The 144,179-nt window shown below is 32.4% G+C and overlaps 8 protein-coding genes, 2 long non-coding RNA genes and 1 pseudogene across 19 annotated transcripts; 5 read left to right on the forward strand and 6 right to left on the reverse strand.

The window, feature by feature from the left end:
- Positions 1 to 9,463: 9,463 nt before the first annotated feature.
- Positions 9,464 to 15,581, forward strand: LOC108461604 (ABC transporter G family member 22-like). Of its 6 annotated transcripts, none has more exons than XM_017761491.2 (9): positions 9,464 to 9,618; positions 9,797 to 10,198; positions 12,420 to 12,490; positions 13,030 to 13,265; positions 13,340 to 13,495; positions 13,558 to 14,050; positions 14,220 to 14,792; positions 14,870 to 14,977; positions 15,059 to 15,581. In XM_017761491.2, exons 2-9 carry the CDS (start codon positions 9,805 to 9,807, stop codon positions 15,278 to 15,280), a joined length of 2,253 nt encoding a protein of 750 aa, XP_017616980.1. In that variant the 5' UTR covers positions 9,464 to 9,618; positions 9,797 to 9,804; the 3' UTR covers positions 15,281 to 15,581. The 6 variants fall into 6 exon arrangements, with proteins under 6 accessions (XP_017616980.1, XP_052881131.1, XP_017616981.1 ...); XM_053025173.1 differs by lacking the exons at positions 9,464 to 9,618; positions 9,797 to 10,198 and adding exons at positions 12,065 to 12,258; positions 12,659 to 12,710; XM_053025171.1 differs by lacking the exons at positions 14,870 to 14,977; positions 15,059 to 15,581 and adding an exon at positions 14,793 to 14,831 and having other exon boundaries at positions 14,220 to 14,687.
- A 6,602-nt stretch (positions 15,582 to 22,183) lies between these two features.
- LOC108463499 (uncharacterized) lies at positions 22,184 to 23,042 on the forward strand. The gene has a single exon (XM_017763430.2). The coding sequence runs from the start codon at positions 22,376 to 22,378 to the stop codon at positions 22,895 to 22,897; it is 522 nt and encodes a 173-aa protein (XP_017618919.1). The 5' UTR covers positions 22,184 to 22,375; the 3' UTR covers positions 22,898 to 23,042.
- A 5,995-nt stretch (positions 23,043 to 29,037) lies between these two features.
- Positions 29,038 to 32,304, reverse strand: LOC108464372 (protein WVD2-like 4). 3 transcript variants are annotated; one of them, XM_053025174.1, is made up of 9 exons: positions 32,129 to 32,303; positions 31,917 to 31,984; positions 31,257 to 31,487; positions 30,780 to 31,165; positions 30,578 to 30,649; positions 30,399 to 30,483; positions 30,239 to 30,310; positions 30,021 to 30,128; positions 29,038 to 29,679 (listed from the first exon to the last, which is right to left on the reverse strand). In XM_053025174.1, exons 3-9 carry the CDS (start codon positions 31,482 to 31,484, stop codon positions 29,221 to 29,223), a joined length of 1,410 nt encoding a protein of 469 aa, XP_052881134.1. In that variant the 5' UTR covers positions 31,485 to 31,487; positions 31,917 to 31,984; positions 32,129 to 32,303; the 3' UTR covers positions 29,038 to 29,220. The 3 variants fall into 3 exon arrangements, with proteins under 3 accessions (XP_052881134.1, XP_052881136.1, XP_052881135.1); XM_053025176.1 differs by having other exon boundaries at positions 30,399 to 30,480; positions 32,129 to 32,302; XM_053025175.1 differs by lacking the exon at positions 31,917 to 31,984 and having other exon boundaries at positions 32,129 to 32,304.
- A 14,697-nt stretch (positions 32,305 to 47,001) lies between these two features.
- Positions 47,002 to 48,159, forward strand: LOC108461539 (uncharacterized). Its single transcript, XR_001867781.2, has 2 exons — positions 47,002 to 47,458; positions 47,773 to 48,159. It is a non-coding gene; the product is annotated as an uncharacterized LOC108461539 (long non-coding RNA).
- A 521-nt stretch (positions 48,160 to 48,680) lies between these two features.
- LOC108461711 (fra a 1-associated protein) lies at positions 48,681 to 50,600 on the reverse strand. Its single transcript, XM_017761630.2, has 2 exons — positions 50,318 to 50,600; positions 48,681 to 49,213 (listed from the first exon to the last, which is right to left on the reverse strand). The coding sequence occupies exons 1-2, from the start codon at positions 50,494 to 50,496 to the stop codon at positions 48,850 to 48,852; spliced, it is 543 nt and encodes a 180-aa protein (XP_017617119.1). The 5' UTR covers positions 50,497 to 50,600; the 3' UTR covers positions 48,681 to 48,849.
- Positions 50,601 to 53,631: 3,031 nt separating this feature from the next.
- Positions 53,632 to 57,026, reverse strand: LOC108461792 (iron-sulfur cluster co-chaperone protein HscB homolog). 2 transcript variants are annotated; one of them, XM_017761724.2, is made up of 8 exons: positions 56,533 to 57,026; positions 56,346 to 56,442; positions 56,180 to 56,269; positions 55,722 to 55,787; positions 55,546 to 55,614; positions 54,786 to 54,872; positions 54,389 to 54,457; positions 53,632 to 53,953 (listed from the first exon to the last, which is right to left on the reverse strand). In XM_017761724.2, exons 1-6 carry the CDS (start codon positions 56,883 to 56,885, stop codon positions 54,864 to 54,866), a joined length of 684 nt encoding a protein of 227 aa, XP_017617213.1. In that variant the 5' UTR covers positions 56,886 to 57,026; the 3' UTR covers positions 53,632 to 53,953; positions 54,389 to 54,457; positions 54,786 to 54,863. The 2 variants fall into 2 exon arrangements, with proteins under 2 accessions (XP_017617213.1, XP_017617212.1); XM_017761723.2 differs by having other exon boundaries at positions 54,786 to 54,928; positions 56,533 to 57,022.
- Positions 57,027 to 58,675: 1,649 nt separating this feature from the next.
- LOC108461577 (50S ribosomal protein L22, chloroplastic-like) lies at positions 58,676 to 62,042 on the reverse strand. Of its 2 annotated transcripts, none has more exons than XM_017761453.2 (7): positions 61,871 to 62,042; positions 61,549 to 61,705; positions 61,225 to 61,304; positions 60,609 to 60,770; positions 59,669 to 59,779; positions 59,358 to 59,424; positions 58,676 to 59,269 (listed from the first exon to the last, which is right to left on the reverse strand). In XM_017761453.2, the coding sequence occupies exons 2-7, from the start codon at positions 61,673 to 61,675 to the stop codon at positions 58,983 to 58,985; spliced, it is 834 nt and encodes a 277-aa protein (XP_017616942.1). In that variant the 5' UTR covers positions 61,676 to 61,705; positions 61,871 to 62,042; the 3' UTR covers positions 58,676 to 58,982. The 2 variants fall into 2 exon arrangements, with proteins under 2 accessions (XP_017616942.1, XP_017616941.1); XM_017761452.2 differs by having other exon boundaries at positions 61,549 to 61,700; positions 61,871 to 62,040.
- An 8,627-nt stretch (positions 62,043 to 70,669) lies between these two features.
- On the reverse strand, positions 70,670 to 77,032 carry LOC108462757 (UPF0051 protein in atpA 3'region-like; annotated as a pseudogene).
- Positions 77,033 to 123,593: 46,561 nt separating this feature from the next.
- Positions 123,594 to 127,220, forward strand: LOC108461283 (uncharacterized). The gene is made up of 4 exons (XM_017761079.2): positions 123,594 to 124,370; positions 124,817 to 124,972; positions 125,071 to 125,736; positions 125,864 to 127,220. Exons 1-4 carry the CDS (start codon positions 124,032 to 124,034, stop codon positions 126,944 to 126,946), a joined length of 2,244 nt encoding a protein of 747 aa, XP_017616568.1. The 5' UTR covers positions 123,594 to 124,031; the 3' UTR covers positions 126,947 to 127,220.
- Positions 127,221 to 128,377: 1,157 nt separating this feature from the next.
- On the forward strand, positions 128,378 to 130,072 carry LOC108461271 (uncharacterized). Its single transcript, XM_017761063.2, has 3 exons — positions 128,378 to 128,820; positions 129,270 to 129,377; positions 129,473 to 130,072. The coding sequence occupies exons 1-3, from the start codon at positions 128,509 to 128,511 to the stop codon at positions 129,782 to 129,784; spliced, it is 732 nt and encodes a 243-aa protein (XP_017616552.1). The 5' UTR covers positions 128,378 to 128,508; the 3' UTR covers positions 129,785 to 130,072.
- Positions 130,073 to 142,168: 12,096 nt separating this feature from the next.
- LOC128285527 (uncharacterized) lies at positions 142,169 to 143,849 on the reverse strand. The gene is made up of 2 exons (XR_008275961.1): positions 143,765 to 143,849; positions 142,169 to 142,334 (listed from the first exon to the last, which is right to left on the reverse strand). It is a non-coding gene; the product is annotated as an uncharacterized LOC128285527 (long non-coding RNA).
- Between the last annotated feature and the right edge of the window lie 330 nt (positions 143,850 to 144,179).

Below are 144,179 nucleotides of genomic sequence, written 5' to 3' on the forward strand. Positions count from 1 at the left end.
ATTTAATTATTCGAGGCGATTAGTGTGAAGACTCGAAAAAGTGGATGTTTGCTATGCAAGAGGAGATGGAATCACTCCACAAAAACGAACATGGGATCTTGTAAAACTTCCTAAAGGTAAAAAGGCATTCGTTGTAAATGGGTGTTTAAAAAGAAAGAAGGGACTCAGGAGTTGAAGAACCCGGATATAAAGCAAGGCTTGTTGCAAAGGGTTACAAATCAAATTCCGAGTGGACTTCACAGATGTGTTCTCTCCATTGTTAAGCATAGTTCGATTCGAGCTTTGCTTGGTATTGTTGCCATGCATGATTTGGAGCTTGAGCGGTTAGATGTAAAAACTGCATTTTTGCATGGAGAACTTGAGGAAGATATTTACATGCAACAACCAGAGGGTTTTATAGTCTCAGAAAAAGAGGACTATGTTTGCTTGCTGAAAAAGTCCCTTTACGGTTTGAAACAGTCACCAAGACAGTGGTACAAGAGGTTTGATTCCTTTATGACTTCTCATGATTTCAAAAGAAGTAGTTTTGACAGTTGTGTCTACTTTAAGAAAAATAGTGATGGTTCTTTTGTGTATCTACTACTTTATGTTGATGACATGTTGATAGCAGCAAAAGATAAAAGAGAGATAAGAAAGGTTAAAGCCCAACTAAGTGAAGAATTTGAGATGAAAGATTTAGGACCAACAAAGAAGATACTTGGTATGGAGATTCTCGAGATAGAAAAGCAAGTAAATTGTACCTAAGTCGGAAGGGTACATTGAGAAAGTTCTTTGCGTTCAATATGCAGAGTGCTAAGCCTATTAGTACTCCTTTAGCGACCCATTTCAGACTTTCATCGGCCTTATCTCCTCAATCGATAATGAGATTGAGTACATGTCACATGTTCCATACTCTAGTGCAGAGGATCTCTCATGTATGCTATGGTTTGTTCACGTCCCGATTTATCATATGCGATCGGTCAGTTAGCGATACATGGCGAATCTGGTAAAGAACACCGGAAAGCGATTCAATGGATTTTAAGATACTTACGAGGCACTACTAATGTTTGCTTACAGCTTTGGAAGAACTAAAGATGGAGTTATAGGGTATGTTGATGCTGATTTTCTTGGAGACCTTGATAGAAGAAGATCTCTCACGAGTTACGTCTTTACAATCGGAGGTTGTGCAATTAGTTGGAAAGCCACTTTGCAAACTACGATCGCTTTGTCTACCAATCGAAGTCGAGTACATGGCGATTCTTGAGGCTTGTAAAGAAGCTATTTGGTTGAAGGGACTATTTAGTGAACTCAATGAAGACCTTCAAATCAAGACATGATTTTGTGACAATCAGTGCCATCTTTCTTACAAAAGATCAAATGTTTCATGAGAGAACAAAACACATTGATATTCGGTATCATTTTGTTCGTGATATTATTGCTCGTGGTGATATTGTTGTGAGCAAAATTAGCACTCATGAAAATCCTGCAGATATGATGACTAAGTCACTTCCTATAACCAAGTTTGAGCATTGCTTAGACTTGGTTGGTGTTCATTGTTGAAGTTAAACCCTTAAGGGTTTTTGGAAGAGGTGAAGAACTTGTTTATTGAAAGTTCGCGATGAAGAACTTGTTCATTGAGAATTTGTGTCAAGGTGGAGATTGTTAGAATTAAGTGACCCAAATTCTTATTTAAATAAAATACGATGGAAAATAAAATAAAAGTAAAATCCATATAGAACTAGACTTCTTTTATTTTATTTTAGAATAAGGTTTTAAACCTTATTAAACTCCATCTATTTTATATTGATTAGGATAAGGTGTTTCAATCCTACTAGAATATGGCTTTGCAAGCCTATAAATAGACATAGTCTATTCCTCTTGTATTTGAGTAAAAATTTTTCGACATAGTGAATTTTCTTCTCCTCTGCCTGTGGTTTTTTCCCGAAAGGGTTTCCACGTAAAATTTATGTGTTCTTTATTTTTATTTATTTTATTCTATTTTATTTTTCACAGTAATCATTAGTTAATTATTTATCATAAATAATATATATATATATATATAGCTATTGAATTATTTAAAACTTTACACTTTAATAACTCGACTTCAAAAAATTACGATATGATCACAACTCAAAAATTTTATTTAAATCATTGAGCTATTAAACCGAGTGATTAATGTAATCATTAGTTAATTATTTATCATAAATAATATATATATATATATATATATATATATATATATATATATATGAGCACATAATCTTTCACGTGGCATTAAAAATTGCTCTAGGTGCCTTTTTTTATTATAATCATTTAATGAATTAAAACTAACTTCTTTTCTCTGAATATATTAAATTGAACGTAAAAACGTTTCTCGAAAACATAAAACATAATAATTTAGGTTAAATTAATTCACTAAATTACGTATCTAATAAATTATATATATGATAAATATATATTATTAAAAATTTAGTAATTAAGTGATTTAAATAAAAATTTAAAATGATTTAAAATTTAAGATTTTAAAGACTATTTAATAATAAAAATGGTGAAAAGGCAAAAATAACATGTGTCGAAAATTCATTAATGAACTGTAAGCCTTTCGGTGTTAAAAGTATGAGATTGTATTTTAATTTTATTAATATTATAATTAGGGAAAAAGAGAAGAGAAAAATATAAATAAAAAGGGGGCACGTGGCTGGTGATGGTGAACTAACCATCCCACTCAAACAAAGACATACAGATGGTCACCAAATATGTCCTTTTGGGGGCAAACCATCTTTTTCTTTTTAACATTATTTTCTGTCCCCATATGTTCAAACCCACATCTTAGCCACTCATCTTTCCTTTGCATTGCATTTACAGTTCTACCCTTCTATTCTCACTAGATTTTTTTTTTTAATTTATCTAATTAACCTTGGAATACGACTTGAATAATTCAGGGTAGTGATCAGGGGTAGATTTAGAGGTTGGTAGGGGCCAAGTCTCTTAAAATGATAGTTTTTTTTTTATTTAATTTTTATAATTTATAAAATTTCAATATTAATAATTTTATTGTATTTTTATTATTTATTTTAATTAAATAAAAATAAAAATTTAATTATTTTAAAATTATATCAAAGTAAAATAAATTTAAATTCTAATTGATTATATTTCACTTCAAATAAAATTAGAGTATATTAGAAAATAATATCCACAATTGGCTACATTCCATGAGCCTAATGTTTTGTTACTAATATAAATTCAATTAAACGATAACATGCATTACGAGAGCACTTACCTAAAGTTCGAGGATTTAAAACTGAAAGCTTTGTTTGCTATGATCTCCACTATCGATGGAGGAGGCTTTTATTGAGTGAGCAATGAGTACAATGGATTGGAATCTTCGTCAATAATTAATGATTATGGTACAATAAGGATATCATTCATTATCAGAGCTTATAAATGATATTTCATTTAGGGTTATTTTAGATAGACATTTGTCTTTAACATAGAACGTTTTTTTTTCTTCACATTATATTATTTAATTTTATTGTCATTGCTATTTTTATTTTAATCGGAGATAAATATACCGTCCATTCAAATTAAGTCTTAACTAAAACTTGTTTAGCATCGTGTACGTATTAACCTTAAAACTTGATTAGTGTATTTTTCGTCTTATCATTAGGTGATTATTGAAAAAACGAAGAAAAAGAAGAAGGAGATGAGTTCAAAGCTAAGAAATAAAAAAAAAAAAGAAATGAAAACAATGTGGACCAAAATATGTTTTATGTGTATTTTAATGTTTACATATATTTTACATTTTAATTATCTTGTCTTAATCTTCATGTTGTAGTGTTACATATAAACAAATAATTTTATTAATTATCTTTATGGTGCTTTAAGGTTGTTTTTGATAAATCATTAAAAAAATTATTTCGTTAAAAATGGAAATTTTTAATATTTAATATTTTAAATATGTTTGATAATCATTTTAATTTTTACTTAATATAAAAGGAGGTATTTGGTAAATAGAGTTTTGAGCTTTTTTAGCTAATTTGGGCAAAATTGAAGGATTAAGTAGTTAAACCCTCTAATTGTAGTGTTTGATGAATAGAGTTTTGCAAGAACTTGTTAAGCTAAAAACTCCAAAACAAAAAACGCTTGGGTGGGCTACTTTTTGCAACAACTGATTGGGAATGAGATATGCGGAAGACATATTTGACCATACTTGCTCAAAAATTATTCTTTTTATCACATGCTCACAAACCTAATAGGGGTGCCAAGATATTTGTGGCCTCAATTCTCCCATTTTCATTTTCACCTCCAAGGTCCAAAGTAAATCTAAAAAAAAAAAAAATTCCACCGTGAATCTACAAAAATCAACATTATGGTGAGAAATTTTTAATCAAAACCATTCATCCTTGAATATTTATGCACTCTTAATTTATTTTCAATTTACTTGTGTAAAATGATTTATTATGCAACTTTACATTAATTGAAATATGCTACTTGACAAATTAATTGAGTGTGACATAATTATCACTAATTTACATACTAAGAACATGACATAATTATCACTGAGAATATAGTTTACAATTATATTAATACACTATTAATATTTATTAATTTCCACAAGGTTAATATTTGTAAGTAATGAAGAAATTTGTTTATTTAGAATTTCAAAAACATTTACTAATTAATTTCCATAATGGATGTTTTAAATCCTTGGTAATAGTGTTTTATTTCAATAATTTCACCAAATAAAAATTAAAGTATTATAAAAAATAAATACCTAACAATAAAATGTACGATGCCCTTACTTGTCTTTTTACACGTATCAACTAAGTTTTACCAAACACTTTTAAATAAATAGTTAATAGAATCAGTTGGTCAAACTAGTCACTGCTACCAGCCAATTGCCAAACAGGGCCAAAATTCTTAACAAAAAGGTGTTCAATAAGATACGTAAGTAGGTGGCTACTTATCACTTAATGTAGAAAATATTAAGTTATTTTATTTTATTAAATTATTGAAATAGATTATTTTAAAAAGCTATTCAAAATAATATAGATTAAAATAAAAAGAATTATATTTTAAAAATCAATGCTTACATCAAACAATATAATTATATTCGATACTTATATTTACTAATTTACCAAAGAATTTTCTAATATAAATTCAACACTTATATACTCTAGTAGTAAAAATTCAGTACTCTTAACTTTTAGCGCTTAAATTTTAGTTTATCAAACAGTTATCCAAACTATTTGGTTTGGGAAAAATTGTCTTGATTTTTACTTTGCTCTTTAATTAGTATTCAATTATAGACAATCATAATAAATTTAATCTTATATTTAATCAAATAATATTATATTATATTAATTAATTAAAATTTCATAAAAAATAGAAATTCCAGAGTAAGTGGGGATTGTATTATACATATATTTTACAATTTAGTCCACATAAATAATTACATTGAAAACAATATTTTATATATTCTCAAATTAATTAAACGACAAAAACATGAGCATTGATGACGTGGGTGATGATAGCAAAAATGATAATAAAAAAATCTATACCTATATATTAAAATAGGGCTCAAAGAATTTTCCTCCTGCCGACACATGGCACACACTCATCGTTTTATTAATCATTTTATAAAAGTGATTAATTTTCAGTTTTGGTACTTCTAATATGCTTAATTTTGCAATTTAATCTTTATACTTTAATTTCTAACATAATTTCATCTCTATATTTTTATAATGTAATTAATTAGGTCAAATAGTTAATATCATTAAATTTTTAATTAAAATGTTATGTGGCTATATATAAATTGAGAGTAGATTTATAAATTTAAAAAATACAGGGATTAAATTCTTGAAAATAAAAGTAGGAGGGCTTAATTTCAAATGTACGAAGTGTAGAGACTTAGAGTCATGGTTGTTTGAATCAGTTGGGATATCGGTCTGGAGAGAGGCATTAGACTAGTTGATCTGCAAACCAGCATTGATAGGTTGAACCAAACTAAAAAACCGATTGAACTGAGTTTTTTTTAAAATATTTTTATTTTTAAATAATTTATCTAATCAAACTATACGTACTAGTGGTCTGATCAGTTTAATCACTACCCGATTTTAAAAATCTTGCTTAGAGTATATTTTAATTTTCAAAATTTTACTCTATATAATTTAATATAAATAAAGAGAAGTGAAAAACCAATATATAATTATAATTTTCAAGGTGTTGTCACCATCGCATATATGTACACATTCGGACATACTTTAGTTTACATTAAAGAGAGAAAGGGAGAGCCAATAAATTAATTTTAATTTAAAGTATGGTTTTTAACCTAAATTTATTTATTAGATATATTGCAATTATCACTTTATTCATTTATACAATCGAATGATTGATTTAATGCAACTATTAATTTGTTTATAATTATGCTCATTTATTCTTGTTGAGGAGAGATTAAAATTATTTTGAGAGAAATTTATGAAGTGTCAGAGCTAATGAAGTTTTTAATAAATTTGGTATTTTACTTGAGATGTTTGTTTTTAATTTTATTCTCGAATTTTGTTTCTTAATTCTGTCGAAAGTCTTGAAAGGTTCATAAAGTGGAAACTACTGCCATATAAGAGCATGGTTCATATAATCAAATATTTCCACTAAAAGCAAAATTCTCATATTTTATTAGTGGATGAAGACATTCTCACATAATGAATCTCTTAAAATTTTTGGTAGAGTTTGGAGACAAAATTTATGGATAAAACTGAGTATAAACACCCTAAATCTAATACCGAACCTGATAAAAATTTTGATGACTCTCAACAGATAATGTTTCGCAGAATTCTCACATAAACTTTCCTAAAACTTTAAAAAAAATTGAAATTCAAAAATAAAAAATCATTTGTAGATGGAAAACTCCCAAGTTCTTACCCGATGGAGAGGTAATCTAGAATTTAAGGATGGCCTCATATTTGAAATTTTAGACATGCAAGCCCTCCCCATCAAACAAACAAACCACATCATAAGCTTTTGTCTGCATTACGACATCTTTGATTAGTTGGCGACCACCCCAACCTAGACAATACTATTAAAGCTATCCCGAGAAGCCATAATTAGACTTTTTTGAATGCTTCAATTTTATGACAACAATGTCATGAAATTTTTCGGTGTGACATTTACTGCCAGCGTAAAAAAAAATATATAAAAAGAGAAAAAATCTTAATAATATCATAAGCTCTCGATTAAAAAAAAATCATTTGAGCACTTTCGAATTTTTTATACTTAATTAGGTCTTAAACTAATTAAATTGATTAAATATTTAGTATTTAATGGTAATACTGTCGTGGTCATTAACAGATGTCACATCAGCGTCGATTGCTAACGTGATAAGTTAAGTAAAAAATAAAAAATATTTTAGAATTACTTTTAAAATAAGTACAAAATGAACCTAGACATCCATTTATCCCGATACATTTTGAAATTATAAAAATAAAAAATTATAAAAAATTATTAAAAATTAATTGAAAGTCATACAATTTTATAAAATTTATAAAGAATAATTTATTATTTTTATATTCTAAATTTGAAAACGGACATCAATAACTTATATCATAAACTAAAATTAGCAATTTTTTTTATATTTTTGCCTCTCATTTTTATAATTTGCTCAAGTTATATTAGTTAAATAATTTAATAAAAATGAGGAAATAATTTATATAAAATATAAAATTTTATGGGTTTTACTCAAATTTTAATAATTTTTATAAAACAAATTTTCCTAATTTTTTTATAGTTTTTAATGAATATTTTTATAATTTTATAAATTCTTTATTTTTTATAATTCTAAAATGAATCTAGATAAATGGGTGTTTAATTTAAATGAACATGGACAACCATATGTCTGGATTCATTGTATACTTATTTTATAATAATTTTATTTTATTTTTCACTGACGTGTCAATATTAATTTTTATTTTTTGCTAACGTGGTGCTTGTTAATTTCCACATCAACATTGACATTAAATACTAACGGTCAACGTCAGTTAAAGGGTATATTTGGTCAATTTTATTAGTTCAGGGGTTCATTTGGATGCAAAAAATTTCAGAGGGACTTAATTAATTTTTTTTAAAACCTTTTGAGGACTTATTTTACCAATCATTTGATGGTTTATATATTGAAAAGGTCCATAAACTAGAATAGTTTTTGTATCTAAAGAAAGTCCTTATAATTTTCTTTTACTCATGTAAGCTCTTATTCTTTAATACGTACTTATAAAAGTACTTAGTTTTAATTAGGATATAATTTTGATGACTTAGAATTTAAATCCTCAAAATTACATGCAAAAGAAAGTTTTACTTTTAACTTTTAATGTTATTAGTAAATCTTACAATTAAGCAATAATTGTTTTTATGTTATTTGTATATCAATTTATCACATTTTATATTATTATTATTATTATTATTATGTAATTTATATATTAATTGTCACGTTATATTTATCTCATGTTTCACTTTATGATATATTTTACATAATTAATTATTTACATTTAAATTTTTAAAAATATTTATATGTTTATCAATTTTTGTATTAAAAGTATTATTAATTAATTTAGAAATAAATTATATTAAAATCATCCTAAAAGTATAGTTTTTAGACACTATTAAAATAGTGCCACATCATTCAATTTTAAAGATAACAAAGTATTATTATACACCCATCTATATCTAATATCTTCTCCAACTTACTTTAACTTTAATTAAATTACTTAAAATAATTAATGTTTTAAATTATAAACAAAAATATTTTCTTTTTTACGAGTTTTAATCATTTTTTTCATAAGTTAATATCTTTTTTTTCTATTTTGTGTAATTTTCTCCATATCATTGACACATATATAATTTTGGTAATTATTTTACCCTAAATCTCGAACCTAAAACCCAGAACCTGAACCTTGAACTCGAACCCTAAACTTTAAACGCAACATTGAATATAAATAATAGGATCCGTTAACTCGACTCGAAATTTTTTTACTCAATTCAATTTAAAAAAAATCAAATTAAGTTTAGTTACTAAAATAGAATTTATCAACTCAACTAAATAAATTTTTTTAACTCAATTTAACTCGACTCTATCAAATACTCATTCTTACATTTGACTCTTACGTTTGATTTCATACTGGAACACTCATGATTGAATAAATATATTTGAAATCATTAGAATATGTTATAAATACAAATTGGGATGAACAGTATCATCCAACATAACCATGAATATCTCCGAACACGTGTAGGATAAGGATGGTGGTACGCATTGAGCGTGATGGGTGTTAGCCAGATCCATCGTATCTCCTATCTTTTATTAATCAAACTCCCGTTATTATCACAGTTTTATGGGATTATCTGGAATCCTGGATGGTGTTTATTTGTAAATTCCCAAGAATTCAGAGGGTGTTTCGGTAATTCAAACATCTCTCTTCTTTAATTGCACCTTATATATATACATACTAGTGGTGCTGAGGATTGTTACAGTTGAAGCACTTTAAAGCCACCATACAAAGGCAAAAACTGATATAATTTCTTTACTCTTTTTTTTTTTAAAGTATTTTTTCTTCAGATTTTGAATTCCCTTTTGGTTCATAGAAAAACAAGGTATGTATATTGATCTTAACATTGTTGATTCCATGAAACTGTTTTTTTTTTCTTTGCATTTTTCTCATCAACCAAACAAGACTCAGTTTCATGGTTCTTTGGATCACATTTTATCTAGATTAACATTTTTTATTTTAATTTTTTGAAGAAACTAATGTTTGGGGTTATGTCCATGCAGTTTGTTTCATGGAGAAAGGTAGTCATTCAAGTTCAACCACTTTGGCAAGAACCAAATCGGACCAACTGGTGGAGACACTGGCGGCGGCTTTCAAGTCAGCTCGACAAAGCGATCAGCAGACACCACCGGGAACCTCCGAAAGCGGAGGGACACTGTCGAGGAAGTCAAGCAAGAGGGTGATGATGGGTGCATCGCCGAGGCGGAGCAGCGGTGAGAATAATAACACCTACATTAGGAAGTCGAGGAGTGCTCAAATGAAGCTGGACTTGGAGGAACTGAGCAGCGGAGCAGCTCTCAGCCGCGCCTCTAGTGCTAGTTTGGGGTTGTCTTTTTCCTTTACTGGCTTCACCGTGCCGCCGGATGAGATCGCCGATTCTAAACCCTTTAGCGACGACGACATACGTAAGTTTTTCATAACTGTGCTTTTTTCATGCAAAAACTACTGCTTTGAATACCTTAACAAGTTTAGGGTTTAAATTTTTTAATTTTTTAAAATGAAAATTGTACGTGATTTGAATCAAATGTAAGTAAATAAATATTTAAAATTAATGTAAAAAAAACAATTAAGAAATGCCCCAAAACAAATAAAATTAATATATAATAAAATAATATTTTGACTTCCAAAATAATATAAATTTTATAAAATTTTACCTCACAAAAATCTTTGTAGTCATAGAGATATAGATAGAAGAGAGCAATGATTATCAGGGTGTGTCCAAGAAAATGATTGGTTTTGTTACAGTAGAAAAGTTTGGCCAAATTATAGGTCACCAACTTTTTTCAAGCCACTTGAATTTTTATCATTAATAATGATAGTTTATTTCAAAATAATATTATTATGATATTTTACTTAAGAATAAAATAAATAAATATTATTATTTGATTTTCCAATGTATAAACCAAAATATAAATATTGTATAACAATATATATATATATATATATATATATATATATATATAAATCTTTTAAAAGAGTCATGATCATTCGACTTCAACCATACATTTTCTTAATTATACAGATGAAAAAGAGTAACTAAAAGAATTGATGTATTTGTCTTTTTTTTTTCATCAACAATCACAGCTCAAAAGTTTTTTTTTATAATTAATTTCAAACATGCCAGCTCTCATTGTGTGTGTTTTGTGGGTTAAAACATTAATATAAAAGTATATTTTCTACGGGTCTAAAATTTAAGATTTAGGGTTTAAAATTTATGATCTAGAGTTTTAGGTATAAGGTCTAGGATTCAAGGTGGTATAGAGTAGAGTTCAGGTTAAAAAAAATGTTAAAATCATGTGTCAACGGTACGAAAAAAAATTTGAAATAATATTAAACAATTGATAAGGAATATAAGATGATGTGATTTGATGTGATTTTTCTGTTTCATACAATCATTTCTCAAAACTCTCAATTTTCTTAAAATATGTAATAAGTTTTCGTACTTTTCATAAATTTGTATTTAGTCCTGTTTTTTATTTTTAAGAATTTAGTCATTCTACGTTATAGATTTCAAAATTCAAATTCAATTGTTAATAATTTTAAAAAATTGTTGGTGTGACATTTTGAAAAAAACTTGATTGGTAGAATGTAATTAAAAGAACGACATTATAATAAATCTGAATTTAACAAAATAATCTTAATAGTAATAATAGTTGGACTTGAATTTTGAAATCTGAAAAGTAGAAATTAAATTCCTAAAATAAATGTAAAAAATTAAATTTCAAATTTATAAAAATTTAAAACTTATAAAATATTTTAATTTTTAAAATGAATTATTATCTTATACACACTGAAAGACTTGGCAAGTGAACTAGGATGATAGCATTTATTTTTAGATAAAATTGGAAACAGTGAAGAATAGGAATAAAATAAAGTACAGGAAGGATGTGCACCAGACCCTTACATCCCAAACCTAAAAATCAATTATTAACAAACTTGAAAGTAACTCTAAAACAAGATCATAAATCAAAGAATTCAAGGCTTAATTTGAGTCACATCAAACTCCTCATCAATGGGGGACATTCATAACCTAAGGTTGAGATATTCATTGTGGATGCCATTACATTAACCATCTGATGGAACAAATGGACCCCATGTCTTTGAAATATTGCTTCTTTGATGGCAATTTCTGCCTACTTAATTCATATTCTTAAACATTTTAAGCTTCCAATGAATTAGCGTGCTACATTATGGTAAACATTTCCAAGGAAAAATTCCAAAATGTCATATCATTAAATTGGTCACTTTTAGAGAAATAATACCCATGAATTGATAGTTTTGGACTAAAATGAACAAGTTGCTTGACTGATGAAGTGTGACCAGAAAAAAAGAAGTATATTTTGTATTGAAGAAAAATGGTTACTACTTTTATTCCAGACCCTTTGTTCTTTAATATTCACTTTCTCTGTTTTACCCTTACTGCAAAAATCTTCTTCTAGTATGAGCAGAGTTTCTGATAATAATGGTAAGAACATATTTTTGTTTGTTATTTTTCGTGCCTCAATCTGCTTTCTCATTCATGTTATAAATAATAAAGTGAAACAAAAAATGATGTCATGTTTTTTTTTTAATCTTATGGATATAGATACAGTTAAAACAATTAGTAGTTAAAATATTCATTTGCAGCTGAAGATGTTGAAGCTAGAACCTGTAAGATGAAATTTCAGACAGAACCCACTTTGCCAATATATCTTAAGGTAAACAACTAATGAATTATGTTGTGTTTTGTTCTTTGGTTCATCATCACCATTTAGTTATATCTGCAAACAATAATCTTCAGGTCTTGAAAAGCAAAATAAATAAATAAAGTGTGTGCTTGTTAATGGTGCATGGATTAATTTTGGGTACCATATGTATTTGGACAGGCAAGAGATGGAGAATTGTGTAAAGATCAACGAACATGGCTAACATTGTCAGGTTCTGTCTTGTACGGAGTTTAGTCTCATCTTTGCATGGACAAGACTCTCCCCCCTTCTTTCCAACAAATGAAACCAAACATATATTTTATAAAGACATGAAAGTTAGGGGTTTAGAAAGTCATGTTTATTTACTATGTCTTTAGCTCATTTGGCCAAATGAGGACATGTAAAGTTACAAGCACAAAGGAAAGAAGGGTATGAATTTATGTTTAAATTTCTTTTGATGGGGAAAAAGTGTAATAATGTTTTAGTGAACTTAGGGGGGAATGATTATGATATGCTGAATCAAGGTTTTGTTTCATGTCTTGTAAGTGCAGTTCACAGATGTGACTTATAAAGTGATTATTAAAGGGATGACAAGTTGTGAAGAGAGGGATATATTGAATGGGATCACTGGTGCTGTTAATCCTGGTGAAGTTCTTGCACTTATGGGACCTTCTGGAAGTGGGAAGACCACTCTTCTTAATCTGCTTGGCGGTCGGTTAATTCAATCCACCGTCGGTGGTTCGATTACGTATAATGATCAACCTTATTCCAAGTTCCTTAAAAGCAGGTAACAGATAACAATCTCAAACTTAGGAGTCACGAATACTGCTAAACTAGAGAGGCCTAACATTAATCATACAGGATAGGATTTGTGACTCAAGACGACGTCTTGTTTCCGCACCTTACCGTGAAAGAAACGTTGATGTATGCCGCACGGTTACGACTTCCGAAAGTATTAACGAGACAACAGAAGGAAAAACGAGCCGTCGATGTGATTTATGAATTAGGCCTGGAGAGGTAAAACTCGAATTCTGTTTTCATGTCAACTTAGCTTGTTATTGAAGTAATATGATATGCAGATGTCAAGATACTATGATCGGTGGATCGTTCGTTCGAGGAGTGTCGGGTGGGGAAAGGAAAAGAGTTTGTATTGGTAATGAAATCATAATCAATCCTTCCCTTTTGTTTCTTGATGAACCAACCTCTGGTTTGGATTCAACAACTGCTTTAAGAACTATTCAAACATTGCAAGACATTGCTGAGGTTGGAAAGACAGTCATAACAACAATCCATCAACCATCGAGTCGATTGTTCCACAAATTCGACAAATTGATTCTTCTTGGAAAAGGCAGTTTACTCTACTTTGGGAAAGCATCAGAAGCTATTGTTTATTTCTCGTCCATCGGGTGTTCGCCTCTAATTGCAATGAACCCTGCAGAGTTTCTACTTGACCTTGCAAATGGGAACTTGACGGATATTTCTGTACCATCAGAGCTTGAGGACAAAGTTCAAATGGAGAATTCGGAAACTGAAACCGGAAATGGGAAGCCTCCACCGGCAGTTGTACACGAGGTAATGTTCGATTTTGACTTATCTTTTTACAGTACAAGAGGAGCTCTATGACTCAAATATAAAATCACAGGTAAATAGACTGCATTTTTGTAGCGTATGTAAATACACTAACGTACTAATCTGCCTAATATATATATTTATATATATATATTCATTCACTTGAAAGCAGTATCTAGTGGAGGCTTATGAATCAAGAGTTGCAAATACTGAAAAGAAGAAACTTATGGCTCCTCTTCCATTAGACGACGAACTGAAATCAAAAGTGTCATCTTCGAAGCGACAATGGGCTGCGAGTTGGTGGCAACAATATTGTATCTTGTTCTGTAGAGGGATCAAAGAACGAAAGCATGATTACTTTAGTTGGTTAAGGATCACACAAGTTCTTTCAACAGCAATCATCTTGGGATTACTATGGTGGCAATCAGATAGTAAAACGATTCGAGGCCGTCAAGATCAGGCAGGGTTGTTGTTCTTCATTGCTGTTTTCTGGGGTTTCTTTCCTGTTTTCACTGCAATCTTTACATTTCCACAAGAAAGAGCAATGCTAGGCAAAGAGCGAGCCGCCGATATGTATCGATTGAGTGCGTATTTTTTAGCTAGAACTACAAGTGACCTACCACTTGATCTGATATTACCGGTACTATTCCTTCTAGTAGTTTATTTCATGGCAGGACTAAGACTAAGTGCTAGTCATTTCTTCCTCAGTATGCTTACAGTTTTCCTCTGCATCGTTGCGGCCCAGGTACGTCCATTTGCAACCGAATGAAACCATAACATATCATTTAAACTTCAAGGGATGACATTGGGTGGCTTTTGCAGGGTCTTGGACTAGCCATTGGTGCTACACTAATGGACTTAAAGAGAGCTACTACTTTAGCTTCAGTAACTGTGATGACCTTCATGTTGGCTGGTGGATATTTTGTTAAGGTATAAGCTACTTTCGGATCAAACAGAACAATACCATCGATTAGCCGCCTGCCTATACTTATATTATGTTCAATGTTGCAGAAAGTACCAGTGTTCATATCATGGATCAGATACATGTCCTTCAATTATCACACATACAAGCTTCTTCTCAAGGTACAATACCAAGACATTATGCCAACAGTAAATGGGATTAAAACAGACAGTGGGTTGAAGGAAGTGGGGGCATTGGTTGCAATGATTTTCGGGTATCGGTTCTTGGCTTACCTTTCATTGCGTAAAATGCAACTTCATTGTGAAGCTTAAAAGATAATAGTAATAGTGTAATACTACCAACATTTCCAAGAATGAAAAAGAAAAAGAAGCTTGAGATTGCCATTATTTTGAGGGTAATTCTGTAAAAATAGAAATTCCTGAGGATCAGGAATCAACAAAATGGGGTTCAACTCCATTTTTTTTTTCCCTTAAGAAATTGACAATGATGTGTCGTATGTGATGAATTTAACCATGCACATGGTGGATAATTAGTAATCTGAAGTTAGTGGATCCTTTGGCATATGATGTTGATTTTTTACCATAAAAGAAATTAAATTTGTATTATGAATCAGATTACATTTTACTCTATTTAAAATATGGATAAATTAGTTTTTTTATATTAGATTAGAGAGCCAATTTGTCTTTTCTGTTAAAAATTCATTAATTCGTATTGTTAAAAACTTGTGTGGTTAATAGAATAACAAAAAAGTGATGTCATGTGTACCTCGTACATCGGATAAGTTTTTAATAATAGAAATAAATGTAATTTTTAATAAAATGATCAATTTGCTCTTTAATCTAACGTAGCATTTGGACTATTTTTTAAGTAAATAAAGTAAAATATAATCTAACTCTTAATACAAGAAGCTCCAGGATACTTTTACCGACAATCATATTTAAGGTAGAGCCTTTCGATATTACTAATGCTAAAGATCTCCACTTGGGTTATATTAGTTCATCACCTGCAATAAAGTAGATTTTTATTGAAAGAAAATAACCTTTCGTCAAAATATTTAGGAATAAATATCAAAATTATATATAAAGTTCGCTTTAATGTGTAATGTCATACATGAACTTTGATTTTATGTAATTTTATATATGAAATTTTAATTTGATTCAATTTTACAAATCACTAACAACGTTATCGAATTAGCACCATTTGACGTTGATATATTTCATACACAAACAATTATATTAATCCAATACAAAAATAAATGTATGTTAAAATCAAAGTTTTATTTATACATATGAACCACAATTCAAGTTTCATACATATAATTGTATTAAATCAAAGTTCATACATCAAATTATACATTAGACCGAGTTCATGTATAAGTTAAATATTTATCCCATTATTTTTGAATTGCTAGTTAAAATATTGTGAAATTATAATATCATGAAGCTTTTTAAGTGAACTTTCAAACCTAATGGTCTTTAAATTTTTTTAAAAAATATTTCAATTGCTATACATCACTCAACGTGATTTGTGATAACATGGGAAGGCACTTGAGAGATTTTCGTGGATGGTCTTTTGCGTACCTCTCGACATACAACACTTGGTATATTCTCTATCTAAGCACCCGGATAGTCCTCTATTGCCCAACTAATAACTAGGTGACCATCCAACCATCCGAGCACCTCATCCTTAAATATTTAAAGAGTGAGCTTTAAATGTTAAATTTCTAAAAATTGATTATTTTTATGTTTTTATTTTATTTGTCATATATTTTTAGATTTTATTTTATTTATTTTTTAAACTTAAATATTTAAAAGTGAGCTTTAAATGTTAAATTTTAACTTACTTTTTATATATATATTAATTTTTTAATTTTATAATTTTAATATCTCTTAAAATATTAAAAAATTCTGGTTTTTTTTCTAAATTTTAAGATTTTTAAAATTTTTGTAAGAATGATTAAAATGAATCAATGTGCCATCCCTTATTTTTCCTTGTGCTGCCTCTATACTTGTCAACGTCAACAAATTCTTCAAAAAAAACTATGTTAGTATAGGGACCACTCTGTGTAACGGATGCCAGCCTTAGGGATTAATATGATCCAAAAAAAAGTTTAGGGGCCAATGTGAAAAAAGTTGTTAAAATTTGGGGGCCAATCTATATATTAAGCCATAAAAAAATTAACAGTGTTAATCATAGGGACTGATTTGTGAAATGGATGCTAACTTTAGGGACTAATATGATCCAAAAAAAAAGTTTAGGAGCTAATTTTAAAAATGTTACGCCAATCTATATATTGAGCCTTTAAACATTTGTCCCTTAAAGAATTTTCAACCTTTCCGATCATATCCTATCCACTTCCTGTGCCTTTCCTTTTCATTCTTGTTCTTTTATTTTGATATTTTCTCTTAAATCATATTGATATTTTGTTAAAAGGTTAGAAATTGATTTTATTTTAAATAATTTATCTCTTTTTTAATAAAAGTGAGATATAAAAATTATTATATTTATTTTTATAAAATATTTACAAAAAGAATATTAATAAGATTAAATTTAATAAAAATAATTAAAAATAAAATAATTTTATCAAACAACATAATTAAATTCAATACTTAATTTTATTAATATACCAAATAATTTTTATATAATTTTAGTACTGAAAATTCAACACTTAATTTTTACATTATCAAACAACACCTTTATCTTCAAATCACTTCTAATTATATAAGATTTCACATTTGTTGATGGGAGAATGCACCATGCATAAATAAAATAAAATAAATACTAACTAAAATAAAAAATAAGGTAGGACATATAAATAAATACTAATAACTTTATTTAAACATAATTAAATAATAATTAATTATAAGTAAATATTTAAAGTCCTAAATTTTAACTCCTATCCCCGAAAATCTAAACTCGAGACCATAAATCTTAAAACCAAGACTCAATTTTAAATCAAATAACCTAAACCCTAAACTTGAGAGTTGTTAGTATTTATTTATCATATTTATAATCAATTATCTTTAAATAAAATTATTAGTATTTATTTATAAGTACTCTATTATTTTTATTTTATTTAATGATGAGACACCGTATTATTTTTCAGTGATGGTGCATAAGGCTCATGCACCAATGATGCGTTAAATATTATTCCTTTATTTATCGATATTGTTGTGTGTTGTATCTTTTTATATTTATCATTCTAATTATTTATGTTAGCAATGAAGTACATGTGGACTTTCATGCGAGCTATCACAATAACATTGTTGATTTAATTTTATATACTAAATGTTGATTTAATTTAATTGTTACAAATCACTAAAACAGTTATTAATATAATTTATATTATTGAATCAAAATTAGAATTTCATGTATATAATTACACCAAATCAAAATTAATGTGTCAAATTACATATTCGACCAAAGTTTATATATAGTTTTGATATTTATCCCTTTGATATATGAAGTTAATCTTAAAATATTATATTTATATTTATTTTAAAAATAAAAAATACTAGATTATGAAACACTCAAGATAAATAATTTATGTAATAATATAATAACTAAATATGGTTTTGGTTGAAATAGTAAAATTTTAATATTAAAAAGATAAACTACATCCTAGGTCACTAAACTATTAGTAAATTTACGTTTTGGTCACTTAATTTTAAAAAATTACAAAATCCCTGTTGTATATGTATTACCTTCATTGTTCATATCGCTTCTACTAATCGAAAGATCTCATTTCTTTTCTCTTTTGCAATTAAAAAATTTTCATGAAACAACTTTAAACGTTACAAATCTGCGAATCAAAATTTAAACATTTTTTCTTCGATCTCCGAAATTGATCATCAAATCGACTTGGATCTAAGTTATATTCTTTTACTTGTTGATGGGTACTGATCCATCATATCGGTCGTTGAATCATCGATTGGAGCTCGTTAGTCGGACTTTTTTGTAAAAGAAACTTAACAACCTAGTAACTTAAATAAAAAACATTTGAATAGTTTAACAACCATTTTATAACTTTTTGAAGTTGATTGATCAAAACATAAACTTATTAATAATTTAATGACCTTGGGTTAAGGGTGAGCAAAACTCAATTGGATTCGAAAAAATAGAATTTTGAGTTAAACAAATCAAGTTATTTGAGTTATTCGAATTATTCGAGTCAAATCGAATAACTCGCTTCGAGTTTGAGTTCGAGTCAAGTTGAATTTCAAAATTCAAATAACTTGAATAATTTGAATAATTCGAATAATAGATTGGTGTAAATATCCTTTTGGTCCTTGTCAAATTTGAAAATAAGCAATTTGGTCACTCTCTTGATAAATATTACAAAAAAATTCAAAATTTACATTTTATAAATTTCTTTTAGAAATTTTAAAAATTCTAAAATATATATAAAAAGTTAAAATTTACATTTTATCTAAAATAATAATTTTAGGACCTAATTAATGATTCAAGTTTATCAATACTCAAAAGTATCTTATTTTATTATTATTTTGCTTTGAAAAAATTTTAAATGTATATGATTTCAAATTTATGGGCTTTAATATGAAATTAGTTATTAGAATTTTATTTCACTCGACTCGGTTCAAAATTTTTTAAATTAAGTTAAGATGATAAAATAAAACTCATGAACTCAAAATTTTTTATTTGATTTGATCTAACGCTCATACTTTAAGTATAATTATAATATTTTAAAGTTCAAATCCCATATTAAAACAAAATTGCCCAAAAATAATATATAAATATAATATAGATAGATATTATATGTGTGAAAATAAAAAATAAAAAATAAAAAATAAAAAAATGGATAAAATGGAAAAAGAAAAAAAAAAACTCAAAGTCGATATGTACCAATTGGAGGCGGAAATATTTTTGAAAAAACTCATCGATACGCTGTACTCATTGGCCACACGTCGCTTATAAGTTGAACGCACGTATTCCAATTTTGGAGTAACGTTATTTCAAACAATTCTTTCAAAAAAAGAAAAAAGAAAAAAAAAAAGCAGTTACATCATATCTTATCCAATCCACTTGCTTTGCCTTTCTCCTTCTTTTCCCTCAATCTTAAATAGCCCAACAAAGAAGAAGGAGATCTAAGATCAAATCCCACATAGAAAAGGGAAAAAAAAGTTTCAAATCAAATGGGGCTGAGGATCGTCTACGGGGTGGTGTTCCTCTCCTTCTCCTGCGCTTGCTTCAAGCTTCTTCATCTCTTCCTTCACCCTGTCTTCTTCTTCACTTCTTGATTCCTTTTCGTCTTCTTCTTTTTTTTTTTAAAAAATCTATTATGTATTATTTGTTGTACTTTCTTTCTTGTTTAATATGATTGAAGTTTTTACGAAACTGATCTGATCCATTGATGATTGAGATTTTAGATTTGATTTTTAATTATATTAAATTAATTAAAGAAAGAAATGAGTTATATTGATTTTTTCTTTTAAATTTCTATTTCGCTTATGAAATTGAAGAAATTCGCGGTTAATCTATTAAGCTATTATCGTCTTTTTTAACATTCAATATGTTGCTTTTTGATAAATGATTGTGAAACCAACATTAGTATTTTCTCTTCTACATTTCCTTCACCTTCTCTGTGTTATTTATTTATAATGATATATATATATTCTTACATGGAGCAGGGATTATTCAGAGAATTAATTGGAGATTAATGTTAATTTTAATATAATTTTTAATCTATTTTTATTTATATTATATTAAATCTTGAATTCAACCACCATCATCTCAGTAGTTATATTACTGAAATAATTTTTTTACTTACAAATGAACAAATATTAATACTACATCTGTCCAGTCCTACTAAATACTTATTTAAAAATAGAGAATTTTGATAAAATATAAATTTGAAAAATGGACTTGATTAAAGAAATAGGCCCAAGTAAGGGTTTTCTACTTGAGCTTAGTTCGATTTGAATTAATAAAAGATGATTTTTTTATTTTTATTATTGTATTGTTATAATTTTATTATTATATTATTACTATTTTATTATTATTATTTATATTTTTAATTCTTATTTTATTGTTAATTTTGTTATTATTTTAACAATATTTGTTTGTTAAGTTACGCTTATGTTAGTTTATTTAAATATACATATTTTTAATTTATTTTTAATTTGGTGGAAAATATTTATTTTCAATTTGGATGGACCAAGTCGGACTCTAATTTTAGTATTTTTATTTAAGTTGAGCTTGTACAAAATTTTAGGTCCATTTTTTAGGTCAGATCTAACAAACGGATCTAAAACTTTGACAAGACCTAAACTTGACCCGACTCTGGCCATGAACATGTCTAATTAATACCAAAATATATTTTTTAATAAATATATTTATTATATAATTTTTATCGATATTTTAGATTTGTAATAAATCTAGTAATACTTTATAATATAATTTTATATATTATTATCTAAGCCCTTAATTGAGTTGGTAACACAAATCAATCATCGAGCATTAATTCAATTAAGACAATTATGAAAAATATTCTTTTGTATAAAGGATTTTAACTTATGTTAAATGCTTAGAAAAATATTAAATTTACCATTTAACCAAAGTTTTATTTTAATATATACATTTTATTACATTCATCAATTATATATTAATAATATTGTTGATTGAGTCGTCATTATAAGTTAACTTGATTTCAACTCAAGATTAATAACATCACCATGATATAATTATGTGTCTAATATCGCATATATTTTGTATGTTATTATTAATTAGTTTCAAAATATATGCATTTCATTTATTTATTTTATGATATTTTTAAATATATTGTTATATTTTAAATATGTAATTTTCATAGATAGAGTTTATAAAATTTTAATAAATTGTTGGTGATATTTTAAATTATATATATATATATATATATATATGATGTATGGTTTGAGTGAATTAAAAATATTAATTGAATTTTAATTCATTTATGATACATTTAATAATAGAACAAATTCATTGAACCAAACTAGTTTCATTAAATTAATGATTTGCGGTATGCAGTTGAAGTCGGAGGTATAATTGATAAGGAAGTACTCAAAATTTTTAAATATTTGTTCCAGTTAATTAATTAATTTAAGAGTAATATTTAATCATAATAATGAAATTATTGTTTGTAACGGAATACTTATGAACATATTTATATGACAGCCCACAACACCATTAATCATCTAAATTAGAGATTTTGGTTGAATTAAGAAATTAAAAACGTCCCTTTTGGTTCTGTATTTTGGTTATAAATATTAGAATTTACCCTTTTTTTAAAACATTTTATTTCTGTTCCACTGTTGCAAGAAAGACAGCACCAAACCGTAACTGAAACTGGTCACAGCAAACATATAAATCCAACACAATTCCACCATTTTTTTTTTAATAATTTGATTAATATGTCTAGCCCTATAATCCGAATGAACCAAACCACCGAACCATGGAGGAAATCACGGCAGCCAAGCCGTTCCCTTTCTTCCTCTAACATCGTCGACTGCGGCGGCTGTGTCAGCAACAACAATAGCAGAAGGAGCCGGTCAATGGACAGTGCCAGTTTCGGGGAGATTTGTGGGGGTGCCACAGCTGAGTGTGCGGCTATTTGTTGCTGTGTCCCTTTCGGGATAGCCAACTTTCTAGTTTTGACAATGTACAAGATCCCTGCAGGGTTATGCCGCCGTGCTATTCGTCAGAGGCAGCGGCGTAAGTTGGTGAAAAAAGGGTTGATTCAGCCGTGGGACCACCGTGGATGTGAGGGTCTCCATATTCACCCAGTGGAGGAAATTTTCCCAGTTGTGAATGGTTCTGAAGAAACTGAAAAGGCTGTGAATGAACTGGAAAAAGAAATGTGGCAAAGGTTTTATGGCACCGGGTTTTGGAGAAGTCCTTCTCAGAGGGAAGGTGATTCACCTAGAATTAAATAACTGTTAAAAAAAGAAGAAATATTTGGACTAAATATTGTTTTAAATTGGGATTTTATTAAGTATGGGGCATCAATTAAGAAATTGATTTTGATGTCATAAAAACATGGTTCTATTTTAACCTGTAATGAATGATGATGGTTAAGAAGTGGACTATGACATTGGGGACCCCTTTGCTTTTGGATTAGCTTCATTAGGCAAATGACAACTGCGCCACCCAAATGTTTGGGGCCATCCACCCTTGTTGGAGTTCCGTTTCAAACATAAACACTTGATGGAAAACAAGGTTTTTAATATCATCTAATCGATTTAAAAAAAAAAAAAAAAGTATTTTTGAAACGTGCGAGAAAAAAGTGCGGTTAAAAATTGTAGTTAGTTAATTCAGTATTTTCTTATAAAAAAATTGTGGTTGAATGTTAAAATATTTTTTTAAATATGAGAGTGGAAAGTTATATGATGTTTAAATAATTTAATATAATGATACATGAATAAAAATTTAAATACTTTTAAATTATTAATAAAAATTATTTGTAAAATTAATGATATATAAAATATTTTAAAACCTTAAATATAATAATAAATGACATTTAAATAATTTAATATAATGATACATAAAATATAAATTAATTTAATTTTTATATTTAAATAGTTAATATAAATAAGAGAATTTTGATACTTTTTGCTTCCAAACACAAAAAGCCAAAAGCCAAAAGCCAAAAACACCTAAATTCAGCTTTTGTATTTGGGTGGAAAAACACTTACTATTGCAATTATGTCTCCAAAAGACAAGTGTTTTTCATTACTTCTCCGGTGGAAAAACACTTTCGAAACCTTAGTCAGGTACCTAAAAAAAATACTAAGTTAGTTTACAATTTTCAAGTTCAGGTATCAATTAAGTCTAAAAAAAAAGTTTAGATACTAAATAAGTATAAGTAGTCAAGTTCAGATATCTTTGTATATATTAACCCATACATACATACATACATATATATATATATATATATATATAAAGGGTAAACTACATTGGGTAGCTTTTATTTTGGTCACTTAACTAAAAAAAGTTACAATTTGGTCACTAAAGTTTTTGAAATTATTTTTTGTCACCTAACTGTTGAATGACACTTTTTTAGTTGATATAATAACAATCGAGTCCTCAATTTTCATCTTTTCTGTTAATTTGACCCTAATTACATATATAGAATGATAAAAAAAACTCAAAATTATTTAAAAAATAGCATAGAGGTCAACTTACTAAATGAGGCTCATTTGACCCACATGAACTGATCCGATTCGTGGAACCCATGGAGAAGCCCATCTACTTAAAGCCACGGTGGCCTAGTGAAACACTCTAGTAAAACTAGAGTTAACAGAGTAAATAGTGTAAATCCTAAAGGGATAAGATTTATAAAGTTTAAATCCTTAAGACTTTCAATTGTAGATAGGCTCTAATATTGACCGTCAATGTAACTCAATCCATACCGTTGGATTTGGGGGAACTCAACTATAAATAGAGGCCTCCCCCTTCATTTGTAATCACTTCATTCCATTCATAGTTGTGAATATATTTGAGAGTATTTACTCAAACACTTGGCATACTATTTTCCTTTGGCTTTTCTATTCTTCGTTACTCTTTCGTTTGAGTTTGCTCTCATTATATTTTGGTGCCTTAGAGAAATTCTGCTAGAATTCTCACCTTTGTGAGAGTTAGGCTGACTTAGGCATATTTGAAGTGAAGAAATTGCCTAAGGCTATGCTGATTGCTAGATGAAAGGTCTAGCCATGTGACAGTTGGTATCAAAGAGGCAAGGTTCGGAAGGTAAGTGGACAACTTTTTGTGAGAGGTGGAGTAATACTTTCATGTCGTGGGCATCAAGGATGATAATGCTAAGGTAAATACTAATGCTCGATATTTTACTGATTTTGCTCTTCTTTGGTGGAGGCGTAGGTCCAAAGATGAAAAGTGTGGTTAGGTTACGATTAGGACTTAGGTGGAGTTCCACAATGTGTTTAATGAGAAATTTTACCCCCAATATGCTGAAAAGAAGACTTGGGCTAAGTTGCGTCAATTTTCACAAAAAAAAGGAACAATTCGTGAGTATGTGAAGGAGTTTAGTCAACTGATGCTCCAAATCACATATCTGAGTGAGAAGGAGGTATTCTTCTTTTTCATGGATGGTTTGAAGTCGTGGGTTAAGTAGGAATTGAAATGTTGAGGGGTCCAAGAACTGTTGAAAGTCATAATCATGGTAGAGTTCTTAATTAAGTTTGTTCTGAAGAAATACAAGTTCGAGCCTTTCAAGTCCAAAGAGAAGGGCAGTGATGGGGAAGATGAAAATGGATAGGTTGAGTTTAACAATAATAATGGTGGCCATAGTGGTAATGGGAAACTAAAAAATAGGGAAAAGAAAAATGGGTCATTGAAATACTTCTTTTATGAAGGTTCGCATATGGTAAGGAACTGTCGGAAGCAATCCATGTTTTTTACCATCAAAGAGGATGATGAGCCAGAAAAAGCTCCAATGAGACTTGGTTCAGTTGTGCGTGGGTTCAAATCCAAGAGGGGCAATTAGAATGAAAAGAAGTCAATAAAGTGCTTCTTAAGTTGTGGTCTGCATAGGGTGTGAGATTATCCAGAACAATCGAAGACTTCCGTGATCAGTAAAGGAGTGGAAACGAAGCCAGAAAGTGAGACTTTGAAGCTTGGATCAATGATACTCAATTTTGTGAAAGTAAAGAGGGATCGCAAACTGAAAAGGTTGATGTATGTGGACATCAATATCGCAGGTCAGAAGAAGAGTGCTTTTTTTTATACAGGGGCATCAAACCTATTCGTATCAGAAAAACCGTAGGTAAACTTGGTATTTCAATTAGTAAGTCAACTAAGAAGGTCAAGACTGTTAATTCCAAAGAGGTTCCAACTATGGGAGTAGCACAAGGAGTTGAGCTACAAATCGGTCAATGGAAAAGCAAAGAAGGAAAACTTTAAGGTAATTAACTTGGATGATTACGACTTTGTTCTTGGCTTACATTTCCTTGACAAGGTTAATGCTCTTTTGGTTCCTTTTGCCAACTGTATATGCATCTTAGATATTTGACAACAACAATGCATTGTGCCAGTGAGTCGAGACATGGGAAGAGGAACGGAGGTATTATTGATAATCCAACTAGTTGAGGATGTTCATTGTAGAAAGAACATCGTTTGGGTATATTAGAGTGCTAAGGAGACCACCTTGGAAATGTTAGAGGGGCAACAAACTAATATGAAGTCTGTTGAGTTATAAGTGGGGCTACCACCTAAGAGAGAGGTGGGTTGTGTATCGAACTTTGGGGGAAAAGTGGCAATGTAAACTGGGCAGCTAAGATGAGTAAATGCAACGAGTAAGGTGCATCCCAAACACTTTGATAATGTTTTTAATTTTGACTTGTTGGCTTGGCAAACATAGGAGCCCTTTTAGAGTTCTGAAGTGGGTAAGCTGATTGGCTTACAAACCAGAATTAATGAGAATACTCAAAGTTAACTTGGTCTTTAATGTGGGCACGTTAAAGCCTATTTGTGCGGATCAAGAGAATCCCAACCGAGGCAAGTCACAATATGGGCAACTAAGAGTGATGAGTTCTTGCAAACGAGATGTACCAAAAAGGAGAGCAACAGTTTGAGTTAGGAGATAATGGAAGCCGTGGTAAGTGTTCTGAGGGGTAGGACTACCTAATAGAGAGACTAGTCAAGAATCAACCGAGGCATTGAGAGAGCTTTGAGGAGAGTTAAACCAATTCCATTCTAAGAACGCAACAAAGGTGTTGCGAGAATGGGTGGGGGAGAATGTCACGAGCTGCAGATTAAAGCTTGTGACCATTGCGCATAGAACGCCCCATAGAGGTCAACTTATTAAATGAGACTCATTTGACTAACACGAACTGGCCTAATTTGTGGAACCTGTGGAAAAGCCCATCTACTTGAAGCCTTAATGGTCTAGTGAAACACTTCAGTAAAACTAGAGTTAGCAGGGAAAATAGTGAAACACCCCATAGGACTCTCAATTGTAGATGCGCTCTAATCTTGACCGTCAATGTAACTCAATCTGTATCATTGGATCTAGGAGAGCTCAACTATAAATAGAGGCCTCCCCCTTCATTTGTAATAACTTCATTCCATTCATAGTTGCGAATATATTTTAGAGTATTTACTCCAACACTTGGCGTGTTATTTTTCTATGGCTTTTTTGTTCTTCATTGCTCTTTCGTTTGAGTTTGCTTTCTCACCCATGACAATTACAAATTCTTCCAAGAACACCTCCAAATGCTATCCATAATTAAAAATGTACAAACATTTGACACTATCCATGGGAATCGAGCAAAAACTCATGACTTAATCTTACCAACTTGTCAAGATCCATCATTTTCTTCTTTTTTTTGTTGAGCTTTGCATTTGTGCTCCTCCTCGATTTTTTGTTTCATAAAATTTATTTTTTGAGTCTACTCAATATTTGACTTCTTGAGGCTTTCATTTTAAGTTTCTTCTATTTTTCGAGTTTTAAAAAGCTTTCACTTTTTAGGTCCCATAAAATTTCCCAAGTATATTTATTTTAATTTTTTGGTTTATTGAAAATTGATCCATTTTTGGCATCCTTCAAGCTTTCATCTTCTGAGTTCAATAAAGTGTTTCAAGCACATATTTTAATCTTTAGATTTATAATTTTAAAATTTTTAATACTCTTAGACACATATTTAATCTTTAGATTTATATTTTTATTTTTATTTAAAATTATAAAAAATATAAAAAATAAAAGTGTCACCATAATAATCTTAATTATAATTTAAAAGAATAAATATTTCTATAATTTCATAACTGGGTTGATAATCCAATTAAGGGTGACATTAACTTAATAAAATGCTTAATATAAGTATTAGATATAAAGACGATGAAGCAACCAAAAGTGAAATTTTCCTAATACCATATTTTTGAGGTTGTTTTAGTTATACCTTTAACTTATATTTTGAGTTTTTCATCATTGCATATTATGTTTCATGTAGGTAAAGTGTACATATCATCTTGAAGAGAAATGAGAGCTGCTGTTCGCTTTACTAAAAAAAAAAAATCAACTTTCCTAGGATCACACAGGTTTAAGCTCTTCCTTTTCTTTTTCATTTTTCCCTTTTTATATGGTTTATTTTTAATAAAAATTTTCATGTCACTCTTAATTTCGATATTCAATAAATTAATTTTATTTAATTCTTGTTCAAAGTAAACCCTAAACTCTTAAAATTTGATAAAAAATATTTACATATCCTTAAATTTAAGAAAGATACTCAAACAACCTAAGTTTTATTGATTAATTAAATTTTAAATTGAAAAGATGAATTTACTATTTTATAATAATATTTTTAATAGTGTTATAAAAAGGAATTAAATTGTTTGATATAATCCAAGGGTATTAATTTAGACAAAATAATGTTCAAGAGAACTACGAAAATTAAAATAAAATGTTAAAAATTAAAGATTAAATGTTATTTTATCTCGATGAAAATAATAATATAATTGAATGTATGATAAAAATTTTAAATCTTTAGTTTGAACACGATATAATACACAAATTTCTAAATTAGCTGTAACTGATAGTTACAGTAAGCATAAAAAAGATGAAGACAAAGACAGTAGCAGTGGATAGATTGCGATCAAAGTTGTAGTTGGACGGCACCTATAATTCAATAATTGATTCTCCAGCAAGCATTCTCCTTGATTTTTACACACACACACACACATACACACACACACACACACACACACATATATATAAAGAAAAGGTGCCTATATCAAAAACAACTCACCATTATTGAACTGGTAATTCTTTAAAAGAGCTGAATTTCCATTAAAATTTGCACAAGTTGTCTCTATCTCAGGCACCAACTTGTGCATTGTCTTATCCTGGAAGGAAAATATTACGAGGATCCTGAATTTCCCAGAATATCAGTCCCCCTATGCCTATGGCTAACTGAAGATAACAATTACAAGTTATACAATAAACCAGAAGCTTAATTCATTTGACTCGTGTGTTAGATATCAGTTACCGGCGATGTTCATGTTGCTGACAGATTGCCTAACAATCCAAAGAGAAAGAGAACAGTAGCAAACACTTGCAGTAGAATTTAATGAAGGAAATATGATTTGCAATTACCTGTTGATGCATATATAACTTATAATGTGTATGATAATAACCCTCCAAAAAAATGTCATAATCAACTTACAAATACTATTCACAACAACATGAAACTTGAGATTAATAAGTAAAAAATGAAGCTATTAACACAAGGCTTGAGAATCAGGATCTTCAACCTCCGACAGTGACTTGACGGGGCATCGTATCGGAGTTGGCCAAACTTGGAATTGGTCCACCATTCTGAGCAGGGTTTATTTCGCCCGATACAGTTACGGCATCCTTGGATTGAGGAAGGTTGATTGGTTTGTTCGGGTTTTCTTCAGGCTTCCCGACACAAGCATCCTGAACAGGGTTCTCCGCCTTCTTTATTTTCGGTTTTGACTTTCCGAGCTTTTCTTCAGCTTTGGTGGTCTCCTTAGGTTGAACCTTAGGCTGGGGTTTCTTTACGGTCTTCTTGGAAGCAACATTTTCTTCATTACCATTGGTTTGGGTTCTTTTGGTTGAACCGTTCCGCTCTTGGTTCAAGGAGGGGCGAACACCAGAACCATCAACTTCCGAAGGGTTGTTTGTTGCAGCAACATTACTCTTGTTCCTTCCAAGCTTTGGGGATATTGCACGCGTAGTTGGTATCTGTGACAATTACAATAGATATCAGATAAAGCCCTCTAGTTTGCTGGGAAAATGCTTCGTTTTACTGATATATCAAGGACAATCAGAAAATCAATTAACGATAATCAAGAAGGCTGTAGTTCCTGATCGTTCATGGTGTCCCAGTAAGACAATTCAATATTCATACTATAGATATCACAGTTACCATTATCACACCATATAGAAAATGATTAAACACGGTCCAATAATAGGCATATCCAAAACATTCTAAGGCTGGTGTGGTATCAAAGAGCATAAATCCGATAAAAGAATACATGCCAGAATGAAATAGTAATAAAGAAAAAAGAAAACCATTAAATTACCTTCTTTAGTTCAACTTTTGGAGGAGGTTCCTTGTAGAAATTCGGCATCGGTGTAGCTTTAAAAGTCAAGCTCTTCCTTAATTGCTTGATTTCCGCCTCCTGGTTCTCCTGCACAACGCAACAAACCACAAAATTAATGAAATGAAACAGAAAAGTAGGGAACATAGAGAATTATGTTCGTTCGTGTAATGGTTATATTGAAAAGTCATTGCCAAGACCTTTGATTTTGCCTGCAGGTTATTCTTTTCGACTTCCTTAGCATGGATCTTCTCTTCTAGCTTTGAAAGAAACTGGAGGAAAAAAATTATGAAAGGGTTACTATAAACTTAATGTATTTAAGGGCTATCAGCAAACAATGGATTGATGTATATTCCCAACCTCCTTCCTCTTTTCAGCACGTTCCTCCAACCTGAAGGTGAATCCTGACCCACTACTCCTCCTAGTGCTACGAGAGGTGGCACTGCTAATAACCACACAGACATATTGATTAAACGAAAATAATTAATAAAACAAGTTGCATAGGAAATGGAAGTTAAAACTAAAAGTAATGACAGTACGAAGTAGTGGAATGGGCATCATCGTCCTCTTTGCTCTGCATTGTAGCTGCTATTGGCTTTGAATCAACTGATCTGGAAATCATACAGGATTTGTTGAGATCTATTGACTTTGAATATAAATGTATTAACAGTACATACACAACCAAAGGATAAGATACTAACAGTTTGCATCTGAGTGATGATAGGTCACTAAGACACTTACTCGGATGATGAAGAGGGCTTAGCAGCCGTATTTCCAGGACCAGACTTTGCCGGCTTATTGCTAGGCAAAGATGCTATAGTGGTCCTTCTAGAAGAAGCTCCACCACCATTTGCATTTGCCGGCTTTGTATCGACATGGATGGATCCGCGCCTGTTGGGATGACTCAAACTAGCTGATCCATTGGAAGAAGGGGCATGAGTTTTTGAGCTTTTCTCTTGGGAATGTTTGAGATCAGTGCTCTTCACAAGACCATCCACATGGATTCTTCTTGCAGGAAATGAAAGACTTTGAGACAGAACATGCCTCTGGTTACGAGAAATTGGAACTGCATTTCTCAGATTAGGTTTATCCTTTGTCACCTTACTGTTCTTTGCATTACCAGGCTCCTATACATAGAAATAGACACATACACAAACAAGAAATTATGCAAGTGATCAATATAAATAGAACAGCTTGAATGTATGAAACATATGGCACCTTTAAGATTCTTGACAATTGAGTTTTGGAAACATTTGCAGGAGCTTTACTTGTCTTGCCTTCAGATTTTGTTTCTTGCTGCTTCGAATTTGAATCCCCTTCACCATTAATGTCAGCATCAGCATCATCATGTTCCTTTTTCTTTTCTTCTGTAGCAGATTCTTCAATATCAGTTTTTTCACTCACAATTGTCTCTTCCTCCACTGTAATCCCATTTTCAGACTCCATGTCCTGCAAAATTACAAGTGATAACCTTCGGCATCAACTTAAAAATATAAAAAAACTTGAAGGGTTGTCTCCCAAGAATCTTAAATCAATGGCATTGCTCAATTAGATTACGAAACTACAGAATTCAACCAAGATCTAGCTTTAAATGAGTGATCATTGTACTGAATCTAAATAGCATGTTCCCTTTTCACATTCTCTATTAAAAAAACACTACAAACTCTGATCAAATTGAATAAAAAACTTGATATGAGAATCATCTCAGAATTGAACAAAGATCCAACTAAAAATTCTACAACTAAAACTCTCTAAGCCAAAAAAAAAAAAAAAAAGACAACCCTGACATCAAAAATTAAACCTTAATGAACATAACCAGACAGAAATGCCATAAACTCAAAAAGAAGAGAAACAAAAATTAAGAGTAATTTTTATTACCTTTCTTACAAGAGTTTGGACTTAAGAGAACTGAAACGCAAAGCTTCAAAGACAAAACGAAGAAAGCACTGAATTTGAAAACAAGTAAACAATAAAGAAAGGAACTTGAGAACTTGAAGGATTAACAAAGAAGTGACAAGATCTGGAACTAAAAGCTAGAAATCCAAACTGGGTTTTGGCTTAAGAGGCTTAATTCATTCAAAGTGGCTTACGTAGTGTTGAGAGAGAGAGAGAGAGAGAGAGAGAGAGAGAGAGAGATTCTGTGTGTTTTGTTTGTGTACATTTTTTGAGTTTAAAGGACGAGTTTTTCAATGAAGTGGATAGAAAGGTTGATGAAATGGAAAGCTGAAATGACTGTATTGCCATCGATTTGGATAGCCTCTTGCTCCCAGTTCAAAGATTTTAACTTGCCCTTTTCCTAAAATTACAAATCATAATGGAGGGAATAAAATCAGTTGTTAATAAAGTCTTTGTTGTGTTTCACAACTGGTAATTTCTAAATGTTGCGTCTATTATTTGTCTAAATTTGGGACACCACATTTCATTTTGTCACTATTTTTCAATTATTTAATTAAGTTAATATTTAATACATTACTCTTTTATATATATATTATCAATAAACAAAATAATTACATACCATTTAAAATTTTAATAATATACTTTACCATAACCATATTGATATATTGGTCTTATTCGATCTAACGAATCGACTTTACAATGGTTGATTCGCTCAATTAAATTAATTAATCAACCTATTTATATATTTATTATATATTATAAATATATTTAACATAATTAAAATATAATATATATTATATTGATATGAAACTAAATTGCGGGAGAAATGATTGTATGAAACTGTGATTTCACATATTCATATCTCTTTCTAATAGGAAAATGACAAATTAAAATTTTCCTGTATTTGAATTTTTCAGAAGGAAAAATCTAATTTGTTATTGTCTTATTGAAAAGGGATAGGGATGACGTGGAATAATAATTTCATAATATGTGCACTCAATTCATTAGAACTTACTAATTACAAATGTTAGCCAACATACCACGTACCTGTAATCTCAAGTAATTTATCCAAATCCAATTATTGAATGATTTTCAAAGCATCTTTTTTTTTTTGTCAATTATAATAATAAGATAAAACCCGAACAATAAACACGATTAATGCGACTCGAATCCAGGTAATTTATTAAACACTTATTGAATTTAGTATCACAAGTGATACCAATCGAGTAAATTATTAAAAACTAAGAAAATACAAATACAAATAATAATTTTAACTCAAAACACCACTTTAACTTATTTTTAATCTCATCCAAAATAATAATAATAATATAATAAATCTCCTCTCTTTTTCTCTTATAAATAAAAAAATTATCCTCCTCCTACTTTACATTTCAATAATTTCTAGTTTACTACTAACTCTATCGAAAATTACTATTTTATAAAAGAAATTACAATAAAATTTATATTTTTTTTAAAAAATCATGTAATAGATAAATATATAATTTTTCTATAATTGTTTTTCCTTACCAACGTAATAGATGTAACATAAGATTACTTATATTTAAGTTTCCGTCTGAATTGATGTGATTATTTATCTGTATATTAAAAAATTAAATAAAAAATTATGTCATTAACTATTAAAAAATCACACACTAAATTATTTATTTTTCTGTTATAAAATTAATAAATAACTACCACAAACAACAATCATTAATTTAAAACTATTTATAATTTTAAAATTTAATTTATCATACTTCCATAATATAATTATTTTTCATCGTCAGAATGAAGGACACAAATTCTGGAATATATTAAATGTGTAAGATTTATAAAATGTAAATAGAAGTGGTCAAAAAAGGAGCTCCATAAATGAAGGTCTGAAATCAGATTGGAAGTATTGGGTTAGAAAATGACAAGTCAAGTTTTATTGTGAGAAAAGGGTGTTGGAGGTGTGGGAAGGTTCAGTCAACAATCTAACATGTGTTAATGCCAATGTGGCATGGTGCTAATCAATGAATGTCCGGTCTTTAGTTTTGGACAATTTTTTTTTGCCCCCATTCTATAATCATATCATTTTTATTCTAGGGTTAAATCGCTATTTGGTGTTTGAATTTGACATTAACTCTTATATCGCAGTTTAAGGAGAATTTAGAAAACTATTTAGGAGTGACCAGATTGAATTATAAATTTTTGAGAGATTAAAATATAATTTTATCATGTATTTTTTTATATTTTCATATTTTTTTTGAAAGGACTAATCATTTTTTTTTTCATTTTGAGGGTCAAAGTATAACTTTATCACATATAAATTTATAATTTAATGATTTTAAGGGGATAAAATGTAATTTTCTATTTTTGAGGGTCCTCCCCTCTTTGTGTTCGTCCCTGTTAGGGTTTAAACTTTTTTTTTTGTTTAAGTTAGTCCTTAGACTTTGCAATTGCTCCCATATTGGGACCTGAACTAGACAATTGTTCTCATATTGGGGCTTGAATTTTTTTTTGTCCAACTTAGTCATTGAACTCAGCAATTATTTCCATATTGGAGCTTGAAATTTAGGGTTTTCAAAGAAATACCAAGGACTAACTTGGATGAAAAAAATTTTAGGCTCCACTGTGATAATAATTGTCAAGTTTAGGGACTAACTTGGACATAAAAAGTTCAAACCTCAATACGAAACAATTGCAATGTTCAAGGATTAACTTGGACAAAAAAAAGTTCAGACCCAAAAAAAATGAGTAAACCTTTTATCTAAGTAAAGAGCGTTGACGTTCAAGTGGATAAAAAAAATCAATATTTTTTATTTTATAAAAAATTTAAAATATATTGTTAAGTCTTTGTATTTTGACAAAATTTGGGATCTAATCTTTATATATAAAAAGTTAAAATTGAATTCATCTTCCTCTTTCGATTTAAACCACCCAATTCAATCGTTAATGTAGTTAATATTTTCGATTGACTTAGCATGTTGATAAAACTGTCTTTATATGATTTAATATATAATTACAATAAATAAAATCTAAATTAATAAAATTGATAGAAAAACACTATTTGTATTTATGATTAGAATAGGATTTCTAATTTTAAAGTATAAAGACTAAATCATAAGTTTTGTAAGAGGTATAGGGACTAACAACATATATAGAGAAAGAAAAATGAAAATGTAGAGAAATTTGAAATAAAATGAAATTGAAACAATGTTGAAAAATGAAGGTAATGGGTTGAGCAAGATTTAAGCCTAATGACCTAACTCACCAACCACAACTTGAAATGTTAGAATCCCATCTTAATCTTTATTAATTAAGTGGGTATTGATATCATTTTAACACCTAAATTTGTCCTTAATTACTGCCTTAAGCAAAGGCATTTTAGTCCAAATAGAAACAAAAATTCATTGCTTAAATTGGATTTAAGGCCCAAAAATGTCATTTCACTACCAACCCAATAATTGAAAATAAATAAATAAATAAACACAATGCACTGTTGAACAACATGGAAAGTTCCCAATACAATTACAAAACACCCCTCCCCCCTTCAACTTCACAGAATCCAATTGAATAATAATATTTTTATTTTATTTTAATTATCATTAAATATAATCATATGAAACTATTTATTTTAATAATTAAAATTATTATTTAATATTTAATTTAATTTTATAATGATATTATTTGATATAATTTGAAATGGAGGAATGGTGGGAGAGGTGTACAACTAAAAGTAAAAGAGAGGGGGGGGGTCCGGGACACCTAGGTAACAGCCGGGGTATGACCCACAATAATCTGAAAGATGATGTGGCAAGACCGAGGAACATGATTGGTCTCACGTTGATGCGCCTAAGGTAACAGCTGTCACAGAACGTGCATGGTAAGATGAAGATTTGTTTGTTTGTTTGGAGAGACAGACAGCTTCTTTAAATCTTTTTTTTTAAGGTAAAGGATTAATCTCAGCCGTAGGATTAAATGATGGTGGTCGCTCCCAAATCTCAATCATAGCTTCTGCCATTAATAAAGTTTTCATTTTTGATTTTTTGTTTTAAAAATTTACAAACATAATCAAATTAGTAATAAATATAATTGAATTAAAAATTAAATCTAAAATAAAATTTTAAAAAATTAAACTTTTTTAACATGTGCATTTCAACCAAAAACTCAATTTTAAAATTTTTAAATCTATTTTTTTAATTTTTAAATGTGTAGGATTTTGCAGATGGTGAGTTGCCGTCGGGGCTGAAAGAGGGGGAGTTGGCCTTCAAATGTTGGTTTTTCACGCGTGTAGGCCACGCGCTATATATGTGTTTGCAATTTGCATGTGAAGGTTTTGTCCGTGTCTCTGGATTGGAAAATTACTTAAAAATTTGTTTTTATCATCTTTTTGAGAATCCAATGCAATTTTTCCATAAGGAAAGTTTTTTTTTTTTAATTGTCTATTTATTTAATCGTAAGACAAGAAAATAAACAAAATCAACGGCTTCTCGCATTTTCTTTAACAAACGCTTTTTACTAATTTATTATTTATTAAAATAACATGACCTTAAATTATTTATTAAAATAATATTTTTGAATAATAGTTTTATTTTTTGAATATATTTAAAATTTAAAATAAGAAATTTTTTATCTTATCAAATCGATGTCGACATGCCATTTTGAGATCCCTAATCCTCTCATAATTTGGGGCCAAAATTACATCAAGATAAATAACAAAAATTATTCGTTTCTTATTATTTTGATAAATAAATCTAAACACATATTATTTAAGTATATAATTGATTTCATCCGTTGGACATTAATTCTATCGAGAAATTATTAATAGTTTTTTTTAGTTTGAATTGAGTTAGAAAATTATTTAAAAATTATTTTTATAAATATTAAATATTACAATGAGGATGTTTTGTTTTTTATATTTTATTATAAAACTAAAAAAATACACAATTAATGGAATTTAATCCTAAAACATCATAATTTTAATATCTCAATTTTACCATTTGAACTAAATTTTTATTTTTCAATAGTTTACGATTCAATTCATGTTTTTGTGTTAAACATAATTCATCAGTAGTTATATTAAGCGAGTGGAGTGATCGAATTAACATGTATAAATTGGATTACAATTTATGCAATTGAGTTCCAATTTTACATCCATTAATTAAAATGTTAGTAGCCTAGATGTTGTACATTAAAGATCTAAGATTGAACTCCTAATTGTATTCCATTACAAGAGTTAGCCAGCAACACTTTGTCAATTTGATCTTATCATATGTGTATAACCCTCGTAAGACACTTATGATCCCTTTAGAATTTATTCATTTACCAACTTTGCTTGTTTTTCTTCTTCTTCTTAAAGTTCACTTAAATATACTATGAAGTAAATGATCATTCACTCACTAAATGATTTAAAACGTTATGACAAAACCCTTAGCCAAGTTCCATTTACATTAACCATATGATGCCTTTAAGAGGATATCATTGGCTCTTGATAAGGGTTATGATTCCATATCTATAAATAAATCTACACCATGCATAAGTTGCATATTCAACGTACAAACATACTTACTATTTTGAGGATGTTTTGGTTCATTATACATCAAAATATACAAGTTATATATATGTAATCACATACAAACTTAAGATAAAGGTTAAACATACAATAAACATCACAAGTGAATTGATCTACAAATGGATTCAAGATCATTCAATTTGGGTCTAGTCCAATATATTATCAATCTAGGCTAATGAATTTATGTCTCTACTTAGAAGTTGCCCCTACTTGGATAACAAGGACAAACTATCTCCTCTAAGGGCTTTAGACAATATAATAGCTCTTATATGAGTTTTTTTGCTTATTGTAATTCCATAAATTATAGGAATGTTTAGATTACCAACCACGGAAAGTTGTCTACGGGGGCTTTAGACAATATAATAGCTCTCATATGAGTTTCTTGCTCATTGTAATTCCATAAACTATAGGAATGTTTAGATTACCAACCATGGAAAGTTGCCTTTCGCATACAAACTCTTTTGTTATAACACTTTCTCATAGTTAAACATAGATAATCAGTAAATCTGTTTGTTTATACCACTTGCTTTACATGCAAGTTACTGGAAACATACTAGCATAGAGATTATTAAATAGCATGCATATATTTTTGTGAATAATCACTTTAAATGTTCAAAGTAGTTTACATAGAATATGATGAAATTACAACACTTACGGCACAAACGTGGTCTAATATTTTCTATATGCAATTATGTCTTCATTTATTTTGTATAACTTATAGGATAATTTTTTAAGTCACAACATTGCCAACAAAATCAACCATTATAAGTACTAAATTGAATTAATAACTCAATTCAAATTAATTAATTAATTAATCATAATAAATATAAACAAAATCACATATTTACATAAAATGTGACTTGAATCTAAGACCTCAAAATTATAAAAAGTTCTCAAGCTAGACATTGAGCTATGACCTCATTAACTTTTACCTTTTTGTTATATGTATTTTCTTTTTAGCTTATTTTTCATTTAATTATTTTGTAACGCGATGTATCTTTTAAATATTTATTTTTTTTATAGAAAAATTACATTTCTTTTTCAAAGAGATATTTTCTTAGTATATTATTTTCTCATACTTAAAAGCAAAATCCCATTTATATATTTTTAAAAATCCTTTCATAAAGGAAATGCAAATTTTGGTTATTTCCATAATTCCAGAGAAACTAGATCCCAAGAAAAAAGAAAAAAGAAACCCTAACCAATGATCCAAATTAATGGATGCTGATAGGCTACTTATAATCAACCGAATCATTTATAATCCCTAATTATTAGGAGATTATTAGCAGTGTTTTATATAGAGAAGGAATCAAGACATACATGGTTGTCCACTCCTTTATTTCAATTAATAGCTCATAATAATTTGCGTGTTTCATTATTATGTTAATAAATCGAAAGTGACTGCACACTAACCTGCCATAAATACAACATTTTAATTTGACAAAGACATGATTAAATTACACTCTACATCATTAAATTTTAATATTTTGAGTTATTTATTTATTTTTTCGTATGAGTATAGTATTATGATCTTAATATTTATTTTATATACAATATTTAGAATTATTTATAGACCATCATTGACTTTTAAATAAGAGAATAATGCGTTTCAGCGCACTCAAACTCATATCTTCTTATACTGACAATAATATCAATACCAACTGAGTTAATATTCAACTAGCTATTTTGAGTTAGTAAATTTTAACTTATTCTAAATGTTTATTTGGACATTAAATCTAATCACACTAACATGCAAGGCCTAAATAACAAAGACAAGGACAATAACTTGACAATTGAATTGCATTTGTCTACTTTAAAAAACTTAATCTCTCTATTTAGCTTGTCAAATTTTGATCTTTTTACTTAAAAAGAGAATTAAGGGAATGTAGACTCTTCGAATTTTCAAAATTATATTTTAGATCTTTTAATTTAAAAAAGTTAATCTATGTCCTTAATATAAATATATAAAAATACAGTAAATTAGAGTTTGCCCCCAAAGTTGTTTTAGTTTTTAATTCCTTTTTTGCCCCCTTTAAAGTTTATTTAAAAATTGATTTCATTTTATAAAAGTAATTTTGTATGCTAAATTTGGCAACAATTGTAGTTAAAATCTCATTAATTTTATTAATTTCTGTGAAGTGTGCCTCGTATTTTAGACGAAATAGAGTTGACATTGTGACGAGGATGAGTCGTCATCTCGACAATACAATTACGATGTCCTGACAAGAAGTAACGCCATGTCGCGATGATGTGAAGATGGACATCTCGATGAGCCGATAGTGATGTCACGACGTGAGACATGTTCCCCACTCAATCGGGTTTCTTTTCCTAGTTAAACTCCGTTATATTTTCTCAATCTAACTCTCATTATTCCAGGGATGTTTTAGTAATATTTCTATACGAAATTTAGCCTATAAATAGGTCTCTTAGCAATCCTAGATAGTTAAGAATAACAACAACAAAATTAAAAGAGTCTGTGGGAATTTCAGGGAATCTTTGTGTTTTGAGTTCAGGGTTTATTTGTTTCTTCATCTTGTACTCTCATTTTTGGGTTTTTTTTTCATTTAAGTGAAGTTTTCTTTACTCGTGGTTTTTTATCCTCTTTAGAGGAGTTTTTCTACGTAAATATTTGTGTCCAATTTTCTCAATTTTCGTTCGTGTTCTTTGCATAATTCGGGTTTAACCCAAGAAATTGGTATAAGAGTGTCTTACTAATAATGTATTGTAGGAGGTACTTTCAGAGAAGACGACAACAACCCTATGGAGAAAATTGGAAGCCTTGTATATGAAAAAGTACCTCACAAATCTCTTTGTATTGAAACAACGATTATATACGTTCTGTATAACAGAAGGTGAGTCTATTAAGGCTCACATCAATGAGTTTGTAACTCACCTAAATTACTTGAAAAATGTTAAAGCCAACATAGGCGACGAAGATCATGCTATGTTATTTCTTTGTTCTTTGCCCTATTTAGACAAAACTTTCAGGGAAACCTTGATTTATAGTAGAGAGAGACTCTCGTTTAAGGACGTTTAGGGAAACCTTTTAAGTAAGGATAAACTCGACAATGTGTTAGGCTCAAAGAACAAGTCACATGGGGAAGTCTCGGCTTTGGTTGATAGAGGAAGACAACAATCTAATGATTCGAGTTAGAGAAAGATCAAAGGCAAGATCTAAGTCAAGGAATCGCGACAAGAAATGTGGCTATTGCAATAATAAAGGCCACATCAAAACAAATGTTAAAAACTTCAGAATAAAATTAAGAGCCCCCCCGAAAATGACAAGAAAGGCAAGCAAAAATCTAATGTAGACAATGCTAGTGTAGCCAATGATAGAGGTGATGATTTTTTTCTGGTGTCAATGACAGAAAGGTCTAAGTTTACTTTCTTATGGATTTTGGATTTGGGGTGTTCCTACCATATATGTCCCAACAGGGATTGGTTCTCCACATACAACTTAATTGAACGTGGAGTTGTGCTTATGGGAAATAACTCACCCTGCGAGATAATTGGCATTGGTACCATTCAAATTAGAATGCACGATGAGATAGTTAGAAAGTTATTAGATGTCAGGCATGTGACCAATTTAAATAAGAATCTCGTCTCTTTGGGTATTCTAGATTCGAATGGGTGCAAAATCGTTATTGAGTTAAACAGACTAAAAGTATCTCATAAAGCTTTAGTATTGATGAAAGAGTAGAAAGTTCGCAGCCTATACATTCTACAAGGTGCAACAGTATCCGGTTCAGTAGCAATTATAAAAGAAGGGATGAAATCGTCACCACGTCTTGATGAGGATTTCCCTAACATCGCGGCGACATGATAAAATCCGCTCATTTCAGATTCTGAAGCAACCCAGTTGTCGCACATGTGACTTGGTCATATCAGTGAAAAAAGTATGACCATTTTGAGAAAAAGAGGTCTTCTTAGAGGCACTGGAGTTGGAAAGTTAAATTTTACGAGTATTACATTTATGGGAAGCAGACCCGAGTCAGCTTTGATTCAGTAGTGCACAGGACTAAAGGGACCCTAAGTTACATTCATTCTGATTTATAGGGTTCGGCTCCAATCATCTCCAAAGGACGTAGCAGATATCTTCTAACTTTTATTGATGACCACTCTAGAAAGTTTTGGGTATACTTCTTGAAGCATAAAAACAAAGTCTTCGGGATCTTTAAACAATGGAAGACCTTGCTTAAAAAACAGATTGGGAAGTCTGTAAAATTATTTAAAATGAATAATGGGCTTAAGTTCTGTTCAATGAAATTCAATGATTTCTGTAAACAGGAAGGAATTGAAGGACACCGCACAGTTGTTGATACCCCGCAACAAAATGGTGTCGCCGAATGGATGAACAAAACATTACTTGAAAAAGCCTGATGTATGCTCTCCAATATAGGTTTAAAAAAGGAGTTTTGGGTTGAAGCAATTAATCTTTCAAGCTATTTGGTGACCCGATCTCTGCACTAAGCTTTGGATAGAAAGGTTCTTGAAGAGATTTGGTTAGGTAATCCTCCTACCTACTCTAACCTTAGAGTATTTGATTGTCCTACATAAGCTCAAATTAGGTAAGGAAAGCTTGAACTGAGGGCAGCGAAGTGTATTTTTTGAGTTTTGCGAACGGGATAAAAGGCTACAAGTTATGGTGTCCAGAGACGAGTAAGATCATCATCAGTAAAGATATTACATTTGATGAAACAATGATGATTTTGTCTAAAATGGGGTCAAAGGGTCAAAACAACATCGAAAGGCCAAGTATTTCAAGTAAGGTGGAGTCGAAAACAAAAACACACGGTGACGTCACGGGGTGGCGGAGCACAACGTTGTAGTGACATGATGAACATGGGTGATGTCCCGACGAGGAGAATCGTCACGTTGTGACGTCAGGCACAAATTATAAAACGTATGTTTCCTCGATACAACAAAAGGTTTTTGAGGCTTCCTCATCCCAACTAGAGACCTTTCAAAATTATAAGCTAGCCCTAGACAGAAAAAGGCTAAAGATCAAACCACCGCAAAAATATTGTGAAGGAAACTCGTGGCATATGCTCTAAGTGTTGTAGAGAGCATCAATTCAGCTGACCTTTTGAATTATTCAGAGGTATTTCGAGCTTCTGATTCTAACAAGTGGCTTGTTGCCATGGAAGAAGAAATAGAGTCTCTAATGAGAATGAGAGAGAACAACTTGTTAAACTACTCACCGGGAAGAAAATAGTTGGTTACAAGTGGATGCTCAAAAAGAAGGAAGGCTAGGGTTAATGTGACACAAGATATAAGGCGGGGTTGGTCGCAAAGGGCTACAATCAAGTGGAAGAAGTTGATTTTCATGATTTTTTTTCTCTTATTGTGAAGCATAAGTCCAATCGAGCATTGTTAGATATTGTTGAATCAAACAATCTCAAGTTAGAGCAATTATAAGTGAAAACTTCATTCCTTCACGGGGATTTAGACGATAACATTTACATGCAGCAACTTGAAGGCTTCAAGCTTGAAGGCAAGGAAGATCGTGTGTATCTTCTTTAGAAATCATTATACGGCCTGAAGCAGTCTCCACGACCATGGTACAAGAAGTTCAATTCTTTCATGTTAGGTATTGGTTTCGTTCGAAATAAGTACGATAGTTGTGTTATTTACAACATTTAGATGATGGTTCATTTATTTATTTGCTATTTTATGTTGATGATATGTTAATTGCGGCTAAGGATCCATCCAAAATTGAATGGCTAAGGATCTTGGTGTAACCAATAAGATTTTAGGGATGAAAATTTCAAGAGATCGACACTCCGAAAAGTTATTTTTGCCACAACAGAAAAACATTGAAAGGATTCTCGAGCGGTTTGGAATGCAAGATTATAAATCAGTCAGTATTCTTTTAGCTTCTTATTTTAGACTTTTGACTTTAGGCTCACCACAAATTGAAGACAAAGAAAGGTACATGTCTTTGGTTCCTTATTCTAGTACAGTCAAAATCCTAATGTATGCAATGGTTTGTACTCGTTCTGATATTTCACATGTTTTTAGTGTAGTAAGTAGATATATGGCCAAAACTAAAAAATTACACTAGCAAGCTGTTAAGTGGATTTCTAAGATATTTAAGAGGGACTTCTAATACTTGTTTAGAATTCAAAAGATGTTCAGAAGATCTAGTCGGTTATGTAGATTCAAATTATGTTGGAGACCTAGACAAAAGAAAATCTGTTACAAGTTATCTATTCATCTTTGAAAATTGCACTATTCGTTGGAAAGCCACTTTTCAAACCACTATGGTTTTATCAATTACAGAAGCTGAGTATAGCAATCACAGAAGCTATGAAAGAAGCCATTTGGTTGAGAGGTCTATTTAGGGAGCAAGTTGATAAAAACGATAAAACTATCGTATACTGCGATAGTCAAAGTGTGATACATCTCACGAAAGATCGATGCATCATAAAAGAACAAAGCATATAGATATTCGGTACCACTTTATTCGAGAGGTGATCATGCAAGGAGATATTCAGATTCTCAATATTGGCATAGAGAATAATTCAGCAGACATGATGACGAAGAGTCTTCCAATTTCCAAGTTCAGGCATTGTTTGGACTTTATAAGCATTCGACAGAAATGGAGTTAGGCCCTTGGCGAGGTTCGAAAAAAAAATGCATTTCTGAAATATGATTCAATGTGGAGATTTGTGGAGTGTGCCTCGTATTTCAGACGAAATAGAGTTGACATCGTGACCAAGAAGAGTCATCGCCCTGATGACTCGATTACAACGTCACAATGTGACAACGTGTTCCCCATTCAACCGAGTTTCTTCTCCTAGTTAAAATCTATTATATTTTCTCATTCTAACTTTGATTATTCTAGGAATATTTTCGTAATATTTGTACACGAAATTCAGCCTATAAATAGGCCTCTTAGCAACCCTAGATAGTTGAGAATAACAACAACAAAATTAAGAGAGTTTGTGAGAATTTTGGGGGATCTTTGTATTTCGGGTTTAGGGTTTATTTGTTTTGTACTCCCCTTTTTAGTTTTTTGCCGTTTTAGTGAAGTTTTATTTGCCCGTAGTTTTTTATCCTTTCTAAAAAGAATTTTCCATGTAAATATTTGTATCCAATTTTCTCGATTTTCGTTTGTGTTCATTGTATAATTCAAATTTGACCCAACAATTTAGTATCTTTCTTACCTTTTCAGTCAATTAAATGATATAATTACATTAATTGGTATATTAATGTTTTTCATTGCGTTAAAAAGTTAAAACCATTGTAAGTTTGTAACGATAAAGACAAATTTTACATTTTACTTTTTAAGCATGTAACTTATATTTTCTTCTACAATATAATATAAAATAATTTTATGTAATACTATTGATTTTTAATATAATTTTTGTTTCGTATAAAAAGTTTACATATGCAATTAGATCAAATAAAAAAAATTGTACCTGTGGCCAATCTAACTTGTAAGGCCTTTGAAACTTTTTAATATTAAATTAGTTTTACAATTTACGTATAATTTTATAATTAAAATCAACTAAAATACATGTTATAAGTTATTCCTTCACTAAATTTGAAAAATTAGTTGATAAGATTTTTACTAATTTATTGCATGCATATAAGTTGATGTGGGTTAATATTGCATATAAACTACTAAACAGCTGATTTCCACCACTAGTCCCCGACAAATGTACCATTTAGATGAAGAGACAAATGTAGCTGTCGAAACTATTTTTTTAAAAACAGGGATCGACTTTAAAACAAAGTGTGGAGTCGCCACCAATCTTTTTGTTTAGGTGTGATTGGATCACCTAATAAAACATTTTATTACATTTAAATCAATTTTGGTCTATGCAAACTTAAAAATGGGTTCGGGAGCCGGTTACGTATGAGGAAGGGTTAACACCCTCATTACGCCCAAAAATTGATACCAGATTGATTAAGTGATGTCCTTATGTCTAGATTTTAGAAAAATATTTTGAAATATGGTTCCCTTTTAAAAAAGCATTAGTGTGGTTCAAGTTGATCATCAAAATTCTCTCATTTCAAAGGTACGTAGCACCACATCCAGCATGATTGGACACGATTCTCCATACCTTTAAAAATACGATTGATTTTTGACCCCCGAAAGCTTGTACGTTGAAAATTACAAAAGGATGTCCCATGATTTAGTCCAACGAAGAATCGAAACCCAGTACGGTAGGGCACGATTCTTCGAATTTTCAAATATTGAACATTGCCTTATTTGAAAACCTTTAAATAAACCATTATAAATTAGCTCAAAACGTTTTAATTTTACTTGAAATAAAATGGAACGATTGATTTTAAAAAGTTAAAAATTATAATGCAACATTTGTAGACTAAAAGGAAAAATAAAAACATGGGATAATATGCACACATAAAATACAATACTTGGTGAATCAATATAATATAACCTTATTTAACCAATTAACAAAATAAATAATTAAGTGTAACTAATCTAAGAAAAATATAGTCAAACTTTTAAGCATGGATAGAGAACAATTGATATAACAATACAACAAATATACATGAAATAATATAAAAAACAATTAACCCATGAGATACCAAACAACATAAAATTAATATGATACAAAACAACTTCTAAAGAATGATGCATTGGTGAACAAACAACCCATGTTAGAATTTAAGATAATTTATAAAAACTAAGAAGGTAAATAATTTTTAAAATAGATGTTACAAAATGAAGACATTTGAATCAAATAACATGCAAAATGATTTAGAAAAATACATTCATTTAAAATTGACAATATACACAAATAAAGATAAATTTAATAACGTATGAAATATAAAAAGGCATGCAAAGGTATATAATAAAGTATGATTTTAGGAAATAAATTATATACATAATAGATTTAAAAAACATATATATATATATATATATAAATAATTTAAAAGCAACTATATGAAAAATAATAATGTGGAATTTAATATGTATATAGGATCAAACTAATTTTACTATGAATCATATATGTACATATATATATATATATAATATTTGGATGAAATATTACGTAAAATGTTAAAATAATATAATAAAGAACTTAAAATGATGATTTTATAAAATAAAATAAAGTTATTAAAATAGCTCAACACATATACACATATATAAAAATGTTAAGAACTTTAAAATAATAAGCATTACAAATCAAAAACTCAATTAAAATAATTCATGTACATATATATATATATATATATCTAAAGGAATATTGTACAAAACGTTAAAATAATCTAATGAAAAAACTTCAAAATAATTGTACAAATAAAAACAAATAAGATTATTAAAACGGATCAACATATATAAAAATATTAAATGTATTAAAATGGTAGTTATACGAATAGAAAACCAAATTAAAATTGAATTAAAATAAGAGGAATAACTTAAAAATAAAATAAATTGTTGGGATTAAAATAGGGACCCATGTGCGACGCGTGCGAATTCACAAGGACTAAAGTTAAAATATCCCCAATCCCGAAACGCTGCGTTGAGACGCGGGTTAAATTACAACAACACACAAATTTTAGGAAAAATTTTAAAAACAACCGAAGTTCTAATTGGAACTAATTGAACTGCAGCGCAAAGGGAAAGGACTTATATCTCAAATGTCCCTCAATGACCAAACATGTGGATCTTGAGCGTGTGCAGGTTGAGTCATTGGGTTGCAGCTCCTTGAATGATGCCATTTTGAGGCCATTAATATTGGCTTAAAACGGTGACGTCTAAGAGTCCTTATAATCACAAAACAAACCCTAAAAATGAAGTTCGCAGCCATTAAAAAAATGAAACCCCATGTTGCTCTCTCAAACTTTCAGCCGACTCAAGCCTAATCACTTGCCTGACTCCATCGCAGCCAACAACAGGCGCGTTCGCCCTTGAAAACGATTTATAGCCTCGGATTCCTCTTTCGCCTTCGATTTCGACGAAGCAAAGAGGAATCAATGGCAGATTCGCAAGGTAAGACCCCGCTTTTCTCTTGCTCTTTTATTTTTTAAAAACAACAGCGAATGATTGAAAAAGAAATGAGATGATTCAATGGAAAACTAAAGCGACTAGAAAATAAAAAAATCACCTTAAAAATTTGCTTTCGAAATGCTCTTTTTTTTATATTCAGTGTGCGTCCCCTTTCATAGTACAAGCGAGGGCTTTTTATAGCCCAAATTTACAGAATAAATAGCGAAAAATAAAAATATTTTTGTTGTCATTTGTGTATTCTGTTCTTCTGTTCTTTCTCGTGCATTCCTTTGCTGCGTTTATTTTCCTTCTCGCAGGTTCTGTTGACGTGGGGGCGTACGGAGAAGAAACAACTCGTGTGGAGGCCGTTCATGGGAGGCCACTCGTGGGAGCCCGTTTCTGGCTAGTTGCGGCGCTGACGTTCCAGAAGCCTCTAGGGTTTCTGGTGCCTTTCCGATGTTGGGCTCATCTGGGTTTTGGGTTTGGGCCATTGGAGTCGGGTCTAGGGTTCAATTGGAATTTTTGTAATCTGTGAACTCTATTCGGCTTTTGTTTTAATTTATTCGGTTTATTTATGTTTTTTTAATTTCTTGTTTCTTTTGGATTTTAACGGGCCCAGGCGAAATGGGCTTATTACAGCAGCAATAGTTTTTTCTAGTTCGAAATTGTATATGGGTTTAATCAACTAATGGTTTTGCATAGAAGTCTTTCATTGGCTGAGTCCGGATTTAACTAAAATTTTAGGTCTATTTGTTAAGTTCAAGTCGATCCAGCCTAAGTTAAAAAATAGACCTAACATTTTACTTAAATTCAATTCAAATAAAAATGTTAAAACCTTAACTCAATCCATCCAAATTAAATTTTTATGTAATTTTTAAATATATATAATACATCAAAAATAAAAATATTAAAATAAATATTTTTAATAAATTAAAAATAACATTAAAACAATAAGAAAATAATATTGATACGGCAAAAAATAACATATCTTTTTTATTTTTTTGTAAATTCAAGCCGAGCTGAATTTAAAGCAAAAATACCTTATTCAAGAACTAATCTATTTTTGAACGAACTTTATTTTTTACCTAAATTTATTTTTGAACATATATTTTATTAAAATATTCTCACTATTCAGACGGGCCTGCCTAACTTATGAACAGATCTAATTTTACGTATTAATGAAATTACGAATTACCAGCAGCTTAGATGGAGAGAAAATACAGAGTTGATTATAAAGCTCAAAAGTATGCATATTTATAAGAGGAATGAGGCAAATGCATAGAGAGCTAACTCCCACTTAAACCAATCCATATCTACATAAGAAAACATCAAAATCCACTTCTTTATGCTACTTCTAATGAAGAAATTTTGAAGACAACAAATACGAAACCACTTCAAATATCTTTAGCTAAACCCGACAAATCAATATGCCCAGATTCAGTTGGTTTAGGAGAATCTTCCTTTTGTTTGTGATCTTCAATGGGTATTCCTCGCCTTATAGATGGTGCTGATGATGATCCTCTGCCATAAGCATCTCCGAATATGTCGAAGAAATTATTTTTCATCTCCTCAGCAGCATCAAAGAAACGGTTTATCCCACCAAAGAACTGGTGTTCGATTGCCTCCATGTCACTACGTAGCCCGGGAAAATCAAACGAACCTTCTACGTGTGATCCAGATGAGAAACTCCCTTTTAGCATTTGTTCTGTGACATCATCTTCGGTATACTCTTTGGTTGATTGCAGCACTTCGACCGGCCTAATACAGAAATACACAAAAATGTAGTAAGAAATCACATTCGGTGATCAATCCAAAACAGAAATGGAGTAGTTAAAAGGGATATTAACCGTTACTACAGAAAAAGAAAATGATATTAGCCATTTCCACTGAAGTTTTGCAGCAGTCTCCACAAAGAACAATTAAGTTTTGCATATAAAACTAAATCATTCCATGAATCATATGCAAAGAAAGAATGCAGTGGACGCGAACTAATAGCATCTACTGTCATCACAAAATAAGTTAAATAAACCAAACAAGAAATCAGATATTTGCAATTCATCTACTTCGAAGCATCATTAATTAGGTGGAGATGAATGGGCATACATGCATTAAAGGTGTCAATTAACTAAACACAGTTAAAATTTCCATGCTGCTCCCCCCTCTTCTTTTTCCTCCATCTCTTCCACGGATGAAAAAATTGGTTGAGAGGTCATTCTCTGATAGATGATCTCTTAGGTATATGTAAAGCAATTGTTAGACAAAAGTTAACTAGAATTTACAGTCTTAACTCCAAAGTTGGAACAGCAAACATGACCATAGAAACCAGTTAAGAATAAAAACAGCTTGAACTTGTTAATCAAAGTAATTTTCAATTTCATATTGAACTAGGAATAGCTGCTTGACATAAAAATGTACCATCAACTTAACATAATATGGTAATCAACCCATCACTATAATTCCTTCTAGACAAGTCTTATATACTTAAATTTTCATTGTTTTCTATCACTGCCCTTCTTCTTCCCTCTTCCGTCGATAAAAAAGCTGGAATGATAGCAAATGCTATAATCATAACCTATAAGCAAATCATCATCTTTCTCTAGGCCAACAAATTTACAATGAAATAGAACACAATTATTTGGAATATTTATCGCACTACTTCGCTAGTTTTTAAAATCCAAGATCTCAAACGTAACCTCATATAATTACAATAATTGTGCATATCAAGTTCACGTAATTCAATTAATTAACGTAAAATTAGGGTTATTTTCTGATAATTACAATAGATTGAGAATTTTACATTAAAAAATTTGCAATAACAATCAAATAGACAAAGGAGAAGTTAAACGTTGGGATTGGTTTTACCTTCCAAAGCATTCTCTAAGAACTTCTTCAGTTTTCTCGCACTTTCGAACGAGCTTTCCGGGCTCGACTTCTTCGGTCTTGCACTTCGATTGGACCACCTTTCTGGTTGAGCAATGATCGCCGTCGCGAGCAGTGGATTCGACGGCGTCATTTGGTTCGTCTTTCCACACCCAACCCATTTTCCTTTTTTCTCTGTCTTTCTTCTCTATTGTGCGTTGCTGTTTCTAGACCTTACTATTATATATTTCGCTGTTACGTTTCCTTTGCGGCAAGGAAAGCGATGCTGTTATACTGGCATGTGGTGATAACCGGCCCAAAAAATGATATGGTCAGGACCATTGAAGAGCCTGAATGGTTGAGATTTTGGATAAAGGCACTGGCCCAACAATTTCTTACTTGCGATTCTCCAGTTTTGTTTTTACCAATTGGCCCGATTTTCAAATTTGTAAATGAATTTTTCGGCTTTATTCAATTTTGGCCCATGATTTTTTCACATTGGTATTTAAATTTCTTTTTGTTCCATTTTGATACTTAAATTTTTTTTTTAAACATAGATCCTTGAACTTGTGTTCCACTGAATGCGGGAAAAAAAATCGTCATCCAATCAGAACACGCCACATTTACACTGCTAATGTGGCTGTTGACTGCTGATGTGGCCGTTGACTGTGCGTTCATCAGTCAAAAAATCATTAAGGAAAATTTATTTAAAAATTATAAAAATTTGTAAAAATTCTAAAAATAAAAAATTGCAATAACATGTTACAAAATTGTAAAAAAGAGAGCAAAATTACAGAAAAATTGTAAAATTTATTAAACATTATAAAAATTGAACAATTATTAAAAATCATAAAATTATAAAAAAACTGTAAAAATATTAAACATTATGAAAAATTGAACAATTATAAAAAAATTAAAAAGTAGTAAAAATTTAAAATTTAAAAACTAAAAACTAAAAACTATATAATTTAGAGGTGTGCATGGGTCGGGTTGGGCCCAGACAAAATTTTAAGCTCGGGCTAGGCCAGTCCCGAAATATGGGCCTAAAAATTTGTTCAAGCCCGGCCCAAAATAAAATTGTTAAGCTCGAGCCCGCCCGGCCCGATCTATATTAATTTTTTTTAGCTTATTTCATTAAATAAAAAATTAAAATATAATAAATCAAATACATTTAAAATAAATATTAAAACAATATACAAATAAAAAATGATACTAAAATAATTTTAAAACAATACACAAATTAAAAATATAATAAAAATAATTATATTAAAATTAAAAATAAAATGTAAATATGATTAAAATATAAAAATATATATTTAGTATATAATTCGGGCCGGGCCGAGTCTGGGCCAAAAAAGTTTTACTCGAGCCCAGCCCGTTTTCTAAACGAACCTCGTTTTTTACCTAAATCCATAATTCAGGCTTATATTTTTACCCGAACTTTCTCATTTTTCGAGTGTGCCTTCGGGTACATCGTTTCTCTACAAGACTTCAGCCAGTATTCAAGTCCATCGTTCTTACGGCTTTGATACCTGAAACCATTCTTTTAAAGGAATAGATGTTCCCAATTCGATACCCATTTTTTAGAAAAAGCTAAGAAATTGGCTAGTATTAATTCATCTTCTCATGCCACTATCATCAAAACCAAAGTCAGCTTTAAATTCAAAATTAAAAATTGCAGCACATTTGGAGCAATTTCCCCTGACAACGAGTTATTTGAGTCTATAAGAGTTGATGAAAGTCGATGTAAATGGCGGCAGATAAGCAAAAAACATGGAAGCTCGCCGGATGGCGGCGGTCTAAATGGTAGCAAATAGGAACTCAAAGGTTTTTCGGCTTTAAGCTTCGAGGAATCGTAAAAGGGTGATATTCACCGGAGAAGACGCCGAAATCTGACGGCGATGGTAAAGGCAGCGACGGCATCAATCAGTGGTTTAGCCACTGGAACTGTAAAACCTTACCCTTCATGATTAGCTACTTGAAAACTCTCTTGGAATTAGAACAAATCTTGACTTCAGTTAGTGGTGAAAAAGAGTAATCGATCGAAGAAATTCGTTACTTAGATAAGAAGATTAAGAGTTTGGGTGCTTTTCTTGAGAAAACAGAAGAGGGGAAATGAAATAAGATTTTTTGTTAAATATTTATTATTAATTATTATAATTTTGTAATAATTTTATTATTTTTACATTTTAATTAATTTTTCAATTAGTCAACAGTCACGTCAACAGTTAATAATGTACACATAATATGTCCTCATTGATTGACGTGGTTCTTAAAATTAATCACTACGTCTTTTCAACTCTTAAATATGTAAATAAATACATCTTTACGCACACAAATTCATATCCTATTACATTAATAATAATACTGATGCCAACTAATAATTAAAAGCCATCTCTTTGTACTTTAATTTATTAAAGTTTGAACTTCTCTACAAACACATACTTAAATTACAATTTTGTTTGTTGCATATAAACTATTGTAAACTACAAAATAATCACTTTTGTTTATCCTAAATTATATTTTATTCACTTATATTTAAAATATTACGTTTTAATCACTTATGTTATTATTTTGTTACGAAGTAGTCACTCTATCATTAAACTCCATTACCTCCCTAACGATAATCCTATGCAGTAGTCCAAATGGGTTTTAAATGCCAACTTGAATGTTCAACTAGGATAAGAATAGTTTTTTTCAGTCAAAATAGAAAAGAAAATTAAAAGAAAAAGAGTCAAACCATTTTTCTTTTTCAGTTCAAAGTGTAATTAATTAAATTTATTTAATTAAAAATCTATTCTTGTCCTAGTTGAGCATCCAAATTGGCATTTAAAACATATTTAGACTGTCACAACTATAACATAAGTGACTAAAACATAACATTTCAAACATAAGTGACTAAAATATAATCCGAGGTATACAAAAATGACTATTTTTATAGTTTACCCTATAGATTATTAGTTGTTGATTTTTATTAGTGCGTTGCATATAAATTATTGAATTATAGATATGCAGATCTATGATTTAACAGTATTATACAATTGAATTAACTTCGTAAAGTATCACTATGACTAAATCATAAGAACCAGGAAAGCTTAAAACTGATTCTCATCAAAGGTCATCGGCTGCTAGAAGACTCATAATGCTGCAATAATGGCCATGGTGGCAGTCATGTTCGCCCAAAGCATATATCTGAAGCATGTAAAGTGTTCAATTGCATGCCTTTACTTAAAATGACAATGCAATGACTCAGCCATAAGCTAGCAACTAATTAAAAACTAAAAGAAACAAACACAATTAAGACGACAAAGTAGGCATTGGGCACGTATCAACTTGTAAAACATATTCATTAAGGAGCTCAGTAAAGTTGCAAAGGGAATAATGACATTTTTAGATGAAGCCATTAAAATATTCCAAGAAATTATCCGTTACTGTCACAAGCACTTATCAGCACTTGGATATTTGCTAGGCCAAACAAATACCAAGAGCCTAATCAACTAGTCCAGCTCTGAACTATCCACTATAATAGCATTCAATCAACCATGACCTGGCCTTTATATTTTATTTTCTTCATGTGCATATGTGTTTAACTTACATAGCATCAAGGAGTCATCAACCAGATGTTCAATCAAATCATACCTGAAAAAATCCATCAATGATTAATAATCAATTATCATACTGAACCATTAGAAGTGAGAAGCAAAACATATGAATGCCAGGCCAATGACAGCTATCCTTGTGTAAAAGAGTTGGAAATTTCCAGTGTAGAAACTAATTCTAAATGCTGATAATACTCTTGTTTATGATAAGCGGCATGAGCCTAGTTATCAGCACATGGTTCTATAAGCAATCTACTTCAGGCAAGATGAGTGCTAATGGATTAGTGATTGAATCTTTTGAACTTAAACTATGATGAGACCCTATAGCCAGTGACACAGAGTGCCAACTGAGTCCTTTTTTTTTTTTCCTTCTTACTACTACAAAGATGCATATCAACTAGCAAACATGAACAGAAGCAGAGGTGGAGCATATTGAAACCAAGTTGTGGCTACTACTAAAATAAAATGTACTCACATCTGTTGTCATCTCCTCAAATCTTTAAAGTTGCTGACCCTATAATAACATTGCTAGAGCAGTATGAACCTGAAATTAACATGAAATGACTTAGAAGTGTTACCAAAACAACTTGGAACATGGTGGTTTACAAAGATAAGACCCAAAATTTCCAACCATATATCAGATTTATAACCAAAGCTCAAAGGGATAACTCAGTCATGGAACTCATGATCACTTAATACTCGGTCATTTAATATGGAAGATCAGACCCAAAACATGAAGAAAGAGACATTTGGTCCCAGACCGAGATTTCTTTAATGTATCCATCTAAGTAGACAAAATATAAATTTCGGAGTAGACAATAAACTCTGCATGTAGCCAATCATAAAAACAAGGGAGAAAAAGAATCAATTACCTCTATCAAAGCTTCTTCAAAATTTCTTCACTTGCACGCTGATAGTAAGTCATCCTTTGGATACAAGCCACAGCTTCATCAAAATTCCTGCTTTGGTATGCATTCACAAACGAGTTAGATGATTCTTCCAGTTTCTCCGCCATCTGAAAGACCAAAAAAGAAATAAATACACAAGTTTGCTAACAATTGTTTCAGTATACAAATTTCCAATGAAGTAGCACTTGAATGGGACAGAAAATGTTTGAACACCACGCTTGATGCATAGAGTTTAAGCAAACGAAAATTGTAAAAGGTAAGGTTTTGCACTTTTAAGCAGCATTCCTATGCCAGGCACCAACTTTGCACACTTTGCTCTTTTTCCCCCCTCACAGGAAGAAAACGAAGGTTGGATCAAATATTTGGTTATATGCAGAAAGCAAAACTCATATTGGAAAAGAACTCCAAAGATTTGAGCATGTTTTGGGACAGTTGTAGGCAGAAGTCCTATGCAGGAAATCTAAAGAACCAATAAGTTTATTGTATAGTATTCAAGATTTTTGAACTAGCTCTTATCTCCCATTCTTCCTCTAGTAGCCCAAAAGTATTAGAGTTTAAGAACATACAGATTATTAATAATTGCCATTTAGGTAACTGCAATCAGTCTTGCTTAAAAATGAACAACCCAAGTGATAGCTAGAGGGAAACATCATGATTATCTAATGCTGATGCAGCAAAACTATTCCATAAGACATGCATGAAGCTTGAGAACTCTTTATCATACCTTAGATTGAATCTGATTTAGAGCTTGTGAATCTGGAGCCTCTTCTACAGCTTCCCTGATTTCCATAATCTGTATATATAGAACTCCAAAATATACATTAGTTTTCTAGATCACAAGGGAAAGTTAAGCATCTAAGAAAGACGGAATAAAATAATTTCTGAAGATGCTTTAATTACCTCAGTGAGCAACTCTGGATCAGAAACCGTCTGTTCTTCATCAACATCTACTCCTTCAAGCCTCAACTGTTAATGAAAATGCCAAATCTCAAGTTCACAAAAAATTCAAATATGGGAAAAAAAATTAGAGAAAGGGGTTCCAAAGAGAGCCAAATCAATAAAAATTACTTCCTTTTAGCATAATTCAAACTGGTTGGGCCATGAAACATACGCACTCAGATCAACCAACTTATTAAATTTATAAAAATATAAAGATTCAACAATAAGGCTATTCGATCTAAGGTCGTATTCTACAGCTTTTCTCAGTAACACTAATACTATTCACTCTAAAACATCTTGATGACATTTCTATATAAAACAATCACTTCATGTAAATGAAAATAACAGGATTAGGAGTGTTAATAGAACTTCAGAAACCAAATAACTGCGCATTAATTAGGATTTAAAGCAACACTTACGATGTATATTGCCCTAGACAACGGCTTGCTAAGCGTGCGATATGCATCGATAACACGAGCAGATTGTTCAGCAGCATATCCTCTCTCTTTCTAAAAAATACAGAAAATAATTATAATCCTAAAAAAATGTATTCAAAGCCGAATTATTCATTTGGAATGAACAAACCTCGGATTTTGAATGAACAAGGTCAGGATGCAATTTCTTCTGCCAATCCTTGTACTTCCCTTCTAAACTGTCAACCTCAATTTCATACTTCTTTTCTCTGTTAATTTAAAAAAAAAAAAACAATTACGGAACAAAAAAGTAAATTAAAATTTTATACTAGCGGAAAAAAAAAAGTAAAAACACTTACAGCCCAAAAATCTGAAAGTAATCGATGGATAAATCAACGGGCTGAATGCTCCTGCAGGAATCACAATAGAGGAACGGCGTCGTTCCAGTCTTGTCGGCGACGCAGTTCCAACACCTTTTTGTTGAAGAATCGAGCTTTGCGGCGGATTGAGAGCATAAATTTTGAAAGGAAAAGTTTGAATTCAGGAGAAAATGGAGAGCGTAGCTTGGAGGAACCCTAGAAGAAGATTGGAGGTGAGAGGATAAAGATGGAATTTGTGAATTTGAAAAGTAAGGAGACAAACGGCGTCTTGTTGGAAGAACTCCGCGAAAAATGGTGGAGAGAGGAGCGCATAGCTTCTTTGTCTTGTACATTTTTCGTTTAGATTCTACTTCTAAAAGAAGTAGAGAGATAACCGTCCTCCTTCTTATTCTTCTTGTTTTTTTTTTTTTTTTTTGGTCGAGACCACCTTGTTCTTCATTTATGTTAAAAAAAAAAAAAGTACAGAGATAACTGGAAGCGCCGTTAACTTTTAAAATTATAAAAAATTACTAAATTATTTAAAAATTTTCTTTCAAGTCACTGAATTATTAAAATAGTTATTCAATGGTATTCTTTATTTACACTCTCTGCACTAATCAAATCTTATCCGTTCTCTTCTCTTCTATTATTTAAAATTTTTACAAAATTTTCATATCAACTTGAATATAAAATTTTAAAATTGAATGATTAAAACGTAAATACATTAATAATTTAATGAAATGTGATGTAGTTTACCCTTTGTATTTTCATTACTTTTTTTTCCATTAGTTATTAGTAACATTAGAATCGTAATTATAATTAATTTCTGTATTTTTTGTTACAATAAGTAATGTCTATATTAACTACAATCATAATCAACCAACAAATACACTTAAAATAGGTTAAATTCTGCCAATGAGATCTTGTAATTTGTGTAAGATGTGAATTTAGTATATGTATTTTGATTTGGTCATTTTAGCCCATGTACTTTTAGAATTTGAAAATTTAGTATTAACCAAATGATAATTATTACATTCATTAAATTATATTATTTTAAAATTTAATGTGTCAAACATATTATTACATATATAATATTATGTTTGTTTGTTATTTTCGCATATTACTCACAAAAATTCAATTAATAGATTTAACAATTGCCGTTTGCATTAATGCTAAAATTTTAAATTAAAAAACCACTAAGAATGATCAAATTGGTGAACTGGACTAAATTTATAACCTTAGACATACTACAAGAGTAATGATATAATTTAACCAAATAGATTTAATTGTTATCGTTAGGTCAAGACTAAAATTTTAAAATTTAAAAATATAAAATTAAAATTGATCAAATTAAAATATAAATACTAAATCCACAATTTTACAAAGTATAGAATCTAATGATAGAATTTAACCATTAAAATATCCATATGCAAAAAAAAATTAATAATCAAAATATGAATGATATTTACATACGGTAGAACTCAAACTTTTAAATTAATAATCAAAATATTAATCGAACTTAAGGCATTTAATTATAGATATTAATTTTTTGACTTGTGGTGACTCTTTTTTTTAACAAAACATCCCTTTCAATAAAAAAGTGAGTTTTATTTTGGTAAAATTACCATAGAAGCTCTTGTATTACAAGTTGAATTGTATTTTATCCCTTTTACTACAAAAAGGATAAAATGCTCTTTTTACGTTAGATCAAACAGAAAATTGATCATTCTGTTAAAAAAATACATCCATTTCGATTGTTAAAAACTAATCATCCACGTCAACATAAAGTACATATAACACACCATGTGTTACTTTTTAATTATTCCATCAACCACACCGACATGTGTTGTTTTCTAATTAAACTATCAATCACGTCAGTTTTTAACAATACAAATAAATAAAAATCTTAATAGAAACGATTTATATACTCTTTAATTTAATGTATAAAAATTGATTTATCTATTTTTAAGCAGAGAACAAATCACAATCTTAACTTCTAATACAAGAGCCTTTATAATACGTTTACCATTTTACCTCTTTTATTATAAATCATGCATCCTTGTAATATTACATTCTAAGGTACAACATTCGTATGCTCACTTTATAAAAAATGCAAAATTCGACAGATAAATCAATTCAAAAATTTATTCTTCCAATATTTTCTCTTTTTCTTCTTTTTCAAGAAATAAAGGATAAAGGACAAAGATGAAATAGAAATTCTACATTTTAAAATCCATTTCCAGCCACTGAAAACTATATTAAAGCACCCATATGTGCCAATTCAAAGGACCAATTGATTAAAAAGTCTCTGTTGGCACCTCGAGGTGTACGGTTCAAACCCTAGCAACATCATCTCTACTCCAATTTGTAATGTACCAAGAAAAAATGATTAAAGACTACAAACTTTTTAGCACTTCAAAACTTTCTAGCTTTTACGGAAGTGAGAAATCTCATGCAACCATACCATTTGGTTCCTGAGTCCTGCCGTTGCCGCTGCCTTTGCGGTTCCAAATAGGAGAGGTTTCAATAAGTTTATGAGGTACAAGTCGTTTTTCGCGCTTAGTAAGCTTGCGAAATTTGCTTACCCTCAGTCGGGCTAACTCAGCCTCCTCTTCAGGGGTCATTTCCCTCACTACAACAGTTAGTCGGCACTCGGGTCTCTCTTTAATTCCAGATCGCCCTTTACCATGATATGAAACTCTTTTCAAAAATAATCCCTTCCCAACAAATGCCTCAGCTGTTTAAAATAAAAGGAAAAAAAATGCAGAATGAATACAAGACAAGTACTCACAAGTGATATAACGAAGTTCACTTTCACTGCTTACCAACTAGCAGACGGTCTGGGTCCAATCCATGATTATGGGTAGCATTTGCTCGAGCTGAATGAATAACCTGCATTGAAAGTTTTTATAATTATAAACTGTATCTTTCTTTTCCATTAATGCTTTCCAAGTTAGTATAGTTGCACTGGTACAAATTTAGGTTTCTTTTCCTGGGTTTCCTTCGGTGGCCAATAGCTATAGTGGCTTACTAGGACGAGTTTGGCTAGATTCCAGACCAGACACTTCAACCAAAAGCGACACAACTACTTCAAAAAGAACTATATTTCATCAATAGGGCAGAGCGGTTGAATTACCTGATAGACAGTTTTAGCAGCACGCTTTACTGTCACTTGCAACTGTAATAATGCATCCTCAACACGCATGCCACGAACTAATGCAGCAACCAAGTTGACCTTCTTAGGACTCTAAAACAAGAAAGTTAGCACATAAGTTAATCCTACCAGATAAGCAACACCACAAGCATGGCAATGTAGCATCATAAAGGTGGTTTAAGGATCAATATTAAAGATGCAATAACAATTTCTTTGTTTTTATTTCTTGCATAGCTTCGATTTGGCCTCCATCAGTTTCACCAAAGACATTTAATTATCAAGTAGTTGCCTTGACGTTCTATGATAAGTTCTCAAGCACAACACCAAAAACAGAAGTCAGTGACAAGTCAAGTTAGCACATAAGTTAATCCTACCAGATAAGCAACACCAGAAGCATGGCAATGTAGCATCATAAAGGTAATTTAAGGACCCATATTAAAGATGCAATAACAGTTTCTCTGTTTTTATTTCTTGCATAGCTCTGATTCGGCCTCCATCAGTTTTCGTAAAGACATTTAATTATCAACTAGTTGCCTCGACGTTCTATGATAAGTTCTCAACCACAATACCAAAAACAAAAGTCAGTGACAAGTCTGTTTCAGCTCAAGTGTGCTCTAAAGCATAACTCAAGAAAGTGGTTTCCCAAATGCTTCTCATGTGAAAGGGCATAGCATGAAAAGTATCCTCCATTTATTAAAAATCCAAAGCCAGGAAAAATTTTCATGTTGTTACTGAAAATTGGCAACTATTACAGGTTAGAGGATCATTGGTCATGGAAATTACAAAACTTTACTGTCTCTTTATATTTTCATCACATAAATCACCTGACCCTTTTCTTACCTTCAAGTGAGACTGCCTTCAAATATCGAAATAAGAAAAAAGTTCAAAATTAGAATTTTTGGGTAATCGTTCTTAAGGTAACCTGTTTTATTTTCTTTAACACTGCTTGAACTTTTGTCCGATTGGGAACAACTTTCTTCTCTTCAGTCTTTCCACTATCTATTGCCAAAACAGGGGTTAATGGTGATGCAATTGGTGTCTCTTCAGATGAACCTGCTAGTAACTTCCTTGAAGTGGAAATTCCCTATGCAAGTAAAACATAAGACAACTTAAAGCAAGGAGAAACAAAAACATAAAATACAAAGAATAAGGGAAATTTTAAAAAGTTTGCAATGAATTCCAAATATTTTAGAACAGAAAACGAAGCTATTGGATAGATAAACTCCTTTCGATCCGATCAGTTAATGATATACAGAGAAAACTGTTGCTTAAATAACTTTAATCTGATGCGACCAGCTGGAATAAATATTATAAGAGCACACAACAAGACAACCATGTGGGACAAACAAAATATAGATGATTCATTTATGGACCTCTTGTAACATTGTCGAAAATTTGTTATTTCATTAGTTAGAAGCATCCTAGTGATCTTCAATAAGTTGAAACCACCACAAAACAAGGGCATTATCAAATGCAGGTTATTTCACAATAATGGTAATCAAAATCATATCAAAGTGAAAAGAACAAGTAGGCATTACCAACTGCTGGAAATATCGATATAAAGGCGTTGAGACACTAGCAGGAGATTTCCACAATTTCTGATAACTAGGCAGTTCACCTGCATAAACATTACATATGCATTTGAAATAGAAAGACAATAAATAAAAGTAACTGAAGTACAAGGGAGGAACCTTGAGCATGAAAGAAGCTGAATATATTAAGTATTAACAGCCAAGTGAGTTAAAAATTCAGCCTTTCGACATAAAACAAAGAATACCCCTTTTTTTTTCTCAGTATCAATCCCAAATTTAACTTTATGATCATCCCATAAAAAGAAAAGAGGGATAAAGAGAGAAACTAACGAGGTAAAACAGGGGAGCTTAAGCGAGAAACAGAAGAAGAATAGTTGGTAGAATGAGTATAATTATGTTCTAATCTTCTCCCAACTTGACGAAGTGCACATTGTAAATGTCCTTGCCACCCCACCATGTTCAAAAGATCTTATCTTTTAGGACTTTCCTCAAAATCCAAACAAAAACCAACAAAGAAAACGCATTAGTATAAATGAGAATTAAGAACCCAAATAAAAAACCATGAAGATCAAATGAAAAAATAAATTAAAAAGAAAAAAGAAAAAGAATCTAAAATTTTAAAGAATAAGATTATAAGAGATCGGTAGCTTACTGGTTGCGTATGAAGCTGAGAACGAGAGCGAGATGAGGAGTCGGCTTTGAAGGGAAAGCGGCAGTGGACTCGACCGGAAATAAGACCCTAAAAAACACACCAGGTTTTGGGATTGTAGGCGAGAGAGAAAACCCGATTGAAACGTAGCGGGTTCTCGGGTTTGGATTATAATTAAGAGTAAATTGCATCCTTGGTCACTAAACTATTAGTAAGTTTATGTTTTTACCACTCAGCTTCAAAAAGTTACAAAAATATCACTAAACTATTCAAAAGTTTTCATCTAAGTCATTAGGTTGTTAAAATTGTTGTTGTATTGCCTTTAATGTTCGCACCATTTGTATCAATCAAAAGCTCTCATTCTTTTTCTTTTCTACAATTCAATTTTTTTATGAACGTCAAGAATTTGCGAGTCAAAATCTAAACAACTTTCTTCTTTGATATTAGACATTGATCAATTTGAATTTAAGTTATGTTTTTCCTCTCATCAATGGGTACTGATCCACCGTATTGATTGTCGAAATTGTTGCTTGGAGCTCACTAGCTAGACTTTAAAAAATAAAAATAGCCTAGTGACTTTAATAAAAGCTTTCAAATAATTCAATGACTTAAATGAGAATTTTTAAAAACTTAATGATCTTTTAATAATTTTTTAAAATTGAAGGAAAAAAATAAATTTACTAATAGTTTAATTACGATTTAACCAACTATGCCATTTTTATCCCTAGTGATTTAGCTTTTGAAGTAAATGGTGTTAAAAAATCGAATAGACACATGGTCTATCAAAATGAGTTAGATGACGTTTACATATGTGGCATTCATTCTTGAATCCCCTTTTTCTCCTATTAAGTCTATAAAGACTTTGATGCACAGTTCTTCTAAGCAAGTAAAGGAATATATTCAAGCCTCAAGGTTTGATAGCTATCCTATTTCTACCTCCTCTTCTGAACAATTTGTTACTCTTGAAATCCCATCAGAAATTCCTCGAGAATGGATACAAGCAGGTTACCCTCATATCCATTTTGGGGCAGTCTGACTTGCATTAAATTATCATGGTACAGAAGGCAAACCTGTAGTAGCAAGAATTGCTTTGTTGGATTCTAGATATCTGGAATAACAGCATGCTTGTATTGCTACTATCGAAGCCACCCTAAATTCTGGCCTTGTTATGGTTACTATTTTTCCAAATTTCATGATGGCATTAGTAGATCCAAATCTGCTTGAAGCTCTCAAAGTTTAGATCCAGATTGCTGGAGCACCTCAAGTGCCGTATGCCATAGTTGCAACTTTGCACTATCAGATTGTTTACAGAGTTCAAGATCATGCTTTCAACTTATCAAGACATGGAACAGGAGATTCTCTGCTTATCTCTGTTAACACAAATGATCAACCTCATTGTGTTCATGTTCCAAGATAAATCCCCAAGAAGGAGCTTATTAAGCTTCTCTCAGAAAAATGGGTTACTAACTATGAACAACTTCATGAGCATAGTCAATCCATTCAGTCTACCAAAAGTCAGATTACATCCAAAGGAGATAGAACTACAGAAATAAAGTTTGATCATGGCCATCTTCATAGTCCTAAAGGTCATTTAATCTTTGCTACACAACTTATGATGCAACCAATAGGGAGTCTGGTGGCAGATCATAATGGTGAAGACCTAGAATGTTGTTGTGCCCTTTGTGAGCCTAGTCCAGAAAAAAATATAATACAAAGTTTTTCTGCTGATGGAAAACTTTTGTATATGTTTAAAGATGAAAATACTAGACATTGTCTGTGGGATCTACATTGTTCATGTGAATAATGTGCTGATGACAGAATGAGTGCATGGATTGATGGAATGGACAACTCTGCCTCAAAACTAGGAGAAAAGAAGACCAAAAAGTCCACTCTGTCAGAATTCTACAAAAGATCCAAACATCGGACCGCTTGGTGAGGATAATGGTAAATTTATTTACCTTGTAGATTATTCAGCAAATCTACTATCACCAATTCAAAAGGTTTCTCTAGAACCTTGCAAACCCCCTCCTCAAAATCAAAAGCCACCTAAACCATAAAATACCAATTTTCAAAGAAAACCAAAACCATTTTCTCAGCCATGTTATAAAAGTATCAACAAATGGGTTCAGAAAAATCCTTTGCCTGAACAAAAAATAACTCTTGTTGTATGTATGTTGCAACCTACTAAAAAACATCATATGACAAGGAGTTTCCTTATTTTGATGAATACACTGAGAAAAATTACACTCATGCACCAAAAATCCCCTTCTAATGCACCTGCAAAGATAAGTGTTGTAGAAGCCACTCTCAACTGGCAAACTGAGAATGCTTTGGCTCGGAATCATGCATTAAAAAAGATTGATTCAAAAATTTCAGTTGTTGAAGCTAAAGTTGATGATAACACGAAAATGGTGAAAGATCTAATCAATCTATTGCAAAAAAAAGGATAGATGCTATGGCAAAAGAACCAGCCGCACCAGGTCAAGATTTTTTTCTCATTTGGCGCAAAGAGAAAAATAAATTCAGAATCTCAAAGAACAAATCAAGACACTCCAAGAAACTGGGAAAATTCCAGCACCATCTCCAAGATTAGAAATAGTGGAGCTATTTCCTTCAATTCGACAAAAAAATCCTCTTCCAGTTGAAGGAGTTCGTATTTACTTCCCAAAATTCCCAGAAAGAACCAAGCCAAGTACTTATGAAGTATTTCTGGAAATTAAAAGAAGATAAGCTAAAAAGAAAAAGAAAAAAGCTACTAAAAAATCTGAAATAGCTGAGAAAGAAGAAGAAATTAAACTTGGCAAAAGGCCAATTATTAATAATTCACCTCCAAAGTCACCTCATCCAAAACAAGCTTCTAAGTCTCTGATGATACAACAAAATCAAAATCCTTTGACAAATTTCTTAAATGATTATAAAGAATCTGTGATTCTAAAGATTTCAGCTTTACAGCTTCAAAAACAACAATCAGATACTAATAGTGATTGGTTAGATTCTAGCTAATCATCAGAGCTATCATCAGAAAGTCAATCTAAAGATGAAAACCTTTCAAAGGTTTTACAAACTCATCCAAAAGTAGAACAATCAGATGATGAAGAAATGCCAAAAGTGCCAGAATCATCTTCATCATAATAAATGTTCTACACCAAAACCTTCCATTGGAAGAACCACTTTTACCCTTAATGATATTCCACAAGAAAAATTGCCAGATAGAATTCAAGAATTTCATTCTTGGCTTGAAACTCGCAAGCTTACTGAAGAAAGTAATTATAATATCATCATGGAGTTTGTATCCAGATTTACTGGAATGCTACGAGATTGGTGGAATTCTATTAGTCAACAATCTCAAATGCAATTTATGGTTCTTCAAGATCTTGCCCAGCTAATTTGAATTATTCATCATCACTTTATGGGCAATCCAAATGATCTCCTAACCCTCAAAAGACGAGAGTTTTACAAAAGAAAGTGTTGTTCATATAGAAAAAGAGATTTGGCAAAGCACTTTAAAATAATGACTAAATTATTTTGTGTTTTAGGCCTAAATTCAAATCTGAAGCTAGTAGCTCTCTCCTCTTTTCCAGATCCTCTCCAAGTTGCAGTTAATCAAGCTCTTCAAAGACAAAATAGAGACATTCTTCAATTAATAGTCGGAGAAATTCAACAGGAAGTATTTATTGCTTTGGAAGATATTTGCAACAGGAGGAAAATATTCAAAGATTATCTTCATGGTGATAAAATAATTGATTGATCATGTGATGAATCTCATCTAAAATACAAATGCTCCAAAGACTAGCTTTGTGATTGTCGTTCTAAAAAAAAGAAGCATTTTAAAAAATATTCTTTTTTAAAGAACACAACTTCTTCAAGATGGAAAAGAAGAAAGAAACCATAATGGAGATATCTCAGAAAGAAGCGAATATCAACAGCAAAGTCTGACCGATACTATACCTGCAATAAAAAAATGACATTTTTTAAAGACTGTCCAAAGAGAAAAAAACATTGCCCAGATGATCCAACAATCAGGAATAAAGATTCAAAAGGAAGATGATATAGAGTTTGTTTGCTCTATTGAAGATAAAACTTCAGACAGAACTATTTGTGCTATTCTTGTTCATTCTGATAAAATTTTAGATTCAAAATTAGATTACTTAGATGTTCTTAAGCTACAAGCTCAAGTTCAGAAAAACCATTGCAGCATTGTGCCTGTCCCTCATATTACTGTGAAAATCTATTTAGACAAATATAGTAAATCTATTACTATAATTGTCTTTATAGATACTAGAATAGCTGAAACAATCATGAATCCAGATGTGTTACCTCCAGACTGGTGGAAACCACATGTTAGATATTTCAATTCTGTTGCAGATCATCCTTTTGCTACTTATTTGATCAGTAAACCCATCACTATTTTTAGGATGTAATGTTAGGAATACAGTTTTGGGTTCAAAACTCCCAGGAAAAGATATTGTAGTAGGTTTTGACCTCTACACAAAAGCCTAATACTTGAGAATCCTTCCTGATGGAGTTCGTTTCAAAAATCTATTTCAAATTTTTGTTTCTACACCCAAGCTTTTTCCTATCCAGTCAGGAAATCCTACAAACCATCCAAGAGCTAAAAAAAAGATCTTGTGCATATTCTCATTTAGAATTTCTACTCAAATGCCCAAACTCTTTGTGGAAAAATTCTGAATTTTTTATTACCCTTCCGTTCAAGAAAAATGAAGATATCAACCCTACAAAATCCAGCCATATGGGAATGAATCCAAAACATTTATTGTTGGCAGAACAAGAATGAAACAACTCCAACAACAAGATCTGATTGAACTATCAAATTCCTAGTGTGCATGCGAAGCCTTTTATGTAAACAAGAGATCAGAACAAATCAGAGGAAAATTAAGACTGGTTATTAATTACTAACCCCTTAATTACTTCCTTCAAGATGACAAGTTTCCATTGCCAAATAGAAATTCTCTTTTTTTCTAACTTGGCTAAAGCAAGAATATTTTCCAAGTTTGATCTCAAGGTAGGGTTTTGGTAATTAAGAATTCATCCTGATAACAGAGTAAATACGGGATTTTGCATTCCCAACAAACATTTTCAGTGGAAAGTTATGCCATTTGGATTAAAGACCTCTCATTCTCTGTTTTAGAAAGCAATGATAAAGATTTTCCAACCCCTTATGGAAAATGTTTTGATTTACATTGATGATATTTTACTCTATAACCCAGAAGAAGAATCTCATGCTGGGCTTTTAGAAGAATTCAAATCCCTTATTTTTAAATATCGGATAATGCTTTCAGGAAAGAAGATGCAAATAAATAAACCAGAAATTAAATTTTGGGGGATAAAGCTAAAAGATGGACAGCACTCTCCAGGGCATCATATTTCACAAGAACTTATTAAGTTTCTAGATGAAAACCTGTCTAAAAAACAGGTACAACAATTCTTAGGGATTGTTAATTATCTTAGAGACTTTACTCCTAAGGTTTTTAAGTACATTAATCCTTTAAGAAAAATGCTTAAGAAAGAGCCTCCTACATGGTCATCTTTTCAGACGATAGCAGTATAAAAACTAAAAAAAATGCTACAAAATTTGCCTCCACTTCATATTTCCTCTGATGGAAAAATAATTTTACAGACAGACTCTAGTGATAAATACTAAAGTGTAATATTATTTGAAGAAAAATAAGGCAAAAGACATCTTTGTGGATTCAAAAGTGGAAGATTTTTTGAAGCAGAAATCTATTATCATTCCACTTTCAAAGAGATTCTAACAGTCAAAAAAGGTATTTCAAAGTTCGAATTTCATCTTGCAGGATATCATTTTCTTGTTGAAATGGATATGTCATCCTTCCCTCAAATGCTCAAGTTCAAACAAAAGATAATTTCACATCTTCAACTTCTTAAATGGGCTGAATGGTTTTCAAAATTCTCTTTAGATACTAAATATATCAAAGGAAAGGAAAATATCCTTGCTGATTTTCTTTCCAGGTCCAAGAAAGAAATTTTTGCTTACAAAAGAACTTTTTGGCCCAGATCTATAATGATGTATAGACCAGCCTCTTCATCCTCAACCTTTCATACCTCCTATCCTGTTGCTCCTAACCTCAACCTAGAATTCCCGCCAGAAGTTACGAATCTTGTTCATCAAAAAACCTTTCACCAAAAGACCAAAGAAATGATGTTTCAATATCAGATTCAGGTCTTTAAAAGTTAGGGTGTTCATCCAAATTATCCATTCATACACCCAATCAAGTTTGAGTTTGTTGAACAACTAGAAGAAATAAAATGGTTCTTATGGTATCTCACACATCTTCATCCTATTGCCATACAATTCCTTGTCCTTGATCTCTTTTACTATCTCACAAAGGCTGTTGGAGAACTATTGAACCAGAATATCAGAATTTCTTCACCTTCCTCAGTTGGTTTCATCTATTACCACAATGGCTAAACATGATAAATCAGTTTTATCATGAAAAGTGGGGAGTTTACATGATAATTATCTTTTACAAGCCCCAATACTTCATGCAATGTGGAAAATCAACTCAGCTAGGATCTTTTCCTACTGCTTGGATACACAAGGTTTTTCTTGATGATATCATAAATTCTGATTTTCATTATAGAGAAATCCAAAAGTTCCTTTGCCAGTTTAACAAGATTGTCCCATTTGAAATATGGCCTCCTCCAGATGTCACTGCTCCATTGGATACTTGGCCAGTTCGATATAAACTTTATCATAAAGAGATTTTGAAGGCAATCCAAGAATACTATGAGAATATTCTAGATCCATCAGAATGGTCTCAAGATTATCCTTGGTATTATAGTCAAATCAATCTTAATAAGAGAAGGATCCAAGATGAACAAGAAGATAAGTCTGAAGATGAGGATATGTGTAAAGATGATTACAGTGAAAGCTCTCTTAACAGTGCACAATTTCCTCATTCCAATGCCAATAGCTAAAGCACTCAGAAAGAATCTCATGCTTTTGCTTTTCCTTATATCAAAAACATGTACTATTAGGAATCTTTATTGTTGAGTGTGTCATGTACTACTAAGAATCGTCACTGTTGTTTGTGTCATTTATGTTTGCTTTTGCTTTAATAATTATGTTCTAGTAGTGTAGCTATTTTGTTTGTTTCTTATCTCCTACATCTATAAAAGGGGATGTTTTCTATCTTGTAGAATCATCAAGTTTTCTATCTACTAAAATATCAGTGTGTTTTTATCCATGGCCTTCTAAATTTCCTTTCTTTCTCTCTAAATTTTCCTTTAGACAGGGATGAATATATAAGTTAAATCATAGAGTTATAATAAAGTATGCTCTGTGCTTGCTATATATGGATCTTGCACATCAAAAATGTTAAAACTCTGATCAAAAGATGTCAATATTATTGAGAACTGCAGAAGTTTCTTGAACTAAGTATTTGTAGCTAAAAGGCAGTGCCTGTTTAAAAAAACCAAGAGGAATGGTCTGTGTTGTCGGCATAGCATACCTGCTACAAGTTCTTATTTCTTGAATTTCGTCTAAGATTTGTAAAAAATTCAAATTCTATGAACAATTATAAAATAAAAATTATTTAAATATTTAAGAATTTAAAAATATTTAAATATTTTAAGATTTAATAAAATATAAATATCTAAAAATATAAAAAATAATTAAAATTTTAGAAAATTACAAATATATATTCTAAACAATCAAGTTTAAAAAATTGTTAAAATTTAAGAATTTTAAAAAATTAAAATATATATTCTAAAAATTTTAAAATTTAAACACAAATTAAAAGTTAACGGGAATTGACTATAATTTGATCAACTTTGACATGTGTTGATCGACATTGATCAAGCATTAACAAGATTTTAATCAATTATCAGTTAACACTGATTGAAATCTGGTCAATATCTAGTTAATGCTCAATTAACATCTTCGATGTCGGTCAAAGTCAATCAAACTCTAGTCAATGCTTGATTAACTCGAGTCAACTTTTAATTTAAGTTTTTAAATTTAAATTTCTTTAAAATATATATTTAATTTTTTTTTCTTGAGTTTTTCTAAAAGTTTAACTAAAATCTTAAGAGTAATTTTATTTCTAAAATTTTAACTAATTTTTTCACTAAAATCTTAACTACTAAGTCGTCAATAGCGAAAGACAAAAGGGATTGTACAAAATGAATGAACGTTCCTAAGCATCAAATGCTTAAAAAATTCGATTTTGTGATTCTTTTCATTTTTAAATTACCTTGTGTTATGTTAGTTTAACTTAATTGCTTACATTGAAATTCTATTGTCAAATTGTTTAATTGCTAATAAGTAAAATGCTCAGTAAATTTAGTCGGAATTCGTAGGATATAATTGACATGTTGTAGAACGTAAAGATCTCATTATTTTCATTGTATATTGCATGAACAACATTGAACATCTAGAAGTATTGTTTTTGCTACGTTTCACACATTTGATGTTTTGGTTGGCATTGTAAAGTTGCGTTTATTGTGTACGAGACTATTGCCATTGTTACTACTTGTGCCATTCCTTATTAATTGATTATGGTAGTTCGATTGGAAACTTGTGTGTTCAAAGGTTTTCCCTACTAGAGTTACTTAGGCAAAAGAAATGACTTAATAAACAGATTAATTTGGTTAACATAATGCTATTCAATTAAACTATTAAAATTGTATTGCTATTGTAATTATTGAGAGAATTGAAATTGCTTAATTGTTAGGGAAATTATCAAATTGTTATCTTGCTATCGATTATCAATACTACATCAATATATTTTAACTCTATTAGTCAAGTACCAAGTTGACTTTTGATTTTCAAATATGTACTACTAACTTGAAAGAAAGACTTTCACTAAATTGCAAACTTACATAAATAATATAAGAGGCTTCTTACAATCTTATATGAAAGATGGGTTTCTCGATTTTAGTAGAAGACATTTAATGCCTAACCAATGGATCCACCAAAATTCCAACTTAAGATCTGCTTTGCATCCTTGCTAGATTCGTATGGAAGTTTATTGAAGACATCTTCACAATATCCAGAGATCATTGCTGCCATAGCTTTCTATGGACCAATTCCCCTTTGTTGAAAGTAGCATATCTTCACCAGTTTTAGAGGTTCTGGCTTCATGTTCAACAGCATATCTTCACCAGTTTTAGAGGTTCTGGCTTCATGTTCAACACTAGCTGATGGGTTCTTCACCTACAAGGGGATTAATAAGAATAGAATATTAACAAGTTAACATAAAAAACGAAGTAGCAGGAAGACAAAAATTGGGAATTTTATGCCTCAATGTAAGGGGAGGTGTTGGCACTGTCACTGATAAGCAACGAGCCACATTGTGAGGAGTTTCGAAGCGTTGTTGCCCTCTGACAAAACCTGAACAAGGCCTCTATAACAAATCCTTGAATTTCCAGCTGAAATACCTTTCGACGTGACCCTGCTTCTTGTATTCTTTCCCTTGTGAATCATCTTGGATCCTGTGTCTGCCTACAGAGTAAAACTCCCCTACTGATCCATCACCCTCTAAAACAACACTAGGATATTTCCATGTGATGGCTGACCCTGTCTCAACTTGGGTCCAAGAAATACTTGAGCAAGGCCAGGAACAAAGTCCCCTTTTTGTCACAAAGTTATAAACCACTCCTTTGCCTTCCGAATTGCCAGCATACTAAATCTGTACGGTGGAGTACTTAATCACTGCATCCTCAGCACAATATAACTCAACCCACAGCAGCATGAAGTTGGTTTTTCCTAGATTGTGGAGCTGTACATGCCTCTACATATTCTACAACACTTGTCTCATCAGCAATGATAAGTGTCCTCTCAAATTGCCCGCTTTCAAGGGCGTTAATCCGAGAATAAAGAGTTGAGTGGTAATGGACACTTTGTGTTTTTAGGTATATAACAAAAGGACCCATCAGAAAAGACTGCAGAATTCAAAGCTGCTTAATAAACTAGTTTCCCTACATAATTTCAGACTAAATCCGGATACTTTCTAATTGCCACTGAAATCAAACAAAAGATCACCCCAGCTTTTTCTAATAGTTGCTTTTGAGTTGTGGTAATGGAAATACTATCTACTACGACATAAAAGCTCCTCTATTGTCATTCAAAGGGATACCTAATCTATGAAAATCTCTGAACAAACGATCCTGTTGTTGCAAGTTTGGAGTTTTTATGAACTTAGGTTCTGAATAGTAATACAAATCTTGTAAATCAAAGGGGGGGGGGGGTATTGATTATCAGACCACCTAGGCTCTTTTAAACTACGGAACTTATGACAAGACAGCCTAAAGCATCCAACATGGTTCTTTTTTCATTGAAGAAATCACTCTAATAGTTTCTTCTGAAAGTCCTTTAGGTATTGAAAAGGATTCAATATCTGACACAGAACCCCGCTTATAATCACGTTGGTCTTTCAACAATTCCTGATTTTCACAACAACCACTATCAACATTTGCTTTTACAGAAAGACAGAAACTAAACTTGTTAAGAGTTCTTTAAGGTTACCAGTTTTGAGTGAGACAGACTTGATGGTTTTGTTGATTCTGAAAGTGAATGAGTTCAATATCGTGAACTGTAGATAACACCATCAACAGAAGCCATTGCATGAGAAAGATAATAACCTGAAACATTGAAATAAAATCACATTAAAGTCCTCATCAGGATTTTAGTAGCTTTGGGAACAATTAAAATCATCCTTTAAATTCTAAAACTTGTCTCTAATAGATTTAAAGACGACCCCAACAGTCGTCCTTTAAGACTTTCTATGTGATGCATATAACAAATAAAGATATTCCCAAATAATAATTGATATAATAATCACCTTGATCATATATATCCCAAGCCAGAACCAATCTCACTAAGCACACCAATTACCAGGAAAAGGCACCCATTAGAAGCTTTGTCCCTAAAACATCAAGGTATAGTTCTTAAATTCAAAGAATACCTAATAACATGGCTACTGCCAACTACAAAGTTAATTTATCCCTACTGCCAAATACAAGAACCAAGAATAATGCTTTGCATGTGCTAAAAAAAAACCAATGCTTTCCAAAAACTAGAAAATAGAAATCCAACAAAAAAACCCATTTTGTTGAAAGTAGAAATCCAACAACAAAAAAAAGAAAACAGGAATAAGCCGAAGTTGAAAGTAAGAAGCAAGCCTGGTAAGTAAACAAGCAATGGCCGTAAGGAGGATGAAAGTGAATGGTCAGCGGTGACTATCATCTAATTTGCCTACCAGTTCTTTCATCTAAGCTGTCATGGCTTCCCAAAACGTTTTCAATTTTCATCTAAGTGATACCTAAATCCATAATCGGTACCATCCCATCCCAGTAGGATCATGTTAGATTCCACCACCAAAATACTATTCATTACCATAAACCATAACTCCATTGTGACTATCAAGCACAACATAAATGAATAAATCAGGTCAGGAAATTAGTTAACAGGCTCTACAACTGTGAATCACAGTTGTATTCTTTTAAATTTTATAATTTACTCCTTATTTTATTTATTTATTTTATTTAAAATCTCAATTCCTTTTATCTAATTTTGCATTATAAAAAGGTGGAATAACTTTTTTATTTTATTTTGATTGTTATATACTTAAATGGTAATATTTTTTTTCAAAGTTTGAGTGATACCTTCAGTAAATGTTAAATTGGATTTTAATATAATTTTTAAATTAAATTGAAAATAATTATTGAAATTCAATTCTAATATGTGAATGAATATATTAATCTTTGAAAAGATAACACAATTTTTGAAATTTTGAAAGTTTTATATTTTTATATTTTTTAATTTTTATAATTTTTGAATTTAAAAATTAAATTTGAATTTTTGAATTTTTATTGAAAATATAAAAAATTAAATTTTATAATTTTATGTACTTTTAGAGAAAGGCCCAAATTAATAAAAAATATAAATATTGACTGCTAAAAAATTATTTTATTTTTTTATAATTACAAAATTTGACAAGAGGATTAAAATTTTTAAATCGAGAAAATAGGGGACTTACCATTTCAAATTAAAATACACTAAATTTTAAATTCTAAAAGAATATGTAGACCTCATATATTATATAAGCCTTTAAAATAACTATAACACAAATTATTGACATATCAAACTTTAAGGTAAACTACATCTAAGCTCTCCTATTTTAGTCATCTTATTTTTTTAATTTAATTACTTAATTAAAATAATTATTTAAATTAATTATTACTCATTAAAATTTCATTAATCTACTAATTAATTATTAATGTCACACATTATTTAATTAAATGGCGAAATACGACACTTTTTATTCAATATTCGGAATATAGGAATTAAGGAAAATCAAAGCATAGGTGTTTAATTATAACTATTTTTGAAAATGAACCCTACATATTACACATGATCTAACATTTCTAATCATCATCAAATTGTCATTTAAAATTTGTAACCCCAACCATCAAATCACTGCCCAACCTCTAAGGCGTTTTCAAAAGCCAAGTTGTATAGTCAAATGACTTGTCCCCCCATTAGAGCTCATAATATAAAGTTGGATTTGGGCGATTTCACTAATTTTTTTGAAAAATGAAAAATATTTTTAAAAAAATTTATGTCTTTTAAAGAAGAGAAGAAAATGAATAATAAATGTAATATTTGCAACATTTTTGTTTAAAATAAAATGAGAAGGAAGAGGATTTATGCCTACCCAATCTTTGAAGCAAAATAAAAAATAAGATGTAGATGGAGCACATGCAAAGTCAAATGGCTAATAAGCATTGGTTTGTAAGATACAGGATTTGGTTGGATAAGCTTTAGTGATAATACTCTAGAATGATATTTTTTATGTGCTAATTGCATGATTATTTTGAGTATGATCCTACTAATTTGGATTATTTTGTAGTCTTTTATCTTTTAGGGACTAAATTGGAGGCAAGAGGAAATTCAAGGGAAAAAAAATAAATTTGAACCCAAGAGATAAAACGGTGTGGTATTCGCCGTTGGGAAGTGGTGATCTAGAAGAAGATAGTCCCACAAAAGTGATTATTGGCTAGAGTCACGTTCCGCCAAATCTTAAGTCTAAATTTTTAGAGCTGGTGGTCGTAGGCATCCTCTTTCACTATAATTGGCTTATCCTACTCGAAAAGGGTTACTTTAAAGCCAAAGATTGAACCCAAGGCGGAACGAGACAACCGGAGGCTGAAATCTCGCCACATAAGAAACTTTCTCGTTTCCCAACTCTATTTATTTTTCCTCATTTTAATTTCTGCAATTTATTTAATTTCACAATTTCAATTCACTTTAAATTCTATTTTTATTTTTCCAGATTCTTAATTTTTATTTTTATTTTTCAGGAATGCAGGTTTTCTTAGCCAAGAAATTGTCCAGGATTTCAAGAAACGAGAATTCGTACAATCCGGTCTCTGAAGATTCGACCCTACTTCCCTTTTACTGTTATTTTTACTATTTTACAGCGAATAGGATATTTTTGGTACTCTCAACGACCGCATCAAATTTTGGCGCCGTTGCCAGGGATCGGTAACGTACTAATCTTGTTTTTTGTTTCTTATGACCAGATCTGCTCTAGGAACTCTTACGTTTGGTTCGGAGATTGAAAAGACTGCGAGAGCTAATCCCAAGGAAACAAAGCTAAAGAAAAAGTAGTCAGCGGTGGTTGGGACTCAAAATAATTCCACTGCTAGAAATCGAAATCGACGACAAAGCAGAGTCTAAGGTTAACGAAAATCCTACTCAAACTTTTGAAGGCGAAAAAGTAGAAGTCGATTCCCCAGAAGAAGTGCCTAACGCTAGGGTTAACGTAAACCCTAATTTAGCACCTCAACCTATGGCTCAGACAATTTGGAAACTAGTCGAAGCGTCGACGGAACAACCGCCACTATGCATCGCGTATCTTACTATGGATACTGATTTTGAATTAAAGTTAGGCTTGATCCAGCTACTGCCAACTTTTCGGGGGTTACAAAATGAAAATCCCCACAAGCATTTGAAAGAATTCTATATGGTTTGCCTTAGTATGAAACCTCAGGGGGTAACTGAGGATCAAATTAAACTGCGTGCTTTCCCTTTTTCCTTAGCAGATTCTGCTAAGGAATGGTTATTTTATTTACCTCTTGGATCTGTAACGACTTGGGCTAAATTGTCTCGTTTGTTTCTCAACGAGTTTTCCCAGTATAATTACCGTAGAGTTAAGAAGAGAAATCGTGGGAATAAGGCAAAAAGACGCAGAGTCTCTGTACGACTATTGGGAGCAATTTAAGAAGTTGTGTGCAAGTTTCCCATAACATGGTATAACAGAACAGTCTTTGCTCCAGTACTTTTATGAAGGCCTGAAACCCATGGAGATGAATCTGGTAGATGCCGCAAGTGGATGAGCGTTGGTCAACATGACTCTACAACAAGCAAGAGACTTAATCTCCACAATGGCTGCAAATTCTCAGCAATTTCGAGCCAATCCTGAACCTCCTAGAAGGGTTCACCAGCTAAGTAATTCGACCTTAGAAGATAAGATTGATAGAACTGCTAATATTTTGAATTCTCTTGTTGCAGAAAAAGTAAAGACAGCCCGGTTATGCGGAATACGTGCTACTCTTGAACATACAACTGATGCATGTCCTAGGTTGAATAATGATACTATGACTCGTTTAGATGTTGTGGAAAATTTTCCTGGGCTACCACAAAGGCGATATGACCCTTACGCTAATACTTACAACTCAGGATGGAGGGATCACCCTAACTTAAGTTATGAGGCCAACCCACGATTTAACCAGTAAAACCAAAATCGGTTTCCACAAAAGCCTCGAGATTCAGGTAATTCTCTAGAAACCATGGTTAATAAATTAGCAGCTAATGTCCTTGATTTTCAACAGCAAACTCTTAATTTCCAAAGAGAGATAAAGGATTTCCAACAAAAAACCGAGACGTCCATAAGGGAGTTGACCACATCAATTGAGAGGTTGAACTCTCAAGGGAAGCTGCCATTACAAAAGTAGAACCAAACCGGAGGCAAAATGCAAATGCAGTAAAGTTGCGAAGTGGAAAGATACTGGAACTAATTCCTGGCAAAAATCTTGGCCAAGAAATCGCCCAGGAAAAACCAGAAGACGACGAACAGGTCCGAGCGAAACCCCCACTGCCGAAAATCCAACCTCCATTCCCAAGACGATTAAATCAGTGTCGAAACAGTAAGGAAGACAAGGAAATCCTCGAAACATTCAGGAATGTCGAGATCAATTTACCACTGTTGGATGCCATCAGACAGATTCCGCGGTATGCCAAGTTCCTCAAAGAGTTTTGCACCAACAAACGAAAACTAACAGGTAATGAAAATGTAAGTGTTAGTAAGAATGTATCCGCAGTGCTACAGCGGAAAATGCCAGCAACATGCAAAGATAGGGGTATGTTCGCTATACCATGCAAAATAGGAAATTTGGGGATCAAGAAGGCCATGTGTGATTTAGGGGCCTCCATAAATGTTATGTGTAACACCCCTTACCCGTATTCGTCGTCGGAATAGGGTAGGAGGCATTACCAGAGTTTACCGAATTAATTTTCCATTAATACGAGTTAAATACTATTCATTTACTAAAACATGTCATGGCGTCCTTTAGATGGGCCTCCAAAGCCCAAAACATACTTCGAGACCAAACCAGAATTAAATCGAAACCATAGGGAATTTTTCGCAAAATCCCAAAGTTTTTTTTTGCTCAATATAACCCCTTTATAAATATCTAACCTTCCCTGCAAATTTTAAAACCGAGACCAATCCAACCAACCAATTCATTTCAATCAATTTGATACCAAATTATACTACTATTATAATTATACTATTTAACATATTCATCATTCTTTACTTTAATGTATATTTCTTAAAAAAGTCTTAGTATTTATATAATCATCAAACCTTATACATGCCATATAAATCAAAAAGAAATTTACAAAAGCTACCGGAGATAATCTGGATAGTGTGATCCTCTGTGTTGATCCGATCCTCCGTATACTTCCACGTCAATCTATAAGAGACATTGATTACACTCATGTAAGCTTATAGAAGCTTAGTAAGTTTATAGGCATAAAACATAAATCTTACCAAATATTTATACACTTATACAATATACACAATTATTAAGTTCACCTGTCAACCACAGCCATTGGTGAGTTCCCTTGTATAAACTTACTACTACTTATCCATTTCCTTTAATTCTTTTGGGCCCATCAAATTAGGGAATGGTTACGGAAAATTGAGTACTTCACTTTCACTTTGCCATAGTATAACTATGGTCTTGCGTATGATCACTTATCACCTTTTGAAGTCATAGTCCTGCCACGGTCTTACACTGATCACATTTATCACTTGTCACTGATCAAATAAGTGTAGCTAAAGCTACCACTTATCACTTGTCGCTTATCGCTTGTCGCTTGTCGCTTGTCACTTGTCACTTGTCACTGATCAGATAAGTGTAGCTAAGGCTACCACTTATCACTTGTCACTGATCAGAAGTATTCAAATCCGACATTCCGCTCAATTTAATCATTTATTCGATTCTCGTTTTGTTATTTTATTCTCTATTTATCAATAAATATATTTCATCATACATATTACATTATATAATTCATAAAATTAACATATAATCATTAAACTTCAACCATACGAACTTACCTGGGTCGATTTGCAAAATTTGTGAAAGTTCAGGGACTAATCAAATACTTTTTCTTTTCCTCGACTTGCTTCGGGTTCTCGATCTATCATTGTAAAATCATTCACTTATCAGTATTGACTTTATCTTCAACCCGCTTATAAGTAATATCATCTATAATTTCATTATTTACTTATGTATATTCCAATGCTGCCCATCAGTGCCATAGTCACTAAATTATTTTTATCTTTAGCTACAGAACTCCAAATTAGGATCTGCTAATTTTTCCTAAAACTAGACTCATATATCTTTTATCATAAAATTTTTAGAATTTTGGTTTACCCAATAAGTAAAGTTTATTCTTTAAAGTCACCCTGTTCTCTTTGTCGACAATTCCGACCCTTCTTCACTAAAATTAATTATCTCTTCGTACAAATTCGGATGATGTCTATGTTTGTTTCTATTGAAAATAAACTCATTAAGGATTTTAAAAATATAAATTTAAGCCCCTAATTATTTGTCTCCAATTTTTTATGATTTTCCAATGTCAGAACAGGGGAACCCGAAATCATTCTGACATTGTCTCACAAAATCTATTATATCTTATGATCTACAACTCTGTTGCTTACACCGTTTCTTCTATGAGAAACTAGACTCAATAAGCTTTAATTTCATGTTTTTTTTATCTTCTAATTCGATTTATACAATTTATGGTGATTTTTTAAAGTTAGACTACTACTACTATCCAAAACTGTTTTAGTGCAAATGTTGATTTCGATTTTTGCCCCAAATTTCACAATTCATACAATTCAGTCCTTGCTCAATTAATCCCTCAATGAAGCTAATTTTTCCCAATTAATGCTTTACCTAGACATTATAAGTTATTTCACAATTATTTAAATTCATAATTTCGACATAAAACCCTAACTTCAAACTCTTTCAACATTAGGTCCCAAACATTCACTTTCTATTCAATTCTTTCAATAAAATCAGCATATAAACAATTTAAAACTCTAATTCCATGCTAAATCATCATATAATTTCAACACATATTCATAACAACTTCCAATTTCTTTCATAGAATCAAAAACTAATGAATTCAACAAGCGGACCTAGTTGTAAAAGTCATAAAAACACAAAAAATTCAAGAAATAATCAAGAATTGAACTTACTTGCAGTAAAAATATGAAAAACCAGCTTAAGAAAACCCTTATATGGTGTTTTTGCTGATGATAATGCAGAAAAATAATGAGAATTCTAGATAATTCCACTTTAGTCCTAATTTATTAAGTAAATTTTGCAATATTCCAATTTTTCCCTTAATTCATCAATTTTCCTGCTGATTTCATGCACCTTGCCGTCCAGCCCAAATAGACCTTGGGTCTATTTGCCTTTTAAACCCTCTTTCTTTTATCATTTAAGCTATTTAATCATTTCCCATAATTTTACATTTGTTACAATTTAATCCTTTTTATTCAATTAACTATCGAAACTTTAAAATTTCTTAACGAAACTTTAATACCAACTTATTAACACTCCATAAATATTTATAAAAATATTTATGGCTCGTTTTTAAATTTTCAAACTCTCGATATCTCATTTCCGATTCTAATTTTAAAAATTTTTATTTCTAGTACACTATTCGCTATTTCAAAAATTTTCCTAACTTCACACTTAACTTATATTCACTAAATTATTAATATTTTCTACTCATTTGTCAGATTTAGTGATCTCAAATCACTGTTTTGACACCACTGAAAATTTAACCAATTACATTATGCCTTATTCTATTTATGAATCACTTAATGCGGGTTTTCTGACGAAAACAGGTGTTATAATTCAGTTGGCAGACAGGTCTGTTGTGCACCCCGAAGGAGTCCTCGAGGACGTACTGGTAAAAGTTAATGAACTTATTTTCCCTGCAGATTTTTATGTGATAAAGATAGAGGAAGATAACACTACTGGATCTTCGGACCTCCTGTTGGGCCAACCTTTCCTTAGTACCGCTAGCACTAAGATCGACGTTCGAAGCTGAACTCTTACGATGGAATTTGATAGGGAGATCATGAAGTTTAATGTTTATGACGCCATTAGTCATCCAAGCGAAATTTTGAGCGTAAATCGTGTCGACATAATCGACTCATTAGTAGATGAGACTTTTTAGTCGATTTATGAAGATAAATCTGAATTTATATCTGATGACTATGAATCTGTTAATGAGTTATTGTCTCCATAAAATACTAAAATTTTACCTTTTGTTGTGCAGGCTCCAGAATTAGAATTGAAACCGCTTCTCGAACATCTTAAGTATGTGTTTTTTGGGGAAAGGTAATACCCTACCAATCATAGTCTCCAATAAACTCTCTAAGCTCGAGGAAGAAAGTTTGATCTAGGTACTGAAAAGTCATAAGGATGCAATTGGCTGGACTATTGCTGATTTGAAAGGAATAAGCTCCTTGACATGCACACACAGAATCTACTTGGAGGAAAATGCAAAACCGAAGCGAGAGGCCCAAAGATGATTAAACCCGAATATGATGGAGGTGGTAAAAAAGGAGATAATCAAGCTACTGGATGCTGACATAATCTACCTCATTTCTGACAGCAGATGGGTAAGTCCGGTTCAAGTCGTGCCCAAAAAAATGGGTGTGACAGTAAAGAAAAATGCCGAAGGTGACTTGGTACCAACTCGAGTACAAAATGGGTGGCGTGTCTGTATTGATTACAGGAAGTAGAACTCTTACACTAGAAAGGATCATTTCCCTCTTCCTTTTATAGATCAAATGCTTAAATGTTTATCAGGTAAAACTCACTTTTGTTGACTTGATGGATACTCAGGTTTCTTCCAAATTCCAGTCGCACCAGGGGACCAGGAAAAGACCACTTTTACATGCCCATTCGGCACTTTTACGTACAGAAGGATGCCATTTGGACTTTGCAACGCACCAGCCACATTCCAGAGATGTATGATGAGTATATTTTCTGAACATGTGGAGAAAATTATTGAAGTTTTTATGGATGGTTTTACTGTGTATGGAAACTGTTTTGATGAATGCCTTAAAAACCTCACAATAATTTTGAGTAGGTGCATAGAATTTAATCTTGACTTGAACTATGAAAAGTGTCATTTTATGGTAGACAAGGGTCTGATTCTAGGTCATATAGTTTCTACCAAGGGAATTGAGGTCAATAAGGCCAAAATTGACATTATTAATTCTTTGCCATATCCCTCCACTGTAAGGGAAATTCGTTCTTTTCTTGGTCATGCAGGATTTTACAGGCGTTTCATAAAAAACTTCTCAAAAGTGGCTGAACCATTATGCGAGTTATTGCAGAAAGATATGAAATTTGAGTTCGGCCCAATATGTAAGGAGGCTTTTGATACACTCAAGCAGAAGTTGGTGATCGCTCCTATAGTGCAAGCACCAGATTGGAACTACCCCTTTGAAATTATGTGCGACGCAAGCGAACGCAGTGTGGGGGTCGTGTTATGGAAAAAGATAGACAAAGAGCCTCATGTCATTTGCTATGCTTCAAAACCCTAGATGCTGCACAAAGCAACTACACCACTATGGAAAAAGAACTCTTTGCAGTTGTATTCGCTTTAGATAAATTTCGATCTTATTTATTGGGATCTAAATTGATTATTTTTTGTGACCATGCAGCTCTTAGGTACTTGATCGCAAAGAAGGAGACGAAACCAAGGCTCATTAGATGGATTCTGCTGCTCCAATAATTTGACATCGAAATTTGTGACAAAAAAGGATGTGAAAACCTGGTGGCTGACCACTTGAGTAGGATAAAAACTCCATTTGATGATGTTCCTATAAAGGATGAGTTTCCTGATGAAAGCTTATTTTCGACCGAGGCTCACTATCCATGGCATGTAGATATAGTTAAACACTTAACCACAGGATCATTACCTACTGAGTTAACACGTTCCGTGAAAGACAAACTTAGACGGGAAGCTCGGTATTACATTTGGGACGAACCATACTTGTGGAAACACTGTTCAGATCAGATAATCAGATGATGTGTTTCAGAAACCGAGGTAACCTCTATCCTTACATTTTTTCATACAGAAGCTTGTGGAGGTCGCTTCGGCCCTAAACGGATAGCTCACAATGTAATACCCCGAAAATTTTTACAGTAAAATATTATCCGTGATATAGTAAAATAAGGAAATAAAGTGACAAAAAGAGAAATTTTGAGTTATGTCAATATTGGGAAGTATATTATGATATATTAATTCAAGAAAGGACTAAATTGCAAGGATGAGAAAAGTCTTGTTGCACAAGAGTAAATACTTAAAATTTAAGGGGTTGAAGTGTAAATATAAAAAATTTGAAGGACTAATGGTGCAAATATTTTAAGGGTGGAATGATCTAGAAACCAAGAAAAATTGATGAATTAGGACCAGATTGAATAGGTGAAAAATTATGATGGACTAAATCGTAATTTTACCAAATTAAGTGATGACTCAAGGATGGAATTCTAAAAGATCATGAAGGGCAAAATGGTCAATTAGTAAGAGAGAGAATTCTAGAATGTAATGATTATGTTGATGATATTTTAAATTAATTAATTAGATAAATATTATTTTATTAATATTTTTATGAGATATTTATTATTATTATATTATTATTTATTTATTATAAAAGGAAGAAAAGATGAAGAATTATCATCACCTTTCTTTTCCCATGCAAACCAACGTAAGAGAAGAAGAAGAAAAGAAGTTTTCTTTCTTTACAATTTAGTCCTTCCACCAAAAATTCATTATTTTCACCTAAAAATTGAAAGAATTTCCATAGCCATCAAGAGAGAAAGATAGCAAGGAGATGATGAGGAACAAGAATATCAAGTTGGATTTAAGAAATAGAAGCTGCAGAAGAGAGAAAAATCAAGTTAAAGATTGAAGTCAATAAGAAAAGGTAAGAACATCAAGATTTCAATATCTTTTTAAATTTAATATTATTGAAAAAGCATGGAATTGATGTTGATTTAGAGTTTTCTTATATATGGTCTTATGTTCTTGTCATGTTAGTGAAGAGAAAATAAGAGAAAGTGATGAGAAATAGTGTAGAAAAAGAAAATAAGGGTGTTATAAACATGGTAATTAATATCTTGCACTAAAACAGTTCTGGACTGCAGTAGTAGTCTAACTTTGAAAAATCACCAAAAATTGTAGAAATCGAATTATAGGATGAATAAAATATGAAATTAAATATTATTTAGTCTAGTTTGTGACAGCCCAAAATTGACCCTAGTCGGAATGTGGTTTCGGGACCACAAAACCGAGGCATAAAAATAATTAAAATTTATTTTGATGCCTATAATATGTGTGCTCATGTATGACATTTTATGATGATTGATTTAGTGTTATAAAGGTGAATTCCACTAGAAAGGACTTAGTAGTGAACTTTGAAAGTACGATAGGGAAATGTGTGATGACTAATTAAAGCATGCATGCAAAATAATGGACTTGCATGTCAAATTCCCCTTTATAGGTGGTGGCCGCCATGACAAGGAGTATGGGCTAAACATGTCATGAAACATGTTTTGTTGGTGCATTAGGGTGAAATAATAAACAAAGGTGTATGGGTGATAAAAGAATGAAAAAAAAATGTGTGTGAGTGTGGTAATTCCCCCCCTTGCCGTGAGTTGAGAAAGAAGGAAGAAAAAAAAAATTGTTGTGTTCATCCTTTCTCATCTTTTTGGCCGAAAATCATGAGGAAGAAAGGGATTTTTGCTCCATTTTTTGGTTTAGAAGAGAACTAGAAGGAGATTTGGCCATACTTGTACCAAGATTAAGGTATGTATGAGGTTGTGTCATGAGATTCATGCATGTTTAGTTGCCAACTTGATGTTCATGTTAGCCATGGTTCAAATCCTTGTTATGACATGGAAGTGGTATTTGGTCAAAAGTTGGTATTGTGATAAAGCCATTGCATGCTAAGTGTGAAGCTTGATGATGATGCATGCAATGATGGATTGTCTACTCTTGAAATTTCTTTGTAGCCATCTTGAGTAAGACTTTGAGTTTTCTTTTTTGTTTAACCATGATTGAAGTTGAAAGGGGCATGATTGTGATGTATTCGGCCATGATGCATTCATGAGCATGGTTCATGCTTCTTGCATGTTAGTTAAAAATTTGTGTTTTGGATGGCTATAGACACCTTGAAATTCGGCCATGCTCATATATGTATATATATGTTTGCACATGATGTTTTGGTTATGAAGTAAGTGATGAATATGTTTGTTTAAAGAAGAAGATGTTGAAGAATGTTTGTGAAATTGCAAGCACATTCGGCCTAGCACACATATGAGTGCTTGATGCTATATTATAAGTTTTGAGCTACAATATGCAAAGCATTAACTAGTAAAATGCATGCTGTTTTGTGTGGTATTAAGTGCATAATTGGCATCAACATGGACATGTATATTCGGCCTTAGGTAGCCTATTGATGGCCTTAGCTTTTCCTTGATGCTCGAATGAATTGTATTGAATTGCTTGATGTAGTATAAAATGTGCATGACCATTGTGTATTCAAGCTAAAGGGTGGCCATATGACCATTTAAACTCCTTGTCATATTCGCCATAAGCTAGCACAATGAGGTTTTAATAAATTGAATTTGTTTGAATTAGCTCAAGAGCTTAGAGGGCCACAATTGGACAAGGGAAGGAAAAAGTGATCGAATAGCCGTAAAAGCCGTTCGACAACATCCGAGGTAAGTCCTCAAGAAGTGACCCTACTTGAATTATGTGAAATGAAATATGGATGTGTATTGATTATTGATTTATGTGTGTATGAGTATTTGAATGATACCGGGCTAAGTCCCAAGGCGATTATGCTAGTGATTATATTTGTGTTTGAGCCTTAGTAACGAAAATGAAATACTGAATGTCTAATGATTATTGATGTATGTGTGCATGAGCAATTGAATGATATCCGGCTAAGTCCGAAGATGTTATTGCTAGAAATTATATCCGGTTAAGACCAAGGCAATTGTGCTAGCGGCTACATCCGGCTAAGACCAAGGCATTCGTGCGAGTCGTTCTATCCGGCTAAGACCAAGGCATTCGTGCACGTGGTTATATCCGGTTGTATTCCGAAGAAGCTTGGGCTGGAGGTGAGTGTTGGTTGCTGTAATGAATTCAATTGGTACGCTCGAAAAGCCCAAAGAATAAGGTATGTTTATATGTGCATTGGAAAGTCGACATGTTTGAGCAACATTCGCTCGATCGACTAACGAATTTCAGCTATTGAATTGGTTGATACCTTGTGAAAGTATATAATGATGAAGTGTGAAGTAAGAATGATTATGTGAATGTGTATTAATGAAATGATGCACTTGGCCATGTGAATGTATTGCTTTAATTAAAGCTGATTTTATTCCTTGAGACTTACTAAGCATAAAAATGCTTACCCCGTTGCTTTGGCTCTCTGTTTTATAGATTTTGCTCGATAGCAATCGGATTCGGGATCATTAAAGTCGAAGTCATCCACACTATCAACACCTTCATTTTGGTATAAATTTTTGGTTGAACTTTGAAATGGCATGTATAGGACTACCCCTTGTTGGATTAAATATGTGGTGATGTATTTGTGTACGGCCATGCGAAAATGGCTCGTAAAAGTGAAGTACGAACTTAGACTATTTGCGGTTTGTATATATATATATGGTGTCATGATGTGATTATGGATTGGAAATGGGAATGTTGGTCACATGATCAACCATTGGTATGGTTAAAATGATCATATGTGAACCTATGTATGGCAAGACTAGTTGGTTCATGGAGACTACAAAATAGGTAAGACCTACCTTAAAACAGATGCTGCCAGCTGCAGTGACGTGAATGTGAAAAATCACCAAAATTTGTAGGAATGGTATTAAATAGTGAATAAGCTATGTAAATGAACCTTGATGAGTCTATTTTCATATGGAAGAAACGAAATGGTCATAGGAGTTACATGTTAAGAGATATTAAAGCTATTGTGAGACAGGGCCAGAACGGTTTCTGGGTCCCCTGTAGCAACTTTAAAAATTTACTATAAATTATCCAGAAAGAATTAGGAGTCATGCCTTATATGTACAGATTCCATTTTGAGTCTAGTTTCATTAGAAACAAACGGCACCAGTATTAAAGCCCTGTACAGAGAGATATTCAAGTTGTAACGCGCGAAGGTCAAAGCAGTCGATCCCTGTAACATGGGTGACTTTAACTAATAAACTGTACCAATTGGACCGACCAAAAATTCTAGAAATAAATCCATGGATGGATATATGAGTCTAAATTCAGGGAAAATTTACGAAACCAGTTTCCGAGTTTTGAAACTCGAGATATGATTTTTAAGGCGACGGTGACGCACATTTCCAGCCTGACTGGAAATGTCAAATTGGTGGGCAAAATATGTGGACTTGGCTTGTTAACCCCTCGTGTCCGACACCGACGATGGTCTCGGGTTCGGGGTGTTACAAGTTTCTTATAGAAGAAATTATGTAAGCAATGGAATTGTAAATCATGAGATATAATAAATTTTATGAAACAAGGTCAGAATGATTTTGGGTTCCCCTATTCTGACTTTGAAAAATCATAAAAAATTGTGAACAAATAATTATGGGCTTAAATTTATATTTTTAGAATCTTTAATGAGTCTAGTTTCAAGAGAAATAAATGGGAACATCATTTGAATTCTGTACGAGGAGATAATTAATTTTTAGTGAAGAAGGGTCAGAACTGTTAGACAACAGAATATGGGTAAAATTAAAGAATAAACTGTACTTATTGACTAAGCCAAAAATTATGAAAATTTTATGGTAAGAAGATATATGTGTCTAGTTTCAGGGAAAATTATAGGATCTTAATTTGGAGTTCTATATCTCCATATATAAATAATTTAGTGACTATGACACAGATGGACAGCTTGAATATTCTTAAAAGTAAATAATAAAGATTATAGATAATGTTACTTACAAGTGCGTGATATACATTAAGGATGTGGAATGGAGAGGAGGAGGAGTAAAATATATATGAATATTCAGCTAGCATGGCTAATTTGCATGTTTTAGGCTTAAGAACTAAATTGAATAAAAGTAAAACTTTAGGGGGCAATTTTGTAAAAATGTCAAAATGACCAAATTGAAGGGAATGAATTGTTTTATTATCTAAATTAATAAATTGAATGAAATTTTCAATTTAAGATCTGGTGAAAATTGGGAAAATGGTAAATTACCAAAATGTCCTTGAATCTTGATATTTCTGCAATTTCGCTAGGTAAGTTCATATAACTTGAATTATATTCTTAAATGCTTGAAATGTATGTTTTTGATATGAATATGATTTGAATGTTCATTGTATGAAAATTGATGACACAGTAACATATTTGATAAAAAGGGGAAGAAATCCCAGTTGAATGAAAGGAAAATTCGATGGATCTCTGAAAAGGGATTGACGGTAAAAAGGATCTAGCCCGGACGGGTGCTCCTATCCTGATATAGCCCTTTCGAAGAATACGTGTAAATAGATTTAGCCCGGACAGATAATCTGAATTAGGGTCTGAATTTAGCCTGGACTGGTAATTCAGATCCAAGTTCATTAGAGTAATAGTCGTTGCAGGGGATTTAGCTTGGACTGGTAATCCCGATAATACTCTATGAGCTTATATTACAGGGGATTTAGCCTGGACTGGTAATCCCACTGTAAGGATGAGGTTCCTGAGAGTGTGCTCTCTGATATGAAATGTGTAAGATCATGGTTGAAAGATACCATGACAACCTGATATGAAATGTGTAAGACCATGGTTGAAAGATACCATGGCAACCTGATATGAAATGTGTAAGACCATGGTTGAAAGATACCATGACAACTTGATATGAAATGTGTAAGACCATGGTTGAAAGATACCATGGCAACCTGATATGAAATGTGTAAGACCATGGTTGAAAGATACTATGGCAACATGATATGAAATGAATAAGATCATGGTTGAAAGATACCATGGCAACATGACGGGAAATGAATAAGACCATGGTTGAAAGATACCATGACAGCGTAACATGAAATGAATAAGACCATGGTTGAAAGATACCATGACAGCGTAACATGAAATGAATAAGACCATGGTTGAAAGATACCATGGCAACATGACAGAAAATGAGTAAGACCATAGTTGAAAGACACAATGGCATCATGTCAAAGATAAATAAGACCGTGGATGGGAGACGCGATGACATCTATTGAACAATTGATATTCAGGTAATATGTATTAGATGACGAATGGTTATATGAAATGGTTGTGTGAAATGTTTACAAGAACTGGTCATATGGAAATATATGTACAAAATAGTTGTATGAAATAATTATGAAGATAGATAAACGAAATAAGAATTAAGATAGATAAACGAAATAAGAATTAAGTAAATGGAATATAATTTATGTTAAGTTTGATATAAACTTTATTGGAATAAATATATATAAAATAGATGGAAATGATGGAGCATGAAATATTGATATAATGAAATGATTGATATATACTTATGTAGAAACGGTAAGAGAATGATATGTTTCATGACATGTACATATATGATTATCTTTGATATGTTGATACGAGGAAATTATGTAAGTAAAGACAATTATTAAACTCAAGTGTGACATGTCGAGAAAATAAGTATATCAATGTTGAATTTATATGAAATATGTGCAAGTATACTAACAATGATGTTGTTTGATGCTTAGACAAGTGTCAAACTATTGATTGGATGGTAACATGTTTAATTATAAGAAATATTGAAATGGTAAGTACTTAGATGAAAATAAAATTTAAGATTTTGCAAAATTTTTTTATGATCTCGATTTAATTCCATTTGGTTTTTAATGTATGTTTAAGGCTTCGAGGGCCCAATAGAGAGACGTTATGATTATTTTCAAAATGTGAATAATAAATGACTCAGAATTATCTGAAAATGTTCAGTAAACTCCGGTAATGCCTCGTACCTATTCCGGTAATGGATACGAATAGGGGGTGTTACACACAAGGTATTGGAGTGTGGGCTATATTGGTCTATAATTTTTCGCGACGCATTAACTTCTGTAAGTCTTGCGAAAAATGCCAACATACAGGTAACATCACTAAACGAAATCAAATGCCCCTATCTTCGATTCATGTATGAGATTTTTGATGCATGGGGCATCGATTTCATGGGCTCATTTATTTATTCGTTTGGAAATGAATATATACTTCTTGCAGTAGACTATGTTTCTAAGTGGATAGAAGCAAAGCCTACTCGCAATGATAACACTAAAACTGTTGTGGAGTTTCTAAAACGAACTATTTTTTTCTAGATTTGGCACACCTCGAGCTTTGATCAGTGATCGTGGTACCCACTTTTGCAACAAGGTCATGGAGGTACTATTATCAAAATATGGAGTTCATCATCGTATAGCAACAACCTACCATCCCCAAACAAACGGCCTAGCAGAGATTTCGAACAGGGAGATCAAGTCCATTTTGGAAAAAAATAGTTCGGCCCAACCAAAAAGATTGGAGTCTTCGGCTCAATGACGCGCTTTGAGCCTATCGAACGGCGTATAAGGGACCGATTGACATGACCCTGTATCGACTTATTTTTGGAAAAACGTGTCATCTACCAGTAGAACTGGAGCACAAAGCTTATTGGGCTATTCGACAATGTAACATGGAGTTAGAGCCCGCAGGAAAGGCAAGGAAATTGGACATTCAAGAATTGGAGGAACTTTGCAATATTGCCTACGAGAATGCTTGAATTTATAAAGACAAAACAAAACTGTTCCATGATAGGAAAATAGCTCAGAAGCATTTCTCAGAAGGGGAAAAAGTTTTGCTTTATAACTCCGTATTAAAGCTATTCCCAGGTAAGCTTCGATCTCAGTGGCAATGACCTTTTATTATGACCCAAGTATTCACAAATGGCGCAATTGAAATAGAGAGTGAAGAAACAGAGAAGCGGTTCGTAGTCAATGGCCAACGGTTGAAGCCATTTTACCAAAATTTTCAGGCCCACACGGTAAAAAAAATTCAGTTAGAGCTACCATAGAACCATTTACGGTGTCGAGCTAACGACGTTAAACAAGCGCTTATTGGGAGGCAACCCAATCTTTAATTTTTAATTTTATTTTATTTTATTTTCATATTAATAATATTCTCTTCTAGGTAAATCAAAGACACGATAGGGAGGAAGGAGGAAAGACACACCTGCAGCCAAACAACTCCTATTCTAGCCCTATTCCAGCCTAGAATGCCTTATTCCTACCCTAGACTACCCCTAACCTGCAGCCAAATAGCCTTACACTTATAGCCAAACACCACTTTTCAGCAACTAAAAAACCCCAAACCCTAACATTTTTCACCCATTTTTTCCAACATTTTTCCCATAGCCGCCGCAATACTCTTCCCCACCCTTCACCTCCGATTTACCGTCATCCATGGTGTGCATAAAGATCCGCGCCGCTGCTGAGCTCTCATTCACCGTAAACCACCGCTGGCGATGCTTCTCTGCCCCCAAGCCTTCGATTTGACCAACGGGGTGTCGTCCTCTTCATCTTCTCTACCATATAACCCTCCCCAATCACCGTCGAACGCCAGCCCCCGGTCTCTTCTCCTGACCCGTCACACAGCACATCAACACTGCCTTCTTCTCCACCGCAACAACCGACACGAGCCAACTTCTCCTTCATCGCACACTACGACGCATGACGGTGCGACTTCCCCTTCCCCTTTTCTGCTTCGCGCGACGCCGGTGCCGTCTCTATCTTTACATGCTGAACCCATTCTCTGCCTCCTACCACCAACTCGTTCAACGTTAAGTGTCAGCCACTCTTCCGAACCTGAGCCCCCCACGCCACTACGACGCCAGGATCGTCAGCGTCAACCACGTCGATCGACCCCACCATCAGAGGGGCTCACGGGTCCTTTCACCCACACCCCTGCCGATGTAACCGAACGGCCTATGCGACCCGCTCCCCCACGATGACAGACCCATCATTCATCACCACCCCGTTCGACTCAACTATCCGAGGAGTCCACGGGATTTTCCTCCGAAAGTCGCGATGACCAGCAACCCCTGCCCACTCGTGGACCAACCTACTGGTCTCGTGCATCTGTTCTACCACCCGAGTGCCATTTACAGGGTAACTTAATCCTCGATACTACTACTAGCCGAAACAGGTATGATTATTTACGCCATAAACAACTCGTACCTTGCAAGTGTTTATCATTGCCTGTTTTGGATGCTTTACGTATTGGACCTGATGTTACCAATTATTTTCGCAATGTTGGTTGGACTGGAAATTTTGATATTACTCACTGTGCATATTATGAATTGGTATTGGAATTTTACTCCACATTTCATTTTCAGCGACACGGTAATATTTCATTAGATACACCTAGTGTTGTTCAATTTCGATTACTAAGCACCTTACATCGCTTGTCCATTACTGATTTTAATATTGAACTAAATTTTGTGTAATACCCCATACCCGTACCAGAGACCGGGATAGGATACGAGGCATTACCGAGATTTTCAGAATAATTTCAATTAATTTATATTATTTAGTATTCATTTTCATGTTTCATGTAACATTCTTTTCATATATTCAATTCAAAATATCATATAAAATGCGATACAATACTTAAATTTTCATATTTACATGCTCATGCAGGATATACGAACCTACCTGACTAAATTGCAAAAATACCAAGATTTAGGGGCATATTGGTAATTTACCATATTCCCAAATTTCACCCAATCTTAAATTGATAATTTTATTCAATTTATTAATTTAGATAATAAAACAATTCATTCCCTTCAATTTAGTCATTTTCGACATTTTTACAAAATTACCCATAAAGTTTTACTTTTATTCAATTTAGTCCTTGAGCCAAAAACATACAAATTAGCCATGCTAGCTGAATATTCATACATATTTTTCCTCCTCCTCCTCTCCATTCCACATCCTTAGTATAAACAACACACTTGTAGGTAACATTATCCATAATTTTCACTATCTACTTATGTGAATATTCAAGCTGTCCATCTGTGTCATAGTCACTAAATTATTTTTATCTTGAGATACAGAACTCAAAATTAAGATCCTATAATTTTCCCTGAAACTAGACTCATATACCTTCTTACCATAAAAATTTCATAATTTTTGGTTGGGCCAATTAATACAGTTTATTCATTAAAGTCTCCCCTGTTCTGCTGTCTGACAGTTCCGACCCTTCTTCACTAAAAATTAATTATCTTCTTGTACAGGATTTGAATGATGTCCTCGTTTGTTTCTCTTGAAAATATATTCATTTAGGATTCTAAATATATAAATTTAAGCCCCTAATTATTTTTATCCAAATTTTTTATGATTTTCCAAAGTCAGAATAGGGGAACTCGAAATCATTCTGACCTTGTCTTACAAAAGTTATTGTATCTCATGATTTACAATTCCATTGCTTGCATAATTTCTTTTATAAGAAACTAGACTCAATAAGCTTTAATTTCATATTTTATTCATCCTCTAATTCGATTTCTATAATTTTTAGTGATTTTTCAAAGTTAGACTACTGCTACTGTCTAAAACAGTTTTAGTGCAAAATGTTGATTTCTATTTTGCCCCAAATTTCACAGTTCATACAATTCAGTCTTTGCTCAATTAACCCCTTAATTAAGATAATTTTCTCAATTAACACTTTTTCTAGACATTATAAGTTATTTCATAACTATTGAAATTTAGAATTTCCATATGAAACTCTAACTTCAAACTCTTTTGCAATTAGGTCCCAAACATTCACTTTCTATTCAATTCTTTCAATAAAATCAGCATATAAATAATTTAAAGCTCTAATTCCATGCCAAATCATCATATACTTCCAGCACATATTCATAGAAACTTTCAATTTCTTTCATAGAATCAAAAACTAATGAATTCAACAAGTGGACCTAGTTGTAAAAGTCACAAAAACATAAAAATTTCAAGGAGAAAGCAAGAATTAAACTTACATGTAAGCTAGAGTATGAAAAACAGCTTGAACCCTCCTCCATGGCTGTTTTTCAGCTGATGAATATGAAGAGAAATGAAGAGAATTCTAGATATTCCAATTTAGTCCCATTTTTATTTAGCCAATTTTGGCAATTTTCCAATTTTGCCCTTATTTCATCCATTTCCTGATTTTTCTCAGCTATTGCTGCCCAAAATATCTCCTTTAGGACTATTTTCACTTTAGGTCCTTCCTCATTTGACAATTGAGCTATTTAATCCTTCTAGCAACCTTTACACCCTTTTCAATTTAGTCCTTTTTATTTAATTAACCACCCAAACGTCAAAATTTTCTGACTAAATTTTAATACTACCTCACCAACACTCCATAAATATTTTTAAAAATATTTCTGGCTCGATTTATGAAGTCGAGGTCTCGATACCTCATTCTCGACCCAATTTACCTAATTAATTCTTTTAAATCACCAAATTCACTAATTCAAAAATGCTTTTATATTCGCATTTGACTCATAGGTATTAATTTATTAAATTTTTAACTCACCTGTCGGATTTGGTGATCTCAAATCTCTATTCCCAATACCACTAAAAATTAGGCTGTTATAACTCTCCCTCCCTTTAGGGATTTTCGTCCCCGAAAATGTTATCAGAAAAGAGGTTAAGGTTTCAGCATAAATCCTCCATCCTGTAATGTTGCCTAAGAACTTTACACTGTACTTGATTACTTTAAATTTTCTGAATGCCATTATGCAATATTAATTAAGTAATCATCACTCGCAAAGTAAACAAAACTTCTTTACTCAGAGCATACATATCTACGTTTACTCCTCTCAAAGGTTAATCGATAGCTACTCACAATCTTTCAACAACTCAAATCATCATTACTGTCTTAAATTCAAATTTTTCTGTAATATTCGACACTTTAAACTCTTGGAATCAGGGATTATGTAGCAACTTTTTTTTATTTTTTTTCAGACTATCCATCTATTTACTCATGAATACATAAAATTCATTTCCAAACTCGATGATCGATTTACATGCATATATCTCAATTTACCTTCCAACTGAATAACTTGTTTTGATTAAAACATTTTATTCCATCTTAACTGTCAAACAATAATAACCTTTCAAACAATTTCCTCTTCAAGTTGTTAGAACAACTCAATCACATAATCTTTCATAAATTTCCGTAACATGCTAGTCAAAAAGCTTTACTAACGGCATTAGTTCAAACAAAACACCACATCTCGATTTATCTCATTGACCTTAATCAATATTACCTAATAAAAGAAAATCAATATAAAAATTTAGCTTGAACAGTCACAATCCACACTTTGTTGATGTCAATCTTCTTAAGAAAACTCGAAGAATTCCTGATAACACATTATTTAGATATCATACCTGGATAAATTGATTGTCCTCTTCTTTAACTGTGGCATCACTTAATTTGAATGATTTTCAAAATAGTCTATCATCTATTCCAGAACCGTTTTTACTTGCTAAACCATTCTTATCTCTGACCACTTTATTAATTATTCAACTTTTTTGAACTCTTTTGTTTCACACTTGTGAACTTATTCAATATAAATTTCATAAACTTTATTATATAATACCATAATGATAGGGGGTGAAGATTGTAAAGCCTCGACTTTTAGCTCTTATATATATGCACACATCTAACATATCATTTATCAATCAACATAACATCATATAAATACCAAACAACATAGGCGCGCTCATCACAAGATAAACTTTTATTTCATTTCATACATCATCACATCCATAACATGAACTCTTTTCATACCTTTCCAAGTTTCAACTCATCATAAGCACATTCTTACTCAGACACATTAGTGTCACTTTCAACACTTTCTGAAATAACTCGCTTAAAAAGTATTTCTGTCTATAAGTAAAATAAAAATTTGATCGGATTATACGCATCACTCTATCACAGATTTATATGGCATGTATCTCTAAACACTTTACACTATTTTCTTTTGATCATGAATTTCATTATTTCTATAATTCTATAGTTTCTTTTTGCACATATTTACCTAGTTTATCATTTATATCCATTTTCTATCCTTTCATTTCACATTTTATTTTCAATTCAATTTTCACATTTGCCTCTCAGAGCTTTTACCAACAGGAATAGAAGATAATATCATATGAATCTTATTATCAAGTGTTTTATCACATATATTAGCTTGGAAAACCAAAGAAAGATAGAGTAGTACCGCTTGTGAATCAATCAGACTTGCGATAATTTCTGTCTATTAGCATATTTATCTAACCTTTTAATATATTTATTATAGCATCTAAACATTAACAATTGCATATGCCTCTGAAAATATTAGTACATATAAGATACCCACATAATATCCCAAAAATTTACTATAATATACCCAATTATAACTGCTATATTCAAATATTTTTGCAATTTATTCACCAATCTATTGACTAGTATAGTCATCAATAAATTCACATCATTCAGTTCACTCAAGAAATTAATTTGGAAGGAATTTTTAGTTAACCATTCTGTAAATACCATATTTGAACAAATCAATTTTCCTATAAATAACTTCTTTATTTAACAGTGGTACTGTATCTCCCAGCAAGTTTTCAGAAAAAATTTGATGTCTCTATTCAGAACCCATCTTTACCTATTAACGCATTCTCAGTTCCGACTATATTATCAATTGTTCAACCATTGAACTTTTTCACTTTCCGCTTCTGAATTTAATCAATATAAATCTCATGAATTTCATTGCATATAACTGTATTAGTAAAGGGGTATAGATCGTAAAGCCTCATAATTTAATTTTCATGTATTTACTCATATAACATTTATTATTCTCAAGTATTATAAAACATTTATCCGTACTTTTACGAGTACTGCTTCATCATAACTAACATTTTTACTCAGGGATAATCCTTTATCTTGTAACGAAAATTGTTTAATTTTTTATTTAACAGAGGCCCAGTAGACTAGATAGAACACTTCGGATATACAGGACTTATACAGAGGTGCATTATTATGCACTAATGAATAGAGATCACTAAAGTGCTATACTGAGAGCACAAATGTGCTAATCAGAGAGCACTGGCGTGCTAGTAATCAGAGAGCACTGGCGTGCTAAATATCAGAGAGCACAAATGTGCTAATCAGAGAGCACTGGCGTGCTAAATATCAGAGAGCACAAATGTGCTAATCAGAGGGCACTGGCGTGCTAAATATCAGAGAACACAAATGTGCTAATCAGAGAGCACTGACGTGCTAATATTCATAGTGTAACGCCCTAATTTTCAGGAATCCTGTGAATGTTGGCATAGGTTTAATTATGTTAGTGGGCCTCTAGAAAGCCCAAGCTTAAGATAGAACCCGACAATTTTAGTTAATTTTTGTTCCATAAGGAAAAGGGGGTGAAATTATGAAATAGGACCTATGTGAAAATGTTTGAAAATGCTATAGGATAAATTGAAGTGGCCAAATAAATAGGAGTGCCAAATAGGAGGATTTGCATGACAAACCTCCCATTTTACATGAAGTGGCCAGCCATCATGTTGTTGTAGACAAAATGTACACTTGATATCCATAATTTATGGTACAAATTGATACAAATTGATAATAGGTTAGGTAAATGTTCCATGATAATAGGTTAGGTAAATGTTCCATGATAATGGGTTAGGTAAATGTTTCATGATAATGGGTTAGGTAAATGTTTCATGATAAGAATTTCATGTCTTTTGTATTAAAGAATTAAATGGATGAATTATGAAGTTTTATTAAAAGAAAAAGGGGTGGAAAGAACAAAGTTTTGTCCATCTTTGTTCATCATAGCTGAAAGTTAGAGAAGAGAAAGGAGAGGAGAAAGCTCTTGAGTATTCGGTCATTAGGAGGACGAAAATTGAAGGTAAGTTCTTGGTACCTTGCTTCTATTTTGAGGTTCATGAGTTCTTCTTGATTCTACCTTAACTCTTGAAGTATATTTTGATTTTTAGTTGTGTTGTGAGCATTTAGTCATGAATTAAAATGAAGGAAATGGTTGTTGTTTCATGTTCTTTTGATGAAAAATGGAAGATAGGTGAAGTTGAGCCAAACAAATGAGCATGCATGTGCCTTAGATGCTAAAGGGAAAAATCGGCTAACATGTTGTGCTTTAAAATGATGAAATGGAGATTATACTTAAGTAAACTCATAGATATGTGATGATTCATTGGTGATTTACATGTTTAAATAACATGCATGCAAGTTATGTGTGAAAGAGTGATTTGGTAATAAATCTGCTTGGGACAGCAGCAGTAATGTGACTTTGGAAAATCACCATAAATTGTGAGAGATGAGTTAGAAGGTGAATAAATTATGTAATTAAATCTTAATGAGTCTAGTTTCAAATGGAATAAACGAGAAGATATTTTGAATTCTGTACAATGAGAAATTTGATTCGTAATGAAGAGTGGTCAGATTAGTCAAATAGTGAAACATGGAAAACTTTAAGAACAATCTGGTATTGATTGGCCATATCAAAAATTCTGAAAATTTTATGGATAAAATATATATGAGTCTATTTTCAGGGAAAATTAACGGCACTGGATTTGGAGTTTCGTAGCTCCAGTTATAAATAATTTAGTGACTATTGCTCAGGAAGACAGCTTGCAGTGAAATTATGATTATGTGGTAAACATTGACAAAAATTTGTTAATGAGTTGCTTATTGATTTCTTATAAGATTACTATGATCTGTAGGTGTGGTTGGCCGAATATTGTAAGGGGTTAACACGTAGTTTGTATTTGAATAGTTAGATTAACGTGTTAGTAATCCAATTGTAGGCGGTTCGTGTGTGGATCTCACAAGATATTGTCGCAAATGTGTGTAATCGACACCCTCTCATAGACTAGATTGGCAAAAGCCAAAAAGCCGAAATGCCGAAAAGTCAGTATTTTGGGAATTTGCGAGTGTGCGAATGCTCGTAAGATAGTTGGGTTTGTATATTTGGTAATCTAAAGTAATAAACTGCAAGCAGCGATTTCGTACATTTTGATAATTTGGGCTTAATGGGCCAAAGATCGGGTTCATGGGCCAACGGGCCCAATTCGGTAAGTATGCGCGGTAAGTGTTCTGATAGTACGTAAATAGTTAGAATATGCATGAAAACCCTAAAAGTAGCTAAATTACTATAATACCCCTATGTATGGAAAATTACTGTTATACCCCTAGGTGTAAAATTACCGTTATACCCCTAGGGTTAATTTTGACTGAAAAGCATCACGATCTGATTCTGTATGATGTATGCCATGATTATATATCTGTTGCATGGGGACATGGGTTATATTATGGAGGAAGCGTTTTGGTGGCTATGCCACAAATATCTGATCTGGTGGCTCTGCCACATATATCTGTTCTGGTGGCTCTGCTACATATATCTGTTCTGGTGGCTCTGCCACGATTATTCAGATCTGTGACTCTGTCACATTATTCGCTCGCACCATGCTGCAAATTCGTGGTGTAAGCGGTTGGGTGGGTCGAGTTGTCTCCCCACACGGTGTAAGGTTGGTACGGGGTGTATACGGTTGGATATGGTTGGGTTTCTACATAAACATGTAATATCTGCTCGCTCATTATGGGCCTATGGGCTTTATTCTCAATTGCTCGGCTAAGGCCAACTTATTCTATTTCGTGGTTTGAGCTGATATAGGCTATGGTTGGGTTAATTTACACACCGAGTTTCCCCAAACTCACCCTTTTATTTTCATCCACGCAGTAATCCCCAACCATAGTGGGCTTGGAGTCGTGAGGGAATTCGGAGTGGCCACCCGCTCGAAAGTTTGATTTTCTTCCGTGAACTGGACATCCTTTTATTTACGTTTGAAGTTTTGAGTTTTAAATGTAATAAGGCCGCTTATTTATTTTTGATGGTTTTTATATATATTACTAAGATAGGTAATACTTATTTTAACTGTTGAAATTGGATAGCTTTAGGCGCGTTTTCAAAAACAACAGTTGATTTCAAAATAACACGACAACAAGCAAAGCTTCCAGAATGAAAGTATTTTCCAAAATTAATCACTTTTCCTAAAATGACTTAATGAAATCGGTTTCCTAGAAATATCCATGACGTTAAAGTGTGGCAATGGCGGTATGCATGTCTAGGATTGGATCCGAAGGGAGCTTGGTACTTAGCGATCCGATGGACTCACCACCTCTTTTCCTGGTTTCCTACCTGGTGCACAGCTTCCATTCACTTTAACCTTTAATGAATTAATCTTTTGTAACGCCCCAATTTTTTGGAATCCTGTGAATGTTGGCATAGGTTTAATTTTTTTTTTTACGTTTTTGATGTGGCATGTCGGATCCGGCCATAACTTCTGGGCCGGGTTTGGGGTGCTACACATAGAGCATGCTGAAGTCCCTTAACATCTTAGTAGTTCTAATCTTGTCTACTTGGGCAAATTATTTCATACATGCATATCACTTTTACACCTTTCGCATAATATTTTTACATGCTTTACAATTTAATCCTTGTACCAATAATTTATATGCTTATATCTTCTGTATCTTCAATACATGTAATATATTTCAAAATTCACTATTCATTCATAATTCTCTAATAATCCTTATCATGTACTTCATATATCACATTTATATATTTTGTAATTTAGTCATCAGCACAATATTTCATATAGTAATATAATTTACTTTTAATAATACATATAACATAATATTCATCATCGACATGTATTATAAAACTTTTATTCATGCCTTTTTTTTTTTACCGATTCATCATAATCAACTTTCTACTTGTATACTTGAGTATCGTTTTTAGCATTATCAGAATTAACTTGGTTATAAAACATCTCTTTCTATAAGTAAAACAAATTTCATTAGAGTCGAGAGATATCACACTATCACATATTTTAATGACATGTGTTTTTAGACTTCACATATACTACGTTTGATTCGAGAACCGACTAAACCGTAGCTCTGATATCATTAAATGTAATACCCCATACCTGTACCTGAGACCGGGATAGGATACGAGGCATTACCGAGATTTTCAGAATAATTTCAATTAATTTATATTATTTAGTATTCATTTTCATGTTTCATGTAACATTCTTTTCATATATTCAATTCAAAATATCATATAAAATGCGATACAATACTTAAATTTTCATATTTACATGCTCATGCAGGATATACGAACCTACCTGACTAAATTGCAGAAATACCAAGATTTAGGGGCATATTGGTAATTTACCATATTCCCAAATTTCACCCAATCTTAAATTGATAATTTCATTCAATTTATTAATTTAGATAATAAAACAATCATTCCTGTAACACCCCTATCCCGTAAATCGTCATTTAATAGGTAAGGGCATTACTGGACTTGTAACTCATGTCGAACAAAGTAAAATTTTGAACTTTTTCTTGAAATAAAGATCATTCATTTAAATAAGTACTAAGCACAACCAGGGATAAAATTTAGACTTCTCTAAGTAAACATTCAAAAGATGCCATTTTCGCATGGCTTATATACATTAACCAAAATATTCTTCCGCCACTAGTCTATTCTATACATGCCATAAGATAATCCAAAACATAGCGATACCAAGCGTTGGATAGTGATAGTGTGACAAGTTGTTGACGATCCCCAGAGCAAAAGGCCAAATTCAACAATCTATAAAACAGAGAAACATAACAACAGAGTAAGCTTTTATAAGCTTAGTAAGTCTTAAAAAAAAAACTCTTGAACTCAAATATAACCAATTTGTTTATTTGATTCATATATATATCATTTCATTTCATATCTATAGTTACCCTCATCGGTCAAGTCAAATTGTATATCTCCCAATATCCTATAATATTTCTCCATAACTGTATACCCACATATTCATATGGCATTTTCATATTTGCTTTCCACTTTACAATCATGGTTTAATTCAAATCAAGCTTAAATATAAGCTCAGAATACATACCTGTCCAACTTAACGCATTGAACGTATTTATTAACAATTGTTACTATGAAGTCATATAATCTTACGCTTTACTCGGATTTTCAGCGAGACCTTTAGCTCGAATAATCCCCACACGTAGTTATCGGGTCTCACCCAGACAAAATCTCCACACGTAGTCATCGGGTCTTACCCGGAATATATTTCTAAGTTTCATGTACATTTAATCACATGTTACAACATTCACATCGACTGTCATATTTGTAATTCATTTGCCTCATCAAATATCTAATAATACACACCTTTCACATTTGGTCATTCGGCCACAATATACACACATCTCCTACATATTGCTCATTAGCCATTCGGATTTACCACATATACATATCTCATACATATTTCACAGTAGCCATTCGGCTTTACTGCATATATATATCTCATACATATTTCATATTAGCCATTCGGCTTTACCACATATACATATCTCATACATATTTCACACTAGCCATTCGGCTTTACCACATATACATATCTCATACATATTTCACATTAGCCATTCGGCTTTACTGCATATTTATATCTCATACATATTTCATATTAGCCATTCGGCTTTACCGCATATACATATCTCATACATATTTCACACTAGCCATTCTGCTTTACCACACATATATATATTTATCTTGTACATCAATTTCAGCAATGGCTTATAAGCAACTCAAATAGTTTCATCAATGTTTACAACAAAATCACATATTCACTACAAGCTGTTTTCCTGAGCAATAGTCACTAAATTATTTATAACTGGAGCTACAAAACTCCAAATCAATTGCCGTTAATTTTCCCTGAATATAGACTCATATATCTTCCATCCATAAAATTTTCAGAATTTTAGGTTTGGCCAATCAATACCAGATTTTTCTTAAAGTTTCCCCTGTTTCACTGTTTGACTAATCTGACCACTCTTCACTACGAATCAAATTTCTCCATTGTACAGAATTCAAAATGTGTTCTATTTGATTTCATTTGAAACTAGACTCATTAAGGAGTCTAAGCATATAAATTTTATCTTATAACCATTTTTGTACAAATTATAATGATTTTCTAAAAACAGAACAGGGGATTTCGGAGTCATTCTGACACCATCTCACACAACTTTAAATATCTCTTTATAGGAAATTTATTTGCTCACACGGTCTCTTTTATAAGAAACTAGACTAATTAAGCTTTGATTACATATTTTATTCAGCCTATAATTCCACACCAACAATTTATGGTGATTTTCTAAAATCACGTTACTGCTGCTGTCCTAAGCAAATTATTACAATTTGCTCTTAAATTTCCAAGTCCAAACACTTATGAACTTACCATTTGAGTTTAAAACATATCATGGCCACATCATATTTTATTAAATCAACTCATTATGTCCTATTATGATTGAATTTACTCAACGTTTAATCACTTAAAACTTACCTCGGAAGTGGTCGACGACTAGATATCCACGGCTATTCGTTTACTTTCTCTTTTCCCCTATCCGACTTTGATCCTCTTTGCTCTTAAGCTTAAGTAAAACAATAGATTTGCTTAAGTACTTAACTAATATTATTCACTTAACAATCACATTTGGAAATCACATATCATTTAATCTATATCTAAAACAATAGATTTCAATATGTATCATATTTAATAATTCATGCCATGACCCGATTTCATGCTTATTTAATTTATATCAAATTCACATTCACAAGCAAAGAGTCACTTAATTTATCATGCTTCCTTATACATGAATTTAATCATATTGCCGAATGTCCTTATGTGTACATGGTACATACATAAGGCATATATATATATATATATATATGACCATTACAATTTAAACATTTAATCATAATCGCAAGCTTTATTTCAACTATTTAAGGTGCAAACCAATTATGTTATTCATTAACATTTCGTCATATTAAATCTTTGATTAACCAATTTAACACATACCAAAATCCAATCATACATCTAACCTTTATCTCAATACCAAACCGAGTTATAAGATTATACATTATACTAAGCATATCATTAAACATACCTATTCAATTTAGCTAATTTCATAGCCGATTAATCACCTTACCCACATTACTCAATGCCGAATATTAACCCAACATCACAAGCATAATCACCATGAAACTTGCCTTAATACACATTTTATCCCATTGCCGAATACATATATATATCATCAAACAAATATTTATTCATATAACAACAATTCATTCACATCTCTATAAATGGTCATAATCAGACATTATAAACAAATCAACTAGTTTAGCATTCAAATTCTTCTAACCATTCCTCAATCATTTACTCAGTGAACAACAATCCAAGCACATCAAAGCATAGTCGAATGTATCATTCTTCTTAAATTCAAAAATAAATGCATGGGCTAACTTCAAAATCTATTTAACAACTCAACTTTATAAACACATATTCGGCTAGGAAGAAAGATTGATAATTTAACAACCTTAGCTTAACATATAATTTGTTGTAACACATCTTTAAGCATTCTTTTATTCCATCAACTCAAAACACATTCATCACTCACAATAACTAAGTTCATATTCGGCAATAGCCTCCAATATAGTGACTGATTCTTCTCAACTAGCACCTAGTGTACACACATGATCATTTGTTTGATTCAAACACCTATCCACCAAAAATTCATCCAAATTAACAAGAACAACAACCACATTCCTTGTTATCTACCATGACCGAAACCCATATTCATTCACCAAATATCAAAAATTTAACATGGGTCCAATAAGGAACTTAGAAATTTACTAGGATTTAACTAATATTTCAAAAATTAACCAAAACTTCTTACCTTAATTAGGACTAGGATGACCGAATGATGTTCTCCCTTTTCTTTCTTTACATTCGGCTAAGAAGAAACAAAGATGAACACTTTGTTTTCTTCCCCCTTTTTCTATTTTAATTATCATTATTTTATAATATAAAGCCATTTAGTTGCAATAATACTAATAGAAAATACATATATTTTGTATTAAATAACAACATGGCCGGCCACTATCTCAAAAGTGGATAATTTGACATGCAAGTCCACTTTTTTTTTACCATACAATATTTGGCCACTACAAATTAACCTATCACATTTTCAAGTTTCTCACATAAGTCCTTTTTAATAATTCCACATTCAAATGACAAATTAAAACACGATACTTTCACACATGAAACTTTACATATAATAAACATAGAAAAGAAAATTTATATAATTTTGTGACTCGATTTTTGTGGTCCCGAAACCACTTTCCGACCAGGGTCAAGTTAGGGGTGTCACAACTCCCTTCAATTTAGTCATTTTCGATACGATAAAGTTTTACTTTTATTCAATTTAGTCCTTGAGCCAAAAACATACAAATTAGCCATGCTAGCTGAATATTCATACATATTTTTCCTCCTCCTCCTCTCCATTCCACATCCTTAGTATAAACAACACACTTGTAGGTAACATTATCCATAATTTTCACTATCTACTTATGTGAATATTCAAGCTGTGCATCTATGTCATAGTCACTAAATTATTTTTATCTTAAGCTACAGAACTCTAAATTAAGATCCTCTAATTTTCCCTGAAACTAAACTCATATACCTTCTTACCATAAAAATTTCATAATTTTTGGTTGGGCCAATTAATACAGTTTATTCATTAAAGTCTCCCCTGTTCTGCTGTCTGACAGTTCCGACCCTTCTTCACTAAAAATTAATTATCTTCTTGTACAGGATTCGAATGATGTCCTCATTTGTTTCTCTTGAAAATAGACTCATTTAGGATTCTAAACATATAAATTTAAGCCCCTAATTATTTTTATCCAAATTTTTTATGATTTTCCAAAGTCAGAACAGGGGAACTCGAAATCATTCTGACCTTGTCTCACAAAAGTTATTGTATCTCATGATTTACAATTCCATTGCTTACATAATTTCTTTTATAAGAAACTAGACTCAATAAGCTTTAATTTCATATTTTATTCATCCTCTAATTCGATTTCTATAATTTTTAGTGATTTTTCAAAGTTAGACTACTGCTGCTGTCTAAAACAGTTTTAGTGCAAAATGTTGATTTCTATTTTGCCCCAAATTTCACAATTCATACAATTCAGTCCCTACTCAATTAACCCCTTAATTAAGATAATTTTCTCAATTAACACTTTTTCTAGACATTATAAGTTATTTCATAACTATTGAAATTCAGAATTTCCATATGAAACTCTAACTTCAAACTCTTTTACAATTAGGTCCCAAACATTCACTTTCTATTCAATTCTTTCAATAAAATCAGCATATAAATAATTTAAAGCTCTAATTCCATGCCAAATCATCATATACTTCCAGCACATATTCATAGAAACTTTCAATTTCTTTCATAGAATAAAAAACTAATGAATTCAACAAGTGGACCTAGTTGTAAAAGTCACAAAAACATAAAAATTTCAAGGAGAAAGCAAGAATTAAACTTACATGTAAGCTAGAGTATGAAAACCAGCTTGAACCCTCCTCCATGGCTGTTTTTCAGCTGATGAATATGAAGAGAAATGAAGAGAATTCTAGATATTCCAATTTAGTCCCATTTTTATTTAGCCAATTTTGGCAATTTTCCAATTTTGCCCTTATTTCATCCATTTCCTGATTTTTCTCAGCTGCCCAAAATATCTCCTTTAGGACTATTTTCACTTTAGGTCCTTCCTCATTTAACAATTGAGCTATTTAATCCTTCTAGTAACCTTTACACCCTTTTCAATTTAGTCTTTTTTATTTAATTAACCACCCAAACGTCAAAATTTTCTGACTAAATTTTAATACTACCTCACCAACACTCCATAAATATTTCTAAAAATATTTCTGGCTCGATTTATGAAGTCGAGGTCTCGATACCTCATTCTCGACCCAATTTACCTAATTAATTCTTTTAAATCACCAAATTCACTAATTCAAAAATGCTTTTATATTCACATTTGACTCATAGGTATTAATTTATTAAATTTTTAACTCACCCGTCGGATTTGGTGATCTCAAATCTCTATTCCCGATACCACTAAAAATTAGGCTGTTACATTTTGTGACTGAGGATTATTCTATGTCTACTACTTTTAAAGACAGCTTATGCATTTTTCCTACAGATTTTAGAGCTAATGAGGCCTTTGCATTATTAACTGATAATTTCGAATCCACATATAGCCCAAAAACCTCAAAGGATTTGTGGTTTCGTAACCCCGCCTTATGTTACATACATCGTTATTTGGCTTATAATTTTTCAGGCCGACGAGATGCTCCGGCTACCTTATCGAAGATGGAATTATTTTTGTTATGGTGTATGTATACCGGTCATCCGGTAAACTTGGGCTATTGGTATGCGCTTCAATTCGAGCATGTTATAAATGCAAAGCGACCTTTAATTTTGGGCTCTTTTATTATGCAGCCGTTATTTTCTCTGCATGGTACTAACGCTCCTGTTTCAGAATTACATGTTGCTTGTCAGGTCGATCCTTTAGATGCTCGATATCTCGACTCGATGGGCTGCTTCTTGGCACTCCATCCTCCTTCCGTTTTGTCCCTCTAGGCATTCGCGCCGCACCAACTGAACAAGTCTTTCGACGGTAAAATCATGACAACGCACCCACTCAAGCCCAACCTTCGATGACCGTTGAACAACACCTTGAGCGTATCGAGGCGCGGCTCGACACTTTTGGCCAGCAACTAGCAGATCTTATTGCCATTATACGCGAAAGACAATAATAACGCGGGGAGTTCCTCTACACCTTTTTCACCTCTTTTATTTATTACACATCGAGGATTATGTGTTTTAAGTGGGCGGAGTCCTCATTATTTCTGTCATTTTAGATGTTGAATTTTTGTTGTTATTGCTGATTGGGTTGTTGTTGCCCATATAAAATTTTTTTTAAAGAATATTTTGCCTCTTTTCATGCCCAAGAATTTGACCACGACTTGCCCACTGTTTGACCCATATGCATGATTCTTATCTACTAAGTTAATTATAATTTTGCTTGATAGACTTCATCTCCTGTTTTATTTCTTTTAGTTTAAATGATTATGATTAATGGAGTTAACCCTATCTTGATTTTGGTAAATTTGATTAAGTCTAAATTCAAGAGGACACTTAATACAATTGCATGCTTAAAATATGTCTATGACTAGTAAGGTGGTTACTGAAACTTATTTTTGACACTTGATTGTTTTTCCTAAGTCCTCCAAAATTGAAATTTCGTTCAATAATAATAATGTTTTCATGGTTATGAGTGTAGCTTAAGACGTGACTAGCTGAGTAACTGGGGTAGGGTGCTTGGGTTGTCATCCTATTTCACGTCAAAAGGTTGTGTGACGTGTTAGGTAAAACTCTGCTAACTGAATTAATTTTAAGAATGTGTTGAATGAGTAACCGGGTAAGGTGCTTGGTGTCATCTCTTCGTCAAAAGGTCCGATATGTTCTTAAGAAAAATAAAAATTAGGAGTATGTTAGGCTAAGTTACTGGGGTGAGGTGCTTGGCTGCCATCTCTCTTCGCGTCAAAAGGTTCAATATATTCCTAAGTAAAAATAAATAAATAAAATTAAAATTCTATTAAAAAAAGAGAACAAAAGAAAAAAAAAGACATATTAATAAAGTGTGAGAACTAAAGGTAGAAACGAATAGGGTGTCTTGATAAGTTTGGTAAATTACCTAATTTTCATGAAATAATCCAAGTCATTCTTAATTTTTGTGTGTGTTAATTGGAACACTTTTTTCAATTTTACTTAAAGCAAGCTAAGGGTTCTCTTTATTTTTCATATGCATTTTTGACTAATTTTTATAAAACTTTTGAGTAGTATTTTTTTCATGGCAGGTGTAAGACCCAAATTTTGCCCGGGACCCAATAAAACCAAACCCGAATTAAACCTAGCCTATTATCCAGTTACAAGCCCAAACCCAATTTTGGCCCAACCTAACCCCAACCCAAACACAAAAAAAATAAATAAATAAATAAATAAAAACCTTGGCCACCTACTCCACCACCTTTGTTGGCCACCCACCTTGGCCACCAACTCCACCACCCTTGGCCACCTAAACCACCCCAACCACTCCACTTGTAAAATTTGGCTATAAAAGCCATTCAAGACTTTGTTTTAGGTGTTTTTTTGGTTTTTTGGAGAAGGATTGTTCTTTGTTTTGGAGGAGGTTTTTTTTGTTTTTTGGAGGTGTTTTTTTGTTTTTTGGAAAGAAGGTTATTTTTGTTTCTTGGAAAGGCTAGTTTTTGGAGATTAATCAAAGATCAAAGCAAAAGAGGTTTCTTTTGTCTATTCTTATCTTTAGTTCTTTGTTTGTTTATTGTTTTCCTTTCAATTTTATTTTGTTTTTTTATATGAAAGTAAAAATAAAAGTAAGAAGCTTACCCATATTTTCATTACCAAAAAGTTTTTTTGAGGTCCGTATACATGTACGATGGCGCCGATGGCGGCCCGTGGGGATCCATGACCGAAGCAAAGCCGGACCAACGGCCGGATTTAGAAAAGAGGGAGAAAGAGAGTTGAGAACTTTGTTTTATTATTTTATTATTTTACTATTATTTATATTATTATTATTATTTCTCATGTATATATTTTTATTTATATTATTATTATATTATATATGCCCTCTCCATATTTATTTATATTATTACTATCATTATTGTTACTTTTATTATTTTTATTTCTAACTACTATTATTATATATATATGTATTATTGTTTGTATTATTATTATTATTATCACCCTATTGTTATTACTTTACTTTTGTATTCTAATATATTATTAATATTACTCATATTTTCATTATTTTTGCTATCACTATTACTATTATATATTAGTGTATATTTTATGTATATATATATATATATATATTTATATATAGTATTGTTTTTATTACTTTAATTTAATATTTTTATTATATTTGCTTTTTGTATTTCTATATTTATTATTATTATATAGTAGTGTGTATTTCTATTATATACATATATATATATATATTTATATATAGTATTATTGTTTACTTTACTTTAATATTATTCTTATTATCATTATATCCAACCCAATAATAATTCTTTCATAAAAGTAATATTCCGTATTTGGTAATTCGAGACAATCGTGCCCTAAGTTATTGGGTTTCGATTTTTCTCCTTTAACCTAAATAACGGAATACTTTTTTAAATCGCGACATGAGTTTTGAAAAATGCTTATTCTCGGAGATACGAGGTGTTGTGCCCTAACTTACTGGGTATGGCATTTTGTTACCTCGAAATAAGATTTTTGCAAGTAAATGCAATATTCGATGTTTGGGAATTCGAGGAAACGTGCCCTAACTTACTGGGTTTTGATTTTCCTCGTTCACCTTAACTAACTGAATAACCTTTTGAAATACACGAATTTTTATATAAAAGGCAAGCTCGTTCTCGAAAATTCAAGATGTCGTGTCCTAACTTACTGGATGTGACATTTTATATTGTGAGACGAGAAGGTCCTTAACATTTGAGCATTTTCTTTACAAAGAGGGATCGTATTTTAAATTCTTTCAAGTTTTAAAATTTTCGACACTAAGACACTAATTAATCAACTAGGTACCAATTTTGGGCGACGAGGGTGCTAATCCTTCCTCGTATGTAATCGACTCCGAACTCATTTTCGATTTTCAGAGACCAAAATTATCGTTTTAGTAAATCTTAACTTTTATTAAAATGATTAACTTAAGGTGATCCGATCACACCTAAAAAGATTGGTGGCGACTCCTGTTTTCATTTTTTTTTCTCCAAGTCGATACTCGTTTTTTTCAAAAAAATGGTTACGACAGCTTGGCGACTCCACTGGGGACTTTTATAAGAGAGTCAAGCCACAAGTTGATTAACTTTTGTCTTTTTTTGAAAATTGAGAATTTGGTTTTGATATACGATCACTTCATTGCGTTTCACCCGTTTTTCGTACTGTTTTCATCATTTTATTCCTATTTTTTTTAATCGTTTCAAGTTTTTATGCATATATCTTCTCGCATTGCATTGTATGACCGTCGTGGTCACACCATTAAGTGGGAGTGAGAAACTATGCCTTCGTGAGGTTTTCACCTCCGTGCAGGATAGTGGATCACTTTCGGAATACATCCGTACCTATAGTTTCGTGAGATTTTCATCTCCGTGTAGCCATAGGGAAATGTATTCTCCTGAATTGAACTCGATTCAAATGAGCCTATAATGGGTGAGGATCGAGGAATCTGTTGGTTCAGGTACCCTTACTCTAGAACCAAACCACATATAGAGAGACCTAGGAGCCCACCCTAGGTAGAGCCACTCCGAACCCCTAGTGGTCACCCGAATTGCTTTATTTGTTATTTATTTATCCTGCACTAACGTGTTTTATTTTTGTTTTGTTTATAATTGCATTACATTACATCATCCTAGGAAGGAGGTGTTGATTCATATTTGATTGCTAAATAGAACAGTTTGTCATAAGAAAACGAATTTTTTGATAAAGTGGATTATAATACGGTTGTCTAAATATGATCCAAGTGAATACATGAAAGAAGGCTGATAGTCCGTGAAGAAATACAAGACTTTGCTTCATTGCCTGAAGACAGAAACTGACAAAGATTATTCGAGAGCTGTCACGTCTTGACTTTGTTAAAGGAGCTAACAAGTATCATACAAAAAAGTGAGCAACGAGTCGCAGCCTGGATCAAGCAAAAAGGAGTTAATATAGACATCTCTTGGAGAATTTGTCAGACTCGACTATAAGATCCAGATATGAAGAGGAAGAAAGGTGTCTTCACTTGGAATATAAGAGAAAGGCCGTATATGTAGTCCGTTTTATGTAAAGGAATTTGTTTTCTAGAAAAGTTGTTCTAATGAAATTAAATTCAAAATCAATGCCTTCCTTTATTTTTGGATTCATGCATTTGCATTACATTACATCAAAGGAAAGAATGTGTTGATTCGAAATTCGATTCCTAAATAGAATAGTTTGTCATAAGAAAACGAATTTCTTGATAAAGTAGATTATAGTGCGGTCGCCTGAATATAGTCCAAGTAAACACGATGAGAGAAAGCTGGTAGTTCATGGAGGAATACATGATGTAATTTCCAGAGATTCAAGCCAACAAAGGCATGACGAGAGAAAGCCGGAAGTCCACGAAGGAATACATGACTTGATTTAATTGCCAACAAAGATTATCCAAGAGTCGGCACTTTTTGATGAGTATCATGGAGATAAGCGAGCAAGAGATCGAGGCTCAGATTAAGCAGTAAGGAGCTAGCAAAGGCATCTTTTGGAGAATTTACAGGGTTCAACCATAAAGAAAAGATCAGCGTTTACTTGGACTATGAAGGGTAATACCACATATGTAATCTATTTTCATGTAAAGAAATCTGTCTTCTAGAAAAATTGTTCTAATAGAATTGAATTTAGAATCAACGCCTTCCTTTCTTTTGCATTCATTTCATCCATTTACATTACATTGCAACATTTGTATTAAACTTTCACTAAAGAACCCTGATTAAACAAAATTATTTCAGTTAATCTGGAAACCAACGAGAATCAAGCAACCGAACACAGCCACTATACCCGCCGTAAAACCAAACAATGGACCAGAGATTAGAAAGGATAGAACAAATGCAAAGGGAGATGCAAGAACAATTACAAGAGCAGATGCAAGAGCAACTGGCTAAGATACAGTAAGATATGAGGGACCATATGTTAGAGTCCCAGAAAAGCATGATGGATCAATTAACTCGTCTATTGGCTGGCGGATTAGAAAAGGGGAAAAGCCCTTTGATCAATGCGGGAGAAGATAATGAAGATCTTACCTACCCTCCGGGTTTTACCCCACCTCATGTGCCCCTGCAAACCGAGGCACCTCCTAGAAGGCCATCTGTCACAGTGAGGCCTCAACATGGGCCAGTGGATGCTGGAATCCCCATAAATTTCCCATCTGGGTTGGGAAATAATTTGGGTGATAGCTCGGTCAACCCTATTACTCCTGATCTGGATTTAATAGAGAAGGAAAGAATGGCCACTGAATCCTCGAAACAATTGGAAGATCGTTGCGGTGGTTAGAGGAGAAGTTTAGGGTTTAGAAGGCGCCGGCAATCATCGGGATCGATGCCAAAGACTTAAGTTTGGTTCCGATTTGGTGCTTCCTCATAAATTTAAGATGCGAGTTTGAAAAGTACAACGGGACTACTTGCCCGAGGCGCACATAACAATGTTTTGTAGAAGGATGATCGCTATATGAACAACGATCAACTATTGATCCATTGTTTTCGTGATGACCTAATGGGAGCAAATGGCTAGGTGGTACAATCAGTTGAGCTGCAAAGATCGGTTCATGGAGAGATCTTGCACAAGCTTTCATGCAACAAGATAACCATGTGGTGATATGACGCCAGATAGGATCACACTACAAAACATGGAAAAGAAGCCGAGTGAGAGTTTCAGCGATGCACAACGGTGGAGGAAATAGCGATGCAAGTCCACCACCTCTTTTGGAGAAGGAAACGACCATACTCTTCATTAATACTTTGAAGGCCCCATTCATCACCCATATGATTGAGAATACTATCAAAAGTTTTTCGATATGTTAATGGCAAAGTAGATGATTGAGAATGCCATAAGAGGTGGCAAGATTGAAGTTGGAGAAACTACCAAGAGGTCGGTTCAAAGAAAAGGAGAATGAAGTGAACAAAGATGAGCTCATACAATAGAGATCACTCAAGGTCAATAACTCATCAATCAACCAAAGGTGACTACGAGGGGCAACAAGGTTCGCAAAGCAGAATCAAGTGTAAGGCAAAATTTTGAAAAGCTCTAATTTACGCCAATCTCAATGTCATATAAGGAGTTATATCAAAGTTTATTTGATTCACACGTGGTGTCACCATATTATATAAAGCCGTTGCAACCCCCATACCCTAAATGGTATGATTCAAACGCTCAATGTGATTATCATGCGGGAGTATCGGGGCATTCAATAGAAAACTGTACTGCCTTCAAGAAGACGGTTGAAAGACTCCTCGAGATGGGGATTGTGAAGTTTGATGACACCCCTGGTATAAAGAGTCCGTTACCAAATCATGATGATAAGAGCAAATGATTAAAGGACTCTGTCAAAGATGGAAAAATAAGAAGAGGATTACTAGCATCGGATCCTGAGTAGAGAAACTTGTGAGGCATTCGTCCCTACAAACCTGGAAATGTTTTGAATGATTAGTCTGTAGAGGAACCTCTTGTAGTTTTTAGAGCTAATCTAGAGTAATATTCAAAACACGCTTGTTGCTTTAAGCCTGGAAGCAATTAAACCCCTTTTGTGAAATAGGCTTGTATCCTAAGTCTTTATTTCAATAAAATGCATCTTTTTGAGCAAATATTCTTTGATTTCATCTCATACGGTACAAATAATTGTTCTTAGATTCTTTTGTTCTTTGGAATTTATTTCAAATATTCATTTATTCTTCATTCATGATCATACCATACAAATAATCATCCTTAGAATCATTTATTTCTTTGGAATCTGCCTTCAGCGGGTCCCCAGATATCAATGATGTGAGTAACGCTGTCATTGACTCCGAGTCTCTTTTTGAGCGAAATATGGGCTTAAAGGGATCTCAACACTCTAAAGATGATAGAGATGTAGACTACTCTCTAATTTGTTAAGGATGGTAGAGTAAGATGAAAACAGATCCTCTCTTACAAAAAGACAGTAGACAGTAGGCCTATGACAAGAGAAAGATGCAAACATCGGAGTCTGCATTACCACAAAGGCAAAGCGAGACATTATTGAGTCACTTCCTAGAATTTAAAAATTTTTTGCATGATCATATTAAGATACGCCTGGCTACTAAGACAGGAGAATGTTGCAGGGTTTTGAATGACATATGCTAATGGTTTTACGATGGCCAGGCTAATCATGAGATTTGGGTTCTGCTGGCCCACCATAGAAAGGGATTGCATCAGTATGCTGTAATGCCAAATTTATAGAGAGAAAATTCATGTGCCCCTTTATGTGGGGCATGAAGGTTATGGGCCGATCTCTTTGAAAGCTTCTAACCAATACCGATTCGCTTTTGCGGTCATCGTTTACCCCGAGAAAATGATAAAAGTTGTTTCATATGCCAATGTCACTAGGTCGACAGTCATCAAATTTCAAAAAAAGGGTGCCAATAAAGAGTGCTAGAAAATCATGACTAACACAGCTGTAAAATGTCAAAAGGTCACAGTCTGTTTAAAGATTAGGAGTTATATGGCAATGGCAAAGGCAAAGGCAAAGGCAAAGGCAAAGCAAAAAAAAAAAAGAAGCAGAAAAAAGAGAGGCCAAGGCGAAACCCCGCAAATGGAGCCTTGAGATTAAAATGGATTCGAGTTGAAAACCCGAAAATGTCAGCTCAAATTTGGATCAAAGAGGGGCATACATTAGTCTTGCTATGCCTGAATTAACAATGAAGAAGTATACTACGTCTTGGGGCATCGAAAAAGTACTCCGGATCCCCTAAACACATATTAAACTCAGAAAGGTTCTCAAGAAGTTGGTACAGAAAAGCTCAGGCTGCGATATTTGGGGCATCTAGCTTCCATTTTGCCCATTTTGAATTTGTTATCTTTGATTCTTCTCAAGATATGTCCAAATAAATTTTCTTCTTATTGCATTGCTATCTTTGATTAAATCATTCGTTTTGAGTTGATTTCATTCTTATTGCATTTGCAATCTTTGATTAATTTATCCATTTCGAGCTATGCTCATAATCAATTTCCTTCTTGTTCATTGTTTTGATCTTTTTCAAGCATTTTGCATTAAAATAATGATTAATGGACTAATAACACTTTCACAAAAGAAGTTTTGCATATTACTCTGGAAGTTTCTAAATAATACAAAAACCTGAAACAGGGCTATTGTTTAGAACTCACCAAGCTTAAGGGTTGGAAATATTATCTCTTTGGACTCTTTATTGGTTGAACCAAAAGACAAGACATTTCATCAGTGATACAACCTCGACAAATGACGAGTGATGTCAACCTAAGTGTAAAAGAGGGTCATTCTCGAGAAAAGAAATGATACTTTGCATTTATGAACATCCGGTCATTACACCTGTGGAATAGTGTAACAGATCAAACCGATTGAAGATGATACAAATACTATGCCTTTGAGTTGCAATGAATGGATGGAAGAAACCAAATGTTATTCCTCCGAAAGTGCAATAGGAGGCACAAACTTTATGTCCTAAAAGGTACAGTGGAACGGACTCTAAAATTACAGTGGGGCAAGCTTTCCGAGCAAAATGTGATTGTTTCTTTGACTTTTCTCATTAAGAATACCAAATTAACAAGATGCCAACAGAATACGTCCGCAATAATGTCCTAATGAACAACGACGATGATACCTTAAGCCTTTTAAAAGGGCTCATGACATTTCTACATTCATATAATAACACATCTAGTTAGGAGCATTTGATTCATTTCAATCATAGCATCCTAATTATTTGACACATTCATAACACATCTAGTTAGGAGCATTTGATTCATTTCGATCATAGCATCCTAATCATTTGACATAAGCATAGATATATGGAACTGATTCTACAGGTGATGTCCCTAGAATCAGTGAATTCACAAGCCTTAAGCCCCTAAGCAATAGGGTAACAGGCTGAAGATTTATAGATCTTAACCCCCTAAGCAGTAGGGAAACAGATCGAAGACGAAGGGCCTTAAACCCCTAATCGGTAGGGTAACAGACCGAATTGCAGATCTTATCTCCCTAAGCAGTAGGGAAACAGATCGAAGATGAAGATCTTAACCCCCTAAGCAGTAGGGAAACAGATCAAAGATGATGGGCTTTAACCCCCTAAGTAGTAGGGTAACAAGCCAAATTTACAAGCCTTAACCCCCTAAGCAGTAGGGTAACAGGCTAAAGATTTACAGATCTTAACCCCCTAAGCAGTAGGGAAACAGATCGAAGACGAAGGGTCTTAAACCCCTAATCGGTAGGGTAACAAACCGAATTGCAGATCTTATCTCCCTAAGCAGTAGGGAAACAGATCGAAGATGAAGATCTTAACCCCTTAAGCAGTAGGGAAATAGATCGAAGATGATGGGCTTTAACCCCCTAAGCAGTAGGGTAACAAGCCAAATTTATAAGCCTTAACCCCCTAAGCAGTAGGGTAACAGGCTGAAGATTTACAGATCTTAACCCCCTAAGCAAGAGGGAAACAGATCAAAGATGATGGGCTTTAACCCCTAGCAAGAGGGTAACAAGTCAATTCACAAGCCTTAAACCCTAAGCAAGTAGGGTAATCGGTCAAGATTTACAGATCTTAACCCCCAAGCAAGAGGGAAACAGATAAAAAATGATGGGCTTTAACCCCCTAAGCAGTAGGGTAACAAGCCGAATTTACAAACTTTAAACCCCTAAGCAGTAGGGTAACAGGTTGAAGATTTACAAATCTTAACCCCCTAACCAGTAGGGTAACAGGTTGAATTTACAGATCTTAACCCCTTAAGCAGTTGGGAAATAGATCGAAGATGATGGGCCTTAAACCCCAAGTAGTAGGGTAACAGTGGAAATTACAAATTTCTTTTTCCCCGAATGGCATTGAGTGGCTAAAAGCCACAGCAGATCTCCTTGAAGTTTCAGAGGATCTTTTCTTCCTGAAATGGGGTTGGAGCGGCTAAAAGCCACAACAGATCTCCTTGAAGTTTCAGCAAACCTCTTCTTCCAGAAATGGCATTGGAGAGGCTAAAAGCCACAGCAGATCTCCTTGAAGTTTCAGTGGAAGAAGATCAAAACAAGTCTTATCTCCCTGAAGTTGCAGAGGAGCAGACCAAAGATAGTAGATCTGACATTCCTGTGCTTACAGTGAAGCAGATCGAAGATTTCAGCATGGCATCTCTGTGCTTATAGGGAACAAGTTGAAAACAGCAGATTTGGCATCCCCTGCTTATAGGAACAGATCGAAGATAGCAGATCGACATTCACGTGCTTACAAAGGAAGCAGATCAAAGATTTCAGAATGGCATCCCTATGCTTATAGGGAACAAGTTGAAAACAACAGATTTGGCATCCTGTGCTTATAGGGAACGGATCGAAGATAGCAGATTTGGCATCCCCTGCTTACGGTGAAGCGGATCAAGATTTCAAAGATGGCATCCTCGTGCTTATAGGGAACAAGTTGAAAACAATGCAGACGGCATCCCGTGCTTATAGGGAACAGATCGAAGATAGCGATCCGACATTCCCTGTGCTTACAATGAAGCGGATCGAAGATTTCAAAGATGGCATCCCCGCTTATAGGGAACAAGTTGAAAACAGCAGATTTGGCATCCCTGTGCTTATAGGGAACAAATCGAAGATAGCAGATCTGACATTCCTGTGCTTACAGTGAAGCAGATCAAAGATTTCAGCATGGCATCCCTGCGCTTATAGGGAACAAGTTGAAAACATCGACGGCATCCCTGTGCTTATAGGGAACAAATCGAAGATAGCAGATCGACATTCTGTGCTTACAAAGGAAGCGGATCAAAGATTTCAAAGATGGCATCCTCGCGCTTATAGGGAACAAGTTGAAAACATCGACGGCATCCCCGCTTATAGGGAACAAGTTGAAAACATCGACGGCATCCCTGCTTATAGGAACAAATCGAAGATAGCAGATCGACATTCCCGTGCTTACAAAGAAGCGGATCAAAATTTCAAGATGGCATCCTCGCGCTTATAGGGAACAAGTTGAAAACATCGACGGCATCCCCTGCTTATAGGAACGGATCGAAGATAGCAAATCGACATTCCCATGCTTACAAGTGAAGCAGATCAAAGATAGCGGATATCGCCTTCCTGAGTTGCAGTGAAGCAGATTGAAGCCATCAAGAGGCCATTTTAAAGAAGATCAAGAACTCAAGACTCGGCGAGCCCCGCAAAATTGGTCTTTTGTAGTCTTTGCTCCATTCTCGTTACGATAATGAGCAAAGAGGGCAATCAGAAGACCCAAATTTTGCCCGAGACCCAATAAAACCAAACTCAATTAAACCTAGCCTATTATCCAGCCACAAGCCCAAACCCAATTTTGGCCCAACCTAATCCCAACCCAAACACAAAAAAAAATAAATAAATAAATAAATAAAAACCTTGGCCACCTACTCCACCACCTTTGTTGGCCATCCACCTTGGCCACCAACTCCACCACCCTTGGCCACCTAAACCACCCCAACCACTCCACTTGTAAAATTTGGCTATAAAAGCCATTCAAGACTTTGTTTTAGGTGTTTTTTTGGTTTTTTGGAGAAGGATTGTTCTTTGTTTTGGAGGAGGTTTTTTTTGTTTTTTGGAGGTGTTTTTTTGTTTTTTGGAAAGAAGGTTATTTTTGTTTCTTGGAAAGGCTAGTTTTTGGAGATTAATCAAAGATCAAAGCAAAAGAGGTTTCTTTTGTCTATTCTTATCTTTAGTTCTTTGTTTGTTTATTGTTTTCCTTTCAATTTTATTTTGTTTTTTTTATACGAAAGTAAAAAATAAAAGTAAGAAGCTTACCCATATTTTCATTACCAAAAAGTTTTTTTGAGGTCCCATTGCAGTGTACTGGATTGGCGATGTGACCGTGGGGTCCATGACCAAGCAAAGCCGGATTAACGCCAGATTTAGAAAAGAGGAGAAAGAGAGTTGAGAGCTTTGTTTTATTATTTTATTATTTTTACTATTATTTATATTATTATTATTATTTCTCATGTATATATTTTTATTTATATTATTATTATATTATATATGCCCTCTCCATATTTATTTATATTATTACTATCATTATTGTTACTTTTATTATTTTTATTTCTAACTACTATTATTATATATATATGTATTATTGTTTGTATTATTATTATTATTATCACCCTATTGTTATTACTTTACTTTTGTATTCTAATATATTATTAATATTACTCATATTTTCATTATTTTTGCTATCACTATTACTATTATATATTAGCGTATATTTTATGTATATATATATATATTTATATATAGTATTGTTTTTATTACTTTAATTTAATATTTTTATTATATTTGCTTTTGTATTTCTATATTTATTATTATTATATAGTAGTGTGTATTTCTATTATATACATATATATATTTATATATAGTATTATTGTTTACTTTACTTTAATATTATTCTTATTATCATTATATCCAACCTAATAATAATTCTTTCATAAAAGTAATATTCCGTATTTGGTAATTCGAGACAATCGTGCCCTAAGTTATTGGGTTTCGATTTTTCTCCTTTAACCTAAATAACGGAATACTTTTTTAAATCGCGACATGAGTTTTGAAAAATGCTTATTCTCGGAGATACGAGGTGTTGTGCCCTAACTTACTGGGTATGACATTTTGTTACCTCGAAATAAGATTTTTGCAAGTAAATGCAATATTCGGTGTTTGGGAATTCGAGGAAACGTGCCCTAACTTAATGGGTTTCGATTTTCCTCGTTCACCTTAACTAACTGAATAACCTTTTGAAATACACGAATTTTTATATAAAAGGCAAGCTCGTTCTCAAAAATTCAAGATGTCGTGTCCTAACTTACTGGATGTGACATTTTATATTGTGAGACGAGAAGGTCCTTAACATTTGAGCATTTTCTTTACAAAGAGGGATCGTATTTTAAATTCTTTCAAGTTTTCAAATATTCGACACTAAGACACTAATTAATCAACTAGGTACCAATTTTGGGCGATCGAGGGTGCTAATCCTTCCTCGTATGTAACCGACTCTCGAACTCATTTTCGATTTTCGAGACAAAAATTATCGCTTTAGTAAATCTTAACTTTTATTAAAATGATTAACTCAAGGTGATCCGATCACACCTAAAAAGATTGGTGGCGACTCCTGTTTTCATTTTTTTTTCTCCAAGTCGATACTCGTTTTTTTCAAAAAAATGGTTACGACAGCAGGATTTAATTTTCATAGTGGACACGAACCATACTTGAGGGCAAGCATGGGCTAAGTAGGGGGATTTGATAATACTCTAGAACGACATATTTTATGTGCTAATTGCATGATTATTTTGAGTATGATCCTACTAATTTGGATTATTTTGTGGTCTTTTATCTTTTAGGGATTAAATTGGAGGCAAGAGGAAATTCAAAGGCAAAAAGTACAAATTTGAAGATATAATGGGCCAACATGCAAAGAAAGAGAGAAGTGGTGCCAAAAATGCAAATATGGAAGACCCAAGGACTAAAATGTAAAAGAAGAGATTTTATAGCACAAGACTCTATTTTAATTTCAATTATATTAGGATAATTATTAAGGATTTTTATTTAGATTTAATTTTAGGATTTATTTTTATTTATCTTTATTTATCTTTAATTATCTTTATTTATTTGTATTTATATTTTAGAATTTTATTAGGAATAAAATAGGTTTTCTAGTACTATAAATAGGGGATGGAATGGCATATATTGGACATCTCTTTTTCCTGTAAACATTCCCTCTCCCAAAAACTCTGTCTTTTTGTTCTCTCCATATTTTCTTCAATAAAAATCTCATATCTATTTTATTTATTTCTTCCCCAAAAATCATGAGCCACTAAACTAATCTAGCCGAAGGTTGTCAAAATCCCCCAAAAAGGTTCATGAGGCTTAGAATCTGCGCTTAGCCTTCTCAACAGGGTATTTATCGCTTCTCCGCACTACGGGGCTGACGCTTTCGTCCATGTCCCTTAATAGGTGATCTTTTCAACTTGTGCAAGGAACGGCCGCTTTGTACGTTTTGGGAAGATTACATAGTCGGTTCATTGGCTTTCTAGGTTTGAGGTTGGCGAATCCAAGAGACAAAACGATGTGGTATTCGCCGTTGGGAAGTGGTGATCTAGCAGAAGATAGTCCCACAAAAGCGATTATTAGTTAGAGTCAGGTTCTGCCAAATCTTAAGTCTAAATCTTAGGAGCTGGTGGTCGTAGGCGTCCTCTTCCACTATAACTGACTTATCTTGCTCGAGAAGGCTTACTTAAAAGCCAATGATTGAACCCAAGGCAGGACGAGACAACCGGAGGTTGGAATCTCGCCGCATAAGAAACTTTCTTTTTCCCAACTCTATTTATTTTTCCTCATTTTAATTTCTGCAATTTATTTAATTTCACAATTTCAATTCACTTTAAATTCTATTTTTATTTTTCTAGATTTTTAATTTTATTTTTTTATTTTTCAGGAACGCAGGTTTTCTTGGCCAAGAAATTGTCCAGGATTTCAAGAAACGAGAATTCGTACAATCCGATCCCTGAGGATTCGACCCTACTTCCCCTTTACTGTTATTTTTACTATTATGTAATTTCAAGAGTGGGTACATATCTAGCCACTACTCCCCCACAATTTTGAATGCTTTTATTGATTACATATTCTTTCAAAATCTTGGGCCACTCCTAATTTTATGACCTATTTTTGATTATTGATAGACATTGAATTATATATATAGGTTAATATCTGGATATTGTCAATATCTTTAAAAAAATTATATATGTATTTATTTTTAATTTTTATTTATTATATCTTACATTCATTATACCAAATATTTTCTATTATATATATCTGGATTATTATGTTATTCAAGTGAAATAAAAATAATAATAAATAAAGTTATTTTAAAATTCTTAAATTTGCTTGTGAATTTTTTAATATTTCTTTTACCGGTAGTACACTTATGATCTTTATTTTTGAATATGATTATCAAAATTAATGAGTAGGTCATATACATGTGTTTTATCATGATATGTTAAAGGATGTTCAAACTCTTACATTTTTTTTCTTATTCTTTAATAATGCTTATAATATGTTATATCTTGCATTTCCAGGTCATGTGCTTCTTCAAGCACCTTGTTACATCGAGTAATAGAATTTTGATGAAGTAATTAAATAAATTTTTTTGAAAAAAAATCTCATTAGTCTCAAAAATAAAATTACTTTATAAAATATATCTTCTGACTCAAGAATTGTTTGGTAGGTATTGTTGGATTGTTTCAACTCTAATCAGTTTCGATATCGTAAGCATATTACTTATAATGCTCTTTGTGCGGAATGTGATTTGATTTGAAATTTATGGATCATATTTTACGCATATACCCCTTTACGAGAGAGGTATAGATATCCTTGCGGATTAATAATATGCAATCAGATTTCTTTTTTATCCCTTTCTGGCAGTGGTTAGAACGTAAATGTTGGTCTAGGGAGTTGTTGAGTTTCAAATGCTTCCATGGGATATGATTACATTTATCTTATGGGGTTTATGGAAGTGTCAGAACAAGCAAAATTTTCAAGGAATATTGAGTTCACCACAAGAAGTGCTAGCATATGCATGAAATTTCATTTGAGATATTGAACGAGCGTGGCTATCCCTAGTTTCACGTATCCATCAGGGTCCTCATTGAATCGCTTGGAAGCCTCCTCCGCTAGGTTGTTCTCCTTCGCTAGGTTGTTTTTTGTTGAATACTGATAAGGCAATAAGGGTTAATGTTACGATGTTAGAATTTTAATTTGACAAATCATACAGTTAGTCTAATTTTGAAAGATTATAATTTTAAAATTTTATTTATAGTTAAACTCTCTTAAATTTAAAAATATAAATCAAATTATATCAATGATTGAGATTAATTTACATCTACAATAAAAAGTCCTAAAGTATTTAAATTCTCTATATTTTAATCTTTAAGATTTATGATAATTATCTGGGTGAAAATACAAATGAATGAAGTATTTACAATTTTATCAAAATTCAAAGTAAATGTACCTTGAGCCGCTTCTAAACAATAAATCAAATTTGTCGGACGGATTGACCCTAATAAGTAAGAGGGATCAAAGTGTGCGTTTGTGAGTGGATTCAAAGGTTGACTGTGAATGTTACCAATAGTATGCGTTTCTAATTTTTTCTTTTTGTAGAAAAAAAAAACAATATCGTTATTTCGCGGTTACATCGTGCCCCCGTCGATACCAGAATCATAGTCTCTCACTCTCTCTCTCTCTGCTTACTTAAAGTTTAACCCTTTTGTCTTTGTTGGCCTCCCCCACTTTTAACCCTAGTTACCCTAGTTACCCTATTAACCCCTGACCCTGAGCCTAAGTTCATTCAACCTTCTTCCTTCATCAATGTCCACTCTCTCCCTTCATTTTTATTATTATAAATAGGGACCCCCTTCCCTTCTGTCTCTGTACTCTGTCCCCAAGAGAGTAATCCCTTTTCCTTTCAAAATCAAATCATTTTCCCTTTTAACTATTAAAATCGCCATTTTTTAATATCTCTTTTAACTACCTTTCTTTCTTTTCCTTCTCTATTTTGATTCAAGAACCTCAAGATTGTTTTTTTTTGGGTAGTTTGGGGTTTACATTTCAAAAACCCAGAAAGATAACATATATAATTTCTGGGTTTTCGAGAAAATTTACAATTCCACGAATTTAAGGTTGTTTCTTTGTTGTTGTTGGATTTTGGGTTTGGGAAATGGTGGTGAAGATGATGAGGTGGCGACCATGGCCGCCTCTGGTTTCGAAAAAGTACGAGGTGAAGTTAATTGTAAGGAGATTAGAAGGGTGGGATCTGAAAAGGGAAGGTGAGGAGAAGCCGGAGAAATTAACGGTGGAGATTCGATGGAAAGGTCCAAAGGCTTCACTTGGTTCTTTAAGGCGAACGGTTAAGAGGAATTTCACTAAAGAAGTCGACGGCGGCGTTGGCCAGAACGGCGTCATTATATGGGATGAAGAGTTTCAAACCCTTTGTAGCTTATCGGCTTATAAAGACAATGTCTTTCATCCTTGGGAGATCGCTTTCTCTGTCTTGAATGTAAGTCTCACAAGAACATGTTTCTTTGAAGAGTTAAGTGTTTTTGGCCTTTTGGGTATTCAATTTATTACTCTTTGATTTTGTTTGGTATGTTATTTTGGTTGTTCAATTGGTCTGAAATTGAAATGAAGATTTTTTTTTTATCTGATCCATGTTTTTATACAAATCCATAGAATAGAATTTAGTTTCGAACCAGTTTTGCTATTCATCTGATTGTTTTGTTTCCTTATGACTGTTGACTATAGGACAGTTGGACATGTTCTGAAACATTGCTAATTTTATTCCATAGGAAACATCAGAAACAGCTGTTTCCATCATTGGTTTTCTTGTTTGACTTACTAATTCTTCTGTCTGATCTTTTTGATTGGTCTAAATTATGGAAGGTTATGTTTTTCTTTTATCATCGTACTGTTGTCCGTTTCAAGAGGTTATCTTTCTCGATACAGGGGCTGAACCAGGGACCAAAGAACAAGGCTACTGTTGTTGGGACGGCATCGTTGAATCTTGCTGAATATGCATCTGTGGCTGAAGATAAAGAGTTTGAGATAAAAATACCGCTCACACTTTCCACTGGTGCCGCTGAGCCAAGTCCCCAACTCTACGTATGTGCCTCTTGCGAAAGTTTCTTTTTTTTTTCTTCATTCGGAGCTATATGTTTTTTTTTCATGTTATAATTATTAAGTTGTTATTCATCCTGTAGATATCACTTAGCCTGTTGGAACTAAGAACTACTCAAGAAACCAGTGAGCCGGAACAGAGAGCTGTAGTGCCTATTGCATCACCTCTTCAGTCTGGAGAAAGTGTCACAATGGAAAAGGATGAGCTTTCTGCGATTAAAGCTGGTCTTAGAAAAGTGAAAATCTTTACTGAGTACGTTTCTACTAGGAGAGCAAAAAAAGCTTGTCGAGAGGATTATGGTAGTGAAGGAAGGTGTTCTGCTCGTAGTGATGATGGTGAGTATCCACTGGACACCGATTCACTAGATGATTTTGAGGAAGGAGAATCGGACGAGGTAAAGGATGACTCCACCATTAGGAAGTCATTTAGTTATGGTACTCTGGCACATGCGAATTATGCTGGGGGATCATTTTACTCCAGCGTGGGGATCAGTGAGGATTGGGTGTACTACAGCAATCGGAAATCAGATGTCGGCTGCTCAAACTTTGAGGATTCTGCTGCATCGATGTCAGAGCCATCGCTTCTGCAGACTTCGAAGCGCAGCATTTTGCCTTGGAGAAAAAGGAAGCTGAGTTTCAGGTCTCCTAAAGTGAAAGGGGAACCACTGTTAAAGAAAGCCTATGGAGAAGAAGGTGGAGATGACATTGATTTTGACCGCCGTCAGCTTAGTTCTGATGAATCGCTTGGGGTAAGAATAATTCATTGATATTTTAGTTCAATTCACATGTAAACTGTCTGATTATCATTTAACTTATTAATCCTGAATTTCGTTGAGTATTTTAAGTTCTGAATGTAGCTGTCATTTGTCTTGGCAGTGGCACAAAACTGATGAAGATTCATCTGTAAACCGTACATCAGTTTCTGAATTTGGGGAGGACAATTTTGCGGTTGGCAGTTGGGAACAGAAAGAAGTGGTAAGCCGTGATGGACTCTTGAAGCTTCAATCCCATGTCTTCTTTGCTTCTATCGATCAAAGGAGTGAGCGAGCCGCTGGTGAAAGTGCATGTACAGCCCTTGTTGCTGTTATCGCTGATTGGTTTCAGAAAAACTGTGATTTGATGCCCATTAAGTCTCAATTTGATAGTTTGATAAGAGAAGGCTCATTGGAATGGAGGTACCTCTGTGAAAACGAAATCTATAGGGAACGTTTCCCTGACAAACACTTCGATCTCGAGACAGTTCTACAAGCTAAAATACGTCCTCTTTCCGTAGTGCCAAGGAAGTCCTTTATCGGGTTTTTCCATCCTGAGGGGATGGATGAGGGACAATTTGACTTTTTGCATTGTGCAATGTCATTCGATAACATCTGGGACGAGATTAGTCGTGCAGAATGTCTGAACAGTGCTGAACCTCAGGTTTTCATTGTTAGCTGGAATGACCATTTTTTTATCCTGAAGGTTGAACCAGAAGCTTATTATATCATCGACACATTAGGAGAGAGGCTTTATGAGGGATGCAATCAGGCTTACATCTTGAAATTTGACCGTGATACAATAATCCACAAGCTACAACCGAATATTGCTCAACCGTCAGATGATAAATCAAATGGCAATCAGCTGGTACCAACGGCAGCTGTTGAACCAAAAAATGCACAGGTTCAGGATGGTTCCATTGCAGGAGCTGTAGTTACCAAACCTGAGGAACTGATCAAGACTGAGGGCAACGAGGAGGTTGTTTGTCGAGGCAAGGAATCCTGCAAGGAATACATAAAGAGCTTTTTGGCTGCTATACCTATTAGGGAGTTGCAAGCAGATATCAAGAAGGGTTTAATGGCATCAACACCACTACATCACCGACTACAGATTGAATTCCACTATACCGAGTTGTTACAACCACTACCCAAGACATCTTCTGCGCCACACTCGGATGAAGTTCAGTTAACTGAAGTCACTGCATAGGAAGTTACTGTAAATTCTAGGGAAGTGATTACTCTAACTTGGTTCTTTTTCATTTTTCTTTTTGTTTTGTGAACTGGGTTTAACAAAGAGGAACCCATTTGAGGTTTTTTTTTTTCCTTGTTTCGATCAGTTTGGCGAAAAGGACTTGTGTTTGTCTCAAGTTTGCTGGAAAATGGAAATATAACATTAACCTTTCTCATATGAATTGGTGTCAAGATATTCTTTTCTTTTTTTCTGTATCCTGCACAAAGGTATAGAGGTACTTTTCAAGAAACTTGCTTCTAAAAGTTCATCTTTCTGATTCCTTTGAGACCAAGTTGAATACTTATTCCAAATTGTTTAGCAAAAGGATTCTTTTTTGTTAAGTTTTCATGTGGCATGACGAAAGTAAGCTTTTGACTTGTTCCTTTTAGCCAACATTTGAGCAACTTTGGGTTGACTTAAATGGTAAATCATGTAACCCTTACACAGAAAAGTATTGACAATGATGGGGCGCATGCCATCGCTATTTGTATGTTTGGTCAAAGTCTTTGATTCTATAAGATTTGAAATTATACAGTCTTTATCAAGAACCCGTCGTTCTAGGAGATTATGAGCCTGCTTTCGTGCAAAATTAGCGGCTATATTCACCGGGTGTCATGGCCATTTATGGTTGCCATCTTGCCATGTTCGATTTCATCCCATTCTTAAAAGATGGTTAAATTGTTACAAAATAAAATAAGGTTAGAAACCAAAACGTAAACTTAAACAAAAATAACCACAAAAATAACCTCCTATATTTGTTTAACTCATTATAGTAAAATTTATAACTTAAAACTCTTGATTAAATATGGTATTCAATTAATCGAACATCAAATTAATCAATAAAACTTAAAATTTATATCTTAAAATAATAAAAAAAACTTTTTGTCATGTATAATTTTAAAATAAAAACAACTCTCTTTAGAGAAACTACTCACGTTCTTTTAACCCAGCTATAACTTTACCTGCTTTTAAAAATCTATATTTTTACCTACTATTACTATTTTTTCATGCATTATTATATTATTAATATAGATATAGTAAATAAAAGGTTAAAATTTAGTCTTTTATTTAAAAATTGAGATTTATTTAAAATTCAATCCCACTACTTTTTCAATTTAAAAACTTTAATTAGGAATTTCTATTAAAATTTGTTATCTTAATATGTTTATTTTCCGTCGAGTATATGCAACATTTATAAGGATAGCCTAATCAACATGACAAGGTAACAGACCTTAACGGAAAATAGTAAAATGTTAATGATAGGACTGATATATTTAAATTAAAAAACTAAGAGGACTTAATTTTTTATTTTTTTAAAGTAAAAATATTAAATTTAAAATTTTGTCAAAGTAGAGTGACTAACAGCATATTTTGACCAAATACAATAATACTCATAAGCTTGATATGCGTAGCCCAAAACTAATCTAAACAAACGGGCCAAATCCAAACTAACATTCAAGTTGGTTCTTTGGAAAAAAAAGCTTTTACTTCAACGACTCATCAGATCAGATCCACCAAAAACCAAATTACTAAAAATTATGGCGAAATCGGCGGTTTATTTTCTTCTTTTTCTGATGACGGCGGCGACGCCATCACTATTGGTGGAGTCAAGCGACGACACGAACCACGCGTACTTACCGTGTTCGGACACGAAAGTCCAGATTTCGGATGGGTTCACTTTTGGAATCGCGTTCGCATCGAGACAATCATTCTTCTTCAACAGCTCACTTCAGTTGTCCCCTTGCGATCGCCGACTCTCTCTGTCGAACGCCAACTCTCGCCTCGCTCTGTTTAGACCTAAAGTTGATGAGATCTCTCTCCTCACCATTAACACCTCCTCTTTTACTCCGGTCAGCCATCCACTCTTATTCTATCTTTGTTTAATAATTTATTTGAAATATTCAATTACTAGAATTTCTGGAATGATTGGATCTGAGGATCCTTGGATTAGAATTAATGTAATTTTTAAGTTTACTTTGATCTTTATGGTCCAATTTTGTGTTTGCTTGTTGCAAAAAAGCAAAATGAGATAATAGTTAAATCTTAGTTGACTAGAATTGAGAAAACAATGAAAGCAATACCGTTCTGATTGCACATTTTGCTATTGAAAAGAAATCATATTTGCTACCAGAATAGCAAGCAGTAAAAGTGTCAGCCAAAATGTGCCCAAATTGTCAAATTTGTTCTTAACAAGCCAAATAATCTATTTGGAGCACTTCCTTTACCTTGTCAATTCACAGACTTGTAATTCTGTCACATGAATATGATATATAATGTCTGGCAGCTTTGATATTTTCAGGACGTAGTTGGTGGGTATATGGTTGCGTTTGCTGGTCGAAAATATGCTGCAAGGTCTCGGCCTGCGTTTGTTGCAAACGGTACCTACACTGTAACAAGCTTCACTCTGGTAAGGGGATAAGAAGAATGGATTTCTTTTAATGGTATTAGCTTTTTTACCTCAGTAAAAGTCTATAGAAACTGATGATGGTTTTGTTTATGCAGGTGCTTGAGTTTAAGAAAGGCAGGCTGCAAAACTTGTTTTGGAAAAGGGATGGTTGTGCTCAATGTTCGGGAAGATCAAATTTTGTGTGCCTAAACAAACAAGATTGTGCAATTAATACAAACAACTGCAAAAACCATGGAGGGTCTGTTGATTGCAGTATTGGGATACAGCTAGCATTTTCTGGGACAGATAAGCACCTTTCTGCCCTGAATTCATGGTATGAAGTTGAGAACCTTCGGCAGTACTCACTGTTTGGCCTTTATTCTAATCTCAGGGATTCTCTCACTAGCCAGTATAACAAGTTCTTTTAATGGTGCTTTTGATTATTGGTTACATTTTCCTTCAGTTATTGTTATGTTGTACTTTTTTATTCTGCTGTTCAATTGATGTTGTGTCTACAATTCCACTTCTATCTTTGTTTCTATTCCTTTGGGGTGAAACTGCTGGTCTTATAGTTCACGGAGGATTATGTGGATAAATTATGTACAATTGCTTTCTTTTATGTTTGTAATTACGAATCTGATTCATATGGATGCTTCATTCTACATGTCATCTAGCTTTAACTTCTGATGTTGTTAATGGTATCTAACTTCTTGAAAGATTTTCTCATTTTGGTTGGATTTTAATATTCTCTTTGTTATCAACTGATTTTGCACTTAAAGTCTTATGATGCTCTGCTATTTTCACAAAGCTATCCTTGCATTTTTAGTTTTATCTGTATCTGTTTGCTCCCTTGTTTAATTCGGACAACTTCAATAGGTTTCATCTTTTTAAATGAGCATTTGTAGGCCTTGGTCTCTGTCTTCACGTCAGCTTATTTTTTATCATTCATTTTGTCATTAATGGGCACTTCATCTCCTTTTCTTTTGGTTAAAACATATTATTTTCTAAAGTTACAATTTCTTATAGAACTACACAACTGTTGTAATATTTGTATCTCAAGTATACTTATTCATTCATAGCCATAAAGTGCTGCTAGTCTTTCTTTCATCTTGAAAATCATGTGGGTAACATTTTTTTTCAATCTCATCTTTCTTCTAAATGACTGAGTGAAAACCTCGAAATCACTCCACTTTGTGTCTCATTTTGATAACTAGTTGTCGCTAATGTTCATCATCACTTAAACCTAGTAAGTTTACCCCGTTTTTTCCCCCCCCAAAAAAAAAAGATTGAAAAGAAAAAGAAAAAGAAAAAAGGGAACTGCTTCATTAGAAGCTCTCTAAACTTTATCTCAATACAAGGTAAGTGGTAAGCCTTGCTAATAACTTTAGCACAAGTAGTATTTTGCATTCAAGGAGAATGCAAGCACAAGTAGTAATTTACATTCTAGAAGTATTTTACAGCTCAGTAGAATAGTAGTTATAATTTACATCGTAGGAGAAAAGAGCAAAAGGGAACTTAGCATGAGTAGTCATTCATCTCTCCTGGTTAAACCTTTGTTCTTCTCCTCCTCTTTAGTGTGGCAGTGCCAAACCTTGGCTTGAAGCCTATACAGATCACCCTTGGAAGTCTATTTGTGGGTTGTATCTTGCATATAAGTTGGTTTCAGAGTCAATCCCAAATTCAAGCTCAGATTGGGCGTTTCAGTGTTGTAGGTCCCTATATCTTGAGAATGGCTGTGGAAGGTTGGTGCTAGGTTCTTGTCAATGCTGGAGCTAGTTGCTGCTGTCATACCCTCAGTTGTAGCTGGTTTCAGAGTCAATTCTAAACTCGGATTCAGTCTAGGCCCTTTTGTCTTGTGTCTTGCTATATCTTGGGAAGTGCTGTGGTTGGTTGGTATATGCTCCTTGTTGATGCTGGGGGTTGTAGTTGCAGTGATTTGATTTAGTTCATGGTTCAGGACATCTGCCAAAAGATACTCAGCTGTAGTTGGTTTTAGAGTCAATTCTAAACTTGTACTCAATCTAGGCCCTTTCTTCTTGTATCTTGCTATATCTTGGGAAGTGCTGCGGTTGGTTGGTATGTGCTCCTTGGTGATGCTGGGGGTTCTAGCTGCAGTGGTTCGACCTAGTTCATGTTTCAGGACATCTGCCAAATGATACTCAGTTGTGGTTGGTTTCAGAGTCAATTCTAAACTCGAACTCAGTCTAGGCCTCTTCATCTTGTATCTTGCTATATCTTGGGAAGTGCTGTTGGTGGTTGGTATGCGCTCCTTGTAGATGCCGGGGGTTGTAGTTGCAGTGGTTTGGCCTAGTTCATGGCTTAAGACCTCTGCCGAATGATCCTCAGTCTCAGACGGCTGGAAGGTAGCTGTTGATTCACTGGAACTGCTGTGGCTGGATAAACCCTTATTTCTGTCAGGGTTTTGGTTCATAAAAGGAAAGCAAGGAGCTTCATAGGAACCGGTACATTTCTCTGCTTTAATCCTAAGCTGCATCAAACCTGTTTCATCTTGCTCTCCATAGATGATCACCCTGTCACCCTCGCGAAGCTTCTTACTCTGAACAAAATGAATCCATTCATTGATGAGAACAGGCTTTGGATGGTTTGGCTGTTTACGTATAGAGCAGCTAAGATTCCAAACACGTCCTTTCTCATCTTTGACAACAAAATCCTCCCGAGGGCTGCCCTCTAAGCTTGCCCCTGGCTTTGGGAATTGTTCCATATTGAAGTATTCCATTGGAACTGCCAATCGCCTGCTGATATCCGTCTTGCTGAGTCTCTTCTCTAATATAATCATTGGTAGCTCTAATATAACCATTGCTAAAGAGCTACCCTAGACTACACTGCAAAGTAATAGGGAAGTTAAGAGAGAATTTGAGAAATGAAGGAAAGTAAGAATTTCAGAGAAGTACTAATGAACTTGCTGCAAGCTGCTTCTTTAAGCCCCTCTATTTTTATAGAAGCAAAATGGCCAAAAACAGGTTGTGTTGTAGTAGCGCGAATGAGGGATGGCTTTTGTTTATTTCCAAACCATAGCGATATACATATAGAGAATGCCTAATCATAAACGATCCTAAAAGTGAGGTTTTCAATCGACTCTCCCCCATGGTCTGTCGCGCGGTCACCAGTCGCGTGATTCACTGATATATTTTCATTTTCACATTACATCCCATTATTATTATACTCTAAAAAAATGTCAAATCCCTGGATGACGTCTGCCCTTGTCTGGGGAATACTTGTTTCAATGGCGCGAGTGCCCGGTGGTAAGAAGCGTGGATTGCTGTTTTTTGTGGTAGGTTTTCGTCGCCCAAAAAAGAGAACCAGGTCGGTCGGTGCTGTACGACTCATTTTTTTTCTTTGGGGTCGCGCGGCTGTCGAGTGATGTCTTCTAGATTCGAGTATTTATAGGTGAGAGGTAAAAGGGAGGATCAGTAGAGCGATACTGCCGCACCAACCTTCAGTTATCGCGCGGGTTCGCATCGCCTGTTTTAACATTGGAGCGAGTTAACACCAGTATATGCGGTTTTTGAAGACAATCTGCTAAATGCCAGTTTATACAACTGAGTTCTTATTTAAAAAAAATAAAAAAATAAATCTGTTTAGGAACTCCAGATGGAAAAGTACTTTTCCCCCAATTCATTTACATACAACACGGTAAATATGATTAAAATAAATATCAATTAACAAAATGACTTAAATTTTAAAGTAAAATTTAAGGTCTTCGAAATTGAATTGGTGGTCGAATCAATTTGATAATTGATTCTTGATTTGATTAGTTTGACCAATTTATTTGGTTCAATTAAATGAACTATTAAAAATTATATTTAAAAAATAGAGAAAATTGATTTAATTGATCCGGCTGTTCGTAAGTTAGCTAACACAACTTGATTATTTCATATTGGTGCCCTAGTTGGTTCTTAGTCCGAACTCCGAACGGTTTGACTGACCAATCCGATTTTAAATACAATGGTAAAAATCTTAACTTCATATTTATAATTTTAGTTCGTATTATAACTCTTTGATTATAATTAAGATTTGAATAAATGAATATTTTTATGAAAAATATTTATAAATAACTAACAATTTAAAATATTATCTTAATAAATAACTAAAATTTAAGAGAGGTGAATCATGATCTCGTGTCTCTCTATCAATTCCACCTCTCTATTAATCTGGCTTCAATATGCATTCTAATATCATTTATGAGTTTTTCGACATATAATGTAAGGTTTGGAGTTTTAGTAAGATAAAAATGTATATTTAGACTTGTAACCATAATTACTTAGTTACTCACAAATCAATATATGAGCAAAATGTATCAAATTCTCTTATTCTCGTAATTGAATTTTCACACTTATTTTTCGACTCCATTTCTTTCTCATTCCCTTTTATCTCTTTAAACCCATACTAGTTTCTTTTGATTTTTCACTTCCTTTCCTTCCAAAATTTCTCTTTTATTTTTTTTGGGGACCTTTTTAAGTATAGATAATAAAATTACGCTTTATTCATGCTCTCACATATATTCAATAAAATCCTCTTTAATGAGTTTTTAATTATCATATTTCGATACTTAATTTCGAGATGATAAATCTTTAAGCATTAAATACTTAAAAAAAAATTAAATATGACTAAACACTAATGCTATAGTATAAAGCTCAAATATAAGTACAAAAAAAAAAACATTTAAATAGACTCATAAGACTTAAATGATCCAAAGATAATTTATATAATTTCTTAAAAGTACATATGGAACTTTTATTTCTCCTCCAAGGTAATAGGCTAGAAGATTCTAAAATCAAGTTCCTATTTCTTGCTTGTCTTATTATTAATTACATAAGACAAATCATATTAGATAAATAATATTATCAAAGAATTTTAGTTAATGTACCCAAAATTCTAACATAAAACCTGATGGTCTAAATCTCACATAAACATTCCATGTCAAGTCAATATATAATCCACCTTTGATGATTGTCAATCATTCAAGCTTATATAGTAAAACATGTAAAAGCGTTAAAACTATTAACTAGGCTAAATGTTCATGAAAAACACACAAATGAGCACATAAAAATAAAAAAAAACCCTAAAAATAAAGAATAACATGGGACTCAAGCAAAAACATGCATAAACAAATCTTAAATAGCCTCCCACACACTATAATTAAACAATGTACCCAATGTTCCAATCAAGAGTCAAAAAGAAAAGAAAGCCCTCTCATTTAAATGCTCAGAAAATTAAACTAAATTTCCCCAAAGTCTTCTTCAAACTTCGAAAACGTAGCCTCTTCTAACAAGTTGGACCTTCATTCAATTAAACCTAGATGAAAATTAAACATGATTAAACTTAAAAAAATTAATAAAAATGCATAAACAAATCCTATTTTACATCCTCAACTTAAATTCAATATTGTCTTTGTTATAATAAACGTCGATAATGACGGTAGAACGATCGCAAAACAATAAGAAAAGAAAAATAAGAACAAACAAATTTTACGTGGAAACCCTTTCGGGAAAAAATCATGGTTAGAGGAGAAGAAATTTATTAATGTTGAAAAGCAAATGATACAAGAGGAGTTTCAACTATATCTATTTTAAGGTTGAAAAACCTTATTCCAATCAAAGTCAAATAGTAGAAGTATAATTCCATATGGACTCAACTTGTGCGGTATAGTTGGTACCGCGGGGACTTCCACAAATCCTTTTATTTTATCACTGTATTTATTTCATCAACAAATGACGAAATTCAAGTCATACAAATTCTAATAGTCCATGTTCCTCTTAAAACTTCAAAAATATGTCTTCTCCAAATTAAATGGACCAATATGAAATAAACCAAGGTGGAAATTAAACACCAATAAACTGACAATAACTAATAAAACAATGACAGAAGTAAAAGCAAAAACAAAAAATTTGGAGTGATTAAATCACACATTGCTCCTCCTATAATCTAATCATGGCTTGTTCTTAGTCTTATTCACTAATACATTAAGCTAGTACATGAACAAATAAAAATCACATTCAAAGAATTTAAACTTCAAAATACAATGCCTTCAAATAAATTTTAAGAAATCCATCTAATCTCAATATAAAAAAATATCTAATCACCGCATGTAAGATTATAATAAAGATTTCTTGTTTCTATCACGATTAAACCATAAGGCATAAAATCTAAAGACTAAAGATAAAAGGGAAAAATCTCACCAAACATTGAAGTTTCCCTTGAAAATCTTGACTATCTATCAATCAACTTAAAAGAGGTAAGAGATGAGAGAAAGGAACATAATTACAATTTATGTTAGGTTTTGGGCTCATAATGTAATAATTTTATTATATTTGATAAATTATTGAAATGATAAAATTAATTATTCATGGAAATATATAAGTATTTTTAATTATCACCATGTTTGAATGTTTTCAATGGTTTTGTATGTGTTATTACAAAAATTCGGTGAAAAAAATCTCAAACACACGAATAGAACACGAATAATAACTCGAACAAAAGACGAAGAAATAAGACAAGGCTCCTAGGCGTGTATCAAGCTACTATCTTTAAAGTTCTATTCACTCTCATCTATACTCAGTGTGCAAATGAGTTTCAAGCAAATAAAACTCGAGGATACAATGAAGCCCGATGACTATTTGCATTTTGCATTGATGAAAATAGTACATAAGCATTGAGTAATGTATAACAAGAAAATCAATTTTTATAAAGAATTTCTACAGTAATTCTTTATAGAACAATCTAATAATAGAAGAAGATGGAGGAATGATAGAAAAGGCTTTTGAGAATTTTTGGTATGTTTTCCAAATGAAATCTCAATTGTATTTATAAGAATTTTCATGTCTCTTCGTAAAGACATATTTCAATAGGTGTCTTTTCTGAATAATCACATATCTAAAAGATACATAAATTTTCATTTAATATCTCTTAATTAAACATAACTATTCAAAAAAATATTGTTTGAATAATTATAATTCTTTATAAAAATAAAGTGATATAACTCTTTACCAATAACTAAAATATATAACTTTTGATTACATCCTTTTATTTATAGTTATTGGAACACAATAAATATACAATCTAAAACTAAGTAAAAAGAGGTTTAAAATGTACTCATGATGATCAGTCGTCACTTGCCATCACGGATCTGAGCAGAACAGTTTGGTAGAGCACAAAGATCGTCATATGGTTGAATGTAGCCTGCATTGTTTGTACAAGCCTCAATGCTATTGAATTTTTGGATTGATGCCTTTCTCCTCTCTTCATTGTCATCAATTGACTACTTACAAAGGTTCTTGGTAGGTTATCTCTTTATGAGAAGTTGTTTGTTAAACAACTAGATTATTCCTTTCTTAAAGTATGCTTATCTTTTCCTCTTATTTGAAAGTTTAATAAACATAAGATGAAGTTTCGATCAACACCATGAACCTTCCCTGGATACATACATCATAGAAGCAAAAACCTAGAAGCTAGTGGAAGAGTATTAATTTCTAGACATGTGAAGTTTGAAAAGGAAAGCTTCCTTTTTCCTCTCATATCCCATAATCAACTCCTTTACTTGCTAATTTGCTAGTACTTTCTTCTCTTATTCCTATCTTATCACATTACACCACGTTCCCCAACAACACACATTTTTGCCAATTACAACTCTACCCACATATTCTTCCATAAATCCATTTTCCTCAAACACCTAATCTTCACCATTAAGTAATCTGCCACCACCCACATTACCCAATCCAATACCTATTACATTAGCCATCCCTTCAAGCCAACCTAAGCCTTCTTACCACATGATTACACATGCTAAAGTAAGTATCTTAAACCCTAAGTCCTTTTTGATGAGTTTTCTTCTATTTATTGGTCTTAGGAAGAACACACCATTATCTATTAATTTATGAAATCTGAATAATAGAGGCAAGTAGTTTACAATGAGCTTAATGCACTAGTTGCTGCTAAAACTTGGAGTATTGTACCTCTTCCATCAAAGCGGACCTTTGCCGGTTGCAAGTGATTGTTTAAGATAAAGTAGGACTTTGATGGCTCTAAATTTTTTTAGTCTTTTGGTTAATCCCACTATTGTAAGAATGTTTCTCACTCTTGCAATCTTCAATGAATAGGTCATAAAGCTACTTGATGCACTAATGAAACTATTTTGAAAGGTGACTTAGTGGAAGAGGTATACATGCACCAGCCTCTAGGGTTTAAAATTTTTTGTCACATCTCAAAAATCAGGTTAGTAGAAATTAGAGTTAGTGAACCAAGAGTGGTCATGTCCCGATTTTTAAAAGTTATCTTTATACATTAGATAGTTATAAGTATTTAGTCTAGTGGTCAAGTAGTGATGGAGTTGTCCTTGAAGATTTGAGTACAATCCATTTCCCTCATATCATTTTTTATTATGAGTAATTTTACTTCAAAATCCTAGCTTGTGTTATGTCTTGTTTAAAAATAAACGTTGTTAGCATTTAACAAAATAATTGAAGTGGTTTAGTGGTTAAGCACTTTAAGTAGCTCTTAAGTGGCTTAAATTCAAGTTTCAATGCTATCAATTATTTTTTTTAAATTTAATGCACAAAGTTGGTCATCTTTTCCCATGCAAAATTGTCCAACCTTTATGCATGTAACTCCTATTTTTAATTTGGCTAGTAACTTCGTGTTTTAAAATTTGGAAGGGGTAACCCCAAAGTAATTGTTGTTAATTCTCTCTAACATCTTTGTCCCCCTTTTGAATGCCTTGTTTGATGAGTTTGACCTTGTAACCATCCATCTCTCTCTCCCATAATTTTTTATTTGTTTTGATTTTGTTTCATCTTTCCTCTCTTTGATCCTCCTTTTTCACCACCTTGTATCATCCCTTATTGGTTGCTCCTCATTGATTTTCTTTTATATTTTCTCCATTTTACTACTACAAACCATACAACCACCATATCACCACCATTCAACCACCTTAGCACCACCATACCACCACCACATTACAATCGTACCACCATTTTTGTACCACTATCCAAAACTGATTTCTTTGTTTGTTTTTCTTCTCTTTTATTCCTTTCTCTTTTGATTATTACTTAGACACCTTATTTTCTTTCTATTGTTGAATTCTAAGTTCATAGTATCTTTTATTCTTCTCATATTTTTATTCTTAATTCCATCTATCTTATTTTATTTTTATGAATATTTTATTCAATTTATTCTTTCTTTTTCTCCAATCTAGATCCTCACACCAACTCTGACCATCAAGATTAGAAGCGTTCCTCTTTGATCATCTTGGAATTAAGGATTAAGTATTATAAGTTGATGTGTAAGTAGATGTTTTCTTTTGGAAAATTCTTTTATTAGAGATAAGAGAATTCTAACCACATATATGATTTTGTTAGGTGCAAATCAAGTCTCTATTCTTTTGGATCAGAAGTGAATGAGTTCTATTAGGATATACAATTTGGATCACTAAAGGTGTGCGTTTTATACAAGTTGAATATGTGATGATTTGATTATGACTTACTGATTTTATTTACAAATAAAAACATAATTTTTGTTGTAACATGTTAGTGACTATGTGGATATAAGGTAAGTCAATCTTACTTGAGTCTTATTGTTATGATATAATATGTATTGTTATGGATTGATATTTTTTTTCTAACCTCATGTTGTGTAATATCATGGCTAGATGTTCATTTTGGAAAGCATGAATCACCAAGACTATTGAAATTTATATGTACATGAAATCATGATTATCATGCCTATTGATAAGGAGATTATAAGGACGAAGATGTGGCAGTTTAACTGTATATTGATAAACCATCGTTGCTGGGCAACCCAGGGTGGCAGGTCATTGTTGCCGGGCAATTCGAGATGACTTAATTGTTGGTTTATCCACAACTATATGTATTGGTAGATCGTCTGCGATTTCAGTGGCTTGTCTACAACTATGTGTATTACTAGCTTGTCTGTAAATTTGGTAGCTTTGTTCACATATGTGCTGGTGTGTTATGGATGGATGAGTTCTGAGGAACTCTTTTTGGTGTGTAGCGGTGATGGGTAGGTTGTTTTGAAAAATTACACATAATCGTTTTTATGAAAAATTTGCATTGACATTATCACATGTATAAAAGTTTGCATATTTGATTAATTTGTATTTGAAAATAATTTTGATATGTTTTAAGTGATATTTGATATTTATCTTGATATAAAACGCACATTGAGCTTATTAGCTCACCCCTTTAGTTTTCATAGACTTTTCAAATAACATCATTGCATAGGAATTGGATGCAACATTTGGAGGAGCCTTTTGGATTTAATTTTAATAAAATACTTTATAAACTCTTTGGGTTTAGTTTTGGACATTGGAATGTTTTTATTTAATAACTGCTATGCATGCATAAACAATGAACTTTTAAACGTTTTAGTTATTTTTTTTAGAACTTAAATGGTTTTACTTGATTTTAAATAAATTTAAAATAAAATTTTTAAGTACTTTTAAGTCCGCTACAAATTATTTACATTTAGATTGTTGTAAGTAACGTTTTAAAATTGTTATTGCAAATTTCCTTCTTAAAACGATTAAGAGTGATAAAGTAGAAATTTTTTTTGACGGAATTAATGTGGCTTCTTAAATTTGGTCATAACATCTAGGCCAGGGTTGAAGGGTTAAAATTTTTCAACCTCAAAGGCCTGGTTCAACAAGCACAAGACGTATTTGTTGTAAGCACTTGGATTTAGTGCTTCTTAATGGTATACCTAATGACATTTTAGTCATAAGGGATAACTCTAATGAGATTGATTCAATGATAAAAAAAACTCAAAATTTAATTTTTATTAAATGACATAAGGCATCTTCAATATTTTCTTGGGATGGATATTAAGTGATTTGGTGATTTTCATATTTTGAATAAAAAGAAACACATCTTGAAACTCTTATAGAAAATGAAAATGTTCTATGTCAGCCTTTTTTTTCACACTTATATCTTCTACTTTTGGTGAATGCTGATAGTTAACCACATACAATGTCAATGAATATCATAGCATGGTTTGTGCATTACAACACATTTGTGTGACTTGAGCATACATTCATTTTAGCATGTATAAAGTTAGATAATACATTCATCAACCTTTAGATAAACACTGGAAGACTGTTAAGCAAATACTAAGATATTAGAAGGGCACGTTGCATCAACCATACAAGGAGATTAACATAGTTGGATATTTTGACTCAGACTAGTAGCAACATCGACGGCAGAATATGAATACCTAGTTATCTTCTTTTAGGATACAACTCTATTACATTGAGCTCGAAATAATTGGGTGTCATATCTTGATCCTTGGAATGTTAAAGTGTTGAATTGACTTGTATTTTGACACTTTGGTGTGACAATGTTATTGTTGTTATTCATGCTGCCAAGCCAATACTACATGCAAGGCTGAAACATGTGGAATTTGCCTTATGTTTTTCTTGAGAAAAGGTGGTAATAGGATAGGTTCAAGTTAACTATGTTTCAACTATTAACCATGTTTCAACTATTAACCAAGTTGCAATGCATTAACCAAGCGTTATGCAACTACTTATTTGATCATTTTCGGCAAAAACTTGGTGTCTTTTCACAACACGAGGTCACTAGAAGTTTCAAAAGGAAAAAGTAAAGGGAGTATTAGAGTTACAATTGTTGCAAACTGAACCTAAAGCTTAGCCAATGCAACCAATTGTCAGTCACTTTCAGTTAGCTAGTTGTACAAGTTATTAAACTAGTTGATTATAGTTAAGTGGTTAAAGATCTCTTGGTTCTTTTGACTAAAAATGTGCACTCCAAGGTTATGTAAACGTAGGTTGGATGAATGAAAATTTTCTAGCTCATTTTCTTAGCTAGCACTATTCATCTATTTGATTTCAACTTAACTTTCCGTTCTTTGTGAGTTTTGATCGTTATCCATCATACAATTAATAAAAGTAGTTTTGTATAATATTATTATAACACCCAAACCCATTTCTGTTTTCAAATTAGGGTTACAGAGCATTATCATACAAACAAAACATTAAAACATACATTTCAAACATTATCATAAACATATTATAAAACAATCATTCACATACATATTGTCCCTAAATCGAGCCCTCGAGGCCCTAGACACACCATATAAACAATCTGGGACTAATTTGAAATCATTTGGAAACTTTATGAAAAAGTTACATGTTTTAAAAAACAGAGGTGTAACCTTTGAACTAGGGACACATGGTCGTGTCCTAGCCCATGTCCTCACCCGTGTAACTCTTTGAGTAGGATCACACGGCCGTCTCACACGCCCATGTACCAGGCCGTATGTTAGGTCGTGTAACTGACTAACTTGCATACAAAGGGACCTATAGGAGACACACGGTCGTGTCGCTAGGTCGTGTATCACACACGGTTGAGTCACATGCCGTGTCTCAGTTCGTGTGGACTTAAATTTGCCAAAAATCAAGCCATTTCTAACATCAAATCATGCATCAACCTATAGGCCTTTTGTGTACATAATCAAGATATCAAAATCCTATCAAAACATACATATAATGACTAATTCAAGAGCCCTAATTCAAACAACCAATATGCCATTCAAGGCACCTCAAATGCAAACATCCAAAACTTACCTAAATATGCATATTTGGTCATATTTCCATCATCAAATACTAGTTTAATGCCTTTCAAAACATACCCTAATTTTACCATATTCAATCTATCACAAAAAATACCACTTAAGCTATTCCAAAACATGCAACATAAGATAGCACAATGGCATAAACCATCGAGGCATCAAGGGTAGCAAAACAAGATAACATTTACAAGTTTTACAAGTCAATCTACCAATTAAACATTCATCATAATGACATTACAATTCAACCTATACATGCCATTATAACCTTGGCTAAAGTATTCAAAATCTACTGATATTTATGTTGGATAGTGTGATAGATCTCTGATGAGCTTCCAAACCAATCGAGCTTCTGATAATCTATAAAACATAGGAAAGAAACTACGTAAGCACATAATGCTTAGTAAGTTCGTAGAAAGTGAAACACAACTTACCATTTTATTGCATAGTAATAAGTATAAACATAATGTAACCTAAACCACAACTTGGCACAAGCCTAACATCATCATCAATACACAAGTTAGTGCATTTATACATAGTCTAATTAGTTGGCAAGAACTACTTATCTCTTGACCTCACAGTTCAAACCGAGATAAGTTGAGTGATACTCAGTAGACTATTCTCTCAAACTCATCTACCTAAATATCTTCCTAGGGTCATCAAGTCTAGGGTTTAACCTCTCTCAACCCGGTCCAACTAATTCTAAAAGGAATCCTAAAACATTCGTTAACTAATCACACATTCAAATGTTAATCTCTATCAAATTTTAATTACCCAAGAATCTGATTACAAAAACCTTATTTTAATTTAGAGATTAATAAATATCAAAATACAAAAAAGAGAAAGAAAAATTGGATCCTGAATCTTGATTGCGTGCAAGAACTTAAAATCCTATAGCGAATAATGAGCAATCCAAGATCCGTACCAAAAACACGAATAATTGAATAATAAAACTGATACTGAAAATAAAGTTGAAAGTTTAATAAGAACAAAAAACCTTAATCTAAAACCTAAACTAAAACGAAAAGAAATAGTCCTTTTTAATGTCCAGAGCATTTCCATTTATAGAGCTTCTATTTAAATAACCGAATTAGGCTTTATACAAATGACTAAACATTGTCGAAACCATTTTTTAAAGGGTTTGAAAAACGGGGTTCGACTTTTTGAAAAATAAAAATGGGAGTCGCCACCAACCTTTTTAGGTGTGAGTGGATCACCTTTATAAAACATTTTGGTCTACAAAATGCAAGAAAACAGGTTCGGGAGTCGGTTACGCACAAGGAAGGATTAGCACCCTCGTAACGCCAAAATTGGTACCGAATTGATTATTTATTGTCCTAATGTCGAAAATTTGAAAAGATTTTAAAACTTGAACAATTTAAAGTTGAAACTTGAGATTCCTTTGTTCCAAAAGTATACAAACATCACATCCAGCATGTTAGGACACGATGTTTTAAATCCTCGTAACTAAAATTATCTCATGATTTTGAAAATTTATTAAAAGGATATTTGGTTATTTAGTCAAACGAAAATATCGCAACCCAGCATGTTAGGGCACTATTTTTCGAATTTCTAAACACCAAACATTGCCTTATTTAAGAAAAACTTTTTCAATTAAATGAAATATATTTTTAAAACAATGAATAAGATAGAATTTAATAAAATTTTTTGATATAATACTAAAATTATTAAAAAATAAAATATAAAAGAGAATTAAAAAATCAAGGAGATAGGGATTAAATAAAAAAAGGTTGAAAACGAAGATGAACAAAGAATAAATAAGAACAAACCGTAGAAAATAAGAACGCAAGAGGGAAAAATTTGAGTGAATGCTCTCAAGAATTCTTATTACTTCCCAAAACTCCAGTGTGTTTTACAATGAAGGGAGAGGCCTCTATTTATAGTTGAGCCTCCCCAAATCCAACGGTACAGATCAATTACATCAATGGTTAAGATTAAAGGATATCTACAAATTAAATCTCCAAGATTACAAAATTATATCTTCAAGATTGCATATCATATCATATCATATCTAAAATTGTATCATATCTAAGATTGCATATCACATCTAAGATTGCATATCATATCTAAGATTGCATATCCTTAAAGATTATATTTCCATATGAGTCAAGCTCATAGATGGACCTTAAATCTTTTCATGTAATGGGCCATTCCAATTGGGCCAAATTATATTTGTAATTTTGT

The sequence above is a fragment of the Gossypium arboreum genome, chromosome 2 (assembly GCF_025698485.1).
Source record: "Gossypium arboreum isolate Shixiya-1 chromosome 2, ASM2569848v2, whole genome shotgun sequence".
Taxonomy (NCBI): Eukaryota; Viridiplantae; Streptophyta; class Magnoliopsida; order Malvales; family Malvaceae; genus Gossypium; species Gossypium arboreum.

Bases quoted from the DNA above. Each gene is read 5' to 3' on its own strand.
- LOC108461604 (XM_017761491.2), top strand. From the start codon at position 9,805: ATGGAGAAAGGTAGTCATTCAAGTTCAACCACTTTGGCAAGAACCAAA. The intron at 12,491-13,029 runs GTAAACAACTAA...TTGTAAGTGCAG, and splicing joins CTTTGCCAATATATCTTAAG to TTCACAGATGTGACTTATAA. The intron at 13,266-13,339 runs GTAACAGATAAC...TTAATCATACAG, and splicing joins TCCAAGTTCCTTAAAAGCAG to GATAGGATTTGTGACTCAAG.
- LOC108463499 (XM_017763430.2), top strand. From the start codon at position 22,376: ATGTCTAGCCCTATAATCCGAATGAACCAAACCACCGAACCATGGAGG.
- LOC108464372 (XM_053025175.1), bottom strand. From the start codon at position 31,484: ATGGAGTCTGAAAATGGGATTACAGTGGAGGAAGAGACAATTGTGAGT. The intron at 30,650-30,779 runs GTAAGTGTCTTA...TATGATTTCCAG, and splicing joins AAGCCCTCTTCATCATCCGA to ATCAGTTGATTCAAAGCCAA. The intron at 30,311-30,398 runs GTTGGGAATATA...TTTTTCCTCCAG, and splicing joins GTGCTGAAAAGAGGAAGGAG to TTTCTTTCAAAGCTAGAAGA.
- LOC108461711 (XM_017761630.2), bottom strand. From the start codon at position 50,496: ATGGGTTGGGTGTGGAAAGACGAACCAAATGACGCCGTCGAATCCACT. The intron at 49,214-50,317 runs GTAAAACCAATC...TTTCTGTATTAG, and splicing joins CTTAGAGAATGCTTTGGAAG to GCCGGTCGAAGTGCTGCAAT.
- LOC108461792 (XM_017761723.2), bottom strand. From the start codon at position 56,885: ATGTACAAGACAAAGAAGCTATGCGCTCCTCTCTCCACCATTTTTCGC. The intron at 55,788-56,179 runs GTAAGTGTTGCT...TTTCATTAACAG, and splicing joins TGTCTAGGGCAATATACATC to TTGAGGCTTGAAGGAGTAGA. The intron at 55,615-55,721 runs GTAATTAAAGCA...CTATATATACAG, and splicing joins ATCCAGAGTTGCTCACTGAG to ATTATGGAAATCAGGGAAGC.
- LOC108461577 (XM_017761453.2), bottom strand. From the start codon at position 61,675: ATGGTGGGGTGGCAAGGACATTTACAATGTGCACTTCGTCAAGTTGGG. The intron at 59,780-60,608 runs GTTACCTTAAGA...TTCTTGTTTTAG, and splicing joins TGTTAAAGAAAATAAAACAG to AGTCCTAAGAAGGTCAACTT. The intron at 59,425-59,668 runs GTAATTCAACCG...CTTTCAATGCAG, and splicing joins CTGCTAAAACTGTCTATCAG to GTTATTCATTCAGCTCGAGC.
- LOC108461283 (XM_017761079.2), top strand. From the start codon at position 124,032: ATGGTGGTGAAGATGATGAGGTGGCGACCATGGCCGCCTCTGGTTTCG. The intron at 124,371-124,816 runs GTAAGTCTCACA...TTCTCGATACAG, and splicing joins TCGCTTTCTCTGTCTTGAAT to GGGCTGAACCAGGGACCAAA. The intron at 125,737-125,863 runs GTAAGAATAATT...TTGTCTTGGCAG, and splicing joins GTTCTGATGAATCGCTTGGG to TGGCACAAAACTGATGAAGA.
- LOC108461271 (XM_017761063.2), top strand. From the start codon at position 128,509: ATGGCGAAATCGGCGGTTTATTTTCTTCTTTTTCTGATGACGGCGGCG. The intron at 128,821-129,269 runs GTCAGCCATCCA...TGATATTTTCAG, and splicing joins ACACCTCCTCTTTTACTCCG to GACGTAGTTGGTGGGTATAT. The intron at 129,378-129,472 runs GTAAGGGGATAA...TTGTTTATGCAG, and splicing joins CTGTAACAAGCTTCACTCTG to GTGCTTGAGTTTAAGAAAGG.